Genomic DNA, 144,179 nt, shown 5'->3' with positions numbered 1-144,179 from the left:
ATAGAGAGGTAAAAATTGACACACATGCTTGGAATGACATGGGGTTTTATTAGAACAAAAAAAGAAAAACAAAGTATTGCTAGACGCGTGAAAGAGCTCTTGCGCGCGTCGTTTGGTGATGATCGTGTGCTCAGCCGTCACTTTCGTCATGCTTGGCCTCCCAGGTCCCCAGACCTCAGTCCGTGCGATTATTGGCTTTGTGGCTACCTGAAGCCGCAAGTGTATCGTGATCGACAGACATCTCTAGGGATGCTGAAAAACAACATCCGACGCCAATGCCTCACCATAACTCCGGACATGCTTTACACTGCTGTTCACAACATTATTCCTCGACTACAGCTATTGTTGAGGAATGATGTTGGACATATTGAGCATTTCCTGTAAAGATCATCATCTTTGCTTTGTCTTAGTTTGTTGTGCCAATTATTGCTGTTCTGATCAGATGAAGCGCCATCTGTCGGATATTTTTTGAACGTTTGTATTTTTTTGGTTCTAATAAATCCCCATGTCATTCCAAGCATGTGTGTCAATTTCTACCTCTCTATCTACATTATTCCGTTATTTATTCAGTTTTCAAATATATACTGACTTTTTGATCACCCGGTACAATCCCTTGTGTTTCACGTTACAAATAATGACTTTTAGAATAAAACGTGAATATTGTTCATCTTTAAGTAACAGACAGGAGGATATTATGTAGGAGAAACATTTTCTATTGATTACCTAGCCCTTTATAAATCCTCAGTTTCTAGATGGATCACAGATTCCGGTTTCAGGTGACTTTAATAAGACACTGATCGTATATGTAACGAAAGAGAGCTTTGTAATGTAACGCCCGATCAATATGCAACACACCTGACGTAAAGTTAAAGCGGGCACGACCTTAACTGACCGAAGCTACTGGGAGAACCACCGTAGTTCAAAGTTCAAATGTGTGTGAATTCCTAAGAGACCAAACTGCTACCGAGCGAGGTGGCGCAGTGGTTAGCACACTGGACTCGCATTCGGGAGGACGACGGTTCAATCCCGTCTCCGGCCATCCTGATTTAGGTTTTCCGTGATTTCCCTAAATCGTTTCAGGCAAATGCCGGGATGGTTCCTTTGAAAGGGCACGGCCGATTTCCTTCCCAATCCTTCCCTAACCCGAGCTTGCGCTCCGTCTCTAATGACCTCGTTGTCGACGGGACGTTAAACACTAACCACCACCACCACCATCACCACCACCAAACTGCTGATGTCATCGGTCCCTAGACTTACACACTACTTAAACTAACTTATCTTAAGAACAACACACACACCCATACCCGAGGGAGGACTCGAACCTCTGGCGGAAGCGGCCGTGCACTCCGGAACATGGCGCCTCTAACCGCGCGGCCACTCCGCTCCGGCGAATTGCCGTAGTCTACGCTTACTTACGGTTGTCTCCGGTAGTTTTACAACTCTATACATTAAGACAGCTACCTCTACACCTGTACAAACCAATGTACAGCGGACATTTTCAATCTGATTGTGTGATTTAGTGGGCTGTCAAGTGCAATATGGCACCTGAGTGTTTGTCAAACCAGGTACATGGATATGCAGCCCTTGTGAACACAGCTTCGATCATCTTGGAAGTGTTTACAGCAGATCATGATATTGGAATGCTGGAATAAACATCCTTGCTCACGTTAACGGCAACCTGAATGAGTGGACCCAATTCGTGGTGCGAGAAACCTCACCAAAACATCGCAGACACACCTTCGGCCTGAGCTAGACAATATACGCACAGCAAGTATTAGCTGACACATTACTGCACTCAACGCCTTACGCCATGCAAAAAGAGGAGAACCAGCAGACCAAACGATGCGCTTCATTCAGCTAATATTCAGATTCTGCGTTTTTTGGTCCATTTGAGCTTCGTAGCTTTACGTTGTTCGCCTTTTGCGAGGTTCCCAACTCCAAATGTACATTGCATGCACTTTTCTTCGCAACTTTCGCTCGGAAACCGTTTATGCGCGACCTGTCATCATAGATAGCAGAAATTCATGTCGATTTTGAAAACTGTTGTCATTGACAAAGCGTGACAAATGTCATCTGCTCCTGTCTGTTCAAATCTTTTTACGGCCTCTGTTCGTAAAAGGTGCTACATGCATGCAAGTCGTACACCATTCGTCACACACAGCCGGCCGTTGTGGCCGAGCGGTTCTAGGCACTTCAGTCTGGATCCGCGCGATCGCTACGGTCGCAGGTTCGAATCCTGCTCGGAGCCATTTGAACCCATTTCGTCATACACATGCTGGACAGTTCGTTTTGATACATCAACAAACCAGGGACCTGCATTTATGGCGAGGATATGGACACGTCCAAACATAATGGCTCCTTTCTATTAGTCTGCCACGTTTCGACGCCAACCCATTTTACTGCTCTCTTTCCGTAGAGTCCACTAGCACAGATAAATCACTACACAGTCGTGATTTACTTCGGCGACAGCGATGCTGTAGGGTCACATTTCTCCAGTGGTATCATGTTACATTATAGAAAATTATATACTTGTACCTTTTGTACTTAGGTTCCCAGATAGTTTTAATATAGTGCGCCGAACTTCAAGTTTATTAATACATTCCTCAAGCGCGTAATTTCATTAAAAGTGGACTCAGCATACAAGATACATGCTAAAGTTTTAAACACAAAACTTATGAACATAACAGAAGTTGTACTGCATGAGGAACAAATGGGTTTTAGGAAAGGATGCTCTACGGTAGATGCAGTCTTTGTTTTACAGAGCCGCGCGCTCTTGTCATGGTCCGAGCGGCTCCCCCCGTCGGAGGTTGGTCCTCCCTCGGGTATGGGTGTGTGTGTGTGTGTTGTCCTTAGCGTAACTTAGTATAAGTTAGATTAAGTAGTGCGTAATATCAGGGACCGATGATCTGAGCAGTTTGGTCCCATAAGACTTTACCACAAATTTCCAGTTTCTTTACTTTACAGCAGATAACACGAAAAAGCGGATTAAGGATCGTCTAAATTCAAAGATCTACCTACATGTCATCCGTGCAGTTGCTCTGTACGGCACCAAGTGTTCACCAGCTACAAGGGAGGCAGAACGACGATTGGTGGTCATGGAGATTAAGATGCTTAGATTCACTTTCCGAAAGACGCTATCAGGAAACGTTTCGGGGTCGCACTAATCCAGAACAAAATACGAGAAAACCTCCCTCTGGTTTGGACATGTGCTGCTCGCATTAGACGATACCATCGAAAATTCAGCATACACGGTGTAAGTAAAGGGAAAGGGACCCGAGGGACGACGTAGACAGCGATAGGTCGGGTCTCTGCAAAACTACCTGAAGGCTGTAAATCTTCATCCAGACATTGTCCACAATCGAACAAAATGGAGACAGCGCAATTACTCAGCAGACCCTGCTACCAGATAAGATAAATGCTAAGGAAAAAGAAGAAGAATACAAAAACGCAGAGGATATAATAAAGAAATATTGTTGTTGTGGTCTTCAGTCCAGAGACTGGTTTGATGCAGCTCTCCATGCTACTCTATCCTGTGCAAGCTTATTCATCCGTCAGTGCCTACTGCAGCCTACATCCTTCTGAATCTGTTTAGTGTATTCATCTCTCAGTCTCCCTCTACGAATTTCATCCTCCGCGTTGCCCTCCAATACTAAATTGGTGATCCCTTGATGCCTCAGAATATGTCCTACCAATCGATCCCTTCTTCCAGTCAGTTGTGCCACAAATTTCTCTTCTCCCCCATTCTATTTAGTTCCTCCTCATTAGTTACGTGACCTACCCATCTAATCTTCATCATCCTTCTGTAGCACCACATTTCGAAAGCTTCTATTCTCTTCTTGTCCAAACTATTTATCGTCCATGTTTCACTTCCATACATGGCTACACTCCATACAAATAGTTTCAGAAACGACTTTCTGACATTTAAATCTATACTCGATGTTAACAAAGTTCTCTTCTTCAGAAACGCTTTCCTTGCCATTGCCAGTCTACATTTTATATCCTCTCTACTTCGACCATCATTAGTTATTTTGCTCCCCAAATAGCAAAACTCATTTACTACTTTAAGCGTCTCATTTCCTAATCTAATGCCCTCAGCAACACCCGATTTAATTCGACTACATTCCATTATCCTCGTTTCGCTTTTGTTGATGTTCATCATATATCCTCCTTTCAAGACACTGTCCATTCCGTTCAACTGCTCTTCCAAGTCCTTTGCTGTCTCTGACAGAATTACAATGTCATCAGCGAACATCACAGTTTTAATTTCTCCGCCATGGATTTTAATTCTTACTCCGAATGTTTCTCTTGTTTCCTTTACTGCTTGCTCAATATATAGATTGAATAACATCGGGAAGAGGTTACAACCCTGTCTCACTCCCTTCCCAACCACTGCTTCCCTTTCATGTCCCTCGACTCATAACTGGCTTCTGTACAAACTGTAAATGGCCTTTCGCTCCCCGTATTTTACCCGTGCCACCTTCAGAATTTGGAAGAGAGTATTCCAGTCAACATTGTCAAAAGCTTTCTCTAAGTCTACAAATGCTAGAAACGTAGGTTTGCCTTTCCTTAATCTATTTTCTAAGATACGTCGTGTCGTAAGGTCAGTATTGCCTCACATGTTCCAATATTTCTACGGAATCCAAACTGATCTTCCCCGAGATCGGCTTCTACCAGTTTTTCCATTCGTCTGTAAAGAATTCGTGTTAGTATTTTGCAGTCGTGGCTTATTAAACTGATAGTTCGGTAATTTTCACATCTTTCAGCCCCTGATTTCCTTGGGATTGGAATTATTATATTCTTCTTGAAGTCTAGGGGTATTTCGCATGTCTCATACATCTTGCCCACCAGATGGTAGAGTTTTGTCTGGGGTGGCTCTCACAAGGCTATCAGTAGTTCTAATGGAATGTTGTCTACTCCCGGGGCCTTGTTTCGACTTATGTCTTTTAGTGCTCTGTCAAACTCTTCACGCAGTATCATATCTCCCATTTCATCTTCATCTACATCCTCTTCCATTTCCATAATATTGTCCTCAAGAACATCGCCCTTGTATAGACCCTTTATATACCCCTTCCACCTTTCTGCTTTCCCTTCTTTGCTTCATGCAAGTGGTTCTCTTTTCGCCAAAGGTCTCTTTAATTTTTCTGTAGGCAGTATCTATCTTAACTCTAGTGACATACGCCTCTACATCCTTACATTTGTCCTCTAGCCATCCTTGCTTATCCATTTTGCACTTCCTGTCGATCTCATTTTTGAGACGTTTGTATTCCTTCTTGCCTGCTTCATTTACTGCGTTTTTGTATTTCCTCCTTTCATGAATGAAATTCAGTATCTCTACTGTTACCCAAGGATTTCTATCATCCCTCGTCTTTTTACCTACTTGTTCCTCTTCTGCCTTCACTATTTCATCCCTCAAAGCTACCCATTCTTCTTCTACTGTATTATTTCCCCTATTCCTGTTAATTGTTCCCTTATGCTCTTTCTGAAACTCTCAACAACCTCTGGTTCTGTCAGTTTATCCAGGTCCCATCTCCTTAAATTACCACATTTTTGCAGTTTCTTTAGTTTTAATCTACAGTTCATAACCAATAGATTGTGGTCAGAGTCCACATCTGCCCCTTGACATGTCTTACAATTTAAAACCTGGTTCCTAAATCTCTGTCTTACCATTATATAATCTATCTGATACCTTTTAGTATCTTCAGGCTTCTTCCATGTATTCAGCCTTCTTTTATGATTCTTGAACCAAGTGTTAGCTATGATTAAGTTACGCTCTGTGCAAAATTCTACCAGGCGGCTTCCACTTTCATTCCTTACCCCCATTCCATATTCATCTACGACGTTTCCTTCTCTTCCTTTTCCTACCATCGAAGCCGGCTGGGGTGGCCGAGCGGTTCTAGGCACTACAGTCTGGAACCGCGCGTCCGCTACGGTCGCAGGTTCGAATCCTGCCTCGGGCATGGATGTGTGTGATGTCCTAAGGTTAGTTAGGTGTAAGTAGTTCTACGTTCTAGGGGACTGATGACTTCAGAAGTTAAGTCCCATAATGCTCAGAGCCATTTTTGAACATACCATCGAATTCCAGTCACCCATGACTATTAAATTTTCGTCTCCCTTCACTATATGAATAATTTCTTTTATCTCGTCATACATTTCATCAATCTCTTGGTCATCTGCGGAGCTAGTCCTCATATAAACCTGTACTACTGTGGTAGGCGTGGGATTCGTATATATCTTGGCCACAATAATGCGCTCACGATGCTGTTTGTAGTAGCTTACGCGCATTCCTATTCCCATTATTGAACCAACTCCTTCATTACACCTATTTGATTTTGTGTTTATAACCCTGTATTCACCTGACCAGAAGTCTTGTTCCTCCTGCCACCGAACTTCACTAATTCCCACTGTATCTAACTTTAACCTGTCCATTTCCATTTTTAAATTTTCTAACCTACCTGCCCGATTAAGGGATCTGACATTCCATGCTCCGACCCGTAGAACGCCAGTTTTCTTTCTCCTGATAACAACGTCCTCTTGAGTAGTCCCCGCCCGGAGATCAGAATGGGGGACTATTTTACCCCCGGAATATTTTGCCGAAGAGGACGCCATCATCATTTAACCATACAGTAAAGCTGCATGCCCTCGGGAAAAATTACGGCTGTAGTTTCCCCTTGCTTTCAGCCGTTCGCAATACCAGCACAGCAAGGCCGTTTTGGTTAGTGTTACAAGGCCAGATCAGTCAATCATCCAGACTGTTGTCCCTGTAACTACTGAAAAGGCTGCTGCCCCTCTTCAGGAACCATACGTTTGTCTGGCCTCTCAACAGATACCCCTCCGTTGTGGCTGCACCTACGGTACGGCTATCTGTATCGTTGAATCACGCAAGCCTCCCCACCAACGGCAAGGTCCATGGTTCATGGACATTACTTTTATCAATTTTCAAAAGGCTTTTGACAATATCAGTAAATAGGAACTTTGGAAGATTATGACGAATCGCAGATAACCGAAACCTCCAGTAAATATGAAAAAAAGGTTTTATCAGAACCTGATTATCACTCTAAATCCGAACGGAAAATGACTAATCAGATACTAATTAACAAAGGAGTACAACAAGGCTGCCGTACTTCCACAACTTACATACATGAAATAATGCATATATGGAAAACAGGATTTCAAAAAGGTATATACCTAGACAGGACGACTCTTTTAAATAAGTTACTATATGCTGATGATGCAGTGATCCTAACAGATAGAGAAGAGGACCTTCAATAACGAATTTACTTGTCAAAACAAATATGTGCCAAATTTTAACATCGAGGCCTCAATAGACGAATGGCCTCCATGGGGAAAAAACGCATTAGAACGAAAATAGGGGTGTACAGAAGATTCTGATTTTAGAGCAAGTCAGTCATTTCAGTTATCTAGGCTGTGAAGTGACACATGACTACGAGCAAAGATATAGAAAGTAAGCTTAGTAAATTCCGTGGGATATGTGGAACAATTAACCCAAAAACCTTAAAAACAAATTTAGGAAAGATATTCAAATTAAATTCTACAAAATAGCTCCAGTCCCACACTGCTCTACGGAGCAAGAAGCAAGCCGTATTCAGACTCAAGAAATGAAAATCCTGAGGCGAGTTAAAAGCTGCACAATAGAAGACAAAGGACTCAAGATGTTAGAGAAGAATTAAAACATTTTAGTTTAAATTATAAAATTCTAGATTTTAGGAGAAAATGGAACGAACACCTAAAACCAATGAATAGTGCCAGACTTGCCTTAAATGCTAGAAATTTTGAGTGCCAAGGAAGAAGAGATAGAGGAAGACCCCAACAATACCGGGTACCGTAAGAGGCGACTTCGCCTAAGAACTGAAGAGTAGAAGAAGAAGAAAAGACGTTTGCACTTTAAAACCCGACCTTTGCGATTGGCTCTGGAGGTTAAGTGGCACATTTCCGGTATTTCGGCAGGTAGTTGTAATTTCATTTCTGTGAAATTCGCTGCTATTTCCTCAACCTTATCAGCGGGTATGCTTTTCACTTCCATAAGACATGACCCTAGACAGGAAAATCCAGATGAATGAAGACTCTTAATCTTGATGTCAAACGTACAGGCCATGCTCGACTATCTGGAAAGAGCTAGTACATATTTATCTAAGATGTGAACTTCGCAATTAAATTTCAACGCGACTGAACACAAACCATGGTCTGTAGTTTGGGAATGTGTTTAATGCATGGTGGTACACCGGTACCTATTACTGCTGACGACATGTAAAAAGGCAGTGTGGTTCCTACGACAATATTTCATACTGAACACAGTGGTGGCTCGTAGCCACGCAATCGCAGTTATTTGACAAATCATTTGCGGAAATATTGTAATGGGAATATAATTGGTAGCTCCTGGACTTATTCTCAAGCGAGTCAGTTGCACATAGCAGTTCACATTATTATTAAATAGTTCTTAAATGTATTATTTTCATCATGGCAGCGACAACAGCAACCGTTACGAAATTGTCTCGAATGAAATACACCCCCAGTTGCACTAAATGCTGTTTATTCTAGACCTTGACCATGAGCTGAGACATTATGAGTGTGGCTTCTGAAGAAGCAGAAACCATGGTCAAGGTTTAAAATAAACAGAATTTAGTGCAACTGTGGGCTGTTTGTCAATTTCTTAAATTCAGTAATAACTAAATACGTTCGACTCGCAATTACTCCTCAGCTTGGAAAAATCTACCGTAATGCGAGAAAATAGGAGAAATATAAAATTTTGTTTGATTGCACAACCACCGATCACTCTCTGAAGTTAGTGATAAATATGAAATGTTTCAAACGCTGTGTTTCGACAGCTACCTCAAAAAACTGGTCTGTGGATCAGAGAAGTTATCATGGAAACTTGTGCTCTCTGGGGCTCTCCACGGTTCAGTATTTGATTCTTTGCCTTTCTCGCTGTATATTAATGATATTTCATCTGCACTTTTGTCTTGGTACTACCATTTTTATGCTGACACTATTCAGTTATATGTCAGTGCCAACTCTAAGATTCTTAAATTTCCTTTACTTTACGTCCTTGGTCACAATTTTTTTGTCATCAGGCTACCGGTTTAGGTCTATAATGACGATCTTCAGATCTGTTTCATAAAAAACGTGTCCTAATATTCTGTATTCGGGTCATTGTTCAATTAGCTACCATGTCGCAGCTTGTGAAGCTAAGATCCTTGCTGCTGCTTGTAACGTTCCCTGGCAGCACACACACTATTAATAAAATGAAATGACATTTAATTGTACTATGTACGCCACTATGAAGCAATTCGTATGTACTGTAATTGTTTAACAAAAAAAAATTTATTTAATTTTGTATAAAGGACATTCGTTATTATTGTAATATTTTCTGTAATAATATTCTCGATGTATTTATGATTGTAATATCTCTATACTCATAATGTAATTACGAAATGTGTTAATATTTGCGATAAAAAAATGTAAAATACAGCCGCAGAGGAAAATAATGTTGTAAGATTACAAAGAGACATTCACAATCAGCAAGAGTATAAATGGGAATACATAGTGTGCATTCTTTGTCGTCTTCCTCGAGAGTGAGAGAGAGAGGAACCTGTGACGTAGCATTTTATGAATGAGTAGACTTCTTTTGTCTGTATCTATCTTTAGCCGCGATTAGAGGAGAAATTACAAAGTAATGTAAGTTTAATTATTGTTGTGGTCTAAATACATCACAGTTTATCAAAATTGTGTATTACTAATGTAAATTAGCTTGCCCATGTCATGTATAATATTTCTTTAAAGAATTTTCAGCATTTTTAGCGATTATCGTTGGTGTTGCTGGGCTGTGCCGCGACCGAACGATTTGCAGCGGCGGCACATTTGAAAAATTGCTCCGCTAAAAAAATTAACCAAACCCGTAAATCGGGAGCAGGTAAAATTAGCAGTGAATTACGACATATTTTTCTTTTACAGCGATCCTGAGGCTGACTGAATTTATTACTGGTTTTACATTTGTGCATTCATAGGCGGATAATTAACGTTGAAGTTGTTAATCTGTTGGTTCTTCCAATTTTTAAAGCAAATAACTTAAACGTATAGTGAAGTGTGTTTTGTCAATGATAATTAAACGTTCAGGTCGGCTTGGCAATATTTAACCATTTTATGCTAACAGAGACAGTCTTGTGTTCCATAGCTAACGCCGGGAAAGAATTCAGTAAATATTTTAAAAAACCACTGCATTTAGAAAATGTGTGCCAAGGCCGAAATACATAAAAAAATTAATTTATACAATTTTCAAATAAATGTTGTTAATCAGTTAGTATGAATTTATCAGCGTGAGAGGGTTGCTAAGGTTCACGTAATTTTAAATGTGCTTAATTCTGTCTAAATGAATTTTTATTACCACACGTAAATAAGGGGTTCTACAACAAAGTTCGTACTGAAAGAGTAAATAACAGAAGTATTTAAAGCCATTTCTTCTCCATTTTTAAATCCATCATTTTCATTTCCATTCATTTTTTTTTACATAATAAATGTATATATATATATATATTTTAATTTCATCAAATGCTCTATCAGGTACGACCTTCATTCAGTATCACGATGGACACAAAACCTGTGTCTTAAACTTAACCCTAAAAAGATACAGGTCATCATAGGACATAGAAAGTTGATCAGCGCACATTATATGGAGCAGTTCCTCAAATACTTCTTAATATCATCCAGTTACACCGTCAAAAACAGTAAAGTACCACAGCACAATCTTGGCTGAGTATCTAAATTAGGAAGAATGTTGCAGCACGCGAGATATTTCTGTCACATCTAAACGCAACGGAAACAATTAAAAAGATTTCCACCTGAATTTAAACAAAAATTAGTACTGTTGTATGAATGTGTCGTGTCTGTTCCTTCAGACATGTCCGAAAGAGCAGATATTATGCATTCATATAATTCGTTCGCCTCCATGGGTATTGTGCGGATCCACAATTACGTTCGACTTCCTGCAGGAACCTCAAAGTAGCGAACATTGACGACATGAATGGGGACTGTGGATAGCTGGGGCTAGGAGGGAGTGTGAGTCGTCCGGCACACGGCGTAATAGTTCACGCAATTACGATAAACAATGTGGCTAACACAACAGCAGCGTAAGCAGGCGATGACCGCTACATTGTGCAACAAGCAAGAAGGGATCGCCGCGCGGAGTGGCCGCGAAGTATTGAGGCACCATGTTACGGATTGACCGACCCCTCCCGCCGAAGATTCGAGTCATCCCTCGGGTATGGGTGGGTGTGTTGTTGTTAGCATAAGGGTGTACGGAATGATTTTTTCGATGAAAAAATTGATTTTTGGGTAAATGCATTTTCGAAAAATTTAAACTCTCCCGTTTAATACCATGTATAAAATATTTGGATGACGTGAATAGAACTATTTTAAATATTTTTTAAAAATAATTTCGACACACGATGTTCCGCACCTTGTATATGAGACGCGAAATATACCTGATATAGACAGCCTTCCCAGAGATATAATTGAGCACAAGAGAGTTAGCTTTTCTGTTGGCTACACTGCTAGACAGTTGACAATAGATTCTGCACCATTTGTATCGTTTCCTTTGTGAGTACATCCATGTCATTGTTGTGAAAGTCGTATGTGGAGAAGTCACTGAGTTTTGTTTCCTTCAACATGCCAAGACCTAGTCTTAAGGTATTTAGAAAGCGTGTACATTGGCGCAACAAAGCAAAGTGTACTAAAAATTCGTCTGATTCATCTTCATCAGTATCTGATGTCCCAGTAGCGACTAACCTCAACACTGGTAGTGATACATTGAGTGATGCTGCTGCCACTACACCGGAAAGTGCTTCAAGAGGAAAACTAGCTGGAATTGAAGAAGCATACAAGAAACTAAATGCTGGGACTACAAAATATGAGGTAATTAACGTCTCTTTATTATCAGACGATTTGGAGAACGATGTGTGCTGCAAACAATGTGGAAAATGTGGTGGTTCATTGAAAACAAACTTACATGTAGGACTGGCTTGTGAATTAGAGTTGATGTGCAGTTATTACAAACACAGTGTTACTTTCTTCAATTCCTCACATGTTACTGCAGATACAGGTAAACTATACGATATAAACATTAGACTGGTTTATGGATTACGGTGTATACGAAAGGGCAGGGCTGCAGGTGCCATGTTGTGTGGTGTGATGAACCTCCCTCCTCCACCTTCAAAATTTAACAAACACATAATTGCAATAGGCTCTGCTGTAGAAGATGTGACACAGGAAAACATGAAAGATGCTGTTGAGGAAGCAGTTGTTGAAAATAATAATAGCAGAGACTCGTCCATAGCTTTTGATGGAAGCTGGCAGAAGAGAGGCCACACATATTTGAATGGTGTAATAACAGCTACAAGTGTGGACACTGGTAAGGTAGTTGATGTGGCAATACTTTCCAAGCTTTGCAGATGCAAGGAGAAAATGAAAACTAAACATGAAGAGGAGCGCATGGCAAATTACTATGGGTCAAGTGGTGGTATGGAAGTTGCTGGTGTAAGAAGTATTTATCAACGCTCAGTAAAATGGTACAACGTTAGATACATAAATTATCTTGGAGATGGTGACTCAAAGGCTTTCAAAGAAATTGAGGAACTGAGACCCTATGGTAACGATGTGAAAATTTCCAAACTGGAGTGTGTTGGCCATGTTCAGAAAAGGATGGGATCAAGACTTCGACGGCTCAAGGCTAGCATGAAAGACAAGAAATTGAGCGATGGAAAAACTTTAAATGGGAAAAATAGACTGACAGATGCTACAATAGATCATATTCAGAAGTGCTATGGTCTAGCAATAAGACAGAATACAGCAGGTGCAGAATTAATGAGAAGAGCAGTGTGGGCTCTGTTTTTTCATACAGCTTCAAACAATGAGAATCCCCAACATGGGCTGTGTCCAAAAGGAAACGATAGTTGGTGCAAGTACAACAGAGGCAAGGTAACTAAGAAACAATACAAACACCCTCATCACCTGCCACCTGCCATAATGGATGAAATAAAACCAATATTCAGAGACCTCGCAGATATAAGTCTACTACAGAAATGTCTTCATGGCCGGACTCAAAATCCAAATGAGTGTGTGAACCATGGAATAGACTACCTAAAACTGTGTTTGTGGGTATAAACACACTTCACTTTGGCGTTTATGATGCTGTTTCATCATTCAATCAGGGCAATATAACAAAGTGCAAAGTTCTGCAGAAGTTGGGGCTCTGTGTAGGACTACGAACTGCCGCAGCTATGCTTTGTTTGGACAAGGAACGGCTCAGGTCTTCAGATAATGCCATAAAAGTATATTCAAAGATGGCTAGACAGCATAGCAGAGCCATCAAGAGGAAGCTGTTGGACGATTCTGATTATACAAGCTATGGAGCAGGCTTGTACTGAAGTAAAAACTTTGAAGCTAATTTCCCGTAACTTTAGTTTTTTTGTGTATAAAGTACATTTTCTCAGGGCCTATTTATAGTAGAAAGATGAAATTTTCTGTAGTTGTTCCTTAAGACCTTCTAATATATCGGAATTAAAAGATATGTGGAATTATTTTGTATTAATGGATGTAAATTTTAAAATACTTGTTAAAATGTATAACTTTTATTAAAATTTACAAAAAATAAAATATCTGAAAAACTATACATTATTTTTTCAAAATTAATAATTCAGCATAAAAGCAGAACATATCTCTGCGTTCTGTGAAAAAATCAAGAGTATCGTCCAAATAACAAATGAGAAAATGTTCCTAACTTTTAGCTCAATTTAACATTGTAAGCATAGGGCGTTCCGTATACCCATAAGTTACTTTAAATTAGTTCATGTAGTGTGTAAGTCTAGGGACCGATGACATCAGCAGTTTGGTCCCTTAGGAATTCACACACATTTGAAGAAGGGATCCACGTCAACAGCGGCTGCAATTGCAACAACGTTTAACAAGATTGCGGAGCACGCAAACTCACGCACGGCAAATGCACTGTGGCATCTCCTTGCCGGATGATCAGTAAGTTGTGTTGCTGTGACACCCTCACATCGGCGGCAGGCATCACGGTGGTGCAATAGCATAGGGAGTGGACCACAGGGGAGTCTGGCCTAGTTCTTTTCTCGGATGAGAGCAGATCCTGAGTAGTGATCCTGGAAGTACCTTCATTTGGTGAGGTGGTAACAAGTAAGGCATCCAGGAACACTATCAAATTTGATTGTTTTTGTGATCCATGTGTTATGGCTAGAGTGGGCCTAATGTTTCACGGGCGTACTGAGCTCCAGATCTTTAAATGCGGTGCACTGACCGGTGGGACTCTGTATTCCTTCCTCAGATGCGTGTTTTCAGAGGTGTGTACGGCCCCAATTTCGTTCTTGGGGGATGACAATGCGCAGACGTATCGAACAGCGCAGGTGATGATGATGATGATGATGATGATGATGATTATGTTTGGTTTGTAGGGCGCTCAACTGCGCGATCATCAGTGCCCGTACAAAGTCCCAATTTTTACACAGTCCAATTTTTTACACAGTCCAATCAAGCTACAGTCACGAATGATGATGATGATGAGATGATGAGGACAACACAAACACCCAGTCCCCAACAGCGCAGGTGTAGGAGTTCTTGGAACGAGATGACATTCAGTGAATGGATTGCCCTGCACGTTCCCCTGAATTGAATGCCACCAAGGACATGTTGGCTGCGTTGGAGAGATATATTGGAGACGACCATCCTGCAGTCGTGAACCACGCCCATAGAGGATTGCAGCTGCCTTCCACAAGAATTACTTATCAACTTTGTGTCTAGTACGGGAGCACGTTGCAGGACATGCATTGCCGGCCGTGGCATTCACATAGCCTACTAACAGCCATGCCCCGCATTTCGCAAAGTACAGGGGACCACCATAAATAGTAGTGACTTCAACGTAATTATTGTCGCTGAATAAAAATGTAATTTCTATTCATCTCATTCCGTATTTCTTTCAGTTACCTCCTGTACTATAATGTAGCAGTTATTTCTTTGTATGGTCTCTACATCTACATCTACATTTATACTCCGCAAGCCACCCAACGGTGGGTGGCGGAGGGCACTTCACGTGCCACTGTCATTACCTCCCTTTCCTGTTCCAGTCGTGTATGGTTCGCGGGAAGAACGACTGCCGGAAAGCCTCCGTGCGCGCTCGAATCTCTCTAATTTTACATTTGTGATCTCCTCGTGAAGTATAAGTAGGGGGAAGCAATATATTCGATACCTTATCCAGAAACGCACCCTCTCGAAACCTGGCGAGCAAGCTACACCGCGATGCAGAGCGCCTCTCTTGCAGAGTCTGCCACTTGAGTGTGCTAAACATCTCCGTAACGCTATCACGGTTACCAAATAACCCTGTGACGAAACGCGCCGCTCTTCTTTGGATCTTCTCTATCTCCTCCGTCAACCCGACCTGCTACTGATCCCACACTGATGAGCAATACTCAAGTATAGGTCGAACGAGTGTTTTGTAAGCCACCTCCTTTGTTGATGGACTACATTTTCTAAGGACTCTCCCAATGAATCTAAACCTAGTACCCGCCTTACCAACAATTAATTTTATATGACCATTCCACTTCAAATCGTTCCGCACGCATACTCCCAGATATTTTACAGAAGTAACTGCTACCAATGTTTGTTCCGCTATCATATAACCATACAATAAAGGATCCTTCTTTCCATGTATTCGCAATACGTTACATTTGTCTATATTAAGGGTCAGTTGCCACTCCCTGCACCAAGTGCCTATCCGCTGCAAATCTTCCTGCATTTCACTACAATTTTCTAATGCTGCAACTTCTTTGTATAATACAGCATCATCCGCGAAAAGCCGCATGGAACTTCCGACGCTATCTAGTGGGTCATTTATATATATTGTGAAAAGCAATGGTCCATATGTCTTCGAGCTACGTTACTTGGCACTGACACATCATGCAAAAGTTACTTTGGTTCTCAAGTTTTGCACACTACTGTATTTCTGTTTTCCTTCTTTCCATCTCATTTGCTACTCTTATCTATCAGCTTCTTTTCCCACTTTGAGTCATTCCATACTGTTACCCCACGTTTCTGTTAGACGTAATTACTCACATTTGACACCAACGTAGTAAGGACATTGCTCAATACCACTGACATTTTTTAAATTCCTTAAATTCATTAGTGTGCAGATTATTATTATTGTTATTAATGTTATTAGAAATTGTTCCTGTACTATACAAACTGTAATGTTGACTCACTATGAATGTCTGGTTACATTTAAGGGGGAGCATGAAGGCCTTATTCTTAGAACATCAGTCTGATGCGATGTGAAGGCGACCAACCACGTAAATCTATTTGCGGAGGAGTAGATGCTACACACATTCATTAGAGGAACTCAAAGGCGTTGCAACTTCGTCCAGCAAGGTGGTATAGTGGGAATGACTGTTCAGTATTCTCCTTTAATCCGACCTATACGAAGCCGGATTAACGGATGAGATAACAAAATATTCGATGGATGGTCTCGCAGTTCGTCATCCTCTGGTCTCAAAAACATTCTGTACGACTACCAATAGGAGAAGCTACAAGCAAGGTAAAGCTTTCTCACACGATCGTACGCTCCAACACAAATTAAGAAATACGCTATGTCTTCGACCATAATGCAAATTTCGCTTGCTGAACACGACTGAACAATTCAATAATTTATAAATTTAACACAGCGGAATAGACATATTGCCTCGAACTATCCGCGAAATGAGTAATAAAGGATTAAAATAAAACTGGTACACTATTCACCCTCCATCACCCACTATAAAGACCTTCCAGTGTAGCCACGTAGCTGTACAGATACAAAGCACTATGGGCCGTCAACACGCAGGGCTTTGGTATCAGTCCACGTCGTTTTATTTCCACGAGAGTAATCCGCGAACTTCAGCAACGAAGGCGGCTAGGTTCAGACTTCGAAACAACTGACGTAATTTGAAGCGCGAACCTCTTTCCGTTGCCAATCTAGAGACTAGCGTATCGGAAGCCTCGAATGAGTTTTTGTATGGTAGCCTCCTGCTGATGTAATGAAATGTGTTTGGAAACTCCGCAAGGGAGCTGCTACTCCGGCTGAAAGGGGCCGAAGTTCGCAGGCCGGCCCTTTTACGAGCCTCCTGCCTCTCAAGCTCTGCGAATGACATCCACGGCGAACCAAGAGCCCCGCATCGTATGGTGTGTCTGCAGTCTACTAGTACTGCCTGTTACGTAGCCTAAACATAAAAGTCCCGTCGAATCGAAATTATTGCAAAAGTGGTAATAAATACTTCAGTAACAGTTTCATTGAAATCACTAGTGTACGTCTACTACATACAGTGTTACTTACATATAACTTGCACCGCAAATAATGCAGAGAGGCAAAGTGATATTAATGTGCGGTTTTCACAGAATGTGTTCGTAGTCACTACAGCACACATTTTTATACTGAACATTTCACTTCAAGGAAACCTCTTTCTTACTGGAATTTACTTTCAAAAGCTGTTATTATTTGAACTAATTCTTTATAGTCATTTAACAGATTCTAGTAACTTGGCTACACTCTGAATTTTACGTAAGCAAACTTTTACTATAACACTTTGCAATAGTTAAGAAAACACGAAAACAATTTAAATGGTGCCTGTTTATATTAACTTGGCTCTTCATAAGTCTGTAAAACAGGACACTCGGATTACTCAAACACCAGGAAGGAACCCTATATAGGTGTATGGCTAGGATGAAATAACAGAGTGAACCAGATTCTTTAAAGTTCAAGAATGATTATTATAACCCAGTTTAAATTAATGGTTCACGCTGTACAAAAGTAAAAATACAAACAAACAAAAATCTTATCTGGTGGCTGCAGGCTTGGGTGTGGCGAACAATTATGACGGATACACTACCCACAGTATGGCCTGTAAGTACCTTGCTGTATGGGCTCAATTTCTCTGCTTGTCTCCGTTCAGTTTTATATTCAGTAGCTCAACAACTCGCAGCTGTGCCGTAAGCCGTTTTCAGTCTTCATCCGAGGCATTTGTGTGCAAATTTGCAGGCAAAGCTTCTCCTGCTCCATAAAGGTGTTGCCTCAATCACTGCTGTCTACAGACTGTCTGACATACTTCCCGCACTTGCTTTAGGTAGCGCGCCAATTCGCCTTTGCCATCTTTTTCACTCCCCAGGGCCACTTCCGTTTCAAACAAAAGCACACTGGCTTTTACGTAACACCTATTTATTACAATGTTCCTAAGCGTGACCATTTCTTATTATCGTCAAATTTACATCAACATGAATAGTTTATACACACAAACATTTTTAAATACAAATGTCATCAGAAAATTATTTAACGTAATAAACAATTTACATAGTATTTTACATACATTACTCACATACAATGCCAAGAACTTAAACCCCCAGTATATCACACTTTACTCCAGATATACAGAAAATATAGTACCAACGTGCGAAAATTTTAGAGCAAAAAATTATAAAAAATTTCAGATGAACCATAAACAATTAGTGTTACACTCGATGTGCACTTGGGTTCCCCTTTCAGAAAATTAGTAGGTGCCAAAACAATTGTAACGAGAATGGAAGGAAACTGGACGAACCACAATACAAGTTAAGCTTATGCGGGATCCTTCAATTGCCTTCTTATGTAAGTTTAGACTGAGTGGAAAGCTACATGAAATTGATGGAAGTAGTGTGTAGAGCAACCGTGATAGCTATTCATGAAGCAGCCTATGAACATTTAGAGCACTAAATTGTTCATGATTAATAAAATGCGCTGCAGTTGTAATTTCAATGTTCCTTTATTTGGACAAAAGCAAGTACTCTATCCGAGTTTCAGGATAGTAATCCCATCTTCAGGTGCTGCTGTAACAATTAATGACCAAGGATGAACTCTTATTCACCAAATGCCGCTCGTAGCAACTGAAGATAGTCTTTGAAGGCCGACACCGGCTATGATTGTATCATAAAAGGTGTTTGCATCAAAAATAAAAAATAATACCTTGCAATTAATAAAGACTAGGCAGGACGCTAAACGAAATAAATGAACATGAAAAGGGCCGTTAAGGCACTTTGGTTGCTTGTAACGGCAGTTTTGCCTTGACGATGCCGTTAGTAATAGGTTGTAATGTTATATTATTTCTTTTATGAGTGCGTACTTATGGATTTAAACGTGTTCTTTTCGTTAGGACCTGTTTACCTCGAGAGTCACCGGCTGATCCCCCCCCCCCCCCCCTCGTCAGGCTCTCTAATAGGCTCTCTAATAATACTGGAAAAATTTTTTAATGCTTCCACTTGACTTGTACGTTTTGGCTTTGCCATACTCAGTTAAAGTATGTTCACATCCTTAAAGCCCTGTTATATTCATTTATTTTGTTTAATGTCCTACCTAGTTTTATTAATTGTTACAGTAGCACATGAAGACGGGATTAGTTTACTGAAATCCGGGTAGTGTACGTGTCTTTTTCCAAATAAAGTACAGTAGAGTCCCGTTAATCCGAATTAATTGGGACCGTACCTCGTTCAGATTACCGATTTGTTCGGATTAGCAGGACTTACGGTGACGAGTTTCTAGAATGAAGTATACCAAGCAGATAAGTAGGTACACCACGGTAACAAATGGGCACAAGTGTAGGAACAATGGCTGACTCTCGCTCCCTGCCCTTGTGGATGTGCACTGTTGAGACCTTTGTAGTGTCTGAGGTAAATGCACTGCCAGTTGGCTCGCAAAGTGCTTGATTATGTTAGTTATGGATCGCTGACACGCGTAACAGTTGTACTGCATTCTTTCAGGTGTAGTGGTGTACGTATTTTCGTCGTGAGTAAACGGAAACATACAGCGTTAACTCTCAAAGAAAAACTGAATGCTTTGAAGCGGATAGACAATGGTGAGAATGTATCTAAACTGGCAACGTAACTGGGTGTTGGTAAAGCAACCATTTGTGATTGGGAGAAGAACCGATTGAAGCTTGAACAGTCCTGTGCAACGTCTTCGGGAAAAACACTCGAAATTCGGCAGACTTTGAAACAGTCCCAGTACGATAAAGTGGATGAAGCTCTTTTCCTTTCGTTTACGCAGGAAAGAGAAAGGGCGAACTCCTTTGAGTGGAGCATGGTTCAGGAGAAGGCTGTTTACCTGAACAAGTTAATGAATGGTGAGTACGGGTTGGTTGGACAGATTCAAAAAACGTCATGGAATCCGTCAGCTTACAATTACTATAGAGGAGCTTTCTTCTGACCGTGATGCAGCGAAAGAATACTTGGGCGAATTTGAAAAAAATGATAAGAGAGGGAAAGTATTCTCCGCAACAAATTTATAACGGTGACGAGATTGCCCTTCATTTTAGGGCATTGCCAACAAAAAGCCTGGAATCAAAAGCAGACCATACTCCTGGTTTTAAAATGTGCAAAGATCGTGTGATTTTATTAGCGTGCATCAACGTTGCTGGTAATCACAAGGTGCCTTTAATGCTGATCGGCAAATCTGCTAGGCCCAGAGCTTCTAAAACTGCAAGGTGAAGTCCTTGCCCATATATTATCGCAACCCCAGCACTGACGAATTATGTGATGGAGAAATTGTGGCGAAGTTTCTGCCGCCGAATGTTACACCACTCATACAGCCGATGGACCAGGGCGTACTGCGAACATTAAAACTGATTTACAGAATACAATTTTTAAGAATGCTGATCCAAGGTGGTAACACTCCTGTAGTGGACAAAATGAAAAAAGATCAGTATGAAGGATGTTGTTTATAGGGCCGCTGAGGCATGGCAGAATATTTCAGAAAATACTCTGAGAAAATCGTAGAGAAAACTGTGGACATCTCTTGAATTGCAGGACAACCTAGTTGAAAGTGAAGAGGAAAATCTATTACAAATGATACAGGCAATCCCTGGATGTGAAGAAACTAGTGAAGGAGACGTAGATTGAGTGGATGGCAGCGGATGGGGAGTGTGTGCGGAACCTTACTGGCGCTGATTTAGTTGCTGCCGTGATTCAAGGCCAGAAAGATGTGGACTGCTGTGACGTGGTGACAATAAGCCGAAAGCGACAAAGGAGAGCGTATGCCACACAGTGACGCAGCAGAAGCCCTTGACATCGCGCTACGTTATTTGGAGCAACAGCCCACGGCTACACCTGCTGGTTTGATGTTTATGAGACGATGGAGCAACTATGCGTCATATAAGAGACTTTCTTCGTTACACCAGAACATAATGACTGAGCTTTTGTCATCTAAAAAGTAGGGATAAAATGTTCGCTGTATTTTAGTAAGTTTGACAGCTTTCCTTTCATTGTCATGCATCGTTTAAACCTAATTTTTTCTTGCCAATTTTTCTAACACATATTTACTGTACTATCTAAATTAAAATAGTGGGCATGTACAGCAGTTTACCGCATAGTTTTCCATACTTAGACTAACATTTTTCATGTTCGGATTATCCGAACGTTCGGATTACCGGGGTTCGAAATACCGGGACTTTGCTGTACCTTTGAAATTACAACCGCAGAGAATTTTATTCATCATAAACAGTTCAAGAAACAGTTGTGATGTCTCACTAAGAACACGAGATCTATTCAAAAAATAAATTTTTTTTTTCGCTTACGTTTTACTTCAAAAGTACTCTCCTCCACAATTGATACACCACTTGCAACGCCCTTTTCACTTCCGGAAGCAGTCTCGGTACGCCTCTTGCTGGATCGCGAGAAGCGCCGTCTCCTAATTGTCTTTTACCTCGTCTATCGTGGCACCTCATTGTCCTTTCACCGGGGTTTTCGACTTTGGAAACAAAAAAAGTCCACAGGGGTGAGGTCTGGAGAGTACGGAGTATGAGGAAGCACAGTGATTTCGTTTTTTTACAATAGTCAAGGACCATCAGGGATGACTTTGCGGGTGCTTTATCGTGATGCAAGAACCATGAATTTTCTCGCCACGTTTAAGACCGTTTCCTTCTCACACTCTCTCGCAGGAATCGCAATACGTCCCAATACTACCACCGATTAACAGTTAGTCCCTGTGGCACAAATTCACGATGAACAAAACCGATGAAAACTATCAGCGTGGCTTTGACATTTCAACTGCCCATACGAACTTTTTCTGATCTTGGAGAACCTTTCCCGACCCATTGCGGAGATTGAACATTGGTCTCGACATCACAACCGTAGACCCGCGCCGGCCACTTTGGCCTAGCGGTTCTAGACGCTTCAGTCCGGAACCGCGCTGCTGCTACGGTCGCAGGTTCAAATCCTGCCTCGGGCTGGACGTGTGTGATGTCCTTCGGTTAGTTAAGTTTAAGTAGTTCTAAGTCTATAGGACTGATGACCTGAGATGTTACGTCCCATTCGTAGACCCGCATCGCATCACCAATTATGATTCTCGTAGGGAATATGTCGTTCTCATTGGCGCGATCCAAAAGCTCTTCACAAATTGCGAGGCATAGGCCTTTCTGGTCTTGAGTCATGAGCCGTGGTACAAACCTGGCGGCAACACGATGCATTCCACGATGCTGTGTCAGGGTTTCATGACATGATCTAACTGTAGCGTTACACTCTTGTGCAATCTCTCGGACAATCAATCTTCGACTGGCACGCATTATTTTGTTGCCGTTTCTGGCATGCGCGTCGTCGGTATTCGTTGAAGAGCGTCCTGAACGAGGCTTCGCCCATTTTTAAGACATCTGAAAAATTCATAAGCCGAGTACCGCTTAAGCACTCACCATCGTAGGCTTTGTGCATCATATTGTATGTCCCTATAAAGGTTTTCTTGAGTTTCACGCAATATTTATTGCAGACACGTTGCTCCTCTTACTTCAGTCATCTCCAAATTCGCAAACTGTGCAACACAATATTCTACTCAGTACAGTACTGAACAATAACTAGAAGACCTACAACAATGGAACTTCCGACAGTTCCACATTAAACACAGTCGTGTACAGGAATGCCAACAGCGTTACACTCCAACACACCACTGGCGCGAAATTATGAATGTTCCGGGAGTTTTTTAACAGACCTCGCATATTACTCAAAATTGTGTTTTATATGCAGACGGTGACAAAATTTTTAGCAGAGAAAGTTAATGACAAGCGAACAAAATTTACCTTCTAACCAAAGTAACCGAAGACTACATTATAACTGTATCCACAAAAAAACGATATCAATAGCAACGGGGCTCAGTAAGTTCAAAAACTGGGGGGAACGGGTCTAGGATGTGATATCACTTACGAGTATGACAAAGTTTTGAATAAATGGAAAAATAACACATACTTCAGAAACAGAACATAAAAAATCGCACGAATGACGTGTTATAAAGTACTCGGCGTCCTCACACTACGGAAGTGAGTCGTGGGTCACTTATAAACGACGATAAAGAAATATTCACCCCATGGACTACTATCGTAACGTGGTGGTGAGGTTTGTGTGTCTCAGTGATCCCATGAGAAATGCTGGCAGGTGCAATGCTTCTTGTAGGCACAGCAAACTGGTCGTAGGCAAGTGTCCAGACAATGTGAAATCACCCTAGGAGGCTCACTTCTGAGGATTGGCTGGTTCACATGCGCCGTTCGCAAAGTGTGGCGTTACTTGCACTTACTTGTGTCACGCTTCTTCTGTTTTCTTTTCTATCATTTTCCCTTGGACAGTTCTTGTTTTTACGACCCTAACAGTATTAGTTTTCTAGGCCCGAGGGAGTCTTTCATTTCCCTTTACCATCTCCAATGGCAGCGACTGTGTAAGGGCTGGATCTCGGTAAGATGGAGCCGGCGGAAGAGGCCTTTAAGGGAACAGCCAATAAAGCGAAGGGACTCTAAAAGGGCTTAAAGCCTAAACGGAATTCTGATTAAAACGTAGGGTGAGCGAAGTCCTTAAGTCAGAACGATAATCGGTATAGAGGGAGTAAAACTTGATGAGAAATTATCTGATCTTTCAGTCTGGGGATTGAGGCGTTGGTCCCGCTCCCCCTCACTCGGAAAATTACACCCTGCAAAATATCCAAGAGTAAAGCCTCGGAACCAGATCGGAATTAAACGGAATCGTCCAAGAAATCGAAAAAGGTATATGAATTTTGGTACATTGAACGTTCAGGCATTGCAGCTGATTTACCGGAAGTATTCAAAGACGTCCATCGAAATAATGTAGACGTAAGATCACTAACTGCAACAAAACAAAAAGTGAGTAGACGAAATAACTGATAATGTCTATATTTAAGGTGAAGTGAACAAATAGTGTTGCGAAAACAAGGGCATATTGTAACGCTGCGCTAGTGCACACGATACTCATTAAAGCCTGTACTATGGTAAGTTGACGGGCTTCACCTTAAGAGAAAGGATTTTTGTATAGATATTGACGCGTGTACCTGAATGGAGGCAAATCAGACTTACACCCACTCAGTAATAATCATGATACGTCAAGCAAGTCCGAAGTGCAACTACACGTTAGGACGGACAAGAAACAACATAGAAGATGCTACCAATTTGTTAATAATACGGTCGCCAGCCTAATTAGGCATTAACTGAGTTTCTTTCCTGTACAAGTTGATGTACGTGCATGTAAAACAACACGTAATAACACTGCATGATATGGTAAATTTTAGAACCAGAAAATCTACTGAACTAATAATTTCACTTTCTGTACTAATATGGACAAACCATAAATACATAACATTACACTATAATGTTTACTACAAACTTCGTACTGTCTATTGATCTGATTAAAATCGGGCATAGGTTACCCTAGAAATAGCACTTTCGAAACACACACACAATGTCAATTTTGATAGATGTAAAACACTGATAAATTTTGGTTTTTTTGTATTGGCTTTAACTTTGCTGGTCTAATCAGTTCAGTACACTTCAGAATTCAATGAATAAGAATGAGGGGGGGGGGGCTGAAACTGTTATGATCACTGTACTGAAAATTTTGATTATTGAAATCGTTAAGCACTCAAGATTTCCAATATATGAATTACTACTCTTTTTATTTTATTTCCTTCTCATTTAATTATCATTATATCTGCCTCAAAATAATTAAACTTCATTATTAAACCAATTTCAAAATTATCTTCCAACTTTGTCAGATCTTTGTTATTTACTTATAGATTCATTATCAAAACAGTTCTTTAAACATCATTCTAACATAGCTAGGTCTGCAGGTAATTATTATTAACATAAACCTTAATTCTTCATTTCGGGACACTCGGATTGCACAACATGTGGAAAGGACCCTGTCTAGGTTAGTTGTGAGGATAATTGACTGATAAGACAGTTCTGGTAAAATTTAAGTTGTTATTGGACAGTATGGAACAAAAGTAACACTGGTCCACACGAATACAGTACTAAAAGTTTCAACCTGTTCGTATCGATGCGGCGGTCGGCAGGCGGCGAGATGGCGAGGCACAGAGCACACATACAATCACAGCTATGGCTCTTGATGTATCGGCACTTTGCTTCTTCTTAGCGTCGCAATACTTTTCCGTTTAGTGCCTATGGAATATTGCCATGCTGTATAGGCGTCGGAAACGGCACATCCGAGGCTCAACGAAATCACGTTTTCCAGGAGAGCCTCCTCGATCCAGAACGTGTTGCTCAGACCAATGCCCAACTCCGACTACTACTGCTGAGCCCGTTATGCCGTGCCGCGCCCGTGTGCATTTTCCCGCGCTCGCCTGCCATCCACCTTTTACCGCTCCCCTACAGACAGGGTATTCACCAAAGGTTTTGCATTCCACATATCCTAATACATTGCCTACGTATGGACCAGACGTACAATTACAATTTTAACATCTTACAATAGTTTCAACGTTTCTTACATTTCAATTCTGTTATAATATTGCTTGAAATTTGACATAAATATTAATATTCACATCGAAATTTGTTTACTGTTTTCTTAACACAATGACATGAAAAGAAAAGAAATGAAATCAGAATATCGATTACACTAATTTATCGAAAATCAGAAGAAAAAATTATTATATGTACAATGGTACAGCGTTGTTGTTGTTACAATATCTGTTGCTATACATAAAAAGTGGAATAGGGTCGTGTGAACGAATGTCTGATGTGTGTGAATATGAAGCTAAAAGAATACCCAGTAGGGATCATTGCAGCATACGCACCAAAAGACAATGCTACTGACGTTGTGGGGTATGATTTCTGTAATTACTGGACAAACGTTGTAGATGGCATTTGCGACAGGAAAGAGCTGTATGTTCTACAAGATTTTAATGGAGGAATGAGTAAGCAGAATGCCGGCAAGCTTGTAGGAAAATTTCGGAAGGATTTTCTGAACAATAGTGGAGAGAGGCTAGCAGAAATGTGTGAACAGCACAGTCTTGAGACATGGAACGGATTTTTCGAACACTAGAGATTTGTAAATATACATGCAAACAGCCTACAAGGAAGTTACACTCTATAATGGATTCTGCTCTAATCGTACAAAGCTGAAGCACTGCCGAGCCTACCAGGGAGCAGAATGTGGATGTCGCCATTTCCTGCCTCGGTGTGCACTTGGGTTCCCCTTTCAGAAATTTGTAGGTGCCAAAATAATTGTAATGAGAATGGAAGGAAACTGGACCAACCACAATACAAGTTTATGCAGAATCCTTCAATGGCTTTCTTACGCAAGTTTAGACTGAGTGGAAAGCTACTGGTGGAAGTATTGCGTAGAGCAACTGTGAGAGCTGTTCATGAAGCAGCCTATGAACATTTTGGAGTCATTGGGAAAGCGTCTGGCAAAAGTCCTATGATAGATGTAGGGATGTGTGACGGAAGAGGCGAAGAAAACAGCAGTTACAGTAAAAAATGCTATGTGGGAACTTAAACGTGAAGAAATTAATAACTCCGCAGAGACTTCGAAGTCGAAAGAAGCATGGATTATCGTACAATAACTAAGAACAAATGATAGAAGTAGTATAAACTTAAAGCGAAAAGCTTGATTAGATGGAAGACATACTACAAAGAATTTTATAAAGAAGAACGATCCCAATTTTAAGTGCACAGTATATGTTCCTCTTTAAGCAACGAATGAATTTTTGGGTTTTTCATCTCATCTCATCTCATCTCATATGATTAGTAAAGTTTAAATTTCAGAATTTAGACGTTTAAGGAGACCTGTAACACGTTAACTTCGAGTTTAGGTTCTTATAAAAATAAACGCTCTTGGTTTTACAATATTAAGTACCATTTATTGAGTTTCTCATGTGTTTTTTCTAGCTGTGTTGTCTGGGATTTGTGAAGGACAGAATTGCACGTGTTGTGCTCTATCTAAGTTCAGTGACATTTCACTGGCGAAGAACTTGTTAACACTTTCAATAACATTTTATTTGCGTTTTCAAGTGTTTATTAGACTATAATGACCCATACACGTCACCAAAGAGAAATTTTGGAGCTCATGCAAACCTGCAGTCCTTATCAGCCCAATTGACTAACTTCCGGTGTACATTTCAGGACCTCAGCTTAAAACGTCCCCTTTGAAAAATTGCTGACACAAAATATTTTTTTAGCGCAACTCAATCTGACTTTCAATAATCCCTACAAAAGAATGGCCCTGACTAACATTAACCTATACCTTTCACAAATCACTTACCTCACAAAAATCTTCGTTACTCGAACTACTGCAATACAGCGAGCGCCACTACTGCCAGCTAAATAAAAAATTCAAACTACGGAAGGCACTAACTACTGATAGGCATAGTTAGCAAATGAAAGATTTTAATAGAGAACAAACAATGTATTTACCTTAATAGTGTTGAAAAATCATAATATACATAGCAGTTCATGACATCCAGTCTTACAAATTTCAAAACTCCGCCATTTCTCTCCCCACATCCACCACTGCTGGCGGCTCACCTCCAACTGCGCAACGCTATGCGCTGTTAACATCCAGCTGCCCAACACTACAATGGCAGACAACAATGCAAACCAGCCACAGACTGCACACAGCACAGCCAGTGATTTTCATACAGAGCGCTACGTAACGTTGCCAACAAGAAAACGTAAACAGCCTACTTACAAGCTTTCATGTCAAACTCATGATAGATACTGGTATAACAAACGAGCCTTGGTGTGGCAGCATAAATACGGGAAAACGTATTCCCAAAGATTGTGCTCACGCTAAAAAACGAGAACAAACCCATGTCGATTGAAATTAAACGTCTCAACAGAGAATGTATTATCTGTGTAATATACAAGCCACCAGTAGTCGGACATCTCTCTAGCTTTGAATCCGCGCTCTCAGTCCTTGAATCTCTATATAAAGACATAATAGTGGCCAGAGATAGAACTATAAATTTTCTAAACCACAGTGCTTCTGTATGAAAATTCAGCCTTATTATTGCCAGCTTATACATTACACTGCTTCCACTTGGGCCAACTCATCAGACACCCAACGTTTTTTGATATAATCACGACCAAACCTCCAAATAAAGTAATTCGCACTGATCAGATCTCAGCACCTGGCTTATCGCGTCTCGATGTAATATTCATGACTCACTTGCTGAAATGTCCGAACAACAATCCGAAAGTGCGGAATTTTAGAGAATTTAAGCGCATGAATATGTCTGATCTTACAGCCGACCCCTATGATATTTATTGACAGGCATCGGCAGTAAATAACGTAGACATAAATTACGAAGGATCCAATTTCAGGAAAAGGCTCAATAATTTTTACGATAAACACGCTGCTGTAAAAACTGAAAAAGTAAGGAGAAAACCTGCACCATGGCCTACAGATCACCTGAAACATCTTATGAGTATCAGAGACGGAGCACACAGGACATATAAACAGAGTTAGCCAGTCAGTGGGAAATGAAACACTCAGGTACCGCCACTCGTTAACTGAGTATTTTAACAGCCCCTCCGTCTTGTGCAAGAATCTACAACGCCCAGTACAGACAAACCCAAATTCACAACTGAACCTTTACTTCCTATTGAGGATCTAAACAATTGTTTCGTCAAATCTTTAATTGACTAATGCAAAAGAGGGCAGACTATCGATTCCCTTAAAGAATCAGTGGTTGGTAGAAACGAATTGTTTTTTTCTGCATCAGTTAAGTTTGAATATGGTCAGTAAGTCAACTGCACAAATTCATTCAGCCGCTGTAGGACATGGTAATATTCCAGTCGATCCAGTACTGCCCAAAATAACGGAAATTTTTAACCAGTCTCCGACTTTCACTACCTACTCTGCAGCCTGGAACCAGGGACTCAAAAAGGAATCTGTCAAAGACGTCCCTGACTTCAGGCACATTTGCCTTTTACAAACACTATCCAAGGCTTTAGAAGGCATAGTTCACAATCAGTTAAACATGAAATAATCGTTTACTTTAATACTAGTCTGGTTTCCGGGAAAATCGCAGCACAAAGACTCTACTCATAAAAGTGACCGACAAACTGAAACACGCCATGCACAGACAAGAGGCGATTATTGTGCGCTTTTTGGATTTCAGCGAAGCTTTCGACACTGTCGACATTGACACTGCACATGGTAACTTCTCAACACAAAATTTCTCTCAGAGTGCTGTGCAGTGGATCCATTCATGCCTTACATCCCGCCAGCAGTGCGTAATGATAGGAAAGAGAGGGTCATAATGGATGTATGTAGCAGCAGGTGTACCACAAGTGTGCGCATTAGTTTTCTCATTACATATTAAGGACGCGTCGACTATTTCTAACATTGCAAATAAAATTAGAGTTAGACGCTGAAGACCTACAGTTATATCTAGTACAAGTTCAAAAAACCTCTGCACAGCCATCCAGCACGTAAATACTCACTCACTTGCTTTTTCAGAGTGGGCGCGGGGCATAGATTTGAAACTTAACCCATCTAAAACGCAAGCAATCAGTCGCTTACAAGAGACTTATTACCCCTCAGTTCAGAGAATCTCTTCCATTCTTAATCCTAAACGGCACATAAAAATCCCATTCTCCTTCAGCAGAGGCTTCTGGGCCATCATTTAGACTAGACTGAGCACACAACTGCAGTCTGCAAGACGATATCAGCGTCACGTCATTCACTACAGAATGTAAAAAAAAAAGTTACTTCGTCTCGAGTTTCAAAAGGAACTCGTAGATTTAGTAAACCTCGCTATCCTTGATTATGGCAACCATATTCTACAAGGAATTTCTTATGATAGTTCACGCTGCTTGCAACTGGCGATGAATTCTTGTGAGCGATACACTTCTGACGTACACTATTTCGACCATATCACTCCTGCCTACGAACAGTTATCGTGGTTACGTTCCAATAAGCGCAGAGATTATCATACTGTCGTTTTCTCTGTCATCTTCTCAGTCATTAACTCGCTCTTAATTATGTTCAACCCTTGCACTACTATTTGAGCAGCACAACAGAAATACTTGTTCTCGAAAAAATTAAAATGTTCTCTGCACCACTAGATAACAATTCCATGTTCACTTAATCTTTTTTGTATCAGGAACCCGATTTTGCAACCTTCTTCGTCAAAATATCGCAGTAATTAAAATCATATTAAACGTAAAAAGACAGCTTCTTGTCCACCTTCTCCGACAACAGCCATCCCTTCCATATACTGTCTGAAACTGTCAACTCTCCATAGCCGACCACTCCCACCTCCCCCTTGTCTAAAGAATTCCTGTTGATTTTATGTTATTGCTTAACAGTCATTGTCACTTTCAATTCAAGGTTCTTCTCTTTCATTACCCTTTTCTCTTATGATAACACTAAACACTGCTTCACTTGTGTTAATCAGTATCATTCATAATCCCCTATACAATTATAATAATTATTGTCTATTACTCTTACCAATGCAAAGTATTATTATTCTGATTATTATGTTATTCTTTGGGACATGTTCCTGGTCGTATGTAATAGAGGGTCTTAAAGCAATAATGTGGTCAACCTACACAAGAAACAAATGATAAATAAATAAATTGTGCATTACAGGAACAAGAACATTGTGTAAACATTTCGTGATTATTACCCACTCTGAAGATGCTGTTTCCTTTTTACATAACCTTGGTTTCTTAATGACGCAGGACTCGTAAATTCTAAAAGTGACATGTTCTGTGAGACACTCTTTTGAAATCCAAATTGAGGTAAGGATCTGGGACCGGGATAAGTGTGTTGGTGTTCTTGTATGAATTATCTTGTCCAGGATCTTCGAGAAGTATCTACGGGGCTAGACTCGTCGGTAATAATTAATTTCTATGTTACTGGCTTCGCTGTTGAAGACAATGACAATATTATACATCAGCCCATATGGAAATGCCTTGTAGATCTTAGTATTGGCTGTGTGACGCATATGTTACGTATACACTTTAAGACAGAAAACAAATTTGCTTGGTATGAGTTGGATTCGCGCATTTAGGATTCCTTTGAACTTAATTATGTATATAGACAGTTGATTCATTCCGAGATTCGAGAATTCTGACGATTTTTCCCTGTTATCGACAGTGACACTAGCAAGATATCAGTCACAAGGATTCCAAGACTTCCGAGAATGTTTTAATTTTAGGTTTGAAATCGGGTAGTAAATGACAAAAGAAATATTTTTTCGTGTGATATAATTACAGATTAACAATTTTATGATTACTTCCTTTAATTCGACTGTTGAAACCTTTCTTCCTGTCAAATTTCATGATTCTAGACCAACTGGAAGTACCATTCAGGTTTTGATGAGCGAGTTTTCGAGCATCAAAATATGTGACATAAATGGCTGCATCTTTTGATTGCGTTGACATGGTAGACAACGTTTATTATTTCGCCAAGGGACCGTATACCTTAGTATGTGACATGTGTTTCAACTTGATTCGTCTGCTGGCTGCTGAGAAAAAAGTTAGACGGACGGACAGGCTGAAAGACAGATAACAAATGACAATATTTGTCGTGTGATATAATTACAAATTCAAAGAGTTTTGATATTTTTTCCTATGTGTGTACTGTGTAACCTTGCTTCTTGTTAAATTTCATGATTCTAGGTTTACAGGAAGTACTCTCTATAGGTTTTGATGAGTGAGTTTGTATCAAATTATGTGGCATAAATGACCGTATCGTTCGGCTTCATTGACTTAAAAGCTTACGTTTACTACATCGGCAAGCGACTATAGACCTTAGTATGTGATATAAATTTCAATTTGATACGTTGACTAGTTCCTCAAAAAATGGGGTCTTAACAGACTGACGGACAGGCAGACAGTCTGATAACAAATGACAAAAATTTGTATCTCACGTTATATAACCACAAATTAACAATTTTCGCATTTTTGCTTTGATTATAATGTGAGACGTTGCTTCTTGCTAAATTTAATAATTCTAGGTCTACGGGAAGTACCCTATAGGTTTTGGTGTGTGAGTTTGCGACTGTCAAAATATGTCACACAAATGGCCATCTCTTCTTGTTGCATTTATTTGTAGACCTTAGTAAGTGACATAAAACTCGACTTGATTTGTCCACCCGCTCCTGAGAAAAATGGATTTAACAGTCGGACAATAAAGTGATCCTATAAGCCTTATGGGATAGTATAAGGGTTCCACTTTTACCGATTGAGGAACGGAACGTTAAAACACGACGCACCACGGAGGAATTATCCGAATGGGACGGAAATCGGTAGCTGTGATGTACATGTACAGACAAGCAAATGATTACAGGTTCAGAAAGGTTAAATGACTTATTCAGGAGAAAGAAATTCATAAATTGAGCAAGTCGATAACGCGTTGGCCCACCTCTGGCCCTTATTCAAGATGTTATTCGGCTTGTCATTGATTCACCCCCCCCCCCCCCCCCCATGAACCATGGACCTTGCCGTTGGTGGAGAGGCTTGCGGGCCTCAACGATACAGATAGCCGTACCGTAGGTACAACCACAACGGAGGGGTATCTGTTGAGAGGCCAGACAAACGTGTGGTTCCTGAAGAGGGGCAGCAGCCTGTTCAGTAGTTGCAAGGGCAACAGTCTGGATGATTGACTGATCTGGCCTTGTAACAATAACCAAAACGGCCTTGCTGTGCTGGTACTGCGAACGGCTGAAAGCAAGGGAAAACTACAGCCGTAATTTTTCCCGAGGGCATGCAGCTTTATTGTATGATTAAATGATGATGACGTCCTCTTGGGTAAAATATTCCGGAGGTAAAATAGTCCCCCATTCGGATCTCCGGGCGGGGACTACTCAAGAGGATGTCGTTATCAGGAGAAAGAAAACTGGCGTTCTACGGATCGGAGCGTGGAATGTCAGGTCCCTTAATCGGGCAGGTAGGTTAGAAAATTTGAAAAGGGAAATGGATAGGTTAAAGTTAGATATAGTGGGAATTAGTGAAGTTCGGTGGCAGGAGGAACAAGACTTTTGGTCAGGTGATTACAGGGTTATAAATACAAAATCAAATAGGGGTAATGCCGGAGTAGGTTTAATAATGAATAAACAAATAGGAGTGCGGGTTAGCTACTACAAACAGCATAGTGAACGCATTATTGTGGCCAAGATAGATACGAAGCCCACACCTACTACAGTAGTACAAGTTTATATGCCAACTAGCTCTGCAGATGACGAAGAAATTGAAGAAATGTATGAGGAAATAAAAGAAATTATTCAGATAGTGAAGGGAGACGAAAATTTAATAGTCATGGGTGACTGGAATTCGAGTGTAGGAAAAGGGAGAGAAGGAAACGTAGTAGGTGAATATGGATTGGGGCTAAGAAATGAAAGAGCAAGCCGCCTGGTAGAATTCTGCACAGAGCACAGCTTAATCATAGCTAACACTTGGTTTAAGAATCATGATAGAAGGTTGTATACATGGAAGAACCCTGGAGATACTAAAAGGTATCAGATAGATTATATAATGGTAAGACAGAGATTTAGGAACCAGGTTTTAAATTATAAGACATTTCCAGGGGCAGATGTGGACTCGGACCACAATCTATTGGTTATGACCTGTAGATTAAAACTGAAGAAACTGCAAAAAGGTGGGAATTTAAGGCGATGGGACCTGGATAAACTGAAAGAACCAGAGGTTGTACAGAGTTACAGGGAGAGCATAAGGGAACAATTGACAGGAATGGGGGAAAGAAATACAGTAGAAGAAGAATGGGTAGCTATGAGGGATGAAATAGTGAAGGCAGCAGAGGATCAAGTAGGTAAAAAAAGAGGGCTAGTAGAAATCCTTGGGTAACAGAAGAAATATTGAATTTAATTGATGAAAGGAGAAAATATAAAAATGCAGTAAATGAAGCAGGCAAAAAGGAATACAAACGTCTCAAAAATGAGATCGACAGGAAGTGCAAAATGGCTAAGCAGGGATGGCTAGAGGACAAATGTAAGGATGTAGAGGCTTATCTCACTAGGGGTAAGATAGACACTGCCTACAGGAAACTTAAAGAGACCTTTGGAGAGAAGAGGACGACCTGTATCAATATCAAGAGCTTTGATGGAAACCCAGTTCTAAGCAAATAAGGGAAAGCAGACAGGTGGAAGGAGTATGTAGAGGGTCTATACAAGGGCGACGTACTTGAGGACAATATTATGGAAATGGAAGAGGATGTAGATGAAGATGAAATGGGAGATAAGATACTGCGTGAAGAGTTTGACAGAGCACTGAAAGACCTGAGTCGAAACAAGGCCCCGGGAGTAGACAACATTCCATAGGAACTACTGACTGTCTTGGGAGAGCCAGTCCTGAAAAAACTCTACCATCTGGTGAGCAAGATGTATCAAACAAACGAAATACGCTCAGAATTCAAGAAGAATATAATAATTGCAATCCCAAAGAAAGCAGGTGTTGACAGATGTGAGAATTACCGAACAATCAGTTTAATAAGCCACAGCTGCAAAATACTAACACGAATTCTTTACAGACGAATGGAAAAACTAGTAGAAGCCGACCTCGGGGAAGATCAGTTTGGATTCCGTAGAAATACTGGAACACGTGAGGCAATACTGACCTTACGACTTATCTTAGAAGAAAGATTAAGGAAAGGCAAACCTACGTTTCTAGCATTTGTGGACGTAGAGAAAGCTTTTGACAATGTTGACTGGAATACTCTCTTTCAAATTCTAAAGGTGGCAGGGGTAAAATACAGGGAGCGAAAGGCTATTTACAATTTGTACAGAAACCAGATGGCAGTTATAAGAGTCGAGGGACATGAAAGGGAAGCAGTGGTTGGGAAGGGAGTGAGACAGGGTTGTAGCCTCTCTCCGATGTTATTCAATCTGTATACTGAGCAAGGAGTGAAGGAAACAGAAGAGCAGTTGAACGGAATGGATGGTGTCTTGAAGGGAGGATATAAGATGATCAACAAAAGCAAAACGAGGATAATGGAATGTAGTCTAATTAAGTCGGGTGATGCTGAGGCAATTAGATTAGGAAATGACACACTTAAAGTAGTAAAGGAGTTTTGCTATTTGGGGAGCAAAATAACTGATGATGGTCGAAGTAGAGAGGATATAAAATGTAGACTGGCAATGGCAAGGAAAGCGTTTCTGAAGAAGAGAAATTTGTTAACATCGAGTATCGATTTAAGTGTCAGGAAGTCATTTCTGAAAGTATTTGTATGGAGTGTAGCCATGTATGGAAGTGAAACATGGACGGTAAATAGTTTGGACAAGAAGAGAATAGAAGCTTTCGAAATGTGGTGCTACAGAAGAATGCTGAAGATTAGATGGGTAGATCACATAACTAATGAGGAGGTACTGAATAGGATTGGGGAGAAGAGGAGTTTGTGGCACAACTTGACCAGAAGAAGGGATCGGTTGGTAGGACATGTTCTGAGGCATCAAGGGATCACCAATTTAGTACTGGAGGGCAGCGTGGAGGGTAAGAATCGTAGGGGGAGACCAAGAGATGAATACACTAAGCAGATTCAGAAGGATGTAGGTTGCAGTAGGTACTGGGAGATGAAGAAGCTTGCACAGGATAGAGTGGCATGGAGAGCTGCATCAAACCAGTCTCAGGACTGAAGACCACAACAAATAGCTCTGAGCACTATGGGACTCAACTGCTGTGGTCATTAGTGCCCTAGAACTTAGAACTACTTAAACCTAACTAACCTAAGGACATCACACACATCCATGCCCGAGGCAGGATTCGAACCTGCGACCGTAGCAGTCGCACGGTTCCGGACTGCGCGCCTAGAACCGCGAGACCATCGCGGCCGGCGAAGACCACAATAAGAACAACATTGATTGACAGAGTTGTTGGATCTCCTCTGGGCGGATAACTACCAAATTCTGTGTAACTGGTGTGTCAGATCGTCAAAATCCCAAACTTGTTCCATCGCACTGCCAATAATGCTCCAAACGTTCTCAATTGGGGAGAGATCCGGCGACATTGCAGGTCAAAATGGTTCAAATGGCTCTGAGCACTATGGGACTTTACTTCTGTGGTCATCAGTCCCCTGGAACTTAGAACTACTTAAACCTAACTGACCTAAGGACATCACACTGATCGATGCAGGAGGCAGGATTCGAACCTGCGACCGTAGCGGTCGCGCGGCTCCAGACTGTAGCTCCTAGAACCGCTCGGCCACACCGGCCGGCTTGCAGGTCAAGGTAGGGTTTGGCAAGCACGAAGATAAGCAGCATAAACTCTCACTGTGTGTGGACGGGCATTATCTTGCTGAAATTTACGGATCGTTCTTTGTCATCCATTCTTAATGTTCCTTCTTTGTTCATATTGTATTAACTGTCGTTACCGATAGCTTACACGAATCTTTCCCAGATTTCCTACGGTGTTGCACCATTTTATACTATCGAACTTTTTTTCTAGTAATTCCAAACTGATGATTTATTTCAGTCACAGTTGTGGAATGACTGTTCAGGAATGGTTTCTATCGGTAGAGGACGTCGTCTTACTTACTACAGTGTGCATCAAGTACCATTCGGCGCCGTGAATGGCTCCACACCATTGAAACAGACATGCACGTCGTCAGAATGCCTGCTGATATGTGATGCCTCGTTGGCGGTTACTAGGCACCTTCTGGCAGGGAACGTTCCGGGCCCATTAAACGGGCTGGGGGTGGCCACTGCGGTTCCCGGTCGATGGCCCGCAATTACCTGCTGCAGGAGTGCCGCCCAATCAATAAGAATCCGCCGGCTGACTGCTGCGGGGGCGGAGGGCTTTTGCAACACGCACCAGCCACTCAGCTTCACGTTACTGGACACTTCCATCCTTTCCCCTGTTCACAATGTCTCAGATGTGAAGCCTGCAGGATTATCATAATCATTAAGCGGTCTTACTGCATGTATACTACCGTTTCATTTAAAAGAACCGCAAGCATATCAGTTGGTCTTCTCATGTCGTACGACTCCCTTCTGTCCTTGAATCACCCCTATCTTCGACAATCACTGTGTCCTGGAGGTACGTTCCGTCTTTGCAACTAAATGAAAGGCACTTTTTTTGTCATGTGCGTTTCGCATTTATGTAAAATAAATGCATTATGTAGTAGTTACAAGGGTGATATTAGGTTACCTTTCCTCGTGTTATTCTCTTGTTTTTTAGGTTAGAAACAACTTTATCATTCAAGTTTCGTGAGGTTAAATTATCGTTTGTTGTTACCATTTCCAGTGTTGTTAGTCCTTGTGTGTTGTCCTGAAGACGTGTTTACTCCGTCCCCATACTTCAGATGGCAGATGTCTGGCATTTTTTACTCATATTATAACACTTCTCTTGCAGTTTTCGTTTGTGTGTTGGATGTGCGTATGTTTACAGCGTGTTGTGTTGTTGTTTATTATATATAAACAAATATGTATTACAGGCCACGGAAGATCCTTCATAAATAAAACGAGCGGAACATGCATGGAAAAAAACAAAGTGCCTTCATGAAATTTGAAGCAACTAAGGAACGATGGAGTACGGGAAAAATGGCTATAATAAAGCCACGTCAGCAGTTACCCTTCAAGTTATACAACATTGTTAGGCATATCCATCTCAGACTCCACAAGACCACACAACACATCAAATTCAGAGTTGCAAAATAAATAATGTAATTCCACGTTCTATTACTGTAAAAGACTGAAACATCTGATTGGTAGCACAAAGAACAAAATCATTTGCAGGAAACGCCTGTTTAAAAAAGGAAATCAAATCGCTTTACCCAAAAAAATTCATGCTTAATAGAATGTTATATGATGTAGATCTCAAGTTATCTGCATTTATTAACAACCTAACGCTGATGATCTACATCTACATCTACATCCATACTCCGCAAGACACCTGACGGTGTGTGGCGCAGGGTACTTTGAGTACCTCTATCGGTTCTCCCTTCTATTCCAGTCTCGTATTGTTCGTGGAAAGAAAGATTGTCGGTATACCTCTGTGTGGGTCCTAATCTCTCTGATTTTATCCTCATGGTCTCTTCGCGAGATATACGTAGGAGGGAGCAATATACTGCTTGACTCCTCAGTGAAAGTATGTTCTCGAAACTTCAACAAAAGCCCGTACCGAGCTACTGAGCGTCTTTCCTGCAGAGTCTTCCACTGGAGTTTATCTATCTTCTCCGTAACGCTTTCGCGATTACTCAATGATCCTGTAACGTAGCGCACTGCTCTCCGTTGGATCAACATAAACATAAATACATCCAGCAAGAACACTTCAATGAACACTGGACAAACACAAAGGAAAGTTAAAACATTGTCTAACAAAAATAAGCAGAATTGAAAAAAAAACAGCAAAGCAGAACACAGTTATCACCACAAATTTCACCCTAAACTAGTAAACCTCGCAAAAACAGAGCTAACAGAGAAAGGGGGTCAAACAGAACATCATTACAAAGATAGACAACGACTGCATAGAAACTCTGCATGTAGAAACAGAAATCATTCTAATAGAGGAAGAGAAACTAGAAAGCAACAGTGTAAATATTGGGCTAAAATGAGGACTTATGAAGCAAGAAATAAACAACATAATCACCATGTCACAGAAAGAGCAAAATAGGAAACTTCAAAGAGAAAGCAACACCACCAAGGAATTAAATGAAAAATTGCTCACTAGTAACATACTGCTGACAAGAACTGAGAAAGAAAGAGCACAGTATTGATCAATTAAGAACAATCTATAGCAAAAATCCAAGGGTTTCATCTCCTGTAATAATATCACAAAACTGAAGTCTTATGCAACAGCACTTTTCCAGACACACACATAAAAAACAACCTCGAAGACATAAACACATACTCACAGATAAACAGAAACCACACATCACACAGAAGAACCCAAAAGCACCAACACTCAGCAGCCTACACTTATTCCTGGAAGACTGTTATTAATTTTCTGAAAGAGCCATGTGGAGGAACACATGAATAAAATCATGATGCAACACTATGAAATGAAGAACAGCACAACAGTGAAGAACACAAATGAAAGATCTACACATTCCACAAACAACTTCATTCACGTCTGTCGACACAGAGAACATGCACACCTCGATGCCCATGGCAGACACAATATAACTAATTGACATACAGCATACCAACTGCAGATAATATTAGAGAAATAGCCAAAACCCTTAAAGCAATCACAGCCCAAAATTACTTCCAATTTGAAAAGGAATATTACTTTCAAAAACATTGTGTTCCAATGGGATCGCCAATAACTGGAGCAATACCAAACATAGTCATCATCCACTTAGAAAACACAATCTTTGATACAATTTTCAAATTGAATTCTTGTCTCTTTCCTATAATTTGTTTCTGGGTGAAATACTGTCAGCCTTATTGCTATTCTAATAAACTGAATTAGTCATGTTTTTCAATTGTTAATTAATTATTTTTGAAAAAATTTTTCAAATACCGCTACCACACCTACAATTTTGTGACAACGTTAATTCCAGAATGAGATTTTCACTCTGCAGCGGAGTGTGCGCTGATATGAAACTTCCTGGCAGATTAAAACTGTGTGCCCGACCGAGACTCGAACTCGGGACCTTTGCTTTTCGCGGGCAAGTGCTCTACCAGGTTCGCAGGAGAGCTTCTGTAAAGTTTGGAAGGTAGGAGACGAGATACTGGCAGAAGTAAAGCTGTGAGTACCGGGCGTGAGTCGTGCTTCGGTAGCTCTGATGGTAGAGCACTTGCCCGCGAAAGGCAAAGGTCCCGAGTTCGAGTCTCGGTCGGGCACACAGTTTTAATCTGCCAGGAAGTTTCACAACGTAAATTGTTTAATTAGCAACATGCTTAGAGGTTAGACCTCACCATCAAGCTACACTGACAGAACAAAAAAATTTCACACACCCGCACATAGATGTTAAAGTCTTTCTTGTGTATCTAAGATGTCTCTTGAACAGTTTAATAGATCGCTAAGATGCTATAGTTTCTATCCCTACTGATCTATAGTGAGAGAAAACTCCCCACACGATCAAATGTCTTATCTAATTAAACTACCAGTGGTGGTCCAATTAAGCATGAGCTAAAGGGTACTGCACTTCACACAGATGTAGTTACAACGGGATCAATCAAATTATGCAAGGAAACTAAGGGTCACTACACCATTTTGATTTATTGCAAGAAGAGTCAGAAATGTTTTATCCGCTGAATCAAGATTTCAATCAATTATTAATTGAACAGTGAATAAATAGCATGTATGATGGCCTTTAAGACTTCAAGAAGAATATAGTAATTCCAATCCCAAAGAAAGCAGGTGTTGACAGATGTGAAAATTACCGAACTATCAGTTTAATAAGTCACGGCTGCAAAATACTAAGGCGAATTCTTTACGGGCGAATGGAAAAACTGGTAGAAGCCGACCTCGGGGAAGATCAGTTTGGATTCCGTAGAAATATGGGAACACGTGAGGCAACACTGACCCTACGACTTATTTTAGAGGCTAGATTAAGAAAAGGCAAACCTACGTTTCTAGCATTTGTAGACTTAGAGAACGCTTTTGACAATGTTGACTGGAATACTCTCTTTCAAATTCTGAAGATGGCTGGTGTAAAATACAGGGAGCGAAAGGCTATTTACAATTTGTACAGAAACCAGATGGCAGTTATAAGAGTCGAGGGACATGAAAGGGAAGCAGTGGTTGGGAAGGGAGTGAGACAGGGTTGTAGCCTCTCCCCGATGTTGTTCAATCTGTATATTGAGCAAGCAGTAAAGGAAACAAAAGAAAAATTCGGAGTAGGTATTAAAATCCATGGAGAAGAAATAAAAACTTTAAGGTTCGCCGATGACATCGTAATTCTGTCAGAGGCAGCAAAGGACTTGGAAGAGCAGTTGAACGGAATGGACAGTGTCTTGAAAGGAGGGAACAAACAATCCAGATGGGTTCCTTTGGGCCTAATAGCTGGGACCACGCTAGCAGCGTCGTGTTTTCTTCTGTCCTTCAGATCTTTATCTTTGCTAAAAGGGATTCCTTTGGCTTCATGCTCAATGAAGCCTTACGACAGGCTGGTCCCACTCCCTAGCTGCTGTTACTGCATTTTGTTGGGAGACTAGTCTTCCCTGCATTTACTTGCATGAGAATTTGGGTTTCAGCAGAAACATCTTCATGACTCATGCAGTTCCCCCTAGTGAGTCTTCCCTTTTACCAGTCAGCTAACAGCCCCAGGCTACAGTAAATTACAAGAAAAGAGATAGAGCTAATTATAATTACCATCACTGGCATATGTTATTATTGCTTGCAGTTTTCGTGCAGTGTTAATGATTTGACTTACTAGTGAGAAATGTATACTGGATTATTGAACAGGTTATGAAACAGTTTTAGAAAAAAACTTTCAACTTGATGTATGATCGTGGCACGTGCTGTGGTGCTCTTTGTTCTTGTGACGTGGCTATTTCCTTATGAGGTGTCCAGGAAGGGCCATTTCTATGATCCTTTCAAACTTGTTGGGTTGTAAGGCCACATCATATTTCTTCTATGCAATCAATATTTCGAACCCTCTGCTACCATCTTCTTCAGTATCTTGTGGTGTTCATAGATGATTGAACCAATCACTGTTCACAAAGTTCTAAAGGTAACTTGAAATATGATATCACAAACAACAGTGCAGAGAGACAAGATGACGGTCAGAAAAAAATTTGTTTCAATTTAGTCATCGATACTGATGTTGTCAGTCACTTTAAATGTCTTCTACATGTCTTGCCACTGCATTATGAAGTTGGTCGACGAAATGTATTACAACAGACTGTGACAATTTTACATTGAAAATGGTAGTATAAAGAGCTGGAAAATGGGCATCTCTGATGAAATGCAACTATTCATCCAAGGCCAAATCTGAAAAAAAAACGAGATCCTAAATGAGAAGATGGAGTTTAAGGACTCACATTCCTTTACCAACTTAAATTTATTACTTTTAAAATAGAAGATAAATAAAAATTAAGATTAAATATGGATCCAGTTCTCAAGAAATTCATTGTAATTTTTAAAATAAATTTTTATACTGCCGTTTTACTATAGAATTGTCACTGCCTCTCATTTTGTAATGCAGTTGTTCGACCAAACATCAGTGATGCGATAGCAAGACTTGTAGAAGAGATTTCATGTGACTAATAACACCAGTATTGGCGTACAGGTAGTTAGGTGTAAACAGACTTAGTTTTGTCTGTCATCTTCTTTGTCTGCACTGTTAACTTGTTTGTGATATCGTGTTTCAAGTTACCTTTAGAAGTGTTTGAGAAATGGCCAACACACGCGAAAGAGCCACAGATACCTGGGGAACATCATGTGTTCCTAGGTGCAGTACAACACTCTCCCCGACTATATGGAGCAGAAAGTTTGACAGTAAGATCAAATGACATATACTGCTTGAAACATCAGAAATGATATGCCTTAGGTCAGTGATAAGCTGCAGTAGAGACGATGAAATAATAAATGAAGAGCCGGGCTCGGTGGCCGTGCGGTTCTAGGCGCTTCAGTCCGGAACCACGTGCCTGCTACGGTCGCAGGTTCGAATCCTGCCTCGGGCATGGATGTGTGTGATGTGCCTAGGTTAGTTAGGTTTAAGTAGTTCTATGTTCTAGGGGACTGATGACCTCAGAAGTTAAGCCCCATAGTGCTCAGAGCCATTTGAACCAATAAATGAAGAAATAAGGAAAAGAACAGGGGGCACAGTCATTAACCGAAAAAGTAATCCAACGAAAGCATGATGGAAAGAGTATGTGTTGGATGTGTCACCTCAGAGAATTACTCGATAAGCGCCGGAATACAATAAAAAAAATGGTTCAAATGGTTCGGAGCACTATGGGACTCAACTGCTGAGGTCATAAGTCCCCTAGAACTTAGAACTATTTAAACCTAACTAACCTAAGGACAACACAAACATCCATGCCCGAGGCAGGATTCGAACCTGCGACCGTAGCGGTCGCGCGGTTGCAGACTGTAGCGCCAGAACCGCTCGGCCACCAGCGGCCGGCCCGGAATACAATCCTTTTGGAAAAAGGCGTGAGGGAAGGACGAGGAAGATATGCTGAAGCTGAAACAGTCCATAAAGTCTAATCCTGGATTAACAGAAGAAGAAGAAGAAAGACTATTTTTAGATGACACGACTTGTCAACCGCAGCCCTATGTCATGGGTGGTGGATTTGGTTCACCCCACTATTCAAACGAATACCCACATGAAAAGCGTTCCCCTATGGCTGGAGGAAATTACCAAAGATATTTTACACTCGAGAAGCACTTTCCCGTCAAAGAACTTAGTGTAACAGGGTGGGAACAGTCTATTTGACACAAGCTAAGAGAGATAAAATTTTATCGATTTTGTTCGGCCCGGAACCTTATTGACTGGAGTAGAATTGTCTCCGGTGACAAGTCGTCCTTCGAACTGAGCCCGGATAACCAGTGAAGGTGTGTCTGGAGACACTGTAGACAGCAGTGGTATAAAAAAAAATTAAAAAAAATCTTTATTATCCAAAACCATTTTAATTATACAAAATAACCCACTACCTTACTACATTAGTGGGTCCTAACAATTATACATTTGTATTGAAATGTTGCAGCTAGTTTAGTATTAGTTGGTGAGCCACAGTTATATTAATATTAATAACAATGGGCATCTAATCTATGTATACTATTCATTACCTATTCCTATGACTAATTTAGTTTGTATATATATACTGCAGCGTCACATGTGTGCCAGTAAGGATATAAACCTACTTGCGTTTGCCTTGCTCTTCGAGCTAACCCCGAAGAGCATGCCCCTGGCACTGGGCAGGCCTCAATGTTAGTTCGCTGCAGTCCCTATCTTAATATCCTATAACTAAGTCCTACAAACTAACTTATTCTACGTCAAATCCGGTGTGTGTCGCGATCAGTAGTTGTTCCCTACTCCCCCTAGTCCTGCACGTGGCGGATTCCAACTTAGATGTAGTCGGCCAGTCCACGCACAGGCGGCACGGGAATAGGGCTCCTAGACACAATTGGTGGTTATTGTATCTCGCCTAAATAGTCAATGAGAACTTTTCGAGATACCTCGTTAGCCAAGGTGTTTAAGGTTTGAAAGGTTCCCTCTTGTCTGAGTAGCTGGTATGTGTCGCGGTTGGGTAGTCTGTCTCGTAGTGCGGTGGCAACATCATTGAAGAGGGGGCATTCGTAAACTACATTCTCGGGTGTACCCTCCGGATCACCACAGTCACACGCTGGTGTTGCCCTCTTCCCAAATCGACATAAATAAGTCGGGTAGGGTCCATGGCCAGTGAGAAAGTGGATCAACCCTCGCGTAGGCTCGAAGTACTTTAGTCCAAGTCGTTCCCTGACATCAGGTAGGAGCTGGAAGGTTCTTCGTCCCGTCTCTTCTGCCTCCCAGGTCTCCTGCCAGAGCTCCTCCCCTCTTTTCCTTATCTCTCTTTTATCCCCCACTCTAATACCCATAATATCAGCAATCTTTTCATGGTTTCCTTTCTTGGCCCAATACCACGCCGCCTGCTCCCTTATCAGCAGTGCTATACCAATAATGACTGTCGCCCGCCATGTGGCCATTTCTTTTCATAGCAGGACCCGGTTGATTGTCATTCGCGGCACCCTAACAACAAAGCGGTATGTCAACGATATTCTGTGACCAGTTTTGTTGCTTTTCATGCAAGCCGACCTGAGTTTACAGTTCAGCAAGATAATGCTCGCCCGCGCACTGCGAGAGTTTCTACTGCTTGTCTTTGTGCTTGGCAAATTCTACCTAGGCCAACACTGTCGCTGTGTCTCGCCAGGGCCCTCTAGCCAGCTCGGGATTTTAATGATCTGACGCGCTAAATGGCGCGATATCGCTCAGGAGGACATTCAATAACTCTATGAGTCTATGAGTCAGTGCCGAGCCACATTCTTGCATAAGAGCCAGAGGTGGACCAACGCTTTACTGATTTCCTCAAATTGTGAGGCTTATTCTCTTAAATGAGTAATCCAATTTTTCTGATTTTGTCATCATTGTTATTTGTTTATACATTTATATCACATCTACTATTTTCCGTCCCTTTCGGGTAATTCCTTCGTGGTACGTGGTTTTTTCATCCTTGTACTACATATTTCAGTGGTATACAATACTTTTTCGCGAACTCACAGTTTCAGAGAAGTCTTCCTCCAGTACAGGCTAATTTTGTTACTTCAAGAAACCTTCATTCTCTTCCCCTAGACTCCGTATGTTCTGCATGAAACTTTGTTTGCTCACACTCTATTGTGATACAGTGTCATCTGTCTCACCTTCCAGCAGAAGAATTTAGTACAGCTGCTTCTTTGAACGTTTCTTTCAATTGCTTCAACAGGACTACATTGGGATACATCCCCTCAGACCCCCTTTTTTTTATACTTCAAAGCCGGGTAACACTTTGCAAGAAACATGGAGATATCAATCAGTAGTGCAACAGACAATAAGTACATTTTCACTGAGTGATGTGGGATGATGTAGAATCCTCTTTTCTTTTCTGAAGATTCTAAGATTATCACTGGGAATCGAACTTCTGGAACTAGAAAGTGTGCAGTGATTCTACATCTACATCTACATTTATACTCCGCAAGCCACCCAACGGTGTGTGGCGGAGAGCACTTAACGTGCCACTGTCATTACGTCCCTTTCCTCTTCCAGTCAGTATGGTTCGCGGGAAGAACGACTGCCGGAAAGCCTCCGTGCGCGCTCGAATCTCCCTAATTTTACATTCGTGATCTCCTCGGGAGGTATACGTAGGGGGAAGCAATATATTCGATACCTCATCCAGAAACGCACCCTCTTGAAACCTGGACAGCAAGCTACACCGCGATGCAGAGCGCCTCTCCTGCAGAGTCTGCCACTTGAGTTTGCTAAACATCTCCGTAACGCTATCACGCTTACCAAATAACCCTGTGACGAAACGCGACGCTCTTCTTTGGATCTTCTCTATCTCCTCCGTCAACCCGATCTGGTACGGATCCCACACTGATGAGCAATACTCAAGTATAGGTCGAACGAGTAATTTGTATGCCACCTCCTTTGTTGACGGACTACATTTTCTAAGCACTTTCCCAATTAATCTCAACCTGGTACCCGCCTTACCAACAATTAATTTTATATGATCATTCCACTTCAAATCGTTCCGCACGCATACTCCCAGATATTTTACAGAAGTAACTGCTACCAGTGTTTGTTCCGCTATCATATAATCATACAATAAAGGATCCTTCTTTCTATGTATTCGCAATACATTACATTTGTCTATGTTAAGGGTCAGTTGCCATTCCCTGCACCAAGTGCCTATCCGCTGCAGATCTTCCTGCATTTTGCTGCAATTTTCTAATGCTGCGACTTCTCTGTATACTACACCATCATCCGTGAAAAGCCGCATGGAACTTCCGACACTACCTACTAGGTCATTTATATATATAAATGGTCCCATAACACTCCCCTGTGGCACGCCAGAGGTTACTTTAACGTCTGTAGACGTCTCTCCATTGAGGACAACATGCTGTGTTCTGTTTGCTAAAAACTCTTCAATCCAGCCACACAGCTGGTTTGATATTCCGTAGGCTCTTACTTTGTTTATCAGGCGACAGTGTGGAACTGTATCGAACGTCTTCCGGAAGTCAAGGAAAATGGCATCTACCTGGGAGCCTGTATCTAATATTTTCTGGGTCTCATGAACAAATAAAGCGAGTTGAGTCTTACACGATCGCTGTTTCCGGAATCCATGTTGATTCCTACAGATTAGATTCTGGGTTTCCAGAAATGACATGATACGCGAACAAAAAACATGTTCTAAAATTCTACAACAGATCGATGTCAGAGATAGACGCCTATAGTTTTGCACATCTGCTCGACGACCCTCCTTGAAAACTGGAACTACCTGTGCTCTTTTGCAATCATTTGGAACCTTCCGTTCCTTTAGAGATTTGCGGTACATGGCTGTTAGAAGGGGGACAAGTTCTTTCTCGTACTCTGTGTAGAATCGAATTAGTATCCCGTCAGGTCCAGTGGACTTTCCTCTGTTGAATGATTCCAGTTGCTTTTCTATTCCTTGGACACTTATTCCGATGTCAGCCATTTTTTCGTTCGTGCGAGGATTTAGAGAAGGAACTGCAGTGCGGTCTTCCTCTGTGAAACAGCTTTGGAAAAAGGTGTTTAGTATTTCAGCTTTACGAGTGTCATCCTCTGTTTCAATGCCATTATCATCCCAGAGTGTCTGGATATGCTGGTTCGATCCACTTACCGATTTAACGTAAGACCAGAACTTCCCTAGATTTTCTGTCAAGTCGGTACGTAGAATTTTACTTTCGAATTAATTGAACGCTTCAAGTATAGCCCTCCTTACGCTAACTTTGACATCGTTTAGCTTCTGTTTGTCTGAGCGGTTTTGGCTGCGTTTAAATTTGCAGTGAAGCTCTCTTTGCTTGGACGGAAAGAAAGAATTCTTGAGACTACAGTAATGACTTTACTCCAGAAATACACAAATAGACTGAAAGGTTAACTCTCAGAGTTCCTATGGACATTCACAGTTGTTCGATGTGGGCTACATTGTGACACGACAGATGTCTATACAGTACTTTATTTCCTGCCAGCCGGCCGCGGTTGTCTAGCGGTTCTGGCGCTGCAGTCCGGAACCGCGGGACTGCTACGGTCGCAGGTTCGAATCTTGCCTCGGGCATGGGTGTGTGTGATGTCCTTAGGTTAGTTAGGTTTAAGTAGTTCTAAGTTCTAGGGGACTTATGACCTAATATGTTGAGTCCCATAGTGCTCAGAGCCATTTGAACCATTTGAACCATTTCCTGCCAGATACATTCCAACGCAGCACCGTTAACGGACTAAGCCGTACCGACTATCCGATGCCGTGGCTGCTGTAAGTCCTGCGGAAATGTGGGCACGTGAACCATGTCCTTCACTCATTCCCAAAAGAAAAAATCGATCGATGTTAGGTCAGGCGACCTGCGGGAGCTAAAACATGAACGACACACACTTCGACCCGGCACGAACAATCCGATGCTTCTCTTTTCTGTCGGCTGACCCACGTTGATCTATGTGCAGTTCGAAAGTCACCGTCACAATTGGTATCTAGCACAGAGTGACATTAAATGTCTAAGATATTCCTGAGCCTTTAATTATACACATGTCTGAACTTTAAATGACATGACGATCTGTTTAGTTCTTGAACGGGATAGGGAGCCAGCAAAGCCTTCGTGCCTTCGGACATAGCTCCGATCGTCACTGCTAGCTAGGCATAGAAAGAATTATCGAAGGTTTCATCGCTAACCTGTAAGCAAGTTTGCATCTGAAATTATATGATATAAATTTCTTTACTGGACCTAGAAATCCTACCCAGTATTTATTTTTGCTGTTAACTAATTGCCGTCCGGAGTGGCCGAGCGGTTCTAGGCGCTACAGTCTGGAACGGCGCGACCGCTACGGTCGCAGGTTCGAATCCTGCCTCGGGCATGGATGTGTGTGATGTCCTTAGGTTTGTTAGGTTTAAGTAGTTCTAAGTTCTAGGGGACTGATGACCTCAGCAGTTAAGTCCCATAGTGCTCAGAGCCATTTGAACCATTTTTGTTAACTAATTGCAACAGATCTTAAAAATTGTTTCTTTCTTGAGTACTAAAGAGTATGCGTATTTAAACTTGAAATGAGGTAACGTAAATTTTGTGATGGACGAAGAGTTAATCCCACCACCTAATCAGAGTATTAACTAAGCAGTCAATTGTTTCACCAGTAGTGAGATGTGTGAACCTGAAATAACAAAACGAAAGGTTTTTTGTGTGATGTGATCTGGATTCGAAGGCGATACCTATAACCGTAATTTTTTAGCCACGAATAGACGTTAAATGTCAACTTCTGTTTACCAATGGACAGGCGTGTACATATTTCAATTAGAAATAACGTGACTAAAAGGTCTGTGATGACTGATAATCGAAGCCTGCACATAATTGAAATGACAGCCTTTCTGCCATCGACACCAGCTATTGTTTATTGTCTACTATCGGAAGTACTAAGGAATGACGAGATACGTTTGAAGTTCTCTAACGCTATAGATACAGCAATAAGGAATAGCGCAGTAGGCAGTACAGTTGAAGAGGAATGGACATCTCTAAAAAGGGCGAACTCAGAAGTTGGGAAGGAAAACATAGGTACAAAGAAGGTAGCTGCGAAGAAACCATGGGTAACAGAAGAAATACTTCAGTTGATTGATGAAAGGAGGAAGTACAAACATGTTCCGGGAAAATCAGGAATACAGAAATACAAGTCGCTGAGGAATGAAATAAATAGAAAGTGCAGGGAAGCTAAGACGAAATGGTTGAAAGCGTCTTTGAGGGTGAAGATTTGTCTGATGTGATAGAAGAAGAAACAGGAGTCGATTTAGAAGAGATAGGGGATCCAGTATTAGAATCGGAATTTAAAAGAGCTTTGGAGGACTTACGGTCAAATAAGGCAGAAGGGATAGATAACATTCCATCAGAATTTCTAAAATCACTGGGGGAAGTGGCAACAAAACGACTATTCACGTTCGTGTGTAGAATATATGAGTCTGGCGACATACCATCTGACTTTCGGAAAAGCATCATCCACACGATTCCGAAGACGGCAAGAGCTGACAAGTACGAGAATTATCGCACAATCAGCTTAACAGCTCATGCATCGAAGCTGCTTACAAGAATAATATACAGAAGAATGGAAAAGAAAACTGAGAATACGCTAGGTGACGTTCAGTTTGGCTTTAGGAAAAGTAAAGGGACGAGAGAGGCAATTCTGACGTTTCGGCTAATAATGGAAGCAAGCCTAAAGAAAAATCAAGACACTTTCATAGGATTTGTCGACCTGCAAAAAGCGTTCGACAATATAAAATGGTGCAAGCTGTTCGAGATTCTGAAAAAAGTAGGGGTAAGCTATAGGGAGAGACGGGTCATATACAATATGTACAACAACCAAGAGGGAATAATAAGAGTGGACGATCAACAACGAAGTGCTCGTATTAAGAAGGGTGTAATACAAGGTTGTAGCCTTTCGCCCATACTCTTCAATCTGTACATCGAGGAAGCAATGATGGAAATAAAAGAAAGGTTCAGGAGTGGAATTAAAATACAAGGTGAAAGGATATCAATGATACGATTCGCTGATGACATTGCTATCCTGAGTGAAAGTGAAGAAGAATTAAATGATCTGCTGAACGGAATGAACAGTCTAATGAGTACACAGTATGGTTTGAGAGTAAATCGGAGAAAGAGGAAAGTAATGAGAAGTAGTAGAAATGAGAACAGCGAGAAACTTAACATCAGGTTTGATGGTCACGAAGTCAATGAAGTTAAGGAATTCTGCTACCTAGGCAGTAAAATAACCAATGACGGACGGAGCAAGGAGGACATCAAAAGCAGACTCGCTATGGCAAAAAAGGCATTTCTGGCCAAGAGAAGTCTACTAATATCAAATACCGGCCTTAATTTGAGGAAGAAATTTCTGAGGATGTACGTCTGGAGTACAGCATTGTATGGTAGTGAAACATGGACTGTGGGAAAACCGGAACAGAAGAGAATCGAAGCATTTGAGATGTGGTGCTAAAGACGAATGTTGAAAATTAGGTGGACTGATAAGGTAAGGAATGAGGAGGTTCTATGCAGAATCGGAGAGGAAAGGAATATGTGGAAAACACTGATAAGGAGAAGGGACAGGATGATAGGACATCTGCTAAGACATGAGGGAATGACTTCCATGGTACTAGAGGGAGCTGTAGAGGGTAAAAACTGTAGAGGAAGACATTTGTGAATAGGCTTAATTCTTGTAACGTCTTTTTTGATTTTCGGTAATTTAATTGATTTATTCTAGCTAAAGTATTATTTTTGCCATGAGTGAGAAGTGCCTGACTTGCCGTAGAATTGTTAGTTCCGGGGTTTGGTGTGATGGATGTAGTAGTTTTTTTCACTGGGGGGATTGCAGTGGCGTGGGTGTTGGGAAAGTGGATCAGGCTCATCAGTGGTTATGTAGGATTTGCAGCAGAGATAGGAAGATAGTGGAACAGGAGGGGAAAATTGCTGCCCTTAAGGCTGAGCTAGATCAGGCTAGGGAAGATCTGGACAGGTTAAGGAGGGAGAAGGGCAAAGAGAGGTGGGAAGTGGCAACAGGTAGCAGAAGGAACAGGCCTAGAACTAAGCCTGACAGTTTTGTGGTGAATGTCAAAAATAAGTTTGACCTGTTGCTTCAGTTAGAAACTGATGAGCCTCAAGCAGAGGTAGGTGTAGACAGGACACAACAAACTTTCAATAGGAAATTGAAAAAGAATGTAGGAAAGTCACCGAAAAGGAAGAAAGTTTTGTTGTTAGGCAGTTCTCATGCCAGAGGTGTAGGCCAACTTCTGCAGGAGGAATTAGGACCAGAATACCAGGTCACAAATTTTTTCAAACCAAGTGCTAGTCTGGATCAGGTGACAGAGGATTTAGGTTCACTCTGTAAAGGATTTACCAGGGAAGACACCGTGGTTATTGTGGGAGGGCCAGGGAACAGCATCGACAGAGATCCTGGGTACAGTATAGAGTGTGACCTGGTAAAGATTGCGTCGGCATCGAGACACACCAATGTTGAATTTGTATCTGTCCTGAGACGCCATGACCGGCCTCATTTGAACTCTTCTGTTGGGAGAGTTAATTTGGAGTTGGAACGGCTGCTTGGGTCGGGTGCGGGGGCTCATATTGGTGCGGTTCCTGTTGATTATCTCAGTAGGTGGGACTATACCAGGCACAGCCTACATCTCAACAGGAAAGGGAAGGGGAAACTGGCTGGGGTAATAGCAAGAAATTTAAGGGGGGGAGGCACTGCCATGAATGGTAAAATACCAGTGGTTACAGGTGTTGGAGCAGCACCTTTTTAGGATAGGTAAGACAGAAAGATGTCAAGTTCTACGAGAGGTCAGGATTGAAACAAATCTTCAGTTTAGGAAAGAAATTAAACAGCACAATTCTAGCACATTGGATCACCAATCACAGCTATCAATTATAAATTTTCACCAATCACCAGAAATTTTATCTCCACCAAGTTGTATCTCAGTCCTAGGTAATTGCATTGATGAATTAAAGTCACCCAACCCAGTTGACATAATCTGCCTCTCTGAACACCGTGTGACCACTGGTATAGGAACTAGGCCTAAGCACAATGAGAAACTCAGACAGGAGAGTACTGCAAATGTTAGAATAAGGAAAGGTTCTCATAAAAGTATAATTAAAAATAATGTAAGTATATTTCATCAAAATATTGGGAGTTTAAAGAATAAAGTAGATGAGCTTCTGGTTTGTTTAGAAGATTTAGAAGCTGAGAATGAAATAGATATACTATGCCTGTCTGAGCATCACATTGTTACTGATATGGATAAGGTAAATGTAAGTGGATATAAGCTCTCTGCACATGTAATGAGAGAAAATATGGAGAAAGGAGGAGTTGCCATATATGTCAAAAGTTATCACTGTGCAAAAAGTATAGAAACAAAAAAGTTTTGTGTAGAGAAACATATAGAAGCATGTGCCTGTGAGCTTAAATTAAATAAAGGCACATTTATAATTGTAACTGTATATAGGTCCCCATCAGGAAATTTTCATCTATTTCTGAAAAATTTGGACTCCTTGTTGTGCTATCTGTCAGACAGGGGGAAGCAAATTATTATTTGTGGGGACTTCAATGTAGATTCTCTGAAAGAGGGTAATAGGAAAAATGACCTTGAAGTATTACTCGGTTCTTTCAATTTGACACCCGTTATTGATTTTCCTACTCGGGTGGTAAAGGATAGCAGCTCGCTGATAGATAACTTCTTTATAGACCAAGATACGTTTAACCAGATAAATGCTCAGCCTGTTGAGAATGGTCTTTCTGATCATGGTGCACAGCTAGTTACAATATATGACATAGCTCCATTCAGCAATACTAAACAGTCCACCAAAGTAGTACGTCCAGTCAACGATTTAACAATTGCAAATTTCAGGGAAAGCCTACAGCAGTTAGACTGGGATGAGGTGTACCGTGAACCTGATGCCAATTTAAAATATAATTTATTTCATGGCATTTTTGTAAATGCATTTGAAAACTGCTTCCCCAAGAAAATAGTTAAATATACTCGTAAGAAACCTTATAACAAACCATGGCTTACTAAGGGTATAAAAATATCTTGTAACTGGAAAAGGGAAATGTATCTGACAGCAAGAAAGAGTAGTGACCCAGAAACTATTAAAAATTATAAAAACTACTGTGTTATATTAAGAAAAGTTATTAAAAAATCCAGGAGTATTTGTATCATGTCTGAAATCAGCAACTCTGATAATAAAATTAAAACAATTTGGAATATTATTAAAAGAGAAACAGGTCAACCAAGAGCAGAGGAAGACAGTATTACCATCAAATTGAATGAAAACTTTACGAACAAAAAGTCAGAAGTTCAAAATATTTTTAATAATCATTTTCTAAATGTTGTGGATATAGTAGGATCCAGGTGTTCATTAGAAGATGCTAGGCTGTTAATGGAAGAGGCCATACCTATGCAATTTGATACAATTGAAATCTCACCCACTTCTCCCTCTGAAATTAGGAAAATAATAAACTTGCTTAAAAGCAAAAACTCACATGGAATTGATGGCATTTCCAGCAAAATACTAAAAGCTTGTTCTCAACAGATAAGTAAGATTCTCAGCCACCTGTGTAATAGCTCTCTGGAACAGGGCATTTTCCCTGATAGACTGAAATATGCTATTGTTATACCTTTGCATAAAAAGGGGGATAGATCTGATGTCAACAATTACCGTCCAATCTCCCTTCTAACAGCTTTATCCAAAATTTTTGAGAAAGTAATGTATTCAAGAGTAGCTTCACATATCTGTAAAAATGAAGTACTAACAAAATGTCAGTTTGGTTTCCAGAAAGGTTTTTCAACAGAAAATGCCATATATGCTTTCACCAGTCAAATTTTGAATGATCTGAATAACCGAACACCACCCACTGGGATTTTTTGTGATCTCTCAAAGGCTTTTGATTGTGTAAATCATGAAATTCTGCTAGACAAGCTCAAGTATTGTGGCATGAGTGGGACAGTGCACAAATGGTTTAATTCGTACCTAACTGGAAGAGTGCAGAAAGTTGAAATAAGTAGTTCTCGTAACATGCAAAGATCAGCACATTCCTCAAACTGGGGAACTATCAAGAATGGGGTTCCACAAGGGTCAGTCTTGGGTCCTTTGTTGTATTATATATTAATGACCTGCCATTCTATATTCATGAAGAGGCAAAGTTAGTTCTCTTTGCTGATGATACAAGTATAGTAATCACACCTGACAAACAAGAATTAACTGATGAAATTGTCAATACTGTCTTTCACAAAATTACTAAGTGGTTCCTTGTAAACGGACTCTCACTGAGTTTTGATAAGACACAGTACATACAGTTCCGTACAGTGAATGGTATGACGCCATTAATAAATATAGACCTTAATCAGAAGCATATAGCTAAGGTAGAATATTGCAAATTTTTAGGTGTGTCCATTGATGAGAGATTAAATTGGAAGAAACACATTGATGATCTGCTGAAACGTTTGAGTTCAGCCACTTATGCAATAAGGGTCATTGGAAATTTCGGTGATAAACATCTTAGTAAATTAGCTTACTACGCCTATTTTCACTCATTGCTTTCATATGTCATCATATTTTGGGGTAATTCATCACTGAGGAATAAAGTATTTATTGCACAAAAGCGTGTAATCAGAATAATAGCTGGAGTCCACCCAAGATCATCCTGCAGACATTTATTTAAGAATCTAGGGATATTCACAGTAGCTTCTCAGTATATATACTCTCTTATGAAATTTGTTATTAACAACCAAACCCAATTCAAAAGAAATAGCAGTGTGCATAACTACAATACTAGGAGAAAGGATGATCTTCACTATTCAAGATTAAATCTAACTTTGGCACAGAAAGGGGTGAATTATACTGGCACTAAAGTCTTTGGTCACTTACCAAATAGTATCAAAAGTCTGACAGATAACCAACAAGTATTTAAGAAGAAATTAAAAGAATTTCTGAATGACAACTCCTTCTACTCCATAGAGGAATTTTTAGATATAAATTAAGGAAAAAATAAATAAATAAATAAATAATATAAAAAATAAAAAATAAAGAAAAACAAAAAAACACAATAAAATAAAGCTCTTATATTAACTTAAGTATGTTGTTAAATTAACCTAATTATGTCATGTATTGGAAAATTCGACTCGTTCCACATCATTACGAAATATCGTATTCATGATCCATGGAACTAGTATTAATCTAATCTAATCTAATCTAAGAGATTGGAATACGTCAAGCAAATAATTGAGGACGTAGGTTGCAAGTGCTGCTCTGAGATGAAGAAGTTAGCACAGGAACGGAATTCGTGGCGGGCCGCATCAAACCAGTCAGTAGATTGATGACCAAAAAAATCGGCCAATTTCGGTGAGTATGCCAATGTAGTTGTGCACGAGAACAGACCATTACGATAAACTTGTGATATGGAGTCATACGTGAAATATACACTCCTGGAAATGGAAAAAAGAACACATTGACACCGGTGTGTCAGACCCACCATACTTGCTCCGGACACTGCGAGAGGGCTGTACAAGCAATGATCACACGCACGGCACAGCGGACACACCAGGAACCGCGGTGTTGGCCGTCGAATGGCGCTAGCTGCGCAGCATTTGTGCACCGCCGCCGTCAGTGTCAGCCAGTTTGCCGTGGCATACGGAGCTCCATCGCAGTCTTTAACACTGGTAGCATGCCGCGACAGCGTGGACGTGAACCGTATGTGCAGTTGACGGACTTTGAGCGAGGGCGTATAGTGGGCATGCGGGAGGCTGGGTGGACGTACCGCCGAATTGCTCAACACGCGGGGCGTGAGGTCTCCACAGTACATCGATGTTGTCGCCAGTGGTCGGCGGAAGGTGCACGTGCCCGTCGACCTGGGACCGGACCGCAGCGACGCACGGATGCACGCCAAGACCGTAGGATCCTACGCAGTGCCGTAGGGGACCGCACCGCCACTTCCCAGCAAATTAGGGACACTGTTGCTCCTGGGGTATCGGCGAGGACCATTCGCAACCGTCTCCATGAAGCTGGGCTACGGTCCCGCACACCGTTAGGCCGTCTTCCGCTCACGCCCCAACATCGTGCAGCCCGCCTCCAGTGGTGTCGCGACAGGCGTGAATGGAGGGACGAATGGAGACGTGTCGTCTTCAGCGATGAGAGTCGCTTCTGCCTTGGTGCCAATGATGGTCGTATGCGTGTTTGGCGCCGTGCAGGTGAGCGCCACAATCAGGACTGCATAAAACCGAGGCACACAGGGCCAACACCCGGCATCATGGTGTGGGGAGCGATCTCCTACACTGGCCTTACACCACTGGTGATCGTCGAGGGGACACTGAATAGTGCACGGTACATCCAAACCGTCATCGAACCCATCGTTCTACCATTCCTAGACCGGCAAGGGAACTTGCTGTTCCAACAGGACAATGCACGTCCGCATGTATCCCGTGCCACCCAACGTGCTCTAGAAGGTGTAAGTCAACTACCCTGGCCAGCAAGATCTCCGGATCTGTCCCCCATTGAGCATGTTTGGGACTGGATGAAGCGTCGTCTCACGCGGTCTGCACGTCCAGCACGAACGCTGGTCCAACTGAGGCGCCAGGTGGAAATGGCATGGCAAGCCGTTCCACAGGACTACATCCAGCATCTCTACGATCGTCTCCATGGGAGAATAGCAGCCTGCATTGCTGCGAAAGGTGGATATACACTGTACTAGTGCCGACATTGTGCATGCTGTGTTGCCTGTGTCTATGTGCCTGTGGTTCTGTCAGTGTGATCATGTGATGTATCTGACCCCAGGAATGTGTCAATAAAGTTTCCCCTTCCTGGGACAATGAATTCACGGTGTTTTTATTTCAATTTCCAGGAGTGTATATGAAAACAGACTGAAAAAATTGTCAGAGAGGACAACTAGAATTTTAAGCTCAGAATTTCTGAATTTTTTAATAGTATTATTGTTGTGCATGCGTACGCACGTGCTCACGCTCGAGAGAGAAGAGACACAGCACGGTTACTTATAAATCATTAAATGTTTATAAAACGTAGCTTACACAGTCATGAAAGTCGTCGTTTTCCATGTTTTTCACTGAGAAGGTTACTATTCTCAAAAAAACTGCCTCGTTCCCCCGTCTTAGTGAAATATGGCAGTTAAGGAATATGCAGTTAAATAAAGTTAACTTTAAATGCGAACATTTTAGGTTAGGCTTTGCCCTGACTGTTATTGACATTAAATGAAACAACAATTTTTCTGTTACCAGTTACCGTTTTATTGCACATCCATCTGCATATTTTAATGCATTAACCATTACCCCAGCCTTTAGGCGGCTAATATACGTAACAGATATAATCTTAAGACCCCTTTCCATGTAAATTTTACTCTCATACAATCACTCTTTCTACCCTCTCTCTCTCCCTCTCACTTTCTCTTTCTCTTCCTCTCCTTCTGTCTCCAGCCTTTCGTATCTGTCTATTAAATCCAATCAAAATTGTTATTTATGTATAATTTTACCGCTGTAGCCAATATGATTATTGTACTTAAAGTCTATAACATTTCACCTGATTGTTATAAACAAGTATGAAGATCAAGTCATTTTAAGATGTCACCTGATTCTATAAACGAGTATGAAGTTTAAGCTGTTTTAAATTGTCAAAATCGGATTTATACGCCACCTGAAGTATTTATTCCAACACATGTATTCGACACCTCAAAACAAACACCTCCAAATCCTTTAAAAATATTATTCTGTAATAATGTTGTTACGATCTATATTCTTTGTACATTGCGATAATGTCTTCTCTTCTGCTATACGAACCTTGCACCCAGCAATTTCCAGACGCCATATTTGTTTACAAATACGACAGTATACATGCGATGTGTTACGACAGCGAAAAGAACCTGTGACCACTGGAGGTACTCTAATTTACTTATTTTATGTCTACCGTTAGATGTAAGTTTAATATTTTGTCGGAAGAAACCCAAAACCATGTTTCTCTTTTAGACAATGCCACAAGTTCCACCAAAAAAATCGTAACACAACACACACACAAATGTCATACTAGCTAATGTAAACCCAGCTGACGATGGAGGTTCAAACCTTCGAAACGCTTCGTGGAGATAAATAAAATGGTGACTGGTAATAGTAAAGTTGTTGTTTCATTTAATAAATAAAGTTAACTTCAGCAATTCGCCTCGTTACCTGTCATCGTCTGCAGTTATGCCAATAGCTAAGGAATATGCAATCATGTGTACAAGAAAAAAGTCTTATTTAAAAAATAAAGCTCGTTAAGGTTTCAAGCTGCATCCGCCGCTAGACAGGCCGTGGGCCCATCACGACCGGGTGAGAGTACGTGACTTGTCAAGAGACCGCAGCAGGGGATCACGGCATTAAGTACATCCTCATCTACACGTCGTACCGCGGACAGGGGGTGGCCGTGTCAGAATTAACTGCCGTCTTCGCTGCTACATTAAAAGCCTGAGGTCGAGGATATAGGCATGATTGTCGGTAGAGGTACAGCAAGTGGCTTAACGATTTGAAGTGGAAGTACCCTTATTAACAAGTCTTACAGAAGTGTTATTGTATCTGACATTTCTAAATAACCTGGTGTACGAAGTCAAGAGCTTGTAAGGTGCCAGGACATGGGCACTTACACGTTAGCTTACCAACATTAGTATTAATAATAAAGCGACTGGTAAGGGCATCATATCATGACTCTATTGAATTATGATAAATATGAGGCACTCACGAGCAGTACTCCCTGCATGTATGCAGGATTGAGCCACTGACTTAAAGCGATGGTGAAAAGTATTGGAATTTGAGTATTGTGGAATGTAAAGTCTGCAGATGGCCGTAGCACGCCGGGCCGCCGTGGGCGGCAGGTAGCGCTTACCGGAAACGCGGGACAGTACGGCGCTTTTGGGGGTAGCCCGGCATCCGGAGCCACCTGTGCTGGGCAACACGTGGCGAAGACGGGAATTTCGTTTGCCTAGGGCCGTTATGACCTACTCGATCATCGGGTAGATCTCAGTGGAGGGATCTCGACGATGATAGAGCGTTCGACATTGGCCGAAACTGAGTATTCTTCCGGCGCGTTTTCGTACGCGTGGGAGACGGGAGAATTGTGGACGGACTTCGCCTTCAGGCATCGAGCGGTACGGACTTGGAGACGGCGTCTTGGCCATCGTCTTCGAAGGGAGATGTACGGTCTGTATCGCAGCATTGTACCAACGCGTGTTCCGTGCAGAGTTCTGCGGTTAGAGCTCTCTGTGTGCTCAGAAGCGAGATTTTCACCAACGCGTAACCACTTCCAACAACTTACCTAATATTCTCGATCTTGCGCCGGCCGCGGTGGCCGTGCGGTTCTGGCGCTGCAGTCAGGAATCGCGGGACTGCTACGGTCGCAGGTTCGAATCCTGCCTCGGGCATGGGTGTGTGTGATGTCCTTAGGTTAGTGAGGTTTAAGTAGTTCTAAGTTCTAGGGGACTTATGACCTAAGATGTTGAGTCCCATAGTGCTCAGAGCCATTTGAACCATTTCTCTATCTTGCGAGGTGCCGAGTTTTTGTCAACGCAGCTGCCGGTAATAGGGGCGCGTAATTGGAAATTGTTAATGTGCCATATTGTGAATAGCAACGGTCCTACGACACGTAACTTCCGAAAACTTTCAATATTACATTTTTATTCATGTACAGATATATTGAAATTTGTGGTGCACGATTATATTGCCAAAGTTGATAAGGGACAAATGTAGATTGGGGCTGGTGTGTGACCCGTGCTTCATTCCAGTTTGTGTAACTGGCTGTCGATCAGAAGCCGCTCCCTGCTGCAGCTGGCCACTCCACGCTAGCGTTCTCGCGCCACAGTCTGCGTCGTCTCTTGTCCTCTGTGAGCTCGTGATGTGAGGCGGAGGCGGCCGTTTTATGGCGGCTCGTAAACCACCGGCAGCGTTCCGTGACGTCACGTGACGACGAGACAAATGCCGGCAGCGGCTGAGTCAGGACGCGGTTTCTGGGGTGTTGGCTTTCTGAGAGTACCAGGGCTACCGCTCCTTATCCACTGTCAGAGGGTCAACGGGCACGGGCAGCAGGGAAGTACCCGGTAATCACACGCAGTACGATTAGCCAAGTCGTGGCGGGAAACATCAGCCGTTTGATTATCATTACTCAACAGCCGTTTTACTTCTGGGATGCCATATATCAATCAGTACGTGTTTTGGTGAGTAAAATCCGAATCTACCCTTAAAAATTCTCTGCCACAATATTTTTTAGTTTTTAAGGGTTTTATTCTTTATTGATTATTTTCCACATTTCACTGTTTATTGTTCTCTTCTTTGGAAGCTTTTTTTTTTTACAGGTGTGCCAGAAGATCTAAAAATCGTCATTGGATGGCATGTGTGATAAAGATTGCAAACTTCACTCAATTGACGACAAGATAGTCCATAATGCGAAAGAAACTTTATGACCTAGTGCATGTTGAAACACGCATGGTGCAATTCTCATCACACTTATATCGACCCATCAGTATACTGCTGGTTTTTGTTACTTCAATGAGCCTTTCTTATGAGAGCTAATGGAAAGTTGCGGTGTTTAAAACTTACACTTACAATGACAACTAGCACACGTTGTGTAAACCACCCTGACAACTATTGCTACGTGTGTGGGAAATTCACCCCAAAATCTCAAAGAAAACCAGTCACTGATTTAGTTAAGAAAGCATAGAAACTGTGTTTTCGTTGTCCTGTTGGTCGTCAAGATAAAAATGTTGCATCTCATAGTGCGTGCATAGCCAGCACTACCATTTTAACCGAATCGTTGAAATAAAAACGCCCAGCCATGGCATTCGGTGTTCCAGTAGTGTGGTGTGAGCTTAAAGACCATTTCCCAGACTATTTCTGCTTCACAAACAATGCAAAACATTAAAGCAAAACTGGTATCCGAATGTATTTTCACTGCTTTTGCTGTGCCCCTAGATGGAGGGTTGCCCGTTCCAGTCCGTAGATTGCAAGTCACAGATTTACAAGGTTTCTTGACGAAATACTGATGTTTTTGTGCCTATGAGACGGCCGTGACACAAAGAACCACAATAAAGCCAAGGATTGGTCCATATGGAAATCATATGTAACTGGAAAGGAAACTGTGAAAAACACTCGGTTGGTTGAGCCTGATAAGGACATTTTGCCTGCACTTGACCTCAGATTGAGCCTTACGAAAATATTAGTAAACTGATGAAAGATTCGTCCTTTGATGCCAAACTAATGGTTCAAATGGCTCTGAGTACTATGGGACTTAACATCTGTGGTCATCAGTCCCCTAGAACTTAGAACTACTTAAACCTAACTAACCTAAGGACATCACACACATCCGCGCCCGACGCAGGATTCGAACCTGCGACCGGAGCGGTCACGCGGTTCCAGACTGAAGCGCCTAGAACCGCACGGCCACAACGGCCGGCGCCAAACTAATAAATATTGAATCACCTACCTGGTTGTTATTCAAAGAAATTGTGAACGGCATTATGGGCAAAAAAGAGATGGAAAATGGAAATGAGCGTTTGGCATCATTGGCCGGGAGGCGCCTTACGGGACAGGTCCGGCCGCGATCTGTGCAGGTCTTATTACATTCGACGCCACATTGGGCGACCTGCCCGCCGGATGGGGATGAAATGATGATGAAGACAACACAACACCCAGTCCCTGAGCGGTGAAGATCACTGACTCAGCCGGGAATCGAACCCGTGCTTGTAGGAAGGCAATCCGTCACTCTGACCACTCAGCTGTCGGGGCGGACAACAAAGAGGTGACAACTATTTTTCCATTGTGAATGGTCTGTTACACATGCAGAACATGGGGTGTAAAATTCCGCTTAAAATTCACTCTCTACAGTCCTACATTTATTTATTTCCGAAAAAGTTGGAAGTCTTAAGCGACGAGCCGGGTTAACGCTTTCACCATCACATCAGTACAATGGAGCAGCGATGTCCAGTCACTGGAACCCTTCAATGGCAGGCGACTACCTCTGGGAGAGCGACGAAATAGCAAACAAAAGAGGAGCGTCATCGTCACATTTTTCGAATACCAAAGGAGATTAAAGATGATCTTCTACTGGGGCATGGCACATATACATATTAAATATTACTGAGTTCAAAAGTTCTCAACATGTCTCCCTTGTTTCTTTTATTTGTGTCAGAGTTCACCAGTACCGTTTTCATTCTGTTTTGTACCTATGAAATATGACATTGTAACTCCGGAAATGCATATCCTCCTATTTCCACCTATTGTACTGTAAATTGTTTTCCTTATTTTTGTTACCTGAATATATAACATTTCTGTGTCTTCGTATATTGTAATTGTTTTACTATTTGTATATATATATATATATATATATATATATATATATATATATATATATATATATATTTGTATATATGCATTTATGTCGATGTATAATTGGTTTGTTTCGTAAATATTATTTGTATATCTACGCTGGGTCTTGCCTAGGGAAAACTGCTATCGAACGATTACATCGATAGGTCGTGTGAAGAATCAAAGTGTGTAGGATCTTTGGTAGTGTGAACTCTGCCGCGTGGAGCGCGGACAGAGCAGTCGGGGTCTGGCTGGAGTAGCGAGTGGAGCAGGTGTGTTGTGTGACGCTCCCGCGAGTTGCCGCGCTTTCGGGGTTTGGCAGCATGTAATTGCGCTCGACTCGCGATGATAGTTTCTGACATGGTGTCGCGGACGGGAAGCATTAGCTGGCGCACATGAAGAGCCCGTTTCGCCTGGTGACCGTGTCGAGAAGAAGGCGCGCCAACATCCAGCTTCTGCAACAGCGACGGCCGACAATGAGTGACTGTCGCCACCTCCTCGATCGACGGCTTCAAACCTTCAATCAACCAACAAGGAAGACTAAAAGCACGTAAAGTTTCAGAACTGTATGGCAGACCTCAGCTTTTCAAATTGTTCCATTTGCCTCGCAAAATTACAGCAACTTAGCATGAACCTTTGTTGCTCATTGTCCCAATTGCATTGCCAAGCAGGGTCCCTTCCTTTTCCGAAATGAACCCGAGTGTCGTTGAAATTTCCATTTCACTGCCTTAATCTCAAAGTTCACTTTAAGTATTCATAGCTGGCTACAATAGTTAGATTACACAAGCACAAATTAAGAGTGCGAGTTTTGTTACCGTATTTTAGCTTACCTGTGACTGCAGCTCAGCTTGGTACGTACTAAATTTTACTATTGTTAATTGTTCAGAATCATTTAATTCAAGTTCAAAGTTAAATCTCTTCTTTCTAAATTGCGTAGATTCAAGTAGCTTTTGAAATGATTGTTGAGGTAGTCCAAGACTAACCGTATTTTACTGAATTTCGATGTGCTTCAGAAAGAAAGCTCACTATTAACTTCAGCCACTAAATTAACTTTCGATTTTCCGGTTTTATTAATTCTTTTGCTAAATTAAGTCAGAGTGTAGCGAAATTTATTACTTCTGACAAACTTTCAGTTTTCACACTACACGTGTCAACCTTCAGTTGCCACGCTTCTAGTGCTAATTATATGTGTAATAACCTTTCTTTTTCAGTTATTATAGTAATTGTCCATAGGACTGGCGACCGTAATTTCCCCCAAATCTCAAATATCTAATTACCGCTAGTTGATTGTTAACGTAACGGCCGCACATTTACTTTCTTTATTAACTTTATCCCTATTTCAAAATTAATTTCCACCAGTTTCACTTGCATTTTTCCTTTCGTTTAGATGTAACCCTTTCCTCCCTCTTTACCGACAGGTTAACTTCGGTGACGATTGCTTTTCCAAAATTCCCATTAGGTACACGCGGTTTCATTTTTCACTGTCATTAAGGTCGATAAGTGAGGGGGAGGTTACAACATGATAGAGGAAAACTGATTTTACTAGTGAATCCAGCACGCCAAATTTCGGTAAATACATCCACTTACAAACCAGATGCCGAAAAAAGTTTAAATTTGTTGACTGTTGTTATTAGGGCCGTGAACGGTCCAATATTGATAGTTCATGTTGTACGAGGGAGGAGTTGGTAGGGTAAGGGTAAAAAAAGAAGGGGGAAAAACACAAGAAACAATCTTTTTATTTGAGGCCACTGCTGCATCAAAAACCATAGAATCCACACAACTGCTGCGATGCTTCAGTCACAAATTTTATGGGCGATCAAAATGTTTCCGTTCGAAGACCATACAGTATGCCAATGAGGAAAAACAGCCGCGACCTTTGAGGCAATTCTCCCACCGATGCAACAGGTTGAAGATATCAGTTTGGTAAAACACCGTGTCCTATTGTCTGAGGAAGTCTGTAACCGCCTGCCGCACATCCTCGTCCGACAAGAACCGTCGACCCTTCAAGGTCTTTTTTAAGGGGCCGAAGGCGTGGTAACCGCATGGGCAGAGACCAAGAATACAGGGCGGGTGCTCGAGTGTCTCCCACTTACGTTGGCATAACTTCGGTATTGCGACATTTGACTCGAATAGCGACCAGCACGGAACTTGGGGCATCATTCCACAGCCGTGGTTTCCGACAGACATGTTGCCGCAAACACACTCTTGTGTCTACCTGTGTTTGATGGCCGGCGTCATAGTTCATGTCTCCGCATTTACCGCACGCACGTCAGGAAGACATGAATGCCCCACTGGTCCCTTTCTTTTTTTTTTTTTCTTTATTGAATTTCAATTCCCCCCGAAGGGGGCGGGCTGGCAGCAGCTGACTACGCCGCTCTGCAGCCTACAGAATTTGAGTTAAAAAGAGGAAGAGAATAAAAAATAACAGTTGGCGATAAAATCGGTGACTTAAAGGTAAAATGGCAGAAAATTCTAGAACTTAAAACATAAAACACATGGGTGATGATGCTAAGATAATACACCAGAAGCAGGTCCCTTTCCTACATGCCGGTGCTTATATACCCACATCGGAGTCACGCTACGTTGCATATACGCTGCAGCAATGCCCTCTAACGGAAGCTTTTTTATCGTCCCCTATGCGTATCAGTAAACTGCTAATTAATCACGAGGTCAACTGGCACCAAAATTTTACCAAAACCTGCGTTAATGCAATACAAAATAAGCAGCTGGACTTGATCATGAAGTCTTGAGGGCATTAAACTCGCCTTATGGGGATGCTACAAAATTTGGAAAACTTAAGAAATATGCAAACACTTAAAGTACACAAAAAAGACTATAAGAAGGCTTTTAGAATTATGAAATAAAAACATATAATTCAAAAGGCTAGTAAAATAAAATAAAACATCATTAATTTTAAACAAAAACACTTCTGAAAACGTAGTAACAACAGCCAATGCTAGAGTCCCCCCCCCCCCCCCCCAATAGAATATGTTATGCACATAATGCCACCAAACCAATGATAACCCAAGACGTAAATCATCTTTTTTTTAATATTTGGGCAAGGCAGCCATAACAAATTTAAAAAAAATACAACTGAAAACACCACCAAAGACAGACACTTGTGCTACAACAAGAGCAAATCAAATGGTACTTGAAAGTTTAAACAACACTTACCTGAGGTCGGCAATCATAGTGGCAAATGGAAGGTGCAACACGTTTCATTCAAAACGCCACTCACCAGGTTAATTTTCTTCAACGTTTCACTCGTTTTGCGGTGAACGAATTTCACATATATTACAGTAATTACACCGTAGCCCGTAGGCTTGGGGTAGCGTCTTTGATTCATAAACAAAAACTATTCGGTCCCGGATTCGAATACCGCCGCTGCCTAAGTTTTGATTAATAATCAGCATTGGCGGCAGAAGACTTCCGGCGTAAGAAGTCACCCTCATTCTGCCAACAGCCTTATCAAAGAAGGTGGAGGAGCGGACAGAGGTGATAGAGGTGGGAAACTGACCCTAAAGGCGGAAGAATCAGCGATGATCAACGGCATGAAGATGCAGGAGGCAATGGAACCACTGCATTAAAGACACGTAACGAGTATTCACAGGGCATGTGACCAGTAATTAAAGAAGTGTCATGATGACCTCTCTATTGGCAAAAGATTCCGGAATAGTCCCCCATTCGGATCTCCGGGAGGGGACTGAAAATGAGGGAGGTTACCGTGAGAAAAAGATTGAAAAATCAAACGAAGGATAACGTTCTACGAATCTGCGAGTGGAATTTCAGAAGCTTGAACGTGGTAGGGAAACTAGAAAATCTGAAAAGGGAAATGTAGAGGCCCAATCTAGATATAGTAGGGGTCAGTGAAGTGAAATGGAAAGAAGACAAGGATTTCTGGTCAGATGAGTACAGGGTAATATCAACACCAGCAGAAAATGGTATAACAGGAGTAGGATTCGTTATGAATAGGAAGGTAGGGCAGAGGGTGTGTTACTGTGAACAGTTCAGTGATAGGGTTGTTCTTATCAGAATCGACAGCAAACCAACACCGACAACAATGGTTCAGGTATACATGCCGACGTCGCAAGCTGAAGATGAAGAGATAGAGAAAGTGTATGAGGACATTGAAATGGTAATACATTTTGTAAAGGGGGATGAAAATCTAATAGTCATAGGGAACTGGAATGCAGTTGTAGGGGAAGGAGTAGAAGAAAAGGTTACAGGAGAAAATGGGCTTGGGACAAGGAATGAAGAGGAGAAAGACTAATTGAGTTCTGTAACAAGTTTTATCTAGTAATAGCGAATACACTGTTCAAGAATCAGAAGAGGAGGAGTTATATTTCGAAAAGGCGGTGTGATACAGGAAGATTTCAGTTAGATTAATGTAGGGAGTTAGAGACTTTTCTTAGTTTCATTTTGCAGTGTACCTGAAATGGTGAAACTTCCTGGTAGATTAAAACTGTGTGCCGGACCGAGACTCGAACTCGGGACCTTTGCCTTTCGCGGGCAAGTGATCAAACCAACTGAGCTATCCAGTCACGACTCACGCCCAGTCCTCACAACTTTGCTTCTGCCAGTACCTCGTCTCCTACCTTCCAAACTGACGGAAGTAAAGTTGTGAGGACTAGGCGTGATTCGTGCTTGGGTAGCTCAGTTGGTAGAACACTTGCCCGCGAAAGGCAAAGGTCCCAGGTTCGAGTCTCCGTCCGGCACACAGTTTTAATCTGCCAGGAAGCTTCCTATCGGCGCACACTCCGCTGCAGAGTGAAAATCTCATTCTGGATACCTGAAATGATGTTTGCAAGTAATGGTGTGTTGCATTTGGATGGACATATCATGACACAGAAGTAATACACTGGGAGCAGATTTTGTGTAATGCACTCCCAAGTGATCCAGAGTGCCACAGGAGCATGCGAGATACAGTTATTTTTAGGTAGGACAAGAGTGGAAGATGGCCACAAGACATCCCAGCACCACAAACCTATCTCTTACTGTCTGGCAACGATCGTTACCCTGGGACAATTACGCTGGGATTTGATAGTCTTATGGGTACCCACAGTGCAGTCTGCAAACGGGTTACATTCCTTCTCGGATACCAGTGGCGTAATTCCTCAGGTGAGTTTCCAAAAGGACTACCCTACATCTCTTCACCATATGGGACGAGTGCCATTCGAGGATGCTTTCGCATCTCCGCTACTGTCACTCTAATTCCACTGGAGGATAACCGTTGTCCTGGGCTTGAATACTGGATGGTTCCCGTTAGTTTTGAGTGAAAATTCCGTGCGGTCTGCCAAGAGACTTCGTTGTGACCAAAGAGACCCTCTAACGGACGACTCGACTCCTCGAATGACTGTCCCAGTGTTCCCCTTTCTTACAGGACCAAGTCACATTCGGCTCGTGTTAGCAACATTACTATTGTTGCGTCAGACAAGAAACCCCCGATTTCGTTGTACTAAATATGCTGCACAGGACGTCAGCGTCCCAATGAAGGGCACAGAGCAGGATCGGGTGCTACAAGGCAGCTATTTGGCTAATCGCCAGGCAGTGTGCTGTGGCCGACCACTTCTAACATCGTAGCGCCTACGGCATCGGCATCCCACTTCACGCCCAACCAACACGGGATGTCTGCTTTACAGGGCGTATATCCACCAGGAAAACCTACGTCGTCTGTGTTGTCAACACAAATATTTACCGGCGGCCACAACACAACACAAGACAACACCAGGTCTCCACCAACGGCCGCAGGGACCGCTACCCGTTCGCGGAGCCTGCAGAACAGCTTCACCAGAGGTCACAGCTAGCCCAGGATCTATTTTGATACGCCAGACACGTGATCGCAAATAGTTCCAGAAGATACATCCGCCAAACGGGCTTTATAAGGCGGTGCACTGCCGGCAAATGGCACCTTCCTCCGGAGGAAACGAGACAATTCGGCCCACGGCCTGGATGGGATCGTCAACGAAAATCTCCGTCGACTACCGCGTAATCCCCTAGTCATATTCATCAGGATATTGAACTGTTGTCTTCCGAGTGGCCTTTTCCCTCCGCAGTGGAAACAGGCAAAGCTTATTGCGATCCCAAAGCCTTCTAAAGACCCTATGGTCCCTACCAACAACAAGCCCGTCAGCCTTTTGAACACCATGGCGAAGGTCCTGGAGTCTCTCATACTCCACCACATTTCCCAGCCTCTGGCAGCAGCTGGGACGATCCGTCTCGAACAGTTTGGATTTACCTCCCACCTGTCCGCTGAACTGCAAGTTCTCCAGATCACGGAGTTCATCAGCAAGGACATGCCCGTCATCCGTCACTGCCATTTGGCGCAATACGCCAATGACATGGCGCTTTATACGAATGGCCGCAATCCAGATAAACTCATTACTCGCCTCCAAAGGCAAGTGGACGCAACTTTCACCTGGTGTCGCTCCAATAAGATGGCCCTTAATGCCGCCAAAACTACGGCAGTGTATTTCACAAAACGGCGCCTTATACTCCGCTACAACATCTCAGTCGGGAACGTCCAGGTCCCGTGGGCCCAAGCTACCAAGTATCTCGGGGTTTGGTGGATAAGAAACTTTTCTTCCACAGCCACGCAGAATACATCAACCATAAAGGGTTAAAGTTGACAAAGGCCTTGTACCCGCTCCTCTCCAGCCAAGAGCTGAATTTAGATACCAAGCTCCAAGCTATATCACTCCGTTGTCCTACCCTCACTAACGTATGGTTCCACGATTAGTACGTCCCGGATGCTGACGCTCCAGCGCCTACAGAATAATGTTCTCAGGTGGAGTCTTCACGCCTCTCCGCTCACCAGGAATGTCACTCTGCATGAGGAGACAAATACAGCCCTTCTCAAGACGATCATTCTCCGTAAGGCTCACCAACTGTACAGAAAAGTGGACGTGAGACAATCACTGGACTCCAAATCATCGGCACCACAGAGCCACGGCGCTGGCACCGACACCCCGTTCCTCTCACCATCCTGGAGGACTCGGATTCGGGCTATGACTGACGATAGGTTCAATACGACCACGTTTTTCTGTCCATTTTCGTACAGTCACAAGCAGTGGCCTGTTCTCGTGCAGCCACTTTTTTCTTTAACCATAGAGTTGGCGCATTACTGCACCCCTCCTCTGTACTTCCACCGTCGGAGGGTGGCACAAGTTACACCGCCACGCCTTCAACGTGCTATGCTCGGCTGTTATTCAGCCAGTGCTTTGAGTCTCCTCTCACTTGTCCACCGAGACAGCTGGACCGGGTCTGAACCGGTGACGCTGTGTATTAGTAAACCGCCACAAAAAAAGGCAAAGGGCAGTTCGACGCACCGCTTGGATGTCTACAGAACTGCCGCCTCGGCAGCGACAGCCAGATGCCTCATCTACCTGGCCGATGTCTTGCAGCTGGACTTGGTACGAGGGTTGGAACTTTAATAGTGGCAACTATTTATTTACAGCTCGTACAAAATAGATATGTGTTTCAAAGATTCGCTGACCTTCAAAGTAGTTACGAGCATTGTGTATAACCCGTTGCCAGCGATGTGGAAATCCTAGGATACTCTTAGCAACGACAGTTAAGTTGACAGTTCGAGGGGCGCTGTCTATTGCCCGACGAATTTGTAGCAGTTCTGAAGCGAATGCTGTGAAGTATTTCCTTCAGTTTAGAAACAGAGTTGAACTCACGAGGGCTTAAGCCAGGCGAACGCAGTAGGTGACACAGCAGTTAGCAGCCTGAGGCGTAGCGCCATATAACGATCCTGCCTTGGAGACAGATGGTGACGCGAGACTGGACGTGCACGTAGTTTATGCATCAGCTGATAGAGGACAATATTGGATAGGGGACTGATTTAGTTTCGATTGTGCCCACTAGGGTGCACTAAAGTAATAGAATGTTTTCTATAAACTGTTCTAGTATTTTCATAAAGTGTTATTATGTCTTTTTGTGTATGTAAAATGTTATAAATGTGTTTTAGCAGTACGAATGATCTGTAAGTGTGGTTTAAGGTTAATATGAAGATAATTGTTTAACGACTTATGTAGTAGGGAACGTTTCGAAGAAGTATGGAAGTGGACAAAGGGGATTTTTGTAGAATAGATTTGTAAAGTAAGTTCATGGTAAAGGGAAAGTTAATTCAGGTATAAATAACAATAGTAAATAACGTTATGCATAAACAAAACTTCAGCATATTAGATAATTACGTCGGTAGAAAGTGCAGTCGTTAGGTTTACTATTTTGCGATTGGTTAATAATGAAAAGCGCAGACTGACGCGGGAGAATGTTGTTTTGTTATTGGCTGTTGAGTAAACTGACCAATGGTAAAGCAATATTCTTCGCGCGCCTTTCTCTGCTGGTAGAGAAGACTTAGAGTATTCTAGAGAAGAGTGGGAGCTAGCCATGAAACAGTTCGGACGTGTGTAGTAGTAGTTCCGATGGAAACGATAAGTTGCCGGATCTAGCAGTGTTTCATACGTCAAAAGTGTGGTAAAGTGGCGGCATAATTATTCCGATGGGCGTGTAGAAATTTCGGAATTTTCAAGTGAATTTAGTAACTATAAAAGACATATATTCCGTGTGGCGTATTGAGCAGGTCGGTGCTAAAAACTGTGACTGCATTTGGTACCGACAGACTTAATATTTATCGAGCGTTCTCAATCAAAAACAATCCGTATTTTTTATAGCTATTACGTTTTCGGGAAATGCAACACCATAAACTTGCCAACGTGAGTGAAAGGGATTGTGAGTGACGGTGTTAAGACTAGCAAGGGCTTTGCAGTGATACTTGTTCACCTACGTTTCAGAATATATTAATTGAGGACAAAATTTCGAATCTTTCATTTCCTGTGAAAACTTTATCCTGAAACGTAGATTAGTAACTTTAATTGCAGCCTGGTTCACTTCGAAGTACAGTAGGTTTCGCTCGGCTTTCCTGCTGATGATCTGCTGAGACAATGTTCACAGGTAGGCGCAGGTTCGTCGTAAAGGGACGGAAGGAACCGCGCCGCCGCAAGCCCCATCAGTCAAACAAATCAGTAACAGCTTGCACTGTACGTGCTTGATCATTACCCTGCAAAATAATGGTAAGGTCCTGCACAAAGCTTCATCACTTCCGTCTCTAAGCTGTTCATTTTTGGAACACAACCTACGGCCAGCTTAGAGACAGAAGTGATGACTCTTTCTGCAGGACCTGACCATCATTTTGCAGGAAAATGCTAAAGCACGTACGGTGCTAGCCGTTATTGATTTGTTTGACTGATGGGGCTGCTAAGTGCTATATCACCTACTCCACTCCCCTGACTTAAGCCCTCGTGAGTTCAGCTCGATTTCCAAACTAAAAGAAACACTTGACGGCATTCGCTTCGGAACTGCTACAAATTTGTCGGGCAATTGACCGCGCCGCTCGAACTGTCAACACAACTGGCACTCCTATGACTTCCACAGCGCTGGCATAAATAGTTGCCACTATTAAAGTTCCAACCCTCGCATAATCGACGAACATCTCGACAGTATAGAATTGTTTCATTGTGAGTCGGGTCTCTCCCATTATTATTTGTTACTGTATATTGGTGACGATTCGCAGTTGGGGTCGAATCGGTTGTTCTCTTGGAGGTTGTATTTTTGTTTCGTTTTGGTGGATCCAATAAATTGTTTTCGCACTTGGGTTTTCCGCATTTCTATTCTGCTAGCGCAGATACTTCAGTGTGTCGACGGCACAGAAAGGCATTGGGATAGCTAGTAAGTCCTACGAGGTAATCATGGCCAGACGCTCAAATTACGGATCTGGGTCCGAAGCCGCTTATTCAACATTTTCAGTGGTGGGTGGCCTCTTGTAAGATGACAATCATGAATACACAAGAAAGGAACAAAGAGAGACCAAAATAACTGTCATGGAATATTACTAATTTCAGTTACCTACAAAATTCTGCCGAAAGTTTACTTTAACCGAATGAAGCCATATTTAGATCCTCAACTCGGTAAATACTAGGGCGAATTCGGGAAATGACCATGGTGCACGTAACAAATTCTTAACCTGAATAACTGAATGAAACATTTCCACTACACAGGCAGTAAGGGTATGTTATCACTATTTGCCGATGTCGAAGCAGCATATGACAGCACAGGCCGAGAAACTCTCTTCAGAACGCAAGCTGAATTTGGATTAAATGAAAAAGACAACAAACATAAGATAGGAAATACTAGCGGAAACAAATGAAACGCAAAGAAATTAAAAAAGCGACAGGAGTTCAACAAGATGATAGTCTGTACCCATAACTATTCAGTTGTATAAATGCGTGGTCCCCGTTCTTTCTACCATCAGCGGGAATCTAAAATTAGCGACCATGAAGGACAGGGTGGGGGACTGGGGATAGGTGGCACTACGTGGGAATGTCGGTCGATCTAGAGGCGTGTCGAGACACTCCACGCACTTGCAATAAACATTGTGTTCGATCGGCGAAGTGGTTAACGCAAGCAGGAGATCCAGAGTCCCGGTCCGGCACGCATTTTCACTCGTCGCCGCTGATTCCGCATAAAGTCCCGATGCAACTGATACCATCATTTCCTTCCCTTTCCTTTCCTTCCCCCCCCCCCCCCCCCAATTCCCCGACCTTCTTACTTTTCAACCGCGCCGTTAAAGAAAATATAATAAAGAGGGCGAAAGCAAGAGTGCGTCAACACACCTATTAGGACCTACGAGAAATCAAATTTGTAGAATTGTATCGCCGAGCATTTTCAGATAACATAGCACTAATTGATAAAGATGTCAATAATACAGAAAAATAACTCAAAATATTGTAGGATGAAGTAGGGAAAATTCAACTACAGATTTCAGACGAAAAAACAAGTCATATCTGATGTAGAACTAGCGTTAGGTGTGCTGTAAATTGAAAATAATTCCGTGCCAAAGAAATTAAACACTCAGATAAAGGATCACTGAGAACTGTAATGAAATGGTCATGTAATCTTGGCATTAGGAAATAGGAACAGCGTAAAAATTTACCAAAATATATTTTTTATAATAATTATTTAAATATCTTTTACATAATTAGTTTTACAACGGAGTAAAAATTACAAAATATTTTCTCCTAGCCTCCTGCATATTCCTAATCCCATACAGACAGACATGAAAATTCGTGCTTGTGTATTTTCAATAGTTGTGAAAATACTTTTAGAATTTAAAACGAAGAACGTAAGGTGCATGCAATAGATACTGGTAAAGAGGTGAACTATTCTAGTCTCAATTATGTATTGCATGTACCCCATGTTTTTTGTTTTAAATTTTATAAGTATTTTTACAGCCATTAAAAATTCACAACCACAGATTTTTCAGGACTATCTCTATGGGGTTAGGAATCTGTGTGGGGCTAGGAGAAATTATTTTATGCATTTTAGTCCGTTGTATTTAAACAATTATTTTCTGCTTTTTAGTCTTGTGTGTTACATTTTTGAATCGATTGAAAACATTCTGATGAAATTAGAAAAAGGCATGTGGTAAATCTCAGGATTTTTTTCAGTTTCTCTTCACCTGTGTCAGGCAATACATTGCTTCCTCCTATGATTCTCACGAAAAGAATACGATGGTAAAAGTTAGAGCATCTATTCCACACAGGGACTTTGCATTACCCGTTCTTACCATGAAACATTCGCAACTGGAACAGGAAAAAGGGAGAAATGATAGTGCTACACGAAAGCGGGTTAATATTTGACTGTAATCATATTCTGAACTGTACTGACAGCTTCAAGTCTCTATCTCATTGTGAAATGATAGTGGTAAACACAGTACGTTCTGGCAAACAGCGGATAAAAAAGCGAGTTAACACATTAAGGACTAGATATTTTTGTTCCAACTCACCACTCTAGCCGGGTAGTCCGTGGTGCCTGATTTGCCTGCAGCCCACACAACTTGACTGTCTAGCAGGTCCTCTACTCTCCTTTCAGTACAGTCGTTTGACTATACAAACGGTATTTTTTCGGCCAGCTGTTTCGTGTTTGCGTATAGCCACAAACAAATTTACTTTTCGTCAATATTACATTGTTTTTACTTTAAACTTTCAATGTCTGAACTTAAAACGTTTCTCCACATAACGAAACAATAATTTTAATGCATGCAGAAAAGCACCACTTTTTCTAAACCACAATCGCGATTGCAACTGTAAACTAGATTAAAAAATAATCATCATAATCTATCATAGTGACGTGCATAACAATTAAATGTATTATATCATAAAAATACATATATTTCTGTGGCGTCCATTAGTTGTTATGGTCTTTTGTTATAATATCTACTATTGTTACTATACTTGTGGCACTGGATTGAGACACTACACAATTTGCAGATATTGTCACCCAGACCTTTTAAGTTATCAAGGACGCCTTATCCTTTACAGCTACCATTATTTCATACATTTTATTTAGCTTAGAGCCTGTATATGAACAGATTGCTGCTACAATTTTAATGTCTGGCATTGCACAACACATTTCTCCCTATGAAGTAGAACCGCACAAATTTTCAAATGTACCTTGTTTCACTTCTCTTTACACTGGCAGCGAAAACGCTACGGGCTCCTGTAGGAAATTTCTATTATCATCTGTCTGAAATCTGCACATGTTCATGTTGCTTCATGTCGCCTGTTAGCCTCGAAGGTGGATCTTTACGTGGTGCTTTCTCTGTGCCACTAGCGGAGCGGATGGGCAGGGCATACATCTCTGGGTCCGGGGTACAGGGAGCGTTCATTATAAACGTCAGTGATTAGTACTTCGCCACAGAAATAAGAAACTGCTTATACTTTATTTTTTTCTCTGGATTCAAGGTATTGTGAATTTAAACGAACTGAGAAGTCTACAGTTTATTAGGTAAAGCACGACTTTCTTTGTCCATTCCACAGATTTCCTCAGAATAGGATAATACGAAAGGTACTCAACCGTGCGATCAACTCATTTCACGTGGATATTATACTGATTTACACACACAGGCTGCAACATATCCTCTCTGGATTTGCTATTTTTCGTCCCTACATTTGCGACAGAAGCGTCATGAATTGTTGATATCACTGTGACATCCCTTTTGTCTTCCCACACTAGGAGATTAACGTCATTTTTTCTACAGGAAACTACTTCACGTTTCTTCATTCCCGATGCTTTGGCCTCCAGAGTTTGCGGTAAACTTCTGTCCGCCATAGGGGGAGGGCCTAATAGTACCACAGATTGTGGTTTTGTTTTACAGTAGTAATTATGCAGCAGAGGTACTGTTATCGCACTTACCCTGGTAGATATGGTGCCGCATACCAGGACCAAGAACTGAAACAACAGATTCGTCCAATTTCTTTCCTTCACCAGTATAAACTCCGAATATTGCAGATATAGTCTTCGAAACTCTCGCACACCATCCTAACAAATAACTCATGTTGCAGTCTTTTCAGGGATGTACATTCGAAACTTCGGGTGTCCTCTGCATAGAATCATCCTCTCGTCCAAAGACAACTGTTTCTTTGAGTTTGTAAAGTGTGCCGAAATTACAGGGTAAATAATTCAGCTCAGGGTGAAGTCAGAAGAATCTGCCACAGCTATTGTTCATTTTCATGTTACCATTAAAGTGCCGAAATGTCAAATTACGTTCAAATATGTTGCGGACTATAGTCTATGAAAATACAGGGGTAGCTATTAGAGGGTCTGTTGATCAATAATCTTTCCTTCTATCTTTTCTTCTTTGTCCCCTTAGAAGAATTACGCCAAGGAATTTCTTCATTTCTCTTTGTGTAAGAATTGACTGCTTTTGATTACGTAGGTGAACAGCTCCTTGCAAAACAGTTCAAACAAGCCGTCACCAAACACCAGGCAAATCACAGAGGCAACAGGGATACATTATTTTGGAAATGTAATGAGACCGGAATGAACTTAGAGCGGTTCAAATGGTTCAAATGGCTCTAAGCAATATGGGACTTAACATCTGAGGTCATCAGTCCCCTAGACTTAGACTACTTAAACCTAACTAACCTAAGGACATCACACACATCCATGCCCGAGGCAGAATTCGAACCTGCGACCGTAGCAGCAGCGCGGTTCCGGACTGAAGCGCCTAGAACCGCTCGGCTACAGCGGCCGGAGCTTAGAGCGGTTACACTTGACAACATTGTCACCTTACGCTTCATTACAGATCTGAAAGTGTCACTGTCGCAGGAATAGTCCTCAGAACCATAAATTCATCCCTTCACACAATCATCCAAATCTTCATTCTTACTAGGAACGTCTGCACATGTATCGGCAAAAACCTCAATAAGTATTTCAGAGCCGTTAATTTCTTTCCGTTTCCTGAATAGGGCCATCTCTAACATCGGGAAGAACATGTCATTGGTAACTATTTGAAATACCAAAATGCACTCACAATCCTAAATAACCAAAACGTACATGTAGGCAATAACGTTTCTACGTTGCGTACAGGTGTAAACACCTTACTCGACAAAGTCTACAGCCAGCGTTAGTAAACACGAGCTAGCTCGCGATCCGTCCGCAACCGAAGGCGCGCGAAACACTAGGAGACTCGGGATACGTCATCGTATCAACATCGCATTGTCATCCAGTTCTGAGCTGTGTTGAAAGACTCAAGTCTGTAGTTCATCGGGAAGTTAGTTTAAAATTGCAAAATTTGCACCGAAAGAACAGAAAAGAAAACGATCTAATAAAAATTATTCAGAATGATTTTCTCCAATGTGAAACATTAAAAAAGCAGTTAGAGCTAAGAGTACGCAAAATTATGAGAGAAATGTTAGGTTCAAGAAAAAAGGCTGGAGTAAATCTTCCAAAATCCGCTGCGGAATCTATAGGCAAATTCCTACAACACATTGACAAACCGTATGTCAAGAACCCACATAGCCGCCAGGGTAGTCGAGATCGATATTGCGCTGCTTCCTGCACTAGGGTAGGCGCGTCTGTCCCGGATCCAATGCGCCCGGTGGATTAATGACGAAGGCCGGTGTGCTAGCCAGCCTGGATGTGGTTTTTAGGCGGTTTTCCACATCCTACTAGATGAATACCGGGCTGGTCCCCACGTCCCGCCTCAGTTACACGACTCGCAGACATTTAAAACACGTTCGCACTATTTCAAGATTTACTCTTGACACAGACGGGGGGGGGGGGGGTACACTGATTACGTCCCGGGGGTGTATAGGGTGGCGACTGGCCACCCCTTAAAATTAACCATTTACATGGAGAAATTTGAACAATTAGCGTTGAATAAAGCAAATAAGGAACCATGTTGTTGGTATCATTATGTAGACGACACATTCGTGGTTTGGACACACGGTAAAGAAGCTTTAGACGAATTTTTTGATTATCTTAATAGCATAAACCCTAAAATTCAGTTTACCATTGAAGTGGAAAAACACCAGGCTATTTTGTTTCTCGATGTGTTAGTCATGAGACAGACCGATGGCAGTCTAAAACATAAAGTGTTTCGGAAGAGCATACATACTGACAGATACTTACATAAGAACTCCAGTCATCACCAACAACAAAAAAGAGGTGTAATCAAAAGTTTAGTGGACAGGGAAAAACGGATCTGTACGCCGGAACATCTGGATACGGAACTGAATCATCTGTAACAGGCCTTCGAAAATAATGGGTACTCAAACAAAGAAATTAATAGAGTTTTAAGACCTAATTACAGCAGGGCAAAGGACAAGGATGGTACACAGCAATGGAAGAACACGGTGTCTTTACCTTTCATTAGCAAGGTTACAGATCGAATCGGCAAAATTTTGCTGAAACCTAAAGTGAAACCGGTATTCAAACCTACCAGGAAAATGGGACAAGTACTTCGTTCTGTTAAAGATAGAAAAATGGTTCAAATGGCTCTGAGCACTATAGGACTTAACATCTGAGGTCATCAGTCCCCTAGAACTTAGAACTACTTAAACCTAACTAACCTAAGGACATCACACACATCCATGCCCGAGGCAGGATTCGAACCTGCGACCGTAACAGTCGCGCGGTTCCGGACTGAATCGCCTAGAACCGCTCAGCCACCGCGGCCGGCGTTAAAGATAGAAGGCCACCATTATCATCTAACGGTGTGTATAAAATTCCGTGTACCTGTGGCAAGGTCTATATTGGTACTACGAAAAGAAGTGTGAATACGAGGGTAAAGGAGCATAAAAGTCTTTGCCGACTGGGAAAAATAGATAAATCAGCCGTTGCGGAACATGCACTTCAGTCAGGAGACCATGTAGTTAAGTTTTCTGAAACTACAGTTTTAAGTGCTACCACGAAGTATTATCCACGACTGTATAGGGAGGCTATTGAAATTTATAAACATGAAGATAATTTTAATAGAAAAGAAGAGGCCTCGAAATTTAGTGAGATATGGACAGTGGCGTTACAGAATGGATAAGTGATTTTTATCTATGACGGACTATTATCGATAGTTAAATTTTATCTTTGACTAGTTTTCTCTCTGCTACAATGTGCAAGCTATACCACGCCCACTTTCCTCGGTATTTAGGCCGCTCTCCGACGCCCGACTCGTCAGTCGGCAGGACTCAGCAGGACCAGCCATACCTCTGAGGATGTCCAACGTAGTATTGGACGAAACGTTAGGAATAGAAGAATTCTATGGACCACGGCCATATAACCCCGAAGAATTATCAACACCAGTACCATCCGGTAGTGAAAGCCTTCATTGTATAACCATGCCAAATCCGATCGAAACCATGCCGACCTGCGAAAACTGCGGGACAAAAGCACAAGCAAAAGATGTCAAGAATCCAAATCATGCGATTTTATGGATAAAACCGTCTAGATCGCTTAAAAAAGTTGTTGTGCAAGACAAGACACTGGGCTAAAAGGAAGGCCAACAAGTGCTGATTTCGCGTGAACCATTCGCAGAAGAAGTAGAAACTGAGTTTGCCTTCACACTAGAGGAACTTTTTCATTCCTTCTTCTATTTAATATACGACTGAGATAAATTAGTAACTGGACAACAGCGCGTAATAATCTATCCAGCTGTATTATAAATATCGCCATGGTGAGCGCTTTACTGTGGAGTGCGACATCCATTAGGGCGAGAGATACGCAGGCGACAGGCGTCAGCCCGAGAGAGAAACGAGGCATGCGACACCACACGACACGACACCTCCCCTGTCCCCTCGAGCCCCCCACTGTATTTATAACCGGGCCCGGAATACTTGCGCCTAGGGCGCGGGCACACGCGACGGCCTCGTTAACCCTCTCACAGGCCCTCCTACCTAAATTACCGAGTAGCAGCCAGCAGAAATGAGAGTGGCGAGAAACTTAATATGAAAATTGGTTTTCATAAGGAGACGAAGTTAAGGAAGCAAAATAACCGCTGACAGACGATGCAAGGAGGACATGAAAAGCAGACTGGCATAGGCGAAGAGGGTATTACTGACCATAGAAGTCTACTTGCATCAAACATAAGCATTAATTCGCGGAAGAAATTTCTGACCAAACAAGTATGGTGCGTAGCATTGCATGTTAGCGAATCGTGGGCAGTGGGAAAACGGGGACAAAAAAGAATCAAAGCATATGAGATGTGGTGCTACACAAGACTGTTGAAAACAGGTGGACTGATAAGGCAAGAAATGAGCAGATTCTCCGCAGAATCAGTGAAGAAAGGAACATACGGAAAACACTGACAAGAAGAAGGGACAAGATGACAGAACATGTTCAGACACCACGGAATATCCTCCATGGTGCTAGAAGGAGCTTTAGAGGCCAAAAGCTATAAGAGAAAACAGAGGTTTCTATACATGCAGCAAATAATTCAAGACATGACTTTGAGATGTCGGGGCAGGAGAGCAATTCGAGGCGAGCCGCGCAAACAGGCCATAAGACTGACGACTCGAAAGAAAAGATAGAAAAAAAGGGGTAGACTAACTTGGAAGTAGATATCGTTGGTATAGCGAAACAACTCTAATCTCTTAATAAACGGAATTCTCCTGGTCCAGATTGTCTACCAGTTAAATCCTTTCCAGCATGTTGTGTTGTTGTGGTCTTCAGTTCTAAGACTGGTTTGATGCAGCTCTCCATGCTACTCTATCCTGCGCAAGCTTCTTCATCTTCCAGTACCTACTGCAACCTACATCCGTCTGAATCTGCTTGGTGTATTCATCTCTTGGTCTCCCTCTACGATTTTTACTAAATTGGTGATCCCTTGATGCCTCAGAATATGTCCCACCAACCGATCCCTTCGTCTAGTCAGGTTGTGCCACAAACTTCTCTTCTCCCCAATCCTATTCAACACCTCCACATTAGTTATGTGATCTACCCATCTAATCTTCAGCATTCTTCTGTAGCACCACATTTCGAAAGCTTCTATTCTCTTCTTGTCTAAACTATTTATCGTCCATGTTTCACTTCCATACATGGCTACACTCCATACAAATACTTCCAGAAACGACTTCCTGAAACTTAAATTTATACTCGATGTTAACAAGTTTCTCTTCTTCAGAAACGCTTTCCTTCCCATTGCCAGTCTACATTTTATATCCTCTCTACTTCGACCATCATCAGTTATTTTGCTCCCCAAATAGCAAAACTCCTTTACTACTTTAGGTGTGCCGGCCGCGGTGGCCGTGCGGTTCTGGCGCTGCAGTCCGGAACCGCGGGACTGCTACGGTCGCAGGTTCGAATCCTGCCTCGGGCATGGGTGTGTGTGATGTCCTTAGGTTAGTTAGGTTTAAGTAGTTCTAAGTTCTAGGGGACTTATGACCTAAGATGTTGAGTCCCATAGTGCTCAGAGCCATTTGAACCATTTTTTTACTTTAGGTGTCTCATTTCCTAATCTAATACCCTCAACATCGCCCGACTTAATTCGACTGCATTCCATTATCCTCGTTTTGCTTTTGTTGATGTTCATCTTATACCTTCATGACACTGTCCATTCCGTTCAACTGATCTTCCAAGTCCTTTGCTGTCTCTGACAGAATTACAATGCCATCGGCGAACCCAAAGTTTTTATTTCTTCTCCATGGATTTTAATATCTACTCCGAATTTTTCTTTTGTTTCCTTCACTGCTTGCTCAATATACAGTTTGAATAACATCGGGGAGAGGCTACAACCCTGTCTCACTCCCTTTCCAACCACTGCTTCCCTTTCATGTCCCTCGACTCCTATAACTGCCATTTGGTTTCTATACAAATTGTAGATAGCCTTTCGCTCACTATATTTTACCCCTGCCACCTTCAGAAATTGAAAGAGAGTATTCCAATCAACATTGTCAAAAGCTTTCTCTATGTCTACAAATGCCAGAAACGTAGGTTTGCCTTTCCTTAATCTAGCTTCTAAGATATGCCACGGGGTCAGTATTGCCTCACGTGTTCCAATATTTCTACGGAATCCAAACTGATCTTCCTCAAGGTCGGCTTTTACTAGTTTTTCCACTCGTCTGTAAAGAATTCGCATTAGTATTTCGCAGCCGTGACTTATTAAACTGATAGTTCGGTAATTTTCACATCTGTCAACACCTGCTTTCTTTGGGATTGGAATTATTATATTCTTCTTGAAGTCTGAGCGTATTTCGCCTGTCTCATACATCTTGCTCACCAGATGGTAGAGTTTTGTCAGGACTGGCTCTCCCAAGGCCGTCAGTAGTTGCAACTGAATGTTGTCTACTGTCGGGGCCTTGTTTCTACTTAGGTCTTTCAGTGCTCTGTCAAACTCTTCACGCAGTATCTTATTTCCCATTTCATCTTCATCTACATCCTTTTCCATTTCCATAATATTGTCCTCAAGTACATCGCCCTTGTATAGACCCTCTATATTCTCCTTCCACCTTTCTGCTTTCCCTTCTTTGCTTAGAACTGGGTTTCCATCTGAGCTCTTGATATTCATACAAGTGGTTCTCTTTTCTCCAAAGGCCTTTTTAATTTTCCTGTAGGCAGTATCTATCTTACCCCTAGTGAGACAAGCCTCTACATCCTTATATTTATCCTCTACCCATCCCTGCTTAGCCATTTTGCACTTCCTGTCGATCTCATTTTTGAGACGTTTGTATTCCTTTTTGCCTGCTTCATTTATTGCATTTTTATATTTTCTCCTTTCGTCAATTAAATTCAATATTTCTTCTGTTACCCAAGGATTTCTACTAGCCCTCGTCTTTTTACCTACTTGATCCTCTGCCGCCTTCACTACTTCATCCCTCAAAGCTACCCATTCTTCGTCTACTGTATTTCTTTCCCCCATTCCTGCCATGTGTTCCCTTACGCTCTCCCTGAAACTCTGTACAACCTCTGGTTTAGTCAGTTTATCCAGGTCCCATCTCCTTAAATTCCCACCTTTTTGCAGTTTCCTCAGTTTTAATCTACAGTTCATAACCAATAGATTGTGGTCAGAGTCCACATCTGCCCCTGGAAATGTCTTACAGTTTAAAACCTGGTTCCTAAATCTCTGTTTTACCACTATATAATCTATCTGAAATCTGTCAGTATCTCCAGGCTTCTTCCATGTATACGACCTTCTTTTATGATTCTTGAACGAAGTGTTAGCTATGATTAAGTTGTGCTCTGTGCAAAATTCTACCAGGCGGCTTCCTCTTTCATTTCTTAGCCCCAATCCATATTCACCTACTACGTTCCCTTCTCTCCCTTTTCCTACTACCGAATTCCAGTCACCCATGACTATTAAATTTTCGTCTCCCTTCACTGTCTGAATAATTTCTTTTATTTCATCATACATTTATTCAATTTCTTCGTCATCTGCAGAGCTAGTTGCCATATAAACTTGTACTACTGTAGTAGGCGTGGGCTTCGTGTCTATCTTGGCCACAATAATGCGTTCAGTATGCTGTTTGTAGTAGCTTACCCGCACTCCTATTTTTTTATTCATTAGTAAACCTACTCCTGCATTACCCCTATTTGTATTTATAACCCTGTATTCGCCTGACCAAAAGTCTTGTTCCTCCTGCCACCGAACTTCACTAATTCCCACTATATCTAACTTTAACCTATCCATTTCCCTTTTTAAATTTTCTAACCTACCTGCCCGATTAAGGGATCTGACATTCCACGCTCCGATCCGTAGAACGCCAGTTTTCTTTCTCCTGATAACGACGTATCTTTGGATACGTTTAATATACTCTGTTTAAAGCAAGTTCTCAGTCTTTCCAGCATATGCTAAGATAATAACTCCATCATGAAATACAACAGCTCGCTCCAAGAAAGATACGTCCCTAAAGATTGGAAAGTATCGCAGGTCACGCCAATACCCAAGAAAGGAAATTGTATCTTTGTATACGTTTAATATACTCTGTTTAAAGCAAGTTCTCAGTCTTTGCACCACTTTGAAATCTCACCTAGGTATTTGTGGAGCTTTTTCAGATACTACTTCAGTGAAATGAAAAAATACATATGGAAAAATGTAAGTGAACTGTTTGTTATTTCAAAAGTAATCGCCATAACTGTTAATACATTTGTCGTACTATGACACAAGATGGTCAGTGTCCTCATGGAAAAATGTCCGCGGCTGCCTACGCAACCATGACTGTACCAAGGTGGGCACATCTACGTCCAAAGCAAATCTACGGCCACAAAATTCTTTTTTCACGACTCCAGAAATATGGAAATCGCATTATGAGAGGTCGGGACTGTGTGGAATACGTGTAGGGGCTTCCCGGCGAAACTTCTGCAGCACAGTCGAAACAACCTTGGCAACATGAGGGCTGACATTATCCTGCAACAGAATAATGCAGTTCGTCAACATTCCTGGGGCGTCTGGACTTGATTGGAAGCTTCAGTTTTTTGCAAATTGCCCACTTAACCACTGTGCGCTAATCGTGACGCCCTGTTCCAGAAAGTCAATGAGCAGCGGGCCCTTGCAATCGAAGAAAAAGAACATTATGACTTTCCCGGAGCTGAAGTGCACGGATTTGGAGTTTTTCACTGAGGATGAATCCATGTGCTTCTATTCTTAGCTCTGGAGCTTCCTCCCCGGCTCAAAATGATGACACAATGTTTCATCTCCCTCGATAATACGGGCCAGGAAACGAATCCCGGCCTCCATAATGGAATCGGACGCACACACAACTCGCTGACCTTATGTTGAGCACGTCTAACACGCAAAAGGTACAGCAGTGAAAATTCGTGCTCGTTCTTCCTGATTCCCAGCAGGGACACTTCTATACACACACACCTAGCTGTGTTACACCTAGCTGTGTTACAAACGTCCGCCCTATGCTCGTTACGTAGTCTGTATCGTTTTCATTTCACTGCTCCCTGTAAATAACTGCAGCAGCTGCAAAAAATTTGAGGTTACTGCTAGTATTGTACGCTATGTCATTAACGTACAACATGAACACACACACTTTCTAGGCCACTTATGAAGTTAACTACATTTTTTGATGGCTTTCCACAGCAATAAAACGCTGCATTCTCCAACCCTCTCCCCCTCTTCTCACGCAAAGTGCCTTCGTAGGAGATCTTCATTAACAAGTAGATTACTGCGAGTTGTACCTTGACATTCTCCCCCACCAATGTTTATAACAGTTTCACTGAGTATGATATGTTGTGAAGCTGCTTACATGGCAATGTGTTAGCACACGGTGAATCATTCCCGAGGCAAACATTTGAGCAGGAGGTATTAAGCAACGACGATTCATGTGAGCCACAGGTGATAATTTAAGAATTTCGGAGGAGAAAAGAAATTTGTAAGACTGCAGAAGCCTTAATACTTTACTAGTTTGTATTCGAGATGCTGGTCATAATTTGAAAATTCATGGCTTCTGAGGTTTATATTAGTTGTCTATAAAAAAAATTAAAAAAAACACATTCTCTTCCGTTAGCTGTACCAGCTCTCCGCAGGAAAGATGTTTCCGAAATTCGTGATTTTGTGTACGAGACCAGGACCTGTTAACAGTCCCATGAACGTACAAAAATCCTGCGTAGCACGTTTGGATTACGTGTATTGTTCGGGATAGGAACAATTACTGCTTCGATCCGCGTGGTTTGAGGCGCTATGTCACGGACTGCGCGGCAACTCCCGCTAGAGGTTCGAGTCCTCCCTCGGGAGTGTGTGTGTGTGTGTGTGTGTGTGTGTGTGTGTGTGTGTGTGTGTGTGTGTTCTTAGAATAAGTTAATTTAAATAGTGTATAAGTCTAGTGACTGATGACCTCAGCAGTGGGTTTGATCCCTTAGGAATTCGCACACATTTGAACATTTTTTTACTGCCCCGAGAAATCTTGTAAAGTCTCTTGCGAAAACAAAGCAATGTGGTTACGTTGATGTGGACCCTTGGAGGACGAATGAAGCGGCTAATTTCATTCGAGATGAAACGATTCTGGCCACGATGCACACGTCGCAAAAGAAGTGTGATAGGACGTTTGAAACTGACTTCTGTTACTACTGTTACAGTCTGCACACCTTCCATTTAAAAACAAGTATTCAAAAATGCAAGTTCAGTATTGCTATACTTCCTAGTACCCATAAATTTTGATGGGTAATGGCTGTTAAATAAATTACTCAGGTCTGGTGGAAGCTGCCACTGAAGAAATCTTGTCCCGTTGCTTCTTCGACAACTTACCATGTGTTTTTAATTTGATTCCGAAAGCACACAGTTCTCTTGACAAATTTAAGTTTGTAATCTGTCTTGGAAACAGGTTCCGGTCTCCCAGTCTTGATGTATTCAGTTTGTCAACATAACATACATTTGTTTTGGACATTAGTGTTGGCGGTGTGTATATTTAATGCAGTCACTTCTTCAGTATGAAATGAATGTAAAATCTTCGATAAAACTTCCCATAAGGCGAAAGTTCGTCTAAGCATCAGATGCATGCTGCACAACGGTAGTATTTTGGTAGCACTGACGTTTACGGTGCAAAGAGAGCAGAGGAGAGAGAGAGGAATGGGAAGGGGGAAAGCGAAGGGAAATGTAAATGGGTAGAGGAGGAGCTTAAACTCACTGCCGACGCAAGGTGCAGTCTCGGAGATTATCTAACGAGTAAGCACCCTGATTACAAATATGCACTGCTGACGCAGGCGACATCCGAAACATTGGGGTTCGTCAGCGATTTTCAAGGCCCCTCTGATCACACACACGCATCATCTCTGCTCTCCCAGGTAGCAGCTGGGATAAAATACAGAATGCTCTTTTTCTCTCTTCATTTGCATCTATACTGCGTACGACAGCATACACGGCGCTGAATAGACAGTGTAGAAGGGTATCGCCCTTCCTATGCGAGCAGCAGATGGTTCGCAGAAAAACACTTTAGGCATAGCTCCCGTCGAAATCGCGAGATATTTATTGATGAAAGTTACATGTTCCTTAACATTTCTGGAAATGTGGGCTTTCTGAAAGGCTCCCTGTTGTGCAACCGCCTTGCTTGTAACGTCGACTGTTGCAGATGGTTGAGCGTTTTGTATCGTCTATGCCACACGCGGGAAGCGATTGAATGTCCGTGTAGAATGGCATTGTTGCTATAGTTGTGCTAGCCGGTAGAAAGACACGTTACCAACTCCACTAACGACAGACCGTCAAGGCATGTGTGCCCCGACTGTGCGAAGTTTCTGACAGTAGGAGGCTTTGTCCTTGAGCAACAGCTGACACGAGGAGCTCTAGCATCAAAATCAGCTGGAAGACGTAAAATTCCCAATAACAGACTGTTATTTCCAAACATAGGACTTATCCAACCAACCGGTTGCAGATAACTGTTTGGTAAATTAACCTAGATTTCTATACCTAACAAGGCTGTCTTGATCAGAACGAAATTTTAATTAACCGTAAAATTACATTGCGAGAAAGCAATGGCCAGATTTCTGAGCAACTACGCTCAAGTCAAAAATAAAATAAAATACGTTCCAGCCTTGTCACGTATGCCTAGCTAGGCTATTTTTGATTTGAATATAGGTGCTCTAAAACCTGAGAATTTCTTTCTCGAGATGTAATTTTACTGTCAATTAAAATTTCCTTCTGATGAAGACACCCTCAGCAGGTGTCAAAAGCTGGGTCAGTTGTATCAAACACCTACCTGCGACCGCTTGACTGTATAATTACTACCTTTGAAAATTTTACACGCTTGCTGAGAAACAGCCACGTTTAAAAATGTAAGACTACTGTTTACTGCACCACTCCTTAAAACACGATCTAACAATGCCGAAACTTTAGAATTGCATGTTTATGTATTAAAGTTAGCAGTCAAAATATAAACAACGAATTGAATTTCTTCAATGAATATAGGCGAAGGTGTCCTAGCAATCAAGAAAGTGCACCCTGCTTGAGCTGGCAGGATACGGTTATTGGTATTCACTAATCAGCCTTTGTGATTTGAGAAACGTAACACTCACTCTAAGTGGCGAGTTTAGATGTGAACACATAACTAGTCTATCTCGGTAATCGGTAGTGTAAACATGTAATTCGTAGTCCAATGGATCAGTTGTATTTCTGTAAGCGAAAGTGACATAAACTTTAAGCTCGCCTCGGGCAACGTTAATTTGATTTTAAAAGACTCAGACGAAAAGAAAGGAAAGTTATGTCTAGTATTTGTGGTGCTCGAGATACTCTGACAACACATGGGGATCATAATATTTATGTGTGGATTTCGACGTAGCACTAATTTTCTTATTTCGATACATGTTTTTCCTTATTTTACATGAAGAAATAAACAAAGAGTTTGATCATCAGTTTAGTGACAGTGGTAACAATCACAAAACCAACAGTGAATTTCTTTGTTAAATTAGTAGTGTAATGTACCGCCATCCAAGCGGAAGAATTCCAATGGGGACAGGGAGAGACCTTTAGAAGATTTCAGAGAAACCCGTTTGTTCTCAGACAATCAGAGAGACACGAGTTGACACTGATAGGCTTTTCTTTTGCAGTTACTACAACATAGCTCTTCATACGCAACTTCGAGGGACAATTTACGGCGTTAACGTATTTAGCTGCAATAATGTATTGAGGTAGGTACGTTTCATATTTCGATCTTTTTCAACAGGAAAGATCGGGCAGGAAACTCTAAACTTTTTATGACGCTCTCACATAGACTAAACAAACCGATAACCGACGACTAAGCGAGTAGCTCATCTTTTAACCTTACCCATCTCTGCCGTTAATTGAACGCTGCGAGGGTCTCTTCGAAGTTACTTCCGCACATTGGACCACCAGGTAGAAACTCACACGTAACCAGTCTGGAACCAGTTTCGAACGACTCGTCGTGTCACCCACCACTGACTGCACTTCCCAAGCCTCCAGAGATCAAGTACGTTCTTTTCTGTATGGCAAATGAACAAGTTTTTTATAGTATTAAAATTTTCTGGTGCTACTTCCGACACTTCTTCGCACTCCGCTTAAGCTTTATTTAAAATTATTTTCGCGTTACGAATACCTTTTCTTGGAGCAAAGTCTCATTAAGTACCGTGACAAAAGAAACGTTTCATCTGCTACAGAACAATAGGAAAAAGGTATACCATTATCATCGATGGGACTGGAATATCAAGACCAGCAAGTGATACCTACTGTGGGATTGCAGAAGTGCGAAATATTCCTCGGTCACTATTCCTCCCTACGTAATAGTTCTGGATCATATTAAATAATCCATCGGCATCGCAACATGCCATTCACACATCAGAATAGTATACTTTGTAACTGAAATGTGCTGAAGCACTGTTCTCCAGTGTTTCATTCCTGACATGCTTGCCATCCAGTGCATAAATACAGATCCCAAGATTCGATGACTGACCAAAACGTTCGGCAGTCTTCCTCAATGTACGGTCGTATACATTCCCTTAAGTCTATTTCAAAATGTTTCCGTGGTTTGTCACACATACATTCTATAATGATTTCTATTCATAAAAAGCACAATTAAAGTGAAAGAAATGCATAACCCTTAACGAAGCATCTGTAAATGAAACACTTTGCATAAAGCTGTACTATTCATTTACATCGACAGTTCTCTGCTTCTTCCTCTTGTAGTTCCTGGGAATAAGGTCATACTTTCAGAAGAACGGAAAATTGCAGCACTTGCGAACGGTCCCTTTTCGTCGCATGAATTTCATACGTATTTGCTACAAGTATAAATTAAATCCATAGTGCTTTATCTCATAGTGATTAATGTTCGTTACTCTGCAGTAACTCACAGTGTCTCGCTTCATATTACGCTGTGTTACGGCTAGAGGAATGAACTGCACCAAATGACTGAAGCACCGTTTCGCGATTCCATAAAAACCTACAAGTCTTGGATCTGACCATTGCACGTCATCACTGCTACCAATAGCTTACTGTTTTATTTTTTCTGGGGGTGTGGATGAATCCAAAATCGTATTCGCCTACTTATTCCTGTATAATGACAACTAACAGAATACCACATCTTCCACTGAGGTTTAATATTTATTCGATATAGTAAGTGCAACAAAAAGTTGTTCGAGCGTAACAGTCAGCAGTACCATGTGTCCTCCGAGCTCCCACACATCAACTGCAGTTTCCGACCCTTCAGAGTAGCGCCACGTGCAAAACTGCGATACCATCCAGTCGGGAAGTCGCCAGAGGTTTACGTCACCTGCCAATTCTTTTTCTCTTGAGTATCTCCTGCTGTGGACGATCTAAGACTACAAAATGACTTGTCCTGGGCTTCATTTAAATAGTTGTTCTACCTTCAGCCACTTCTGACACAATAACCCAGATATTAAATGATTGTGTTTGATGCCAGTGACTGAATACACATAGATTGCATAATTAAATGATATTGTCAGGGAACAGCGTTACTTTCAAATTTATACTGTGTGTTGTCAGTTTTTGATAAGATTTCTGAATGATTATTTAAAGAGCAGTATGGTGAGGTAGGTGTTGTGATGGTTAAAGTATATTCCGATTAGTAATTCAACATTTTATCGGCATATACTCAAGAATACAGGGAGCAAAAGGCTATTTACAATTTGTACAGAAACCAGATGGCAGTTATAAGAGTCGAGGGGCATGAAAGGGAAGCAGTGGTTGGGAAGAGAGTGAGACAGGGCTGTAGCCTCTCCCCGATGTCATACCATCTGTATACTGAGCAAGCAGTAAAGGAAACAAAACAAAAATTTGGAGTAGGAATTAAAATCCATGGAGAAGAAATAAAAACTTTGAGGTTCGCCGATGACATTGTAATTCTGTCAGAGACAGCAAAGGACTTGGAAGAGCATTTGAACGGAATGGACAGTATCTTGAAAGGAGGGTATACGATGAACATCAACAAAAGCAAAACGTGGATAATGGAATGTAGTCGAGTTAACTCGGGTGATGCTGAGGGACTTAGATTAGGAAATGAGACACTTAAAGTAGTGAATGAGTTTTGCTATTTGGGGAGCAAAATAACTAATGAGTGTCGAAGTAGAAAGGATATAAAATGGAGCCTGGCAATGCCAAGGAAAGATGAGAAATTTGTTAACATCGAGAATAGATTTAAGTGTCATAAAGTCATTTCTGAAAGTATTTGTATGGAGTGCAGCCATGTATTGAAGTGAAACATGGACGATAAATAGTTTGGACAAGAAGAGAATAGAAGTTTTCGAATTGTGGTTCTACAGGATGATGGAGATTAGATGGGTTGATCACATAACTAATGAGGAGGTATTGAATAGAATTGGGGAGAAGAGGTGTTTGTAGCACAACTTGAGAAGCAGAAGGGATCGGTTGGTAGGACATGTTCTGAGGCATCAAGGGATCACCAATTTAGTACTGCAGGGCAGCGGGGAGGGTAAAAATCGTAGAGGGAGAGAAAATGTGCAGTAGACTAACCCAGTGGGCAGTGTTGTGTGCACTGAGGTGACAAGTCATAGAAAACATCTTTGTATGGCGTCAGACTCATTTTTTCCGTGCATGGAGCAGCAACTGGGCATGGACTCAACAAGTCGTTGGAAGTACCCCGCAGAAATACTGAGCCAAGCTGCCTCTGCGGTCGTCCATAATTGAGAAGGCGTTGCTGGGAATGAAGGCGGCCCATGTGAGTGACCAAGTCATTCCCTCGAGTTGCCCAGAATGTTGCTCAAACCAATCGCGAACAATTGCAATTCGGTGAGATGGCTCATTGTCACCCATAAAAATTCCATTGTCGTTTGGGAACGTGGACTCCACGAATGGCTGCAAATCATCTCCAAGTAGGCGATCATAATCAGGATCTAGTCCATTCCAAGTAAACACAGCCCACGCCATTATGGAGCCATCACCAGCTAGCACAGTGCATTATTTCCAGCTTGGGTCCGTGGCTTCGTGGGGTCTGCGCCACAATCGAACTCTACCATCAGGTCTTAACAACTGAAATCGGGACTCATCTCACCAGGTCACGGATTCCCAGTCGTCAGGCGCCCAACCGACATGATCACGACCCCCAGAGAAGGGCTGCAGGCACTCGCGTCATTCGTCTGCCTATTAACGTAACATTCCGCCACACTCTGCTAACGGATACCTTAGTCGTACGTCCCACATTGATTACTGCGGTTATTTCGAGCAGTGTTGTTTGTCTGTTAGCATTTACAATTGTGCCCAGACCCGCTGCTCTCGGTCGTTAAGTGAAGGCCGTCGGCCACTGCATTGACCGTGGTGAGAGGTAACGCCTGAGATCTGGTATTATTGGCACACGCTCAACACTCTGGATCTCAGAATATTGAGTTCCCTAACGATTTAGGGAATGGAATGTCCCACGCAACGACCTCCAACTGCCATTCCGTGTTCAGAGTCTATTAATTTCTGTCGTGCTTCCATAATGACGTCGGCAATATTTTCACATCAATCGTCTGAGGACAAATGGCACGTCCGCCAGCGCCCTACCCCTTTATACCTTGTGTACGCGATACTACCGCCATCTCCATATGTACATGTTGATGTTTCGTGACTTACGACACCTCAGTCTAGAGATGGCACGCGGACAGTTCCTTTCCCTTTCTGGATTAGATTAGATTAGATTAGATTAACAGAAGTTCCATGGATCATGAATACGATATTTCGTAATGATGTGGAACGAGTCGAATTTTCCAATACATGACATAATTAGGTTAATTTAACAACATACTTAAGTTAATATAACAACTTTATTCTTTTGTGTTTTTTTGTTTTTCTTTATTTTTTTATTTTTATTTTTTTTAATATTTTTTTCTTAATTTATATCTAAAAATTCCTCTATGGAGTAGAAGGAGTTGTCATTCAGAAATTCTTTTAATTTCTTCTTAAATACTTGTTGGTTATCTGTCAGACTTTTGATACTATTTGGTAAGTGACCAAAGACTTTAGTGCCAGTATAATTCACCCCTTTCTGTGCCAAAGTTAGATTTAATCTTGAATAGTGAAGATCATCCTTTCTCCTAGTATTGTAGTTATGCACACTGCTATTACTTTTGAATTGGGTTTGATTGTTAATAACAAATTTCATAAGAGAGTATATATACTGAGAAGCTACTGTGAATATCCCTAGATCCTTAAATAAATGTCTGCAGGATGATCTTGGGTGGACTCCAGCTATTATTCTGATTACACGCTTTTGTGCAATAAATACTTTATTCCTCAGTGATTAATTACCCCAAAATATGATGCCATATGAAAGCAATGAGTGAAAATAGGCGTAGTAAGCTAATTTACTAAGATGTTTATCACCAAAATTTGCAATGACCCTTATTGCATAAGTAGCTGAACTCAAACGTTTCAGCAGATCATCAATGTGTTTCTTCCAATTTAATCTCTCATCAATGGACACACCTAAAAATTTGCAATATTCTACCTTAGCTATATGCTTCTGATTAAGGTCTATATTTATTAATGGCGTCATACCATTCACTGTACGGAACTGTATGTACTGTGTCTTATCAAAATTCAGTGAGAGTCCGTTTACAAGGAACCACTTAGTAATTTTCTGAAATACAGTATTGACAATTTCATCAGTTAATTCTTGTTTGTCAGGTGTGATTACTATACTGGGACGTGCACAACAGACTGAAACGGGGAAGACGCCAGCTAGCAGTGGTTGACTGGGGTCACGTTGTGGTGCGTGCCTAAGACTACAATATATTGTGTTAATTCTGGTGCACTTTATGGAGGAGGGCGGTAAGTAATATTTCTGCAGCAATAAGTTAACTCACGTAAATTGTGACCGAGCATGCAAGACATTTCCAGGTTAATGTACTGTGTTGTAACAATTAAACCATCCCACATTAAGAATGCTTCCAAAAGGCAGGCATTATGGCATGGTTGGTCTAGCTGAATAATGTGATACATTAACAGTCTCCAGAAGCATTTTAGCACAATATTCTCAGCTGCACTGCTCCTGACAACTCAAGCTACTGACAGTTTACTTCGTTATTATTCTTGTGAGGGGAAACCAGATTTGTGTTAACATAAACTCTGATCCAAAGTCCTTTTGGTATGATACATTGCGAGTTAAGAAAAGCATTACATTCTATTTCAAATACCTATCATTTATTTTGATTCAATTCTATCATAAAATTATTATTAATTAAGTGGAAAAGTAACGGAATTTAATGCAGTGTTTGTGTGATTCATTAACATAATAAAGTGGAAACATACAACTTTGATGAATCGTTTAGTAACAGTACTTGCTTAAATTCACTTGCTTAAATTCATTTGATAAATTCATTTGTAACATTCTAAAGGCTAAAATAAATTCAGTCTTATGACAGTAACTAACTTCATTCTACTTTGAAAAGTAGAAATGTTTGACAATGAAGCCAATTAAGATCATTTTTTTCATTTTGGTACTAAAAGCAATAATTCCATTTATTCAAACATAAATTCATTAACTGCTCCAAGTTTAATGAATGAGTAGAATTAGTCCCTTCAGAATGGCGACAGTTTTATAAGAATAATTATTGATTTTTAAGGAGGACAGTTCTTAAGGCCTATTGGTATTATTTCCTGGCTTACTGTACTTTAATGAGAAAAATTAATTATCAAAATGATAATTAAAGACAAGATACGAAATGAAGTGTATACTTTGTTTCTGGACAGAATGATCTCCTAGTTTTCCAATAAACGGTCCAGAAGTAGTACGATAGCCAAATTAATATTCAGACAGGTACAAACGTCGTTCACATTTGTAAGAGAGTCCAGTTTACTTTAAAGGAGTGCCTCTTCCTCTGTATGTGTGTATTACATTGCGTTTGTTTGTGTTTAGAGTCAGTTACATTATGAAGCATCAGTCCAATATTAGGTTGTTTCATTTTATCACAGCGAATGCAGTATGATGTAATGTAGACATTCAGTATAGCCTCAGTCTTTCATGAATGCTTTCAATACTATGCTTCTCACATGCACATACGTGATTGGAATCGTTCAGCCTAATATAGTTAATATATGATTGTTTTTAGAAAGTTGCTAATTATGTTATGATGTTATGTTTTGTACAGTGTGATAAATGATATCTTTTCTGTATCCAGAGGCTGAAGGTAGTGTAGTGTAACGCCAAAATTGGTTATGTATAAATAAGCCAATGACTGCAGCTGATGGTGTCATATTTACTACATATAAAATCTAATGTTATACTTATTAATCAATAAATAAAACACAACTAACATCATATATCCAACAACTTTTTGTGGAGACTGTAAAAATAATACTTTTGAAATAACTTTCAATTTGAGGCTATTCCTTTGTCGACAGAGAGCATAGTATGTTTTTTAAAACAGTTTTTGAGAAGCTGACAATATGGCTATGCTGTTCAAATATTTAAATGCAGTTTTTTGTAACTTTGGACAGGTAATATCGATGATTGCATTCCAAACTTCCGTAGGATCTTCTTTAAAGTGTAGAAGGCAATCTGTAATATTAGATTCGTTTCCGTTCCAGCTTGTCAATTATTCCTTTCTTGTACTATTTCGTGTTAAATCTATAAATCAAAATTGGTTTCTTAGTTCTCCTGTAATGTATTAACATGTCCATCCTCATTGGATGCAAATATTTCAACAGCTGCAAACAAATCTTTGATGTTTTTGATTGTCTTCGAACATGCTAAAGCACCTTGGAAGTATGTTTTTTCGATCTAGGATCGATCAACGTAGATATCGATAATGTGTTAACATGATGAATTTGTTTTGAACACTTTCTGATTTCTGTTATGATGTTACTCTTCGGATTCTCTCGAAAGGTCTGTATTAGCTGCATGTCAGATATTTTCAAAGTACTGGTTGTTGGTATTACCGGAATGCTCGCAACATACTTTTCTCCACAGTTATTGGCCATAGAATATCACATCCATCTACCAGATCTGAGATATCTGCAGCTGTTGACATGGTGGTATAGTAGCATGGCACTTAATGATATTATTAATGATGGACATAGCAGCATGGAATCGTTCAATCATAAAGAACATTGAATTCCATCTAGTGGATAGTTCTTGAATTAGTTCTAGGTGTGATTCTTTTTTTAGATTTTCACTAATTACTACATTTTGTTAAGTGACATTACAACACTTCACAGCAATAATCAGTTCAGGCAGTTTGTCAGTCTTCCCAGTAGATCTTTTTGGTAACAAATTGGGCATGTTGGTAAACAATATATGACTCTTTATTTCCAATACTATTTCTACTCCTTTAACCACTGCAATGATGTCGTTATGAGACGCTCAGAAAAACTTTCGTTTAAAAGACGAATAAATTATTAGCAACAAGCCTGGTCCTTTGGTCTACATTCATGGTCGAGATTACGTCTTTTACGTCGACAGTACGATGTACCATAGACTTTAGTAGCTGTACTGAAACATCGATGTTTACCCTCTGATCATCCATATTTGTAAATTATTTATGGTCGTCAGACTACCATAGCTGGGATCCGTGTGAAACACTCCATCACATGAGTGTAAAATCGCACACATGAGTTTAAAATCTAGAAACTGGGAAGGAAGTATATCGTCTTGCGTTATCGTGCTGGAATGGGACGCTTGGTATTCAACGCCAACCGTCGTTAAAGTGGGTTGGGGTTGCGACCCTGGAGGGGAGGGGGGTGGGAGGAGGCACAGAGAGAAATGGAGAGGGGGGGCCGGTTTTCATTGAAATATTTATATTTCATATTATGTAAGGAAGAAACTTCCGGCGGAAAATATTGCTAGCGTCAGATTCTCTTTTCCACGTACCAGGTCAGGAAGCTCTCCATCACTAATTAGCTGTCTTATTTAGCAGGAACTAAGCAGTAGATCTTGTCAGCAGAAATACTGGGAAAAATAGCGAGTAAAATCTCATTACACAGCCCCTGACACCGATCATGCAAAGGGTTAGCTACTTAGCAAACATTTAACAACTACTAATGACAATAAGTCTCGTGACAATCTCACCGTCACAGCTACTGTGACTGTCCACTCAATTTCAACCAGACTTCCGTAGTCAGTCCAAAGATAGCGAGTTAGCTAAAAAATGAGTTTGCCTGTTCAGTCAAAATAGTTAATCGGATTTAAAATAAAATCATACAAGTTCCACCATTCCGAAGGATATGTGTCAGATTCGCTGTGGTAAGAGAAGACTGCTTGGAAATTATTCACTGAGTCTCTTTTCATTCAAAAGTGAATTTCTTAACCGTGATGAGCAAAAACTAAAAAGAAATGACAGATTTCTCAAAAAACAAGTGTTAGTACCTGAGAAAGCCCTAAGAGCATCATTATAAGGATCCTACTTAAGAGCAAAATCCAAGTCTTACACATTATTGGTGGAAAAATTATTTCTTCTAGCAATAGTAAAGTATGCGAAGGTGTGCCGAGCATTTGAGATCGATACCACTCTCTGATTATATCGTGGCTCGTCGTATTGATTCAATAACGACTGACATGAAAATCTATTGCGACCGAGTCTTCATGATAGCCCAAAATTCGCCCTGCAACTTGATGACCCTGCTGACAACTGAAATCGTCCCACCTTCATGTTTTTGTACATCATTGTCGTGAAAATGAAATGCACAAGGACTTTTTGTAAACCTCTGGAAGGGAGGATTATAGGCGAAGATATTTTTCTCTTTCGTGTCAATTAGCTTTTCTTGACAACAATTTTTTTGAGTCATTCCATGTAGGCTTTCACGGCCGGCGTCTTCATCAATAAACACTTCCGGGCTAAGTTGCCGTGGTCGATCTGTAAAACTTCTTCTCCCTGACGTTTCGTTCTCAACTACGGAGAACATCTTCGGAGGTGAGTCTAGCAGCCAGTCGTTGACTCACCTCCGAAGATGTTCTCCGTAGTTGAGAACGAAACGTCAGGAAGAAGAAGTTTTACAGATCGACCACGGCAACTTAGCCCGGAAGTGTTTATTGATGAATTTTTTTGAGCTTTCAGTCTTCTGCCTGCTTTCATGCAGCCCGCCACGAATTCCTCTCCTGTATCAACCTCTTCATCTCAGAGTAGCACTTGCAATATACGTCCTCAGTAGAACGTCGTCCACAGTATTCGCTTTCTAGAGCTCCCTTTAGTACAATGGATGTCATTCCTTGATGTCTTAGCACATGTCCTATTATCCTGTCTCTTCTCCTTGTCAGTGTTTTCCACATATTCCTTTCCTCTTAGATTCTATCCAAAACTTCCTCATTCCTTACCTTATCATTCTACCTAATATTCAACATTCGTCTATAGCAACACATCTCAAATGCTTAGATTATCTTCTGTTCCGGTTTGCCACAGTTCACGTTTTACTACCATACGATGCTGCGCTCTAAACATACATTTCAGAAATTTCTTCCTCAAATTAAGTCCTATAATACTGGCAAGATTTTTCTAGGCCAGGAACGCCCTTTTTGCCAGTGCTGGACTCTTTTAATGTCCTCCTTACTCCGTCCGTCATTGGTTGTTTTACTGCCTAGTTAGAAGAATTCCGTAACTTCACCTACTTCGTGATCATCAACCTGATGTTTAGCTTCTCGCTCTTTTCATTTATGCTACTTCTCATTACTTTCGTATTTCTTCGATTTATTGACAATCCCTACTCTGTACTCATTAAACCGTTCATGCCATTCAGCATATCCTGCAGCTTTCTTCACTTTCACTCAGGATATCATTGTCATCAGCGAATCTTATCATGATATCGTATCACCTTAAAATTTAACTCCACTTCTTAACCTTTCTTTTATTTCCATCATTGTTTCTTCGACGTACAGTCTGAACCGTAGGGGTGAGAGACTACATCCCTGTCTCACACTCTTTTCAATCCAAGCACTTCGTTCTTAGTCGTCCACTCTTATTATTCCTTCTTGGCTCTTGTACATATAGTATATTACCGTCTTTCCCTATAGCTTACTTCTATTTTCCTCATAATTTCGAATGTCTTGCACAACTTCACATTGCCGAAAGGTTTTTCCAGATCGAGAACTCCTATGAACGTGTCTCGATTTTTCTTTAGTCTTGCTTCTATTAACAATCGCAACATCAGAATTGCCTCTCTCGTGCGTTTATCTTTTCTAAAGCCAAACTCATCGTTATCTAGCACATCCTTAATTTTCTTTTCCATTCTTCTGTATATTATTCTTGTCAGTAACTTGGACGCATGAGCTGTTAAGCTGATTGTGCGATAGTTTTCGCACTTGTCTACTCTTGCAGTCTTTGGAATTGTATGAATGATATTTTTTTCCGAAAGTTAGATGGTATGACGCCAGACTCATACATTCTAGACACCAACGTAAATAATCGTTTTGTTGCCACTTCTCCCAATGGTTTTAGAAATTCTGATTGAATGTTATCCATCCCTTCTGCCTTATTTAATCTTAAGTCCTCCAAAACTCTCTTAACTTCTGATTCTGGTAATGGATCCCCTATCACCACTAAATCGACTCCTGTTTCCTCTTCTATCACATCAGACAAATCTTCCCCCTCATAGAGGTTTTCAATGTATTCTTTCCACCTACCCGCTCTCTCCTCTGCATTTAACAGTGGAATTCCCGTTGCACTCTTAATGTTACCACCCTTGCTTTTAATGTCACCGAATGTTGTTTTGACTTTCCTGCATGCTGAGTCTGTCCTTCCAACAATCATTTCTTTTTCGATGTCTTCACATTTTTCATGCAGCCATTTCGTCTTAGCGTTCCTACACTTCATGGTTATTTCACTCTTCAGCAACTTGTATTTCTGTGTTCCTGAATTTCCAAGCACATTTTTGTACTTCCTTCTTCCATTGATCAACTGAAGTATTTCTTCTGTTACGTTCTTTGTCCAACTTCTGTGATTGACCTGTTTAGAGATGTCCATTCCTCTTCAACTGTACTGCCTACTGAGCTAATGCTTATTGTTGTATCTATAGCCTTAGAGAACTTCAAACGTATCTCGTCATTCCTTAGTACTTTTGTATCCCACTTCTTTGCGTATTGATTCTTCCTGACTAATGTCTTGAACTTCAGCCTACTCTTCATCACTACTATATTGTGATCTGAGTCTATATCTGCTCCTGGGTACGCCTTACAATCCAGTATCTGATTTCGGAATCTCTGTCTGACCATGATGTAATCTAACTGAAATCTTCACCTATCACCCGGCCTTTTCCAAGTATACCTCCTGTTCTTGTGATTCTTGAACAGGGTATTCGCTATTACTAGCTGAAATTTATTACAGAACTCAATTACACTTTCTCCTCTCTTATTCCTTGTCTCAAGCCCATATTCTCCTATAACCTTTCCTTCTACTGCTTCCCCTACAACTTCAAATCAGTCCCCAATGACTATTAGATTTTCATCTCCCTTTACGTTCTGTATTAACCTTTCAATATCCTTATATACTTTCTCTATCTTTCCCCCTTCAGCTTGCGACGTCGGCGTATATCCCTGAACGATCGTTTTCTGTGTTGGTTTGCTGTCTATTCTGATAAGAACAACCCTATCACTGAACTTTTCACAGTAACACACTTCCTGCCCCATCTCCCTATTCATAACGAATCCTACTCCCGTTATACAATTTTCCGTTTCCGTTGATATTACCCTATACTCATCTAACCATAAATCCTGGGCTTCTTTCCATTTCACTTCACTGATCCCTAGTACATAGAGAATGAGCCTTTGCATTTTGGTTTTCAAATTTTCTAGCGTCCCTACCACGTTCAAGCTTCTGAAATTCCACGCCCTGTCGTTGGTTATTCAGTCTTTTTCTCATGATCACCTCCCCTGCGGCAGTTCCGTCCCGGAAATATGAATGTGGGACTAGTCTGGAATCTTTTACTAATGGAGAGATCATCATGACACTTTTCAGTTACAGTCCGCGCGTCATTTGGATACACATTACGTGTCTATAATGCAGTGGTTTCCATTGTCTTCTGCATCCTCATGCCGTTGATCAATGCTGATTTTTCCGCCTTTATGGGGAGATTTGATTATTAATCAAGGACTTACCCCTAGACCACGGGGCTATCATAGACAAACTGTGTTGGCATATGTACCGATGGGGCAGCAGAATTTACTGGAACTAAAAAGTGGTTCATGGCAAGGGTGTATGTTGTTTCTCCTTCTGTAAAATCCACGCATTTCATGATACGCGTGGAGACATTGGCTTCTAAACTTGTGTAAGCGGAAGTCAACAATGTGTTGAACGATACAATCAGTGCTATAAATTATGTGAAGGCACGAGCTTTAAACAGTAAACTATTTCCCATTCTTTGCAAGAAACAGGGGTCTACTTATGATTCGCGTCTATTGCGCACGGAGGTACGTTGATCGTCTCGTGGTAAATTTCTTCGTAACGTTGTGGAGCTGAAGTGTGAACTTCATCTTTTCTTACTGCACAGCAGCCCTGCTCGCAGTCCTGTTCCAGGATGAAAAATGGGTTCTAATGTTGTGCTACTCGGCCGACTGTTTCTTTGAGAAATTGAATGACCTTAACGTATCACTTCAAAGCCGAAATAGTAATATCATCTTCCTAATCGAGAAAATGCTTGCGTTTAAGAGAAAACACAGATTTTGCAGAACCCAGATGGAGAAGGGTAACTGCGGGATGTTTTCTTGTATGAATGATTTCGTAAAGGAGAATGAGTTGGGTGTATGTAAATTAGTGGAGTTCGAGTAGTACATCTCGAAAACCTGTGTCTTCTCGCTTCCCACGCCCGGGTTTCCGGGTTCGATTCCCGGCTGGGTCAGGGATTTTCTCTGCCTCGTGATGGCTGGGTGTTGTGTGATGTCCTTAGATTAGTTAGGTTTAAGTAGTTCTAAGTTCTAGAGACTGATGACCATAGATGTTAAGTCCCATAGTGCTCTGAGCCATTTTTGAAAACCTGTGTCAACAATTCAAGGATAGATTTCCAGAACCTGCATGCGAGTACGCCTGGATCCACAATCCGTTCCATGCGATCGTAACAGACAGCTTGTCAACATTAAAACTGGAGGTTTTAACAGAACTCCCAAGTGGTAGAGCATTTGGAAATGAATTAAAATCGAAGTGTCTTGAAAATTTTTGGGTACAGACTCTGCATGAAGATTCCAATTTAGACAGGGTGGCAGTGAACATGTTATTATCCTTCAAAGCAACTTCATTGTCTGAGGCAATATTTTATGCAATGGCATTAATCATAACGAAACATCGATCTCGACTGCAGCTGAAATGGGATCTGTGCGCTGCTGTTTCAGACACCCAACCAACACTCACACGTCTTAACGTTATCAACTGTCGTTCTTCACAAATTCAAGCACACATGCCACAGTAAGCGTGCAAATGTCAGAAAATTCCCAAATTTTGAATCATGTCCATTATTACTAGTGTCCATTTCCTCTCTGGGTAATCACTTTGAATATCATAGATTTAAATTGGCATTTAACTTTAGACTATTTTTGTATCGTGATGTGTACATTGTGGTATTTCGAATATTAAAACATTCTGAATTATTTAAAAGCAGTATAGATGGAAACAGTTAAACTTTAATTTACTCTTCTTCTTCTTGCGGAATATCTACTCCCGGCGCTATCTTCTTCTGTCTTCACTCTCCTCAACATTTATAATCCTTGCTTGCATTGTCTACTCCACATCGTTATGTCCGATGTGTTGTGGACGATCCCTTCTCTTCGGTGGGATGATATCCATCGTTTTATTGTATTTCGTATCCTATCTTCACTCATCCTATTCACAGGGCCAAACCATTTCAACTGTTTCTTTTTTAATATCCGCACTGATATCCCTATCCATTTTCATCGTTTATCTTTTCCTACCCATCCTAGTACAGCTAGAGCTTCATGTTGAGCAATCCATTTCAGTGGCAAGCAGTTTATTTTTTATGTTTTTTTAAGGTCCCAGGCTTCTGCTCCGCACAAAACTACACTCTGAGCTATAATCTTATAATTCTGTTCTTCGTTGTCCTTGGTATCGTTTTGTTCCACAGAATAGAGTTCATTTCCTTTGTTACAGTTTGTCCTATATTAATCCTACTAGTGATTTCATCATTCCTTGTGCCTGTTTATTAAATAATACCCTAATATATATTGCCTTTTCCACATCTGCAATTACTTTTACATAAACATTCAAATTATTTACTTTTTCCGTTCCAACAGCCAACTACTCACACTTCTTGATATTAGAAGAGTGGATAGAAGAGGTTGACAATCTTAAATTCCTGGGATTACAACTTGATAATAAATTCAGTTGGGAAGAGCACACCACAGAATTGCAGAAACGCCTTAACAAATCTGTATTTGCAATTCGAGAGTTAGCAGACATAGGCGATTAAATGAAACAATAAGTTTACTGTTACCAGTCACCGTTTTATTTTTTCCACGACGCGTTTCGAAGGTTTAAACCTCCATCATCGGGTGGATTTACATTAGTTAGTATTACATATGTGTGTATGTTCTGTTACGATTTTGGAGGAACTTGTGGCACTGCCTATTGGAGAAACAAGACACTATTTCAGAATATGGTTTTGGATAACTTTTGACAAAAAATTAAACTGATATCTAATGGTAAACTTTAATAAGTAAACTAGAGTACCTCCAGTGGTCACAGGTTCCTTTTTCTGTCGTAACACATCACACGTATACTGCCACATTTGTAAACAAATATGGCGTCTGGAATCAGCTGGGTGCAAGGTTCGTACAGCAGAAGGGAAGACATAATCGCAAAGTGCAAAGAATATACATCGTAACAACATTATTACAGAATAATCGTTTAAACCATTTGGAGGTGTTTGTTTTGAGGTGTCAAATATATGTGTGTGTACTTCACGTGGTATATAAATCCAATTTTGAAAGGTTAAAACAGCTAAACATTCGTACTCGTTTATGCAATCAGGTGAAATGTTAAAATGGCTTAAACTTCATACTTGCTAATAACAATTAGGTAAAATGTTACAGGCTTGAATTACAATGATCATATTGGCTACAGCAGTAATATCATTCATAGATGACACTCTTTGAAGAAAGAGAGAGAGAGAGAGAGAGAGAGAGAGAGGAAGGAGTGATTATATGAGAGCAAACATCTACATGGCAAGGAGTCTTAAGATTACATGTTGCATATATTAGCTGCCTAAAGGTTGGGGTAATACACTGGTTAATGTTATAAAGTATGCTGATAGATATACATTTGTGCCAGTAGTTGATGTACATACAGTACAGTTTTAAGCTGACAAGGGGTACAAGCTGTTGGTGTGATGAATTATCTGTGAATCAGGTCAACCTCTTGTACTCTTGGCGGCTGTCAATATTTATGGTAAATATTAGGATGTGTGCACATGTGTGTGTGTGTGTATTTTACGAGTGTTGGCAGTTGCTGAAAACAGAGATGATACTATTGTAAATATTGTCATTTTTGTCATTTAAGATCGATTCTGGTTGTTTCATTTGGTGTTTGTATCTTTGGAGTGTTTCAAGGATGTCTAGTTTTCTGCCTTTTGGTTGGATGTGTAGGATGCTAATACTTGTGTTGTTAACATGGTGGATTGTTTCATGTAGGTGGGTAGCTATTGCTGATGTGTGGTATTTTTTGTTTTTTAGTGCTGCCATGTGTTCCTTGACCCTAATCTCAAATGATCTGCCTGTCTGGCCTATGTAGAAGCAGTCACAGTCCAAACATTCAATTTTGTACACACCTGTGTGAAGAAGTGGGTTTCGTGTGCCGATGTTGTGGGGTAACTTCTGTCCAATCTTGTTGTCTGTTGTAAAGGATATGCTTATGCCTTTCCTTTTGAAGACATTGGCAATCTGGTATGAAATGTTACCCAGAAAGGGAATTGTATGGAAGATGTTATTTTCTTTTTGTTTTTTGTGTTGTGATTGCTTTGCCATTATTGAGTGTTTTAGAGTGTCTACTATGGAGCTGTTATAGCCATTTTCGATAGCTGTTAGTTTTATTATTTCAATTTCTTGATCACATTTTTCTTCTGAGAGTGGTAGTTGGATAGCTCTATTAATCATGTACCGGTATGCTGCCATTTTGTGTGCTGCGGGGTGGCAAGAGGAGTTGTGGATTGTAGTATGTGCTTTCATGGGAGTTGTTGAAAAACTGATTCAACTCACTGATGTCATCTTTAGTGCCTTTGATTAAAATTATGGTATCATCTACATATCTGTAACAGTAGATGATATTTTTGAGGAGGTGGTGATAGGAATTCAAGATTTTGTCTTCTAGGTTACTTATAAATATTTCTGCTAACAATCCGGAAAGATTTGAGCCCATTGCCAGACAATTTGTTTGTTTGTAGATTTTATTGTTAAATTTAAAATAGTTGTGTGAAAGTGTGAATTCAAGCAGGTCCATTAGTTCTTTAATGTGAGTTGAAGGGATTTTTTGTGTTTATGTAGGTTGGCTTTGATTATTTGTAGTGTGGGATCCATTGGCACAGATGAATAAAGGTTTTGTATGTCGAATGAGGCAAGTGTGGCTCCATCAGGTACTTGTATGTTTTTGACATATTGTGTGAATTCTGTTGTGTTTTTAAGTGTTCTCTCATTATTGAATGTGTATGCTTGTTTGAGAATTCTGAAGAGTATTTTATTGAGCTTGAATGTTGGGCTGTTCCTACAGTTCACTATGGGCCTGATGGAGGTCCCATCTTTGTGTATCTTAGGCTGTGACCTAAGGCAAGGTGCTTGTGGGCTCATTGTTACAATGTTGCTTGCTTCTTGGATGGCGAGTAGAAAGTTAATGTTGTTTGAAATGTGTTTAATCTCCTTTTGTATTCTGACTTTTGGATCTTTATGTATTTCAGTTATGTTGCTGGTTTGGAAGAAGTCTAAAGTTTTTTCTATGTATGTTGTTCTGTCCATTACAACAGTTGTGTTGCCCTTGTCAGCTTTTACAATTATTGCATTATTCATGTTTAATTTAGTCTTAATGGTACGTGTAAGGGCTTCTTCTCTTTTCTTGTATGCTGGGAATGGTTTTGCAATTTCCTTTTCAATGATTTCGTTAATTTTGTGGCAGGCTGATATTCTGTCAGTTTGCTTCTTAAAGGCGATGGTCGAGATCTGTGTGACACAAGTGATGAGCTTCTCTTGGTTCTTTTGGTCCAGCGGAGCTTCAACATTGTGTTTTAAGCCTTTGCAGAGTAGTGCCTCTTCTTCTGCAGTGAATATTATGTTAGTGTTGTTGATGAAAGGTGTGATGAATGTGTACTTCTTTTGGCTGTTTTGGTTCGGTTTGGGAAGTAATTGTTGCTTTATAAGATTGGCCAGTTTTTTCTTCTGTGTAGCTTTCGTTTTCTGTACGATGATCTCGGTGTACGCTTTGACTGTTTTAGTTGTGGAATCATATTCTAATCTATGACGCAACTTTCCCAATTGTAATTCTGCAATATAAAGCTGTGTGTTGAACTTTTGTTTTTTAATATAAAGTCATTTCAGTTCATTTTTCACCCAGAGTTTTCGTGCGATCTCCAGTGTTTTCTTCGCAGTTGTTGTGTTTGTTTTGATGTCAATCTTGACATAATTTGGGATGACGTTATTCTTGAGACAATTCCTATTGAAGTGTATGTGTTGTGTCATCATTGCGACCTTTTCTACACTGTTCTTCAACTCGAAAATAGCCTTGATTGCCTGACTGGGCAGATTAACTTTAAATGCGAACATTTTTAGGTTAGGCTTTACCATGACTGTTACTGACATTAAATGAAACAACAAGTTTACTGTTAACAGTCACAATGACAGATGGTCTGGCAATGGGCTCAAATCTTTCCGGATTGTTAGCAGAAATATTTGTAAGTAAACTAGAAAACCAAATCTTGAATTCCAATCACCACTTCCTCAAAAATATCATCTACTACTACAGATATGTTGATGATACCTTAATTTTAATCAAAGGCACTAAACATGACATCGGTGAGTTGAATCAGTTTTTCAACAACTCCGATGAAAGCATAAAATTCACAGTTGAACACCAAAAGATTACAGTATAAATTTCCTAGACCTTACCATTACAATAAAGAATAACAGACATCAGTTTGAAATTTATCGGAAGCCTACCACAACACATACTACAAAATGTTTCAAATGGCTCTGAGCACTATGGGACTCAACTCCTGAGGTCATTAGTCCCCTAGAACTTAGAACTAGTTAAACCTAACTAACATAAGGACATCACAAACATCCATGCCCGAGGCAGGATTCGAACTTGCGACCGTAGCGGTCTTGCGGTTCCAGACTGCAGCGCCTTTAACCGAGTGGCCACTTCGGCCGGCAACACATACTACAATCCACAACTCCTCTTGCCACCCCGCAGCACACAAAATGGCAGCATACCGGTACATGATTAATAGAGCTATCCAACTACCACTCTCAGAAGATAAATGTGATCAAGAAATTGAAATAATAAAACAAACAGGTATCGAAAATGGCTATAACAGCTCCATAGTAGACACTCTAAAACACTCAATAATGGTAAAGCAATCACAACACAAAAAACAAAAAGAAAATAACATCTTCCATACAATCCCCTTTCTGGGTAACATTTCATACCAGATTGCCAATGTCTTCAAAAGGAAAGGCATAAGCATATCCTTTACAACAGACAACAAGATTGGACAGAAGTTACCCCACAACATCAGCACACGAAACCCACTTCATCACACAGGTGTGTACAAAATTGAATGTTTGGACTGTGACTGCTTCTACATAGGCCAGACAGGCAGATCATTTGAGATTAGATTCAAGGAACACATGGCAGCACTAAAAAACAAAAAATACCACACATCAGCAATAGCTGCCCACCTACATGAAACAATCCACCATGTTAACAACACAAGTATTAGCATCCTACACATCCAACCAAAAGGCAGAAAACTAGACATCCTTGAAACACTCCAAATATACAAACATCAAATGAAACAACCAGAATCCATCTTAAGAGACAAAAATGACAATATTTACAATAGTATCATCTCTGTTTTCAGCAACTGCCTACACTCTTAAAAATACACACACACACACACACACACTCCTTCCTCTCTCTCTCTCTCTCTCTCTCTCTCTCTCTCTCTCTCTTTCTTCAAAGAGTGTCATCTATGTATGATTTTACTGCTGTAGCCAATATGATCATTGTAATTCAAGCCTGTAACATTTTACCTAATTGTTATTAGCAAGTATGAAGTTTAAGCCATTTTAACATTTCACCTGATGCATAAACGAGTACGAATGTTTAGCTGTTTTAACCTTTCAAAATTAGATTTATGTACCACCTGAAGTACACACACATATATTTGACACCTCAAAACAAACACCTCCAAATGGTATAAACGATTATTCTGTAATAATGTTGTTACGATGTATATTCTTTGCACTTTGTGATTATGTCTTCCGTCCTGCTGTACGAACCTCGCACCCAGCTGATTCCAGACGCCATATTTGTTTACAAATGTGGCAGTATACGTGTGATGTGTTACGACAGAAAAAGGAACCTGTGACCACTGGAGGTACTCTAGTTTACTTATTAAAGTTTACCATTAGATATCAGTTTAATTTTTTGTCAAAAGTTATCCATAACCATATTCTGAAATAGTGTCTTGTTTCTCCACTAGGCAGTGCCACAAGTTCCTCTAAAATCGTAACATGACATACACACATATGTAATATTAACTAATGTAAATCCACCCGATGATGGAGGTTTAAACCTTCGAAACGCGTCGTGGAAAAAATAAAACGGTGACTGGTAACAGTAAACTTGTTCTTTCATTTAATGTCAGTAACAGTCACGGTAAAGCCTAACCTAAAAATGTTCGCTTTTAAAGACATAGGCAACATAAAAATGAAAAAGCTTGCATACTTTGCCTACTTTCATTCCATAATGTCATATGGTATAATATTTTGGGGTAACTCTTCAAGTCAAACAAAAGTTTTCATAGTCCAAAAGCGTGTAATACGTATTATTTATGGAGTAAATTCACGGACGTCCTGTAGAAACCTCTTCAAAGAACTGGGTATACTAACTAAGAGGTGGCATGAGCCCCCTCTCATATTTCTATCTTACGATATTCGTCTCCAATTGTATGCGGTGAAAAGTTGCTATTCCTTCACATGCGGACTTCCCACGCAGCGTCTCTCGTCACCTGGGTGGTCCGGTGACAGGCGTGCTCCGCTGATCTGGAAAGGGTTAAGCCGACGGGTGTGAGGAAGTCGAGTGAATGCTTTGCAGACGCCGACATTGTCAAATGACACACCCGGAGGGGTCTGAAGTAGCGGCTGGGCTAGAGGTTCCGTTACTTCGCAGAATCTTACCGAAAACACTTTCTGGCGGGCTACCAGCGAGGCGTGGGAATGACTTGTGTACCCAGGCAGTTGTGGCGGGAAAATTCCCGCGCTTTCTGCAAAATAGTAACTGTGATTGGCTTGCTCAGGGCATAGCTCCGTGACGTAGCAAAATCAGCGCATAAATTGGCGCCAAGAATCTCCATTGGTGGAATGGTAGTGCTCCGGCAATGGAGTGGAATTTTCCGCCGGTTTTCGAGTTGCTGATTGGAACGTTTAACCACGGCCACTGTCGTGGGGGCGGGAATGTTGTTTGTTCGGCATGTACGGGTGCTCTAGGTAGTCGGCTCTCGCCTTTCGGTCGAGGACGTCGAAGCAACCAGCCATCGCCTCCGGTACGCCAGATCGTGTTCTGGCAGTTAAGAAGACAATTTGGTAATGTATGTCCGCAGCACCGGCAGATAGGGATTTTCCTAGGTGATAATCAGAGCTCAGCAGAGCGTGCCTGTTCGTCTTTTTCTAACTTTGTTCTGTCTTGAGTAGCAGCAATTAATGTTGGGTTAGCTGTGTGTCTCTCTTAAGATTTGAGTGGGAAGGAATTGGCTCCACATACCACTTCGTCATAAACCTCACAATCTAGTTTAGGGACAACTTCACCTTCACAGCGTTTGTTTGAGTATCCAATTTGAGCCAGTTTGATGTATTATAAATGTTTCATGTGTTTTTGTTTATTATTTTGTGTTTAGTCTTAATAAATCATATTGTTATTTTGGACAGAACTTTCATTCTGTTAATCGGTAGAGCAACCCTATCATTCCTCACTATGTTAATGAAACCTTCGTTTATTTAACTTATTTATCAAATTAAATTATTGCAGGTGCCAAACTCTCTTCTACTCCACTGGCAGGGTTGATTAGAGTCAGTTTGCGGTTTTTTTTTTTTTAATCCTTGTGCAACAGCAAAAGTCGGAGTTAGAATAGGGGGGGGGGGCTTAGAGCATCATTTACATATGTAGATTCTAGAAGAATTTAGTGTTAAATACACTGCTAGCCCCGGCACCTCGCATAACTACTGCCCCTCAGTATATTTACTCATTAATAAAATTTGTCGTAAATAATATATCTCTTTTTCCAACAAACAGCTCATTTCATAAATACAATACCATGAACAAAAATGATCTGCACAAGTACTTAAAAGCACTTACTTTAGTTCAAAAAGGGGTTCACTACTCAGGAACACTCATCTTCAATAATTTGCCAGTAAACATAAAAAATTTAGTTACAAATAAAGATCAGTTTAAAAGGAGCCTGAAAGACTTACTACTGGCCAACTCCTTATACTCCATTGACGAATTTTTTAATAGAGACAAATGATGTATTGTATATATTCATACTATTAGTATTGTTATTTCAGCCTAAAAAAATAAATAAATAAAATAAAATAAATTGACATGTTCCACATCCACGAGGATCTCCTCAGCACGGATCTATGGAACGAAAAACTAATCTAATCTAATCTAATCTTCAGGCTAGACTGATTGTATTCGTCTTGAAGCTTTCTTATCAGATAGTTCAGATCATCTTCATCCCATTTCTTACTCTTGCTCCGTTATTGTCTTACAATTTCTTAACAGCATTTCGGAATCTTTGATCTAACTCAATCTCTTTCAACTTTTCCCACATTTTGTTGGTGGTTAGATTATCATATGCTTTCTCTAGGTCAATGAACGCAGCATGCATCTCCAGTATAACCTTTGTGCTTTTTCCCATAATAATTTCATTGCGAAGACGTTGTCTACTGTCGAGCTTTCTTTTCGGAATCCTGCTTGTTCTTCTTGCTGCTCGTGACTTGTTTCTTCTTCTATCGGGTCTTTCAGTAACTTCGAGAACATTATTCCAAGGAAAGGTATCACCGAGAATTTCCTATAATTACTTGGATCTTTACGTGACTCTTTCTTACTCTCCGGTCACATGTAACATGTTTTTCATTTCGATGGAACATCATCTCAATTTAATATTATTTCAAACAGGTACCTTAGCATCTCCAACTATGTCGATGGACCAACCTTCAACAGCTTTGGATATATTGATCCATATCCTGGATCGTTCTTCATCTTACAGCTGCTCGCAGCCTGATGAAGAACTTTTATATCTAAACGCCATAACTCCTCCTGTTGGATCCACATCTCACATTTAAGTAAAAAATTTAGGCAAATTTTCCTGGAATAAAGCCTTAAAATACGTTGTCAACTGACCATGAGTAATATTGTGATGCTGTAACTTTTCACTACTTGACACTCGCATTTACTCGATTATTCTCCATGCTTCAGCACTACGAACCATACCATCATGGAGCTCCAAGACAGAATAGTTGTGGCCCATGAGGAAACGTTTTAGTTCCGATTTGAAAGCGCGTGGATTACTGCTAAGATCTTTGAGTTCTTGTGGTAGCTTATTGAAAATGGATGCGGCAATATACTGCACACCTTTCTGCACAAGACTCAAGGAAGTGAGATCCAAATGCAGATTGGATGTCTGCCACGTATTAACTGAGTGAAAGCTGCTTATTCTTGGGACTAATCTGATACTGTTAACAAGAAATAACAGTAAAGAATATATATATTGAGAGGTCAATCTCAAAATACCCAGACTAATGAACAAGGGTCGAGAAGAGGTTGTCCGCAGCTCGTGGTCGTGCGGTAGCGTTCTCGCTTCCCGCGCCCGGGTTCCCGGGTTCGATTACCGGCGGGGTCAGGGATTTTCTCTGCCTCGTGAAGACTGGGTGTTGTGTGATCTCCTTAGGTTAGTTACGTTTAAGTAGTTCTAAGTTCTAGGGGACTGATGACCATAGATGTTAAGTCCCATAGTGCTCAGAGCCATTTGAACCATTTTTGACAAGAGATTCGCGAACTTACATCACTTATTGCCGAACCGCCCGTTTCTGAGCCAAAAATATCCTTTTAGAATGGGAAGAGTTACCCCAAAATGTAATACCATACGACATAAGCGAATGAAAATAAGCAAAGTAGACTAATGTTTGTGTCAAACGATCACTTACTTCACATACCGTTTGAATAGTAAATATGGCAGCATTAAGCCTTTGAACAAGATCCTGAACGTGGGCTTTCCACGGCAGTTTACAGTCTACCTGAACACCTAGAAATTTGAACTGTTCAGTTTCACTAATCATATGCCCATTCTGTGAGAATTAAACGTCGAGTTTAGTTGAGTTGCGTGTTAGTTAGTTTAGTTTATTTTCTGTAAGCCATGAACTTATGTCATGAACAGCACTATTTGAAACCGAGCCAGTGTTGCACACAATATCCTTTACTACCAAGTCCTCAGCAAACAGGAATATTTTAGAGTTACCCGTAATACTAGGGGCATATTATTTATATAAATAAGGAACAGGAGTGGCCCCAACACTGATCCCTGGGGCACCCCCCCCCCCCCCCATTTCATCATACCCCACTCAGATCCCACATCACAGCCATTCTCAACACTGTAAATAAAGTAAGAGGTCAACCGATTGTGAGCTACTCGTCCTGTTCCATAATGGTCCAGCTTCTGGAGCAATATTTTGTGATCAACACAATCAAACGCCTCAGTTAAATCAAAAAATATGCCTAGCGTTCCATAATGGTCCAGCTTCTGGAGCAATATTTTGTGATCAACGCAATCAAACGCCTCAGTTAAATCAAAAAATATGCCTAGCGTTCGAAACCTTTTGTTTAATCCATCCAGTACCTCACAGAAAAACGAGAATATAGTATTTTCAGTTGTGAAACGACTTCTAAAGCCGAACTGTACATTTGATAGCAAATTGTGAGATATAAAATGATCAATTATACTTATATACACAGCCTTTTCAATAACTTCTGCAAACACTGATGGTATAGAAATAGTTGTCTACATTATGCCCTTCTCCCTTTTTATAAAGCGGCTTTACTGTGAGTTCTTTAATCATTTAGGAAACTGACCATTCCTAAAAGAAAAAGTACACATATGGGTAAATACAGGGATAACATATGCAGCACAGTACTTCAATATCCTGCTAGACACTGCATCGTATCCATGGGAGTCCTTGTCTTCAGTTATTTAATTATTGACTCAATCTCCCCCTTGTCTGTATCACAGAAGGACATTCCTGACATCAGCCTCAGAAAGGCATTCGCCAAGAGAATTATGCTTCCCTGTAGGAACTAAACTTTTATTTAATTCATCAGCAATGCTCAGGAAATTATTGTTAAATACTACACATATCTCTGATTTATCAGTAGCAGATATATTTTTAATATGAACTGACTTTATATCGTCGATCTTGTGCTGCTGACCAGACACTTCCTTCACAACTGACCATATGGTTTTTAATTTTATCCTGTGAATTAGCTATTCTATTCGCGTACCACACATTCATTGCCTGCCTAATAACGTTTTTACGCACCTTACAGTACTGTCTGTAATGGGCTACAGTAGCTTGATTGTGACTACTTCTAACATTTTGATATAATTCCCACTTTGTTCTACATGATACCCTTACCACACTAGTCAGCCAACCAGGCTGCCTTTTACTGCTAGTACCCCGTTTAGAATGTTCTAATGTAAAGCAAGTTTCAAGTAGCTTGAGAAATGTGTTAAGGAAATCACTGTATTTGTCATCTAAGTTGTCAGCACTATAAGCATCCCGCCCCTGTTGTTCCTTGATGAGGTTAATAAAACTCTCTATTGCCACTGGATTAATTTTCCTACACAATTTGTACTTATAGGTGACGTTGGAGTACAAAAGCCTTTTAATGTTAAAATTTGTGCATCCTGGTCTGAAAGACCATTCGCTCTTTCACTTACAGAATGCCCATGTAGTAATGAAGAATAAACAAAAATATTATCTATGGCTGTGCTATATTCCCTGCACCCTAGCTGAAAAAAAAAAAAACAGTCTGCATCAGATCATATGAATTTAGAAGATCTACCAACATCCTTTTTCTTGCACCATCATATACAAATTAATATTGAAGTCACTACATACAACTAATTTCTGGTACTTCCTATAAAGTGAATCAAGAACTCTCTCTAGTTTGAGCAGAAATGGTCTGAAGTCATATGAACAACAAAAATTAGAAGTTTAGTTTCATTAAATTCAACTGCCCCTGCGCAACATTCAAGTATCTGTTCAGTGCAGTGCCGTTATACGTCTGTGGACTCAAATGGAATAATGTTTCTTACGTACATGGCCACTCCCCCACTCCGCAGAAACTCCTTGAAAAACAGTCAGCTAATCAGTATCCTGGTAAAGGAAACTTCTGAAATGTCAAATTATTTAAGTGGTGCTCCGATATACCACTAATTTCAGAGTCCACATCTATAAGCAGTTCACTAACTTTATCTCTAATACCTCTTATATTTTGATGAAATGTGCTAATTCTTTTTCTACTTCGAAACATGACGTCCTCTGAAGGTTGATTCCGTAGTTGGAGGGACTTCCTTTAAGCATGTATACCTATCAGCTGACTTCAGTCTGAAAGTGGTGCATCTCTAACACGATCTGCTACAGGAATTTTCCATGAGTGATCCCACCACTACGCACTAAGCTACAGTGTCACCTATAAGCTTTGCCAGTCTGCCCCTCCATTGCCTTGTTCGGCTCTACTCCTGAAAGTTTAAGGGATATAAATTTTACATTTGACCAGATAATGGTGACTTCCACAATCTGCCCCTTTTTTTAACTCTGACACCCTGAATTTTTAAAGTGGCCCTGTGCCTCAGGATTAGATAATCAAGACATGATTTCAACCCTCTTCTCTGTTTATACCAAGTACATTTATGTAAATCCATGTGATTTTCTACTCGTAATTAATACTGCTTCAATAAACTCACCAATATTTTCCCATTATCATTCTTAACATTCTCTTCACACATCCCAATAGCGTTACTGCTCCTGTTTTCCTTATCTGGCATTAAAATCTCTTGCAGTATCAGTTATTAGGCACTTGGAACGACTTCTGGAGTCTCCATCAGCATCTGTTCAAAATCTTCTTTTGCCTTCAATGTGCGAGTCTTCAGTAGGTGTATACACTCTACCATCACTATATTCGTGGCTCTAGCTCACATCTGTGCTCTATCAGCCTTTCATTAACTGCTTCCCAAGAGGTTAGACATGACAACTTTTTGTTTAGAATGATGGTTACTTCTGCTCTCGCCCTGTTGCATTACCCAATGCACTAAAATAATGCACGAACTCAAGCAGATATTTACAACCCCATACCTTTCTTTTTTATTTCGAAAAGCACTTCAGTGTTGTGCTGTCTTACATCCAACAGTACTTCTCGTTGTTTATTGTGGGTGCCCTGTATATTCCAGATACCAAAATGCAGTGTCCATCTTTGTTTCCGTTGTCGAATTCCATTAAAGCCATCCGAAAACTGAGGTGTATTACTGGGTATTTTAGCCGACTGTCTTTTTCCATGGATGGACAGCTGGTCCATGGCCCAGCGCCCAGCCTGCAGGACCAGGATTTGTCATCAGGGAACTCCCCTAAGAAGACTGTCTCCACAACGCCTCAGAGTTCTTCTTAACATATGACAAAAAAGATGCGAACGGAATAACTAAGGGTAGCAAGAGGCTGAATTATTTAGTTCACCCATCGGCTATTGCAGATAAGGAAAAGAAACAGGATGATAGGTCGTTGCAACACACACTTAGGCTGGCTCCTCTCCAGGGGACACCACTTTAACGAAACACTGCCCGTGGAGGCGGGGAGGTTTCAGTATTCTGATGAGGTTAGGGGCCTTGTCGGTGGTAGGTTAGTTGCTGGTAGGGTCACCCTTGCCGAACAGGCCCTGGATGGGGGGAGGGGGGGGAGCTTTGGAGGAGGAAATACACATATATGCTCAGTTCCAACTATTGGAAACGTAGCCATGATTGTTTATAAACTAGTTGTAACTGCCAAATTTGACCACCTGTCAGTAATACAATTGTATGATTAAAACTGGTTAACCCTGTTCTGCTCGAAAACCACTCTCTAATTATTATCATTTCTGTTGTAAGAGCCGGCCGCGGTGGCCGAGCGGTTCTAGGCGCTTCAATATGGAACCACGCGGCTGCTGCCGTCGCAGGTTCGAATCCTGCCTCGGGCATGGATGTGTGTGATGTCCTTAGGTTAGTTAGGTTTAAGTAGTCCTAAGTTCTAGGGGACTGATGACCTCAGATGTTAAGTCCCATAGTGCTTAGAGCCATTTGAACCATTTTTGAATCTGTTGTAAGACATAGCCGTAAAAATTAGTTAGAAGTAAACAGATATCGCGAGCGGTTTTTGTGCCAAGTATGAGAAGTACTGAGGATGGAAAGGAAAATAGGGGGGAGGGAGCAAAATAACTCAACTTTCAGAAGATGGGCGAGACGGAAAAAGACTGAGAAATCCTGCTCTAGGCCACGTTCCAGCGAACCTTGAAGATCTTTTCCACAGTTACCATATCAGTCCTGTTGTATACAACAGCTCTCCACACCATGATTCAAAGATTTGGAGAGGTAAGGTCGCGAGAATCGCGGCTTGCTTTGAACTTTTCGCGATTTCTATGAAGCCGTTAGCGTCGATCTCACCCCAGGGACATAACACACGCTCATCGCTGATCACCACAGAACGTCCCACTAGGTCTCGGTTTACTCTGGACCTACGCCATGCTAGTCACTGTTGTCGGAGGTGAAGTGCCATCCTCCAGGTAACTCGAGATATCAACACAGCTTCCGGTAACGTGTTCCCAAGCGCTTGTGATTACTCTCTGTCCGTAACCGAAGCCTCAAGTTAAGTGTTATGTTTGACACTAGCAAACTCCTCTTGGCCAGAAACGACCTCTTCGCCTGTGCTGGTCTGCTTTTTATGTCCTCCTTGCTTTGTCCGTCGTGGGTTATTTTTCTTCCAGGCTAGCAGGATTCTTTTATCTTGTGTACTTCGTGATCACCAGCTTCGATGTTAAGTTCCTCGCTACTCTCGTTTCTGCTGCTTCTCATTATTTTGGTCTTTACCCGGTCTCAGTCCATATGCTGTACTCATTACAGTGTTCATTCGATTCAACAGCTCCTGTAAATCTTCCGTTTCCGTGAGGACAGCGATATTATCAGCGCATTTTGTCATTCGTACCCTTTGATACTGGATTTTAATCGCAAACTTGAACCTTTCTTTTAATATCGTCATTGCTACTTCGATGTATAGACTGAAAGAGTAGGGGCGAAAGGCTGCAGCCCTGCGGTTCTAGGCGCTTCAGTCCGGAACCGCGGTGCCGCTACGGTCGCAGGTTCGAATCCTGGCTCGGGTATGGATGTGTGTGATATCCTTAGATTAGTTAGGTTTAAGTAGTTCGAAGTCTAGGGGACTGATGACCTCAGATGTTAAGTCCCATAGTGATTAGAGCCATCTGAACCATTTTCTTCTTCCCCTTTCGCTCTTGCACATGATGTGTACTACCCTTTCCCCCCCCCCCCCCCCCCCCTATAGCTTACTCCTATTTTATCAGGATTTCGAACATCTCGCGCGATTTTACGTTGTCGGATGCTCTTTCCAGGCCGACAATTCCTATGATCGTGTCTTGGTTTTTCTTCAGTCTTGCTCTCGTTACCAAATGCAACGTCAGAACTGCCTCTCTGTGCTTTTACTTTTCCTGAAGCCAAAGTGATTGTCATGTAACAGATCTTAGGTTTTCTTTTCTATTCTTCTGTATATTAATCTTGTCAGCGGTTTGGATGTATAAGCTGTTAAGATCATTGTGTGATAACTGTCGCACTTGTCGGCTCTTTCACATTTGGGAATTTTGTGGAAGATACTCTTCCAAAAGTCTAATAGTTTATCGCCAGTCTCACATATTCTATACACAAAAATGAATAGTCGTTTGGTTGTCACTTCCCCCAATGACTTTAGGAATCCTGATGGAATGTTGTTTATCCCTTCTGCCTTATTCGATCTGAATTCTCCCAGAGTTCTTGTAAATTCTGACTAATACTGTATTCCCATTGTCTTCCCTGTAGACTTCAATTTCTTTTTCTGTCATGTCATCAGTCAAGTCCTGCCCTCATAGAGGCCTTTAGTGTACTCCTTCCTCTTATCCGGTCTCTCCTCTGCTGTTAACAGTGGAACTCCCGTTACACTTTTAATATTACTACCCTTGCTTTTAATATGCAGTAAGGTTATTCTGACTTTTCTGTATGCTGAGTTAGTTCTTACGACGATCATTTCTTTTTTGATTTCTTCACAATTTTGCTGCAGCCATTTAGTCTTGGTTGCCCTACACTTCCTATTTATTTCATTCCTAAGGGATTTATATGGTTCTATTCTTGTCTTCCCACGAGCGTTTTTGTGGTACCTTCTTTCGTAGATCAATTATTTCCTTCTGTTACCCAAGCTCTTTTCCTACTTACCTTCCTTATGCCTATGTTAGTCTAGCATCTGTGATTGCCCTTTCATAGATGTTCACTACACTTCAACTAAACTGTCTACTCTGGTATGTCTTGTCGCAGTATCCACATCCTTAGAGAACTTGAATCGCGTCTTATCATTCCTCAGTACTTCAGTATCCTACTTCCTTCCACACAGGATCTTCCGGATGATTCTCTCAAATTTCAGTCTACACTTCATCATTACTAAACTGTTATGTGATTCTATATCTGCTGCTACGGACGCCTAACAATAAAATAAATTATTTAGATATATCTGGCTATTCATGATGTAATCCAGTTGGAATCTTCGTGTGTATCTTTGTCTTTTCCAAGTATACGTCTTCCCCTTGTGATACTTGAACAGAGTTTTCGGTGTTACCATGTAAAATTTATCGCAGAATTCGGTCTTTCTCCTCTGTCATTCCTACTGCCAAGCCCAAATTCTCTCGTAAAACTTGCTTCTATTCCTCCTCCTACAACCGCGTTCCAACCCCCATGATTATTAAATTTTTGTCTCCCTTTACGTACTGAATTACTCCTTCAGTAACCTCATATACTTTTCCAGTCGCTTAATTTCCTATTTGTGATGTCTGAAAATATTTTTCCGCCATTGATTTGCTGTCGAATCTGATTCAAACAATCTTATCACTGAACTATTTTTAACACACTCTCTGTCCTATCCTTCTCTTCGTAATAAATCCTTCTCATTTTATACCATTTTCTGCTGCTGTTGGTATTGCCCTGTATTCGTCTGACCATAAATTCTTATGTTGTATCCAGTTCACTTCACTGACACACACTGTATCTACGTATATTGAGCCTTTGCATTTCCCTTCTCAGACTTTATAGCTTTCCTATTACGTTCAAACTTCTGGCATTCCGTGCTGTGACTCTCAGAATGTTATTCTTTCGGTGGTTATTCCAACATTTTCTGGCGGTCACCTCCCCGTTGGCAGTCGCCTCCTGGAGAGCTGAACTTTCGGCGATGCAGATATCATCATGACACTTTTTCGCTTTCAGGCCACGTGTCCCTTGGATACACGTTAAGTGTCTTTAATGTAGTGGTTTCCATTTTCTGCTGCATCCTCATGCTATTAATCACTGCTGATTCTTCCACATCCTGCTCGGTTTAGAAAGATCCTTGAATGGTAGAGCTTGAAAAGTTAGTTAAATCAGGAGCGTTTTAGCTTATTGTTGCAATGTCGTTGCAAGGAGAGTCAAGCAACATATTATGTCTTCCCAGATGCATTTCGCAAAACTGCCACAACACAAAAATCAAAGAAATTCGAGCCCGAACGGAGGCTCTCCGACCGTAGTTCTTCCCATTCACCACATGTAGATGGTAGCAGGAGAAAACCGTAGTGGTACCCAAGACCTCCCTGCTCAGATTGTAAAGTGGATTTCGGAGTATAAACGTAAATGTAGATATTCGCATGACGAGAAAGCTTCGTGTAACGAAAGTGCCCAGATGATGTCAAACATTGACTTGTAACTGAGGCAAATGTTGCTGAATGATTACGTTCGGAGCATTGAGCACGGAGATGTAATATGTATTGTGGCAACGGCGGGAAATAGGTGCTGTAGAACGGTGTAATATATTAATGGAACAGATAAAGCTGAGCGGAAGAAGTGGCAGAAGAAATAGGCGATTCAATGGGACTACTAAAATCCATGAAAAATATAGGCATCTTAACTAAAAAAGCCAAAACTATAAAAACATAAAATAATAACCAAAATAAGCTTGGCATTAGTGGTTCACTTGGTATGGCATTTATCAGTAGCTGACTTGGCATCGGAGGCAAAGGTAAAGGGAAGAAATTGTGGCGATAGATCGAAATTAGAATATATAAAAAGTACAAGGGTCGTTCAATAAGTAATGCCCGACATTTTTTTCTCAGAACATATTTATTGTTAAGAGTCAGGATTTGCTGACAACATACATCAACAGGTCTTGTGCACGTCCTATTTTTCTACGTCGTCTCCATCACGTTCTATCGCGGTACGTCAACGTTGCGGAAGAGTATGTATTCCTTGCTGGTTAAAGCTCTTGCTCTGTTGGCGTAGCCATGTTTTCACTGCATGACTGAACACTCTCGTCATTTTCAAAGTGTGTTTTCCGTAGAGAATCCTCAAGCGGTCCAAAGAGATGGAAGTCCGAGGGTGCCAGGTCTGGACTGTAGGGTGGATGAGGCAGTGATGTCCAACCCAATTTGCCGATGTGTTCCCGGGTTCTCACACTTGGGTGTGGGCGTGCATTATCGTGTTGGAGCAAGATTTCTGCTGGATTCTTGTCCAATCGAACACATCGGAAACGGTTCTTGAGTTTATTCAGGGTTTTCACGTATGCCTCCGCATCACATCCACGAGAATGACGCCATCACAATCGCAGAAGGCTGCCACTATGGCTCTCCCGGCAGAGAGGGTCGTCTTGAATTTCTTCTTTTGTGGTGAATGAGGACGATGCCACTCCATGGACTGCCTTTTTGTTTCCGGCTCAAAGTGGTGCACCGGTAACGATCCGTGATAGGCTTCTCTATCGGTCTCAAAACGCTGCAACAATTCAGATGAAATGGCCTTTTTTAAAATCTTGTTGTCCACTGTGAACATTCGTGGAACCCATCTTGAGCACCTCTTTGAATATGCGAAAGTTCGATCATTGCAGACGCACTTCCAATGATGACCGACGATTGAAGAGCTAATTGCCGAGTTGTGATGCGCCGGTCGGCACGAATGATAGCATCCTCACGATTCAGCATGTCTGAAGCAGTGGCTGTGACAGGACGTCCCGAGCGTGGCTGATCATTTCCTGAGGCTGTAACTTTCTTTACCCATCGCCCAACTCTAGTCTTATCAACTGCAGCATCGCCATACACTGCACAGAAACGTTTATGGATGTTCACCACGGTTCCTCTTTCTGCACACAAGAATACAATGACAGAACGCTGCTTGTAATATAGGTCGTACTTAGACGCCATTTTGACGCTGTACTACGGCTCCGTCATCTGCCGGAACGGTTCGAAACTTCACCGGCGCATAGGACAAACATCAAATGTGAAGCACCAGCAAGGACGTTTGTCTATTTATATAAGTGTTTTTTTTTTTTTAATGTGGGGCACTACTTATTGAACGATCCTCGTATTATCGTTTGATTTATCTGCCACAGCTCAACAGAGGCAGAAATTAGCATAACACAGGAATAAATTAAAGATAATACCCAAGTGGTAAAAATACTGATGACTATAGAAAAAATTCGCCGGTTGCGAGTGGGACTTGCTCACTGAGGGTTGCGTACAAACTTCATTATGTATACAGACAGTTCATCCATTCCGGGAATCGAGGATAGTGACCATTTTTGTCTGTCATCGACATTGTTACTGGCAAGATGTCAGTCCCAGGATTCCAAGATATTTGACAATGTCTCAATTTCAGTAGTATGAAAATGACATAAAACCATATAGGAGGCAGGCGATTACTGTCATGCATCAGTAGTTTTCCATGCTTCCTGGGTCGCAACGGCAAAAGTCAAACATCGGGGAAGGAATTATTTTACTGTACTTAAGACGTGTTTCGGAGTTTATCCGTCATCACATATCCATGAGTCATTACTGCACGTAAATATGGCGTTTCCAGTTTCGTCTGTGAATGTTTGTTTCACATACAACTACGTGCAGAGATCGCTCTTGGACATCTGATGATGAATAAATTCCGAAACGCGTCATCTGACCAATAAAGTCATTCCGTGTCTGATGTTTGACTTTTATCATCGCGACCCTATCACTCTGAATGCAGAACTACTGATTGTTTTAATTTTAAGTCCGACGTCTGTTTTAATTTCAAGTTTGACGTCTGACAGAAAATGACGAAAGAAATATTTTTTCGTGTGATTCACTTACAAATTAAGTATTTACGGATTGTTTTCCTTTTCTTGTACTGTAAAACCTTCCTTTCTGCCAAACTTCATGATTCTAGGCCAACGGAAAGTACTCGAGAGGTTTTGGCGAGTGGGTTTCCGAATATCAAAATTTGTGACATAAATAGCTGTATCTTTTGACTGCAGTTACTTATAAGTTTATATTTTTTACACCGCCAAAGAACCGTAGGCGGTGACATACATTTCAAAAAAAAATGGCTCTGAGCACTATGCGACTTAACTGCTGAGGTCATCAGTCGCCTAGAACTTAGAACTAATTAAACCTAACTAACCTAAGGACATCACACACATCCATGCCCGAGGCAGGATTCGAACCTGCGACCGTAGCGGTCGCTCGGCTCCAGACTGTAGCGCCTAGAACCGCACGGCTACTCCGGCCGGCATACATTTCAACTTAGTACGTCTAACCGTGGTCTTGACATACGGACGGACAGACAGACAATCCGATAACAAATGCAAAAAAAACTTCTTTTCATGTGGTTTAATAACAAATATAAAGTTTTCGGGTTTTTTTCTTTGTACTATGGAACATTCCTCTTTCCAAATTTAATCAATCTAGGCCGCCGGGAAGTACCCCACAGCTTTTGATGAAAGAGTCTGCGGGTATTAAAGTACAGCCGTATCTTTTCATTGCAATGACGTAGAAGATTCTACCCATTCCTGAGGAAAAGAATTTTTTCACATTCGGACAGAGACAGACGGATAACAAAGGATTCAATTTTCACCGACTGAGGCACGGAACCCTAAAAAACGCTGAACGTTCTGTATGAGATGACACTCTACTGCGCAATATATGGCGAAAACAATTCCATCGACTTTTTGTTTCGCGGAGTTGCAAACAAAATAGAATACCTGCCGGATTGTGTCGGGGCGTATTCGCACTTCCCTGTAATATTACAGCGGAAATTTCCACTTCCAGGAAGCTCTGACCGCTTCTGATTTTAACTCCCTGTTATTCGGATTCCACGAATCGTTTGCAAAAGCCCTTCAGTGAACCTCTCCGAGTTACTGCATTTTTAATTTCGCCTTTCCGAGAATCACAGGCGCTCCGTTGTTCAGTAAAGCCGACATGAGAGAATGGCTTTTATGAATGTAATACAGTTGGCGGACCGAGCGGGGCAGCATAAAACGCGCAAATTGCTGGAGCAAGAAATTTCCTCTCCAAAAGCTGAATTTCCAGCGAATGGAAGCTTCGTTCCGCTCCAAATGTGTCGCCGTAGTTCACGGCTCCTATTTCTACGTAGTATGGGCACCTAATTGTTCGTTAGTAGATTTTCACAGCTTCATAAGTTACTGCTTTGTAAATTAAGTTATGCTCTCTGTCATTGTGCTAACACAGATTACTTTTTTTGGGAAACAAAAAAATTACGATGCTGAAACCCAGATTATGTCTGCTGGTTGGAAAAATGGGTGATTCAAAATGTTTTCACAAGCTGCGACATCGTCGCGAAAAAACACAGTGACCCTTATATGTAATAAGTTTCCTTTAATTTACGTCTATGGTCAAAATCTTTTCTGTTTAACAGATTACCGGTTTCGTTCTTTAATGACCATCATCAGATCTGTCTCATAAAAACAAATTCCTAATGCACTGCAGCCATAGTGGCATTGTCAAATGTTAAATGCGGAATCAGCACCAGCATCGTCAAATACATATAAATCACATCACATGCACGAGTCATGTTGTCAGTAGTAATACTGTTTACTGACGATGGTCATTAAAGACCTAAACCGGTAATCTGTTAAACAGAAAAGATTTTGACCATAGACGTAAATTAAAGGAAACTTATCAAAATGTTTTCTACGGGTCTGCCTATGTCTTTATCACACACTGGTATATTCCACTAACTAATTAGCGTGCAAGTGAAAATAAATATCAGTATTGGAAGAAAGGGATCTCAAGTCCAGTTTGCATTCTTACCAGATATCAACCTCTCCCCCCCCCCACCCTCTTCCCCTCCACCCATCCCCTCCCTCCTTTCCCCTCTGTTCTAGGCCTGTTCGGCAAGGTATAAATGGCGGGTAAATTCAAAAATGGGGGGGAGGGGGGCGGGGGGGCCGATGGGACAGAGTCCCATTGGTTGGGGGTAGTGCCCCAGCCTGCATGGTTACCAAATTTTTGCAAGATGGCGGACCCAATAAGACATCATAATTAAACATGGGTGTTCCAAGATGCCTACATCCGTGAGTTGTCATATGAATCCGCCCAAGATCACTTACATGATATCGCAGTCTATAACACTAATACTGGGGTTCGCGTGCGTGTGCTACGCTGTTTCCCAATAACAGAACTTCTGACCTGTCACAAGGAAGCCAAGTATAACACAACTGCAGGCTAAGAAATACCAATTATAGTTTAAAATGCACCCTATAGTGTTACCCTCTGGGAGGAATTTTGAATTTCACCGTGTGTTACCTGATACACAGAGGGAATCGAACACGAATTTCTTAAGAATTTCTTAATGGTAGTAGTTGGTAGATAAAAGAAACACTAAAATTTTGTATGAAATAATAGTAACAAAGTTCCTATGAATGAAACAAAATACGGTCGCCAGCCTAATTAGGCATAATAGTGTGAAAACATTTGCAAACAGGAATTTTCATAATTTGTTTCTTTTTAAAGTGCAATGAAGACCTATTACAACCAGACGAAGTACACGGTGAGTAGCAGTAATTATCGACAGTATAGTTTAGTAATCACCGTAATGGAAAAGATTTTTATCCCTGTTAACTACATTCATTACTTCAGCCTCTTACTAATTTATCACAGAGGATATTCTCATAACAACACAAGACTAAATGACACCTGACCAGAGTTAAAGTTAGGACGATACACATTTACACAGCACAAATGCAATAAGCTAACACTGTGCACATCCATTTTATATAGGCTCTTTTATATAAATACTTCAGATTTCTTTAGCTAGCAAAACTCCATCCAGTTTGGCTTGTTCCTGATAGGAGAAATTGAAATGGGGTGTCACCAACTGTCCCTACTTTTATGAGCAGACTATGCATACTTTTCGGAAACCATTTTCATTATAATAACAGCCGAATAACTTCCCCACTCAAGGTCATTTATCATGTAATACTTCAAAACAATTGACACTGACAATACTTTCCAAAAACTCCAGAAATGACTTCAAGTTAAAGTCAAACTGCAATTAGCATCAAAAACCAATGCTTTATAACACGCTCGTGAAGCAAGTGGTTTTAAATTAACCTCAATCTTGTTCAACAATACTATAACTTTGGTGCTTTCCAACTGTAGCTAGTCATAGCAAATAGATACTTTTTATCATCTATATTACGTGTCCTATTTACTACTTGTGAAGTAAGTATTTTTCACAGACAACCTTTATGCTCCTGAACATTAAAGCAATGACATTTGTAAAGTAGAAGCAAACCAAAGTAAACTGGAACCTTTTATAAATTTGACATCAAGTGCTCCTCTTTGTCTACGCAACAATTAATTTAATTCGCAACATATTAGTACTTTATCATTGAATTTTAGGTACATGTAAATAAATCTGACAATACCCAGTTCTTTATACAGAGCACACTCAGACTTCATCAAGTTAAGGATAGGATCCTACTTGGTTGTGTGCACAGGACAGACTCAAAGTTTGAACACAACTTTTGCAATATTTGAATTATTATTGCAAATTAATACTCACACACACACACACACACACACACACACACACACACACATACACACACAGGTTCATACTGTTATACAGTTCTAACCTCTTGAATCTGGTGAAGTGGTGGCGCAATAGATGTGGCGAGCACGTGGCGGCTACCTGGTCTCTCCTTTGGCAGTAATACGCTCTCTTTTGTTCTTCTTGGCGGCGTGAATATCACTTTCAGAGCCATTTACAAGGCGAGAGCACCAGTTTACACCCGCAATCACACCTGAGGCCATTCCAACTGAGATTGGTGACTGGATGTCTCACGTGGCACCTGCGCTGTTGACGCGTCAAACCACTTCCGTAGCGGAGGGGAATCTCTAAGTCTTTTATATTATACAATACAAAATTCCTAAGTATGAACCAGTTTCTTCACTGCAGTTTCTCATACATAAACAAACATATTTAATAAAGTTTCATTATTTGAACACACTGTTATAATTCCACAAAACATATTTCGCTAAACTCCACTTCCTTACCGTAATGCAAAGACATTAAGCAGAAAAGAGTGAACACTTTATACTTCACATAATCAACTACTCAGTATCGGTTATGGTGTTAGAAGTCCAGAATGATGGATACTCGTTCTAATTTCTGTGGCTCTGCAATCGCATTCTTCCTCACTCATCTACACATGCTTACCTTCAAATGGATTCTTAACTCGTGCTCCATATACCATAGGCAAAGTTCGATCATCATGACGTGCCAGCAGAAATTTGCAAACACTTCCAAACCGAAAAAGCTAACTTGCACAGTGAGATGAAAGTATTCACCGCTCTCATTGCCCAGTATTAGTATTCGACATTTACGTGCCTTTTTTACTATTATTTCTCCCACAGCGGAACAGCACTGTGATGCGCTACCTGATATAACGGAGCACGACACACAACTGTTCTAGTTTCTGTTGTTTACACCATCACACATTGAATTGCAGCTAAGTCAGCAGTTCAGAGATAAGCTAGCTAATGTATCAGAAAAGGACACACAGTACAGTTCCCGTTGTGTACATCGGCACCTGCCAAGCCACACCTAAGTGTCTTCAGTATCAACTGACTGCCAGTGAATCTACATGTGTGTCTGCACACAAAGCACTAGCTAGTGACTGCCAAGTAAAAATCGAGAATGTTCAGCACGGTGCTAAAGTACGATATACATGGATGGGGGGGGGGGGGGGGGGGGACCGTCTATGTAACATGATGGCTTACATCTACCTAAGTATATGAGAAAATTAAGGCTTATGAAAAACACTCAGAAAATATTGTTGTCGGTGACGACTTTGTACAGATAACTGTAGGAACGTAAGTGTAAAGTAGTCCCAAGCTGTCACATCCCCCACTGGCTATGCTATAGTGACTTCAAATATCTGAAAGGGCATATGTTTCCTATACAGCCAACAGCAGAGATGATTTAGCTGGATGCCCGTTCATTGGCTACAGGAACTATAGCCTGCTGACTGGTACATTCCCTATCATTACTGGAGTGAGTGCCTCCACATACATTATCAACAAATTCTGCAGCCTTGTGTCACATATCAACATCATTACCCAAGAGAACATCTAATACAGGATCTACTGCCTGCTCACTATTTAATATATTCACACTGTTGGAGCACATATCTTCCTGTATATCTCCAGATACAACAACATTTGAATTAGGTACTGTGGCCTCCACATAATTTGTACCTATTATCACTGGCCAAAATTCCATTGCATCCACTACATTGCTATTCCTGCTGACATTCACACACTCTCTCAATATCACAGCACACATTTTCTCCTACAGGTTGCACAGCTGATACATGCTCATTACTTAACATAATTGCTAAGCCAATAGTATTTGCATCATTAATTCCCACATTTTGATCCCTTTTATTTAACAAATCCCCAACATTTATTTCTCCCTCCTGATTCCTACATTTCCTATTATTTTTACTTCTAAAAGCCCTGTTCTTATCACACTGATTAAACCAGCTTCCAAACATCTCATCATTACGCATAATTTCCTCTATTCTACAAATCCTTTGTCCCTCACTTCTTTATTTTAATCATGCAACAAACCCCTGTTAATTTGCCCATAATTCTTATTCCATGCTTTCTCTTCCCTTGTTCCACTGGTTTTGCTTTCATTAAAATACCGCACATTATGTTGCGTAAACTATTAAAAGATGCAGCATTATTTCTCCCACAGTAATTTTCCCATCTCATGGTCCCCTTTGCTGCATTGTTTATTGTCCCAAATTGGACCCTTTTGGAACAAATCTCAGTTCAAAGAAGTTTGTCCCTGTGGTTCCCTTGTATTAATTTATCCTCTCCCATCTGTCTGTTCCTGCGTTGGCCTTTGATCACTCCTGTTTCCATTTCCCTTATGCACCTCTCTGGTACCTGACATCATCATTAAAACTTTCCCTGTTATCCTTCCAAGTTTCATTTTGAATTGCATTTCTGGTTTCTCTCCAATTACCATTCTGATTTCCTTCCCTGCTTGAATTATGGTGGTTATTACCCCAACTCACATTATTTCTTCTCTCTCTCTCCTTTATTCCTCCGATTGTTCCCTGAATTATTAGCCCCCGAGTTTGGCTTATAGCACATTGCCTGGTCCATCCTCTCAATAAAATCCAAGAAATTTTCTATAGAATCTGTTGAACAATGCATCAGTTCCAACAGTACATTTTTGGGTAACCTTCTCCTTAGAGTAGAAGTCTCAGTCAAAATTTCCAAGTGCATGCGTAAATGTAGCAACCTTCTTAATTCATCCTGACTAAATTGTCTCATAGTTTGCCTACTTCGTCTGTAAACTGACCCATTCAAAAAAATCTGCATTGTTTTGGTTGGCTCCAATACCTATTTAGAAACATCTGTTCAAATACACTATGATTCAAATTGTTTACAACATTGATTTGCCGATGCCTGAGCAGAACCCTCCAACAACCTTTTTACCAGTTTAATTTTCTCTTGTCAGTCATACCATAAATGAAACAATCTTTGCATGTTGCCAGAAAATCTACAGCATGGTACTTGCTTTCCCCTGAAAAAGTCTTAGCACTGCGTACTTGTACAATAGGTCACCCCATACTTGCATTAGCCCCACTTAATTCTACATTACTTACACTACTGTTAACTTTGTCAGTTTCTACATTGCTCTTTACAAATGGTTCCAATGGCTCTGAGCACTATAGGACTTAACATCTGAGGTCATCAGTCCCCTAGAACTTAGAACTACCTAAACCTAACTAACCTAAGGACATCACACACATCCATACCCGAGGCAGAATTCGAACCTGCGACTGTAGCGGTCGCGCGGTTCCAGACTGAAGCGCCTAGAACCGCTCGGCCACAACGGCCAGCTACTCTTTACAGTAACAGCAGCCACATTTCCAGTTTCTTTTCTTAGGTGGCTAGCTGTCCCTGTCAGCTGATATAATAATAAAGTTCTGGTTTGATCACAACTAGCCACAATGTTCCGATCCACATCAGTCACAGCTTGCCTTGTCTCATCATTCCTTGTGTCACACAACTGCCTGCCTGAATCAATTCTACCCCTTAATTCAACAGCAACTGCATCAGTCTTAGCATTCAAATTTCCTTCTACCTCCTCAGATTTTTCTGATAAATCCCCCAGTTGATCATTTAATTTCTGATTTTTGGCCACAAAGAACTTTCCATATCCCACATATCACTTTTTAATTCAGTTATGAATTCCCCCATTTGGCTCATTAACGAACTGAGCGTAGCCATTACACTAGCTTCTGCTTCTCCTCCCTGTCCGTGTGGGCTCTGAGGCTCACTCCCACGCCCGGTAGACTCAACATCACTCGCCGACTTCTCTATCACCCTCTCACTAAACTCGGATTCCATAGCTAAACTGGCTGTGAGATAGATAACTGAGAAATTAATGCGCCTGCTGCCAACACTTAGCTTTGTTGAGACTGCTGCTGCGTGACGACTGTTGCCTAAAGCTGTAGGCTGCCGTACAGTGAGGAGCGGTGCATTGTGGCGTGGAGCGGCTTGCAGGCTGACGATGGAAGCAGCCCCAGCTCTGGAGTGCGGCGGTGAAGTCGGCGCGTCGATGTTTGGCGACCAGCGGCGCTTCGACTCCCGCTGTGGTGGTCGACGTCGGACTCAGCGTACTGCTCGGCGATCGGCAACGCTTTTATCCCAGTATTCTTCACTTTCAAACGCAGCCCTGCACTGGCTACTGAGCCTGTTCAGATAAGACAATCCCGGAAGAGAAACCCCATATTACGACGGTACTGGGCACTACGCACTGTAGATTATGTAGACGATATCCTTGGTGCCGCAAAGCAGCTTAAATCACTTAATAAAAGCAAGGCATCCGGTCCAAATTGTGTACCAGTCAGGTTCGCCTCAGAGTATGCTGATACAATAGCTCCATATTTAAAAATTATATACAACTGCTAGCCCACAGAAAGATCCGTACCTAAAGACTGGAAAATTGCTCAACTCACACCAATACCCAAAAAGGGAAGTAGGAGTAGTCCATCGAATTACAGGCCCATATCACTAACATCGATTTGCAGTAGGGGTTTCGAACATATATTGTATTCGAACATTATGAAGTACCTCGAAGAAAACGATTTATTGACACATGGTCAGCACGGATTCAGAAAATATCGTCCTTTTGAAACACAACTAGCTCTTTATACTCAGTAAGTAATAAGTGCTACCGCCAGGGGATATGAAATTGATTCCATATTTTTAGATTTACAGAAGGCTTTCGACACTGTTCCTCAGAAGCGTCTTCTAACCAAACTGCGTGCTTACGGAGTATCGCGTTAGTTGTGCGACTCGATTCCTGATTTCCTGTCAGAAAGGTCGCAGTTCGTAGTAATAGACGGAAAGTCATCGAGTAAAACAGAAGCAATATCCGGCGTTCCGCAAGGAAGTGTTATAGGCCCTCTATTATTCCTGATCTATATTAACGACATTGGAGACAATCTGAGTAGCCGTCTTAGATTGTTTGCTGATGATGCTGTCATTTACCGTCTTGTAAAGTCATCAGATGACCAAACAGAATTGCAAAATGGTTTAGATAAGATATCTGCATGGTGCGAAAAGTGGCTATTGACCCTGAATAAAGAAATGGGTGAAGTTATTAAAAGAAATCTGCTAAATTTCGAGTACGCGGTAAGTCACGCGAATCTGAAGGCTATAAATTCAACTAAATACTTAGCGATTACAATTACAAATACCCTAAATTGGAACGATGACATAGATAATCTTGTGGGTAGAGCCAACCAAAGACTGCGATTCATTGGCAGAACATTTAGAAGGTGCAATCGGTCTACTAACGAGACTGCTTACAACACGCTTGTCCGCCCTATTCTGGAGTATTGCTGTGTGGTGTGGAATCCGCATCAGATGGAACTGACGGATGACATCGAAAAATTACAAAGAAGGGCAGCTCATTTTGTATTATCACGAAATAGGGGAGGTAGTGCCACAAACATGATACTTGAGTTGGAGTGGTAATCGTTAAAACAAAGGCGTTTTTCATTGCGACGGGTTCTTCTCATGAAATTTCAATCAGCAGTTTTCTCCTTTGTGAGCCGTGTGCGGCTCACGTTCATGCAGTTTGTTCTTTGGCATTTTGTCACATCTAGTGGCGTCTTGTTTCTTCCTTACTTTCTGGTGACAAGAAGTTGCTGGCTTGCCTCCTTGAGTGGCAGCGGCAGCGCTTATCAATATTACTACTCTCGTACTATATTTGGTGTGACCGCTAGCATTTCTGGGTGGTGGAGGTGTGTGTGGTAGTCAGTCGGTTGGGACGGAGCAGCGAGCAAGTCTCCGCGGTGCGCAGCCAAGCCGGGACCGCTGGCTGCATGCAAGCGCTGTTGCATCGCGAGGCGCTAGCTGCGACAGCAACAAAGTTCGTTGCCCACCGAACCTGAACGCCGAAGTTGAGTGATCAGTTAACCTGTTAAGAAACATCAAGTACTGTGACATCTCTTCATTTATTTGCAGGTTGTTGCTCCCTGGGACGATCGGGCAAGCAGCAATGTATGATGTGTTGGAGTCGGCGTAGTTTTCTGACAGTGTGCCTTTCCTCGTCGTGTTGATGCTGTGCCGCACAGCGTGTAGTTCGATAGCCTTTCGAGTTGTTTGGTTCATATTTCGCCTAGAGTGGTTATTATTCCTTTGGCTGTTTTTAGACGCCAATTTCTGAAGATGTAGTGCTGTTCGCATCCTCGTCCTCGGCCGATATTTTCCATCTTTGTGCCGTTGGTCCGACGGAAGGGAATTGGTTAAATTGTTGGTCAGTCCTTGGGCCGTCCCTAGTTTGGGTTGCCATCCAGCCATTTAACTTCAACTCTTGGCTGCCTGTCTCACCTCACCTTACGTTTGAGCCACGTTCTCAGGCCGATCCTTGGAACACTTCTGAGCACCACTTGTTCTGTTTGTTTTAGATTGTGGTTCAAATGGCTCTGAGCACTATGGGACTCAACTGCTGTGGTCATAAGTCCCCTAGAACTTAGAACTACTTAAAACTAGCTAACCTAAGGACAGCACACAACACCCAGCCATCACGAGGCAGAGAAAATCCCTGACCCCGCCGGGAATCGAACCCGGGAACCCGGGCGTGGGAAGCGAGAACGCTACCGCACGACCGCGAGATGCGGGCTTTTAGATTGTGATTTTCATTTTAGTTTGAAGTATTGTATGAGGCCTTCAGCCGTATGTTAAATCATTTCTTTTTAAATTTTGCATAAAGGCCTTCAGCCGTGTTAAATTAAAATTTTGAAGATTGATTTTATTTAAAAAAATTTTTTTCCTTAAAATTTGTTCTGTCTGAAATTGTTTATAATCCAGGCCCTAAGCCGTTAGTTGTTCGATGTGTTATGTGAGACCTTCAGCCGAGGATTTACATTAACCCCTCTTAATAAAGCCTTCAGCCATGTATATTCTTTAAAGGAAAATTTTTTGTAAGAAGGAAGGGGTTCATTTTAAATTGTTTGGCTGACTTGTTTTTCAGGCCTTCAGCCGATGTTTCAAATTTGTTTGTGGCCTTCAGCCGTGCAATAAGTTAGTATTTCTTTAATTAGGCTTTTCGCTGTTCTGTTGTAAGTTTAAAAAGAAATTTCTTGTTTGGAAAAAATGTTTATTAATGTGCTTTAATTATAGTTGTCCTTCAGACGTGTAGTGTAGGCTAATTGTTTTCAATTGCTTGTTTTTTTTAATTTACTTTCTATTTTTAATTGCTTTTGATTTCAAAGCCAGGCCTACATCCGTTCTGCCGGCCGCGGTGGTCTAGCGGTTCTAGGCGCTCAGTCCGGAACCGCGCTGCTGCTACGGTCGCAGGTTCGAATCCTGCCTCGGGCATGGATGTGTGTGATGTCCTTAGGTTGGTTAGGTTTAAGTAGTTCTAAGTTCTAGGGGACTGATGACCTAAGATGTTAAGTCCCATAGTGCTCAGAGCCATTTGACCCATTTTTACATCTGTTCTTGTTTTTAGTGTGGTTTTGGTCTTCAGCCCAGAAATCATCTCAAGTTTTCCTTAACTAGGCCTTCATCCGTATTGTCTACTTGTAATCTTTAAAAGCAATGTGGAAATAAGTGGTTCTTAGAAAAATAAAGTTGTGTGTTTGATTGTGGAACTCACAGTAACTGTTTACGGCCACATCCACAGTCGTAACCTTATCCTGTGTGCTCTCTGAGTACCGACCAACCAGATTTCACTCCGATTGCGAAAACATTCTGTTGGCACCCACCTACATAGGGAGAAATGATCATCAAGATAAAATAAGAGAATTCAGGGCTCGCACAGAAAAATTTAAGTGCTCGTTTTTCCCGCGCGCCATTCGAAAGTGGAACGGTAGAGAGACAGCTTGAAGGTGGTTCACTGAACCCTCTGCCAGGTACTTTATTGTGAATAGCAGAGTAATCAGATAGATGTAGATATAGCTCGAGCTCACACGTGCTATGGCATGAATATATATATTTGTTACACTCAACACTCAGCTTAATTGAGCGGCCAGAGATGTGGCTGGTCTCAATGTTTGGCTACGTTTTTCGTCATAGGATGCCAGCTCACACCTATAGTAAAATCAGTTTTCAAACTGAAATAAAATATAAAAAAATGCCCTATGCACCCTCGAAACGACAGCCTAACTCAAAACAATGCTTGACAAAAAAATTACGAATATTAAAACTAAACACAAAAACACATATGATACATTGAAAAATATGGAAATTTTCCGGGCAATAACAATCTAAAGTCCAGTTTTTTTGTATCTGCCACCGTTTTCTCACAAATAATGTTCTTGTGGCATGATTTTGCGTTTCGCGGATTTTTGATACTAAACATAAATAAACAAAAATACATACCTAATTACTCACCTAGCTATGCTAAATCGACTATGACTGCTCGTTGCAGCTCTACTAGCCGCATCGATAAACACTTTGTTCACATTAATCGGCCAAAGCATTCCCGAGATATTAGCTTTTGAACTTTCATAAATTTACAATTTTTAAGACAATAACTTTTAAACTATTATATATTTCTGTGGCGCGTCTAGATAGTTTAGCTTTGCAAATTTTTCTGTCCATTAGTGCCAACTCGCATCTCTGTGTCACACTTAGTTTTGTTTTTATCAATTTTTCTCTGGCATATAAATTCCTCCAAGCTTGAAAACACGGCCATACGCGCCCCTGCCAAGTTTCCGCTCGGGTTTTTCCAAGGCCATGTAAGCGCTACCCGCTCGGCACGGTCCCGTAGCAACCTCCAGCCATGTGCTCTGCGGCAGAAAACTGCCGCTCTAATTTCCCGCCACAGCTTGTACGCTCACAATTGGTCCCAACTCTGTTTGGGTGTGTTCATTAGTGTCTGTTACGTAATTCCTTTGTTTGCCTACATTCATTTAGTCTGTCTGCCTCTGTCTATTATGACTCTCATCTGCAGTTTTCATTTGCCTCTTGCTTGTTATGTAAGTCTCGTTAGTTCGCCTATCCATGGTTTAAGTGTGCGCTTTATGCTGGATTCTGTTGCTATACATGTGTTTGTTGCACTTTTTTATGACTATATTATACATACAGAGAGGCAATCACCCACGTAGTCCGACCATATGTTACTTCCAGTGTGACAAGATGTTGATTGCATAGCTGACAAAACTTAACAGCGTTTATACTCGTTTTAAAGTAAAACTGTCGCTCCTTTACAGACTACGCCGTCAGTTGGGAAGACACGCAAGTTGCCCATTTCTCGCACAAGCTTCCTGTGTGCACGGCCCGCCACGAATTAGTCTCCTGTGCCAATCTCTTTATCTCAGAGTAGCACTTGCAACGTACGTCCTCAATTATTTGCTGGATCTATTCTAATATTTATATTCCTCGACAGTTTCAAACCCTACAGCTCCCTCTAGTTATTCCGTGATGTTTTAACACATGTCCTAACATGCTGTCCTCCTTCTTGTCAGTGTTTTCCATACATTTCTTTCCTCGCGAATTCTCCGCAGAACCTCCTCATTCCTTCTTATAAGTCCACCTAATTTTCATCTTATGTCTGTTGCATCACATCTCAAATGCTTCGGTTCTCTTCTGTTCCGGTGTTCCCACAGTGCATATTTCACTACCGTACAATGCTGTGCTCCAAACTACATTCTCAGAAATTTCTTCCTCAAATTAAGGCCTATGTTTGAAACTAGCAGACTTCTCTTGGCCACGAATGCCCTTTTTGCCAGTGCTAATCTGCTATTTATGTCCTCCTTGCTCCGTCCATTATTTTACAGCCTAGGTTGTAGAGTTCCTCAACTTATTTCGTGATCACCAGCCCTGATGTCAAGTTTCTCGCTGTTCTCATTTTTACTACTTCTAATTACTTTCGTCTTTCTTCGATTTACTCTCAACCATATTCTGTAGTCATTAGACCATTCCATGCAGCAGATCCTGTAACTCTTCTCCAATTTCACTGAGGATACCAATGTCATCAGCGAATCGTATCAATAATATCCTTTCACCTTGAATTTTAATTCCACTCCTGAACCATCTTTTATTTCTATCATTATTTCTTCGATGTATGGATTGAAGAGTAGGGGCGAAAGACTACATCCCTGTCTTGCATTCTTTTCAATCCGAGCACTTCGTTCTTGGTCTTCCACTCTCATTAATCCCTCTTCGCTCTGTTACATGTTGTATATTACCCATCTGTCCCTAAAGCTACCACTATTTTCCTCAGAATTCCGAACACCTTGCACCAGTTGACATTGCCGAACGCTTTTTCCAAGCCGACAAATCTTATCAATGTGTCTTCCTTTTTTTTTAGTGTAACTTCCATTATCAATCGAACCATCAGAGTTGCCTCTCTGGTGCCTTTACCTTTCCTAAGGCTAAACTGATTGTCATCTAACACGTCCTCAGTTTTCTTTTTCATTCTTCTGTATATTAGTCCTGTCAGGAACTAGATGCAAGAACTGTTAAGCTGACTGTGCGATAATTCTCGGACTTGTTATCTCTTGCAGTCTTCGAAATTGTATGGTTGATATTTTTCCGGAAGTCAGATGGTATATCGCCAGACTCATATGATCTACACACTAATGTTAATGGTCGTTTTGTTGCCACTTCCCCAAATGATTCAAGAAATTCAGGTGCAATGTTATCTATCTCTTCTGCCTTATTTGAACTTCTAAGTCTTCGAAAACTCTTTTAAATCATGATTGTAATAATGGATTTCCGATCTCTTCTAAATCGACTCCTGTTTCTTCTTCTATCACGTAAGACAAATCTTCCCATCATAGAGGGCTTCAGTGTATTCTTTCCACCTATCCGCCCTTTCCTTGCATTTTCAACGTTGCCATCCTTGCATTTAATTTCAGCGACGGTTGTTATTATTTTTTTATATTCTGAGTCAGTCCTTCCGACAATCATTTCTTTTTCGGCTTCTTGACATTTTTCAAGCAATCATTTTGCTTTAGCATCCCTGTACTTCCTACTTATTTCATTTATAAGTGACTTAAATTTCTGTTTTCCTGAATTTCCCTTGTACTTCCTTCTTTTATCGATCAACTGAAGTATTTCTTCTGTTGCCCATAGTTTCTTCATAGTTACCTTCTTCGTACCTACGGATTTCTTTCCAGCTTCTTTGATTGTCCTTTTTAGAGATATCGATTGGTCTTCAATTGGATTATCTGCTGAGCTATCCATTAGCGGAATATCGATAGCCTCGGAGAACTTCATGCGTATCTCTTCTTTCCTCGGTATTTCCGTATCCCGATGCCTGCTCATTGATTCTTTCTCACTAGTCTTACACTTCACCCTACGTCTGGGAATATATATATGCTCCTGGGTATGCCTCACAATCAAGTATCTGAAATAGGAATCTCTTCCTGACTGTGATGCAATCTAACTAAAATCTTCCCGTATCTCCAGAACTTTTCGAATTATACCCCCTAATCTTGTGATTCTTGATCGAAGAATTCTCTATTACTAGTTAAATTTATTACAGATCTCTGTTAGTCTTTCCCATCTCTCATTCCTTTTACAAAGCCCATTTCTCCTGAAACGATTTCTTCTACTTCTTCCCCTTCAACTGCATTCCAGTCTCCCATAGCTCTTAGAATTTCATCTTCCTTTACGTACTGAGTTACCCTCCCCAGATATTTTTCTCTCTCTTCATCTTCTGCTTGCGACATCAGCATGTATACCTGAGACTATCGTTGTCGGTGTTGGTTTGCTATTGATGCTGACAGCCGGATGCTGTGGCCGAGCGGTTCTAGGCCCTTCAGTCCGGAACCGCATGACTGCTACGGTATCAGGTTCGAATCCTGCCTCGGGCATGGTTGTGTGTGATGTCCTTATGTTAGTTAGGTATAAGTAGTTCTAATTCTAGGGGACTGATGACCTCAGATGTTAATTTCCATAGTGCTCAGAGCCATTTGAACCATTTTTGAACTCAACTGTTCACAGTAACACTCTCTGCTCTACTTCCCTATTCATAATGATTACTACTCCCGTTACAACAGTTTCTGTTGCTATATTCATCTGATCAGAAATCCTAGTCTTCTTTCCAGTTCACTTCACTTTATGATGGTATAAGTGTATATTTTTATTTTTATAATTATATTTTATGATTTTGGTTGGGGTGGCTTTAAATATTGTGGGATAGCATGAGACTTTTAATTAAATTATACCGGGCTGCGGCGGTGAGAAGTGCTGCCCCGGCGGCATCTGATACAGTGGCGTCAGGCTGACTGCGGCTCGGCTGGCGGCGCGATGGTCAACGCGCGCCGATGTCGCACTATCGCGTGCGTGAGGCTAGGCGCAAATTGAGACGCGTATAGCGCGTGTGGCGCGACGTAGCGCAGCGCGCGTTTTTGTAACATCACAGGTTCTAATGGGACCGCGCAAATTGCGACGCGACGCGACTGGGACGCGACACGCGCCTGCGCCAGGTCGCGCGGCGTTGTGGTTGAGGCACAGTTTCTCGCGCCGCGCGTCGCGCTTGCTTCGCTAGCACCGTGGGAAATTTGAGGCGGGGAGTCGAAAAGTAGCTCAGCCATACGCTCACATCGGAACGGCGCATATCAGCAGTGGTAGTATTGCCAATACGATAAATTTTGCCTTACTGTGTACTGAATTTTATTGCCTTTGGGTAGTGTTTCGTTTTTCGCCATTTCAACGTCCCAGCTTTCTTCGTTAGCACGTTATACTTTTCTGTTATTTATATCTGCATAGTTTTGTTTTGGTTTTCTTCTGTCAAGAAAAATGTATACTTCAGTAACTGATGAGCCATTGGCCGCTGGAATTGCACCATATGCCTCCGCGATGTTTTCAGATCGCAAGAAGGGACAGAGGGTAGTGAATAAGGAAGCAAGGAATATTATAAAATCATGTGATTAAGAATCAAGGCAGGAAAGTAAAGCGAGGTTATATTCTCGCTGCCTAGTAAGCTAGCGTATCTGTACGATCTGTTACAAAAATTTAGAAAGGGATAATCTCCACAGGTGTGATCCCTTTGTGCTTGTGGTAAAAAGCGTCCAAGATCTGAAGTATAGAAGTTTCACTGTGATTACTCTGATATGGATGTAATAATGTAATACGACACACTGTACTACATGCATGTGAACAACATATTTCCACTGCAAGCTAGAAACAGTCGAAAAGCAGTTACAAATAACAATGTTTTAATTGGTTCGCCGTGATGAGAAAAAGCATTTCAATTGTTGCATGGACATAATCAGCATTAATAAACTGATTATACAACAACAGGCTACACAAATGAAGAAAATGGTCGGTATTATTACGAAAGTAGGAATATCCTAAAAGAGTGTTATGATTAGATATATTTAATTTGTTGAAATGTGCTGCTGAGAAAGGCAGATCTACTTTCATGACAATGTTTTTCGAACTCTATCTCACAAGGCACACATGGCTAGCTTGTGCATTCCTGTCGCGCGCATTATCCTTCGCTGCTGACAATACACTGACCATTGTGTTCTGCGACAGATCAATTGTTTATTTTTCTCAATAACAACTATTTTATTCGCGATAACGCATTGTCAGTTTGGCAAGCCCTAGGTGAGTAAACAGTATCTGGCATGTGCCTATCATTCCGCCTGAAGGAACGCTCGTCATTATTTTAATACTGCTCAGATCAAGAGAAGGAATAAAATCCTTTGGTAAGTTTCCATTCCAGTCACGCAGTGTTAAAAATACGATGGGTTACGGGGATTCCACCAAAATTCCAACAGAATTGCCAATCTGCTTTTGTGTGAGTTGTTAACCTTTTCTCATTCGAAGAAGCATCACCATTTATGAGTAAAGGCCACATTTCTCTTGGTGACTGGTTTAATTGTACTTCCTTTGTCACAATGTAATTTGCCAAACTCATCTCACATCAGCTATTCAGACAGAATTCCGAAACGGAGGGCCTCATTAAACAAGTAATTGGCAATCACAGAGCTCAATAGCTTACGAAAAACCTCGTAGTATCGGTTTGCAGTAACATAAAAGAAGAAATTTCATGTTTATTTTCATACTAGGAAGTTCTTGTTTCGCTAGGTGACGATAACTCTTAAAAAATTAGTCACTGGAGTGAAATAAATAAAAAAAGAAGTATAAGTAGTGATATATCGCCATAGATAAGAAAGTTCCGTGTGTTTAATAATTGGCAAAACACTCTCCTCCTTGTGTGCTATCATTCACCAAACTTTCGTTTCGATGTCTCGAGCGGTTTAGGAGATACAAGAGATGTTGCGAGTATTTCATTCTCGCGGGCGTGAGATCGGAAGTGAGCGCGCTACATGAAGCTGACATGTAACGCTACAAGTAAGGCAAAAATCATATATTTTCAGAGAATAGTTTCTGTAAAATCGTTTGAGAAAGATAAGAGGTTGCGCGCGGTTCCGTTCAGTCAGCGCACGTCGTGGCCAGTCGGCTCGTGCGAAGCATGGTGTACGCGTCGCAATATGCGCTGGACCCGCGCGACCCGTGCGGCACGTGCGTGTCGCGCTGTAGTCTAGTGTCAAGTCACACGTGCTATACGCTTTTCTCAGTTTGCGCCTAGCCTTAATGCTCAAATAAAACGGGCCACCAGGGCAGACGCGACGGCAACAGGGACAGCTGCATGTAATAGTGCAGTGTCGTATCGGTGCTTCCAGCAAAAAATGGTTCAAATGGCTCTGAGCACTATGGGACTTAACATCTGTGGCCATCAGTCCCCTAGAACTTAGAACTACTTAAACCTAACTAACCTAAGGACATCACACACATCCATGCCCGAGGCGGGATTCGAACCTGCGACCGTAGCAGTCGCGCGGTGGTACTTCCAGCACCACAAGAAGTCAATTTACTGCATGGCCCCCAGGTCGAAGAAAATGTCCCGGCATCTAGCCGTAATTTCAGTACTCGTTAGACCGCATGGTGGGTCAGATCCCACTTCTGACACCAGCTGTGCATGTCAGGATGTGGCTGAGGTGGAAGTGGGGTCTAAAAAGGAACAAGTGTTAATTTTTCAACTCCGGTCGGCAAACTGCCTCCCCGTTTATTGAGAAAACATTTACTGATTGACCTAGCCGGGGTACATTATGTGAGTTTAGTGGCCCTAAGGCACAAACAGATTGAGCCGGGGCTCGAAGAGTGCACGGAGGCAACCGGCCAATGCATCTGATCTCGTCGGGGGCGATCCACCCGCCTCGTCCGCGCAGCTCGGCGCGGTGGGCGCTCACACGTGATCTCCTGGACCTTTCTGATTGGCTGCTGTAGGAGCTCTGCCTAGGCAAGCGACGCTTCCCTAAGCGTCACCCCGTCAGCAGAAAGGTTGTTCGTTCGTCGAGCACGTGAACAAGCTGTGGGATAGCGGCACATGCTGGAAAAATCTGATGCGTCGCCAACCCAGGGACCGCGCACGGCTTTGTGAAGATCCATTGCCATCCATAGCTCATGCATTTTAATAAAGTTTCCCTTTTATTTTACTGAAAATAAAGGACTCCCGTACTCAATCTGTCAGCACCTGTACAGTACGATATAATATTTTTTAAACACCGCCTTCTAATAAGTAGTTTGCGTGAGCGCTGCTATTTAGAAAAGAAAATATGCGTATTCTTACGCAAACTGTAATTATTAATATGGGTCTCAGGGGCTACTGGTTATGTATGTACCAAATTACATAAAGATTAACTGAGATATTGCTAAATGCAATGATTTTCAATATTTCTTGTTCATTATTTGCAAGGCAAAACTGGAGAGAATCTCGTCTGCCGTCAGGCGGCCAAAATGAAACATACTGAACCCATGCAGTGCTGTGAATTTTGGTAACTGAAATTAACTTTTAACTTCGAAATTAATGAAAGATCAAAATTGAGAAGTCTCTCGCATTTACATTTAATAACATGAATCGTCAGCGTAATGGCTGACTAAATCGTGTTAGGGGAGATGAGCTCCCTGCACTACGAAGTCCAGTAAAAACTTTGTTAATCATAATTAATGGTTGCGATCATGAGAGGCGACAACGAGGACAATAATACACACTTTCTAATAACCATTTCTATTATATTTTGCAAAATACAAATAAAACTTACGTTAATTATCAGACAGCACTACAATGGCGGCCTACCGCTAGACGAAACAAAACAGGAGAGCTAGTTCAATCAAAGCATTGTCTCTGATCTTCATGGCCTATGTTACACAGAGATTATACCACAAAGACTGTGTTTTGTTAATTACATCGATATTTGTGTTTGGATAATAATAACTTGCGTTCTTTACTATTTGTTATACATCGCGCACACGTACACAGTCTTGAAGTAATTTATAATTCACACGTCTCATAACAAAAACTTCCTTTCCCTTTCTCCAAATGTCCATTTATGTGGCGTACCGTCACAACTTACCCCAACTATATATAGATTGTGCCTAAGCATTTCTTCACTATGGATGCTTAGCGCATGTATAGCATTTAGTTCCAGTTCGAATGTGGTTAGCTTACGTTCTCCCATGTGCCCTAATATGATCGTTATCATTTTATCGAACCTCAGACCTGCTCATACAAACATGGTGCATCAGCTAAAGTTGGCACATTTTCTGTTCTTCAGAAGATTCCGTCTGTTTGCTTCGTTGTTGGTAAGTATAATATATTCAACACTCTAACTAGCACTCACTGTGCCGTTTCAACAGTGTGTTGCCGGGATGTTCCACTTAATTTAATGTGTCTAAATCACAGTCATTTGATTTCCTTGCGGTTGGCATGTTATTCTTGCCAGTTTCGTTTGGTGTTTTACTAGGTCTGATGTTGTTGGATGCTGGTGGGTGCTCGCTGGGGACTTCATTTCTGATCGTCACACACGTTGCCTTGCTTTTGTCACATGTATTTTCACTAATACTTGTTGCGGTGCCAGGTGTGGTTGGTGAGAAGGAATGGGGTGTCTCGTAACTCGTAAATATGAGTTTTCCTATATGTATTACATTTATTACGTGTTAGCTGTGTGTGTTTGCTGCTCTGCCATTGTATCTGTATGTTGGATTCCTTCGATGGGAATACATTTTGTGGCATTTGCTGTGTTCATTTCTTGCTCTGTTAAAGCATGTGTTTGTTGAGTTCCTTTACCAGAGTGAAAAATGCTTCTAGGGATAAGTTTCACTGGTTTCATATATTGTTCGCTTTTTCATGTGTCGTATAATTTTCTATCAAATGACGTAGCTAATTGATCGGCATGGTGTTCAGTATGTTTCTCTAGGCAGTAAACCGGTTGCTTCGTTTGGTTCAACACTTTTGTGCCTTCTCCTGTGAGGTGAGCATCAGTTCCTGCTCGAGCTCCTCCGTCGTATGTATTACACTTGTTTGAAAGTTAATCTTCTTTACGACTCCTTCAAAGTCTTGTCGGGTGGCGTCGTCACTAAGGTTTTGCTCAAATAGGTTTCAGACACACTCACCGCCGCTTAGAGTGTCTGGAACATGAGATGCCGCGGCAGGCGCCTCAAGTTCTCTCGGTCCGTCACAAACAGTGGTGTCTAAGGCTTAATCCTTTTCGATAAGCTTGTGACAATTGTCTTGCTATGTTGTTTCAACAATGTTTGCCGTTTGGATGGTACTACTCACTTAATACACCCATTTTCTTTACTGGAGTCAATGTGCCTTGTAATTGTCTATCTGATAGCTTTCGCGTCCTGGTTCGCTGCTAACTTTATGAACAGAACAGTTGCCTGTCTAACCTTATCCTGCTCCATTCTGATTGCCTCTAGTTCTGGGCTCATCTGATAGGACAAACCTCCTTATGCAGTTCACCACTGGCCACGCTCATGTCCCTTTCTCAGTCTCTATCTTCCGAGCCTTTTCTTTTAATGACCTTCTTAACGTCTTCAT

This window comes from Schistocerca nitens, chromosome 1 (assembly GCF_023898315.1).
Source record: "Schistocerca nitens isolate TAMUIC-IGC-003100 chromosome 1, iqSchNite1.1, whole genome shotgun sequence".
Classification (NCBI taxonomy): domain Eukaryota; kingdom Metazoa; phylum Arthropoda; class Insecta; order Orthoptera; family Acrididae; genus Schistocerca; species Schistocerca nitens.
The sequence above is the reverse complement of the archived record's forward strand: the minus strand, read 5'-3'. Positions refer to the sequence as shown.